The sequence below is a fragment of the Dipodomys spectabilis genome, unplaced genomic scaffold (assembly GCF_019054845.1).
Source record: "Dipodomys spectabilis isolate Male_0828 unplaced genomic scaffold, ASM1905484v1 ptg000266l, whole genome shotgun sequence".
Lineage (NCBI taxonomy): Eukaryota > Metazoa > Chordata > Mammalia > Rodentia > Heteromyidae > Dipodomys > Dipodomys spectabilis.
The window spans coordinates 6,357,126-6,485,242 of NW_024870943.1; the positions used below are offsets into that span (position 1 = coordinate 6,357,126).

Genomic DNA, 128,117 nt, shown 5'->3' on the forward strand with positions numbered 1-128,117 from the left:
ACTTTTGTTGTTTATAAGTGACCCAGTCTCTGGTATGTTGTTATAGCAACAGAAATAGATTGAAGCAGTGTCTGTGAATGATTTTGGAAAGCAGATTCACAGTGTTCCAACAAAAAAATTAAAGAGATGAAAACACCCCCTTATCCCAAATGGTAGAAATAAACATGTTTGGTAGTTAAACATTAAAAAAAAAAAAAAAAAAAAGCCAGATGCCAGTGGCTCACACCTGTCATCCTAGCTCCTCAGGAGGCTGAGATCTGAGGTTCGTGGTTCAAAGCCAGCCTGGACAGGAAAGTCCATGAGACTCTTACCTCGAATGAACCACCAGAAAACCAGAAGTAGCACTGTGGCTCAAATGGTAAAGTTCCATCCCTGAGTTCTTTTGTTTTAGGCTAGTCTCTGTCACTTGGAGCCATAGCACCAATTCTGGTTTTCTGGTGATTCATTGGAGATAAAAGTCTCAATGTAAGCCGGGCACTGGTGGCTCACGCCTGTAATCCTAGCTACTCAGGAGGCTGAGATCTGAGGATTGCGGTTCAAAGCCAGCCTGGGCAGGAGAGACCGTGAGAATAAACCACTAGAAAACCGGAAGTGGCGCTGTAGCTCAAGTGGTAGAGCGCTCGCCTTGAGCTGAAGAGCTGAGGGACAGCGCCCAGGCCCAGAGTTCAAGCCCCACGACCGACCAAAAAAAAAAAAAAAAGTCTCAATGCAGCTAGGCACCAGTTGGCACGCCTGTCATCCTAGCTACTCAGGATCTAAGGATCTCGGTTCAAAGTCAGCCCAGGCAGAGCCGGGAGGCGGTGGCTCACGCCTGTCATCCTAGCTCCTCAGGAGGCTGAGATCTGAGGATCACGGTTCAAAGTCAGCCCAGGCAGGAAAGTCTGTGAAACTTTTATCTCCAATAAACCACCAGAAAACCGGAAGTGGTGCTGTAGCTCAGGTAGTAGAGCGTTCGCCTTGAGCTGAGGGACAGCGCTCAAGCCCAGAGTTCAAGCCCTACAACCGACCAAAAAAAAAATAAGTCTCAATGTACTTTCCTACCCCAGCTGGCTTTGAACTGTAATCCTCAGATTTTAGCCTCTTGTAGGTCAGCTCTGTGCACAGGTGTCTGGGGCCCTTTATAATTATGACCTGACCTGGCAAGAACCTTGTGAGACTCAGAAGATCCAGTTGAGGATACACAGTAACAATTTCAGAAACAGAAACAAGCATGAGCCACTGGTGCCTGGCTCAAGGATGTTTTACTACAGCTTTGTGTGTGTGTTGGTACTGGGGTTTTTGAACTCAGGGCCTCACACTTGAGTCTCCTTGGTTACTCAGTCTGGCTTTTTGTTGATGAAGTACTAACAGGGTTTTGGGGATTTTTCTGCCCTGGCTAACTTCAAACAATGATCCTCCAGGTCTCAGCCTCCTGAGTAACTAGGATTACAGTCGATCAGGTACTGTGCCTGACTTAAATACATTTTTTTTTTTCCTGCAGGTCCTGGGGCCTGAACTCAGGGCCTGGATGTTGTACCTGTGCTTCCTTTGCTCAAAGGCTAGTGCTCTACCACTTGAGCTACAGCCTCACTTCCAGTTTTTGGGTGGTTAATTGGAGATAAGAAACTCAGGGACTTTTCTGTCGGGGTTATCTTTGAACTACAATCCTCAGATTTCAGCTTCGCTCCAGCTCCTGGCTGCAATGAATTTTTGACTTTAAGATTTTGGATTTACAGTGCGCTTACAGGAGATGACCCCATAGTAAATGGAGAAATATTAGCCCACACTGCAGATACTGTGTGTGATCCTGCCTCAAACACGGTTCATGAAAGTCTTCCCCGATACTCAGGAGGCCTTAGGTAGGAGGACTGAGATCTGAGGACAGTCTTGGGTAAAAAAGTTAGGTCTAACTGGGCTCTGGTAGCTGACAGCTGTAATCCTAACCACTCAGAAGGCTGAGATCTGAGGATGGAGATTCAAGACCAGCCTGGGTAGATAAGCCGGAGGAGACTCTGATCTCCAATGAACCATCAAAAAGCTGCAAGTGGAACTATTGTTCAAGTGGTAGAGCCCCACCCTTCTGTGAAAAAGGGACAGTGCCTTGTCCCTGAGCTCAAGGCACAGACACACAGACAGACAGACAGACAGACAGACAGACACACACACACACAATGTCTTCAATGGCCCTCAGGGGGTCTCTTTTCCCCTGATCTTTCTCCCCCCCCCCCCCCCATCAAGCGTCTCTGAACACCCCCAAGTGCTGTTTTCTGGGCTGAAACAGAAAAAACATCCCCTAAGTAAACACCCAGCGCCCCCAGGCCGGCGGGTGGGCGTGGCCTGGGCAGGGGCGGGGGCGGCCTCCAGGAGTAAACAGTAGGGCTGGTCAGTTTCTTGTCCATTTCACCTCCGGCTCTCCAGCGCTTTCCCCGGTGGCTGCAGGGAGGAAGAGGGCTTACCTGAAGAGGTGTGTCTTTCTCCCCGAAGACTGGAGCGGGAGGAAGGCCAGCCCCGGCCAAATAACAAGACTCCTAGAACAAAACAATTAATTAAGGGTGAGGTGGGGGTGTGTGGAGAGGCAAATAATGGAAAAAGAAAGAAGACAGACTGGCCACAGAACCTGGGCGTCTGCCAATCACAGGTGCAACTGTGAAGGGGGGAGGGGGGATTGCCATGAACCTTGAAGGCCTTGTCTGTCCTTGGGTCTCAGACACAGTGACCAGCACTGAGCCACTGGGGCCAGGCTCTGCTGTACACTGCGTGGGTCCCTTCCTCCTCCAACTGAAGGCCACCTTGGCTTCCTATTGAGCTCTTGGCCCAGAGAGATCCTCCCCTCCATCATGGTCTTCTACAACAGAAAGTAGCCTCTGCTTCTTGTAGACCTCCACTCTGTGGGCCTCTATTCCTGCAGTCTCTTATCTTCTTGAGGAGGTCCACTGATGGAAGGCTGTGGGAAACTGAGGCACCCTGGAAGTGGATAACCCCTACCTTTCCCACTGGCCTTTACCTTGCCAGTCCCTTCTAAGCTTGTCTGCTTTCTCTTGAGCCAGTGGAGTCCCAGGATCAAGAGGGTATCTGAGACACAATCTGGAAACTTCCCTGAAGCCTCCCAGGCCAACCATATGGATTTGTCAGCCCTTCTCCCTACCTCTCTGATCTTCCCTTTCATTTGTCTGCATGATGGGACTTTTCTAATGGCTTATTTCCCACCCCCCTACCCCCAGTGTTCCTTCTGGAACACAGGACCTTTGCACATGCTAGGTGACTACTCAGCCTACATGGTCTTAATGATCTTGGTTCATGAGAATGCCCCAGGGACTAGGCTCTACGGTTGGGGGCTTTGTCACCACAAGCACAGTCCCTGAGGCTGGGGTACATATTGATGTCATCTTCAAGTAACAGATGAGGAGACTGAGGCTGGGAGAGGCTAAGTCCCCAGGTCACAGCTACTTGCCCAAGCAGGTGGTTAGGCCAGGTTTGAACTCCAGTCTGGGTGGATTTGTAGCCCACTCACTGCCAAGGTCCTCTGCCCCTTGTAACAATTCCCTAGAGGCTGTGGGGGTTTCCATTCCAACTCTGCCATGGCTGTGTGACCCTGAGGACATTCCTAACCTCTCTGAGCTGCCTGTCTTTCTCAAGTGGATAGAAGTGACCATTGGGTACAGATGATGTTTATCAAGTGCTGGGAACCACAGTACTTGTACCAGTCGGGCTCTTTGGTCTGGGATTGAGGCTGTTTAACTCAGTGGTTGATTTAAAAAAAAAACTTGGGCTGAGAAGGTGGCTCAGTGGTAGAGCACTTGCCTTGCATGCATGAGGCCCTGGTTCGATTCCTCAGCACCACATAAGCAAAAAGAAAAAACCGGAAGTGGTGCTGTGGTTCAAGTGGTAGAGCACTAGCCTTGAGCCGAAGAGCTGAGGGACAGCGCCCAGGCCCAGAGTTAGGCCCCACGACCGGACCAAAAAAAAAAACTTAAGGAGCTGAGTGCTATTGGCTCACGCCTGTCATCCTCACTACTTAGGAGACTAAGATCTGAGGATCACAGTTCAAAGCCAGCCCTTGGCAGAAAAATCTACGAAATGCTGTATTGCCAGTGAACCACCAGAAAACTGGAAGGCGCTCAGGGACAGAGCCTAGGCCTTGAGTTCAAGCCCTACAATGGACCAAAAACAAAACAAACAAAAATACAAGGGCTCCATCACACACACACACACACACACACACACACACACACACACACACTTTTTTAAGAACCTCTTTTTTTTTTTTTTCCCCGTCATGGGTCTTGAACTCTGGGCCTGGGCGCTGTCCCTCAGCTTCTCAGCTCAAGGCGAGCGCTCTACCACTTGAGCCACTGCACCACTCCTGGTTTCCCGTGTGGTTTATTGGAGATAAAGAATCTCACAGACTTTCCTGTCCAGGCTGGCCTTGAACCGCAATCCTCAGATCTCAGCCTCCTGAGTAGCTAGGATTACAGGCATGAGCCATCGACCTTAGAAAAGTTTAAGGAGGACTTGCTTTGGTCCTACAGAACCCATTTCTGCCAGTTGCCAGCTGTGTGCCACTGGGCAGGTCTCTGTTTCTGGAGCTGCTGCTCATCTCTAAAATGGGAACAGATCTGTTTCCCCGTGTTACATTGTGGTGAGGAATCGATCAGATCCGGCAGGTAACTGGCTCAGGAGTGTAGACAGAGCAGTCCCTGCGGTCTTGGAGAAAGGGAGAGTAAGGAGAACATGAGGGGTAGAATTACTGGCCTGGGTCTAAGATGAGCAGAGGGGAAACTGAGGCGTAGAGAGTAGAGGGCTGGAAGGCCCTCCTCCCTCCTCATCTCTGTGGGAGATTAGAATCACGTGGGGTTTCTGGTCTGGGAGTGGGCACTTTAAATCCTAAGCTCCACCTTTTACTTAGAAGGGTCTTTGGAGTATAAAAGGGATGCAGCTCCCCTCTGCTCCACAGAAACACCTGCTGCTCCTGCACTCCAGCCCCTGTCTCTTCCTCCCACCAGGCCCATCGCCAGCCTCTTCATGGATCTTCCGGCCTTCGACATGTGGAAGGATTACCTCAACCTCAACCAGGTTGTCCTGGAACTGGTTCAACATCATCGGAGCTCCAAGCTGGAGGTCCCGGAGGAGGAGGCCGAGGAGTCAAGACCCCAAGTCCAGCTGCGACCCAAGCAAGATCAGGGGCCAGGGGCCTGTGCAGAGTTGCCCACTCTGTGTAACTTTTGCAAACACAACGGAGAATCGCGGCATGTCTACACGTCCCACCAGCTGAAGACCCGGGAGGGCACCGTGGTGTGCCCCATCCTGAGGCACTACGTGTGTCCCCTGTGTGGGGCCACCGGGGGCCAGGCGCACACGCTCAAGTACTGTCCCCTCAACGGCAATGAGCAGTCGCTCTATCGGCGAAGTGGACGCAACTCAGCTGGCCGCAAAGTCAAACGCTGAGGGTTGTGGGGGGGGGACGGGGAGTTTCCTACCACCACCCCTTCATTCCCCCCCACACCCCGATCTTCCTTGTTCTAAGTTCCAAACCCCTCTCTTCTGCCACCTGTCACCTTACCCTGGATCTCCAGCCCCCCGCCCCCATCTTGACTGGGTACTGGAATGCTGGAGGCTGCAGGCAGCCAGGCCAGTCTGTCCATTGCCCTGTGGATCATGTACACCCCCACCCCGGGGGTTCCCTCTGGCCTCACGCTTCATGGATCTTCAGCCTTTTGGGGGACGCCACTGCTGGTGACACTTCATAAGACTCCTGAGCGTCCATGCCTTGGGGAGTGGCGGCGATCATTGATTCCTCAGCCAGATGGGACCCCTTCCCCTTCCCCCCAGGAATTTGGACACGATGATGACCCTCATCCCTTGCCTCTTTGAACTTGCGAGATGACAGCCTGGCTTGAAGTCTTCCGCCATCTTCACGATCACCTGTGGACCTTCATTTCTCCCCTGCCCCTGGCGCGTGGCCATCTGTCAGGATCTGGGAAGGAGGACAGAAGGGACCTTGAACAAGGGTGGCATGGCTTCGCAGGGCACCTCTGGGTGAGCTGACCTCCCACCTCCCCCCATTCCCTCCTTGTTAGTTGTTCTGTACATTTTCATTGCCATTTCACTCCTCTCCAAAATCCAAGCCACCCAGGGGTCCTTCTCCCAGGGGGTGAGGGGCGCTGCGTCTCTGCATCGCGACCAGCTCTTCAATCGTGGTGGCTTGTACTTAAACCAGCCAAGTTTCAACTCGCAAGGTGCACTCGGTGCAGCTGCCTAGGTTTTATGTGAGGGGCAAAGAAGAGCCTCAAGTCTTGATTTTTGTTTTGTTTGGTGCTCAGGGCTGAGCCGGCCAAAAATAAAGAGCCTTTTGAGTTGTCCTTCGAGGCCTGTCTGTTTGTCTATCCTTATCCAGCCCTTGGAAGCTGGCTGAGGATACAGGGATTGCCATAAGAGCTCCTAAGTCCTAGGAAGTGGGAGGCCAGGCAGGATGAGGTCTGTGTTACCTGTGGACTGGATCTGATGTTCATTGGGCTTGTCCTGTCTGGGGTTCTATTCTGAGAGACAGCCTCCTCCATTATTTATTTATTTTGTTGGTCTTGAGGCTTGAATTCATGGCCTGGGCACTGTCCCTTAGCTTTGTGCTCCAGGCTTGCACTCTACCACTTTGAGCCATAGCTCTACTTCTGGCTTTTTTTTTCTGTTGGTCGTGGGGCTTGAACTCTGGGCCTGAGCACTGTCCCTCAGCTCTTCAGCTCAAGGTGAGCACTCTACCACTTGAGCTATAGCGCCACTTCCGGTTTTTTGGTGGTTTATTGGAGATAAGAGTCTCATGGACTTTCCTGCCCGGGCTGGTTTTAAACCATGATCCTCAGATCTCGGCCTCCTGAGTAGCTAGGATTATAGGACGCAGGAGCCACAAGTTCTAGGCTGCTCTTTTGTTTGAGACAAGATCTACCTATGGAGCTGGGAAGGTGGCCCAGAGGTAGAGTACTTACCTCGCATGCATGAGGCCCTAGGTTGGATTCCTCAGCACCACATATACAGAAAAAGCCGGAAGAGGGCACAATGGCTCAAGTGGTAGAGCGCTAGCCTTGAGCTGAAGAGCTGAGGGGCAGCGCCCAGACCCAGAGTTCAAGCTCGAGGGGAAAAAAAAGATCTACCTATGTAGTCGTGCTGGCTGGAACGCTGTTTGTAGCTCAGGCTAGCCTCAAGCAGTCAATCTCCTGCCTTAGCCTCCCAAGTGCTGAGACTATAGGTGTGAACTTCCACATCAGTTTAAGACCTCTTATCTAGGGATGGAGGTGTAATTCAGGAGGTATAATTCATGCTTGTCCAGCTAGCACGAGGCCCTGGGTTCAATCTCTAATACTGAAAGAGTTGAAATACCTCTTTGCTGGTGGCTCATGAGTATAATCCTAGCTACCAACATGACTGAGAGCTGAGAATCGCAGTTTGAAGCCAGCTGGAGTGGGAAAATCTATGATACTCTTATCTCTAATTAACCACCAAAAAGCCCGAAATGGGGGGGGGAAGCTCAAGGACAGCACTAAGGCCCTGAGTTCAAACCCCAGAACTACCTCTTCCCCCCCCTCAAAAAAAAAACAACCTCTTTTTGTTTTGTTTTGTTTTTGCTGGTTGTGGGGCCTGAACTCTGGGCCTGGGCGCTGTCCCTCAGCTCTTCAGCTCAAGGCTAGCGCTCTACCACTTCAGCCACAGCGCCACTTCCAGCTTTTTTTTTTCCTGCTTATGTGGTGCTGAGGAATCGAACCCAGGGCCTCAATGCCTGCAAAGCAAGCTCTCTACCACTGAGCCACCTTCCCAGCCTATACTTCTGGCTTTTTCTGCTTATGTGGTAGGTACTGAAGAATCGAACCCAGGGCTTCATACATGCTAGGCAAGCACTCTACCATTGAGTCACATTCCCAGCCTGCCTAAACTTTTTTTTTTTTTAATCGGTCATGGGGCCTGAATTCTGGGCCTGGGCACTGTACTTTAGCTCTTCAGCTCAAGGCTAGCACTTGAGCCTTAGCACCACTTTCTGCTTTTTTCTGCTTATGTGGTGCTGAGGATTGGAACCCAGGGCCTCATGCATGCAAGGCAAGCACTCTACCACTGAGCCCCCCCTCCCCAAACTTTTGTCTAAAATCCTAGTTAGGAGGTTGAGATCTGAAGATCACAGTTCAAAGCCAGCTTGAGCTGTAAGATTGTTACCTCCAACTAACCTATAAAAAGCTGGAAATGAAGGTGTGTAAAAAGCTGGAGATGAAGGTGTGGCTTAAGTGGTAGAGCACCAGCCTCCAGCAAAGAAGCCAATTAGAGCTCAAGGCCATGAGTTTTAGGATCCTATTGCATATTCTCTCTCTCTCTCTCTCTCTGTCTCTCTCTCTCTGTCCTGAAATCCCAACTCAAATATTTGTGCTTGCTTAATAAGAACGTAAGTCTGGGTAAATTTGAACTGACCCTTCTGTAGCCCAGAAGATCTGTCAGCTCTATCACTTTTTTTCTTTTCTTTCTTTCTTTTTTTTTTTTTTTTTTTGGTCGTGGGGCCTGAACTCTGGACCTGGGCGCTGTCCCTCAGCTCTTCAGCTCAAGGCAAGAACTCTACCACTTGAGCCACGAGTACACTTCTGGTTTTCTGAGCGGTTCAGGGCAGATCAGAGTCTCATGGACTTTCCTGCCCGGGCTGGCTTTGAACCACCATTCTCGGATCTCAGCCTCCTAAATAGCTAGGCTCACAGGCCTGAGCCACCAGCGGCCCTGCTCAGCTCTATCCTTTACATTAATCAGGACAATGGCACGCAGTCATCCCCCATCCTTCCCTTCCTCTCACATCTCATCTTCTGAGGCAGGACCCTGATGGTAGACACCACTTTCTAGCCTAAACTATTAGACAATTCTTCACTAAGCAATCATTTTCCACCCACACTCTCCCCAACCAATCAGTTCTGTCAAGTAATGCCCCCCCCCCACGAATTCCATTAAAGCCAGAATCAGAGGACATCCTTCTCCATTCAGGGCTCATGCAGAATGGTGGCGCTGCACAGTCTCACTCCCAATGCTCCAGGCCAAAGTGCCCTCACCGTCTCCTGAATTCCCGCCCCCTGAATTCAGTAGGGACTGCGCATGCACCGACCTCCTTCAATTCAGACACTATCTTCTACTAGTCACCTTATTTTAAAGATAAAGGAATTTAAAGATAAAGGAATTGGGGGCGCAGATAACTCAGTTCGATTGTCTGCAACAGGAGGTGGGGGGATAAAACAGAACCCTCTACCTATCTAACATGACATACACGCACACATAAGTTTTTTTGTTTTTGTCAGTCGTGGGGCTTGAACTCTGGGCCTGGGCACTGTCCCTCAGCTCTTCAGTTCAAGGCTAGCACTCTACTACTTGAGCCACAGCGCCACGTCCGGTTTTCTGGTGGTTTATCGAAGGTAAGAGTCTCATGGACTTTTCTGCTTTGGCTGGCTTTGAACTGCGATTCTCAGATCTAAGCCTCCTGAGTAAATAGGATGAGAGGCGTGAGCCACCGGCGCCCGCTGATAGGGAGTTTTTACCTTTCACATTGATTGCACCTGGCTGTTCGCGGAGGGAAGCGCCGGCGAACGAATACCCTTCTGGAAGGATGCTTGCCAACACATTTTGGAGCAGACTTCACTCCACCGTGCTGCCGGCCATCTCACCTAACTGGTGTTCGAGATTCATGCCTGCTACATGTGTTCACTTAAAACTGGGCTGGAGCCGAGCGTCGGTGGCTCACGCCTGTCATCCTAGCTACTCAGGAGGCTGAGATCTGAGGATGGCAGTTCAAAGCCCGATCGGGCAGAAAGTCCGTGAGACTCTTATCTCCAATAAACCACTAGAAAACCGGAAGTGGTGCTGTGGCTCAAGCGGTAGCGCGCTCGCCTTGAGCTGAAGAGCTGAGGGACAGCGCCCAGGCCGAGTTCAAGCCCCAAAACTGGGCTGGAGCCCGGATCACAGCCCCTACTCCATGATGTAAAGGGGTGGCGAGAGGCCTCCCAAGTGATGGGGAGGTTGGAAGTTGCTATGGTTACTGCATCTGCCTGGGGCGGAGTATCCCCAAGTCGCCCCGCCTCAGCCGGAGGAGATAGTTCCCAATCGCCCCAGTGCAGGGGCGAGTATGGGAGGCGGCGGCCAAGTTTTCCTTTGCCCCCCCCTCCCCAGGCGCCCACGCAGTTGTCATGGAGACACTGCTTTTCCCTCCCCCCCACCACCGAGTTTCTCTCCCTTTTCCCTCAGCCGGAAAGCTTTTGCGTGGAGGGCAGCGTGGGCACGCCGCTCGGTCCCAGCGCGCTCTCTAGCATCTCTCCGGCATCTGTGCCAGCGCCGGGATGCAGCCCTGGGTACCACTTTCCGCGGGAGAGCGCGGGTGCGCATGCGCAAAGCTCGGGCCGCGCGCGCAAGCACCGTTGCGGCGCCGGGTTGCTGGGCGGGTGTTGGGGGAGCAGAGGGGGAGTGGGAAGGGAGAGAAACGGGAGCCGCGCTACGTTTGCGGCTGCGCGGCCGCGGCCTGCAGGGGGAAACCCGAGGAGGGCAGTTCCGCGCCTGCGCCCTGGTTACAAACTGGGATGGAAACCCGGGCTGGAAGGGCGTCGAGAGCGGGGCTGGCGCCGCCTGCGCATGCGCCTTGGCTCTTGGGCGGCGGGGGGGGGCGGGGCCCCGGGAGGGGAGGGGAGGGCAGGGGAGCCGGCGGGAGGGGTGGGGGGGAGGGAAGAGGCCGCAGAAGCCCGAGCCCTGACCCACCGGCAGGCGGGGGCTGCGGCGGCGCCGGTGAGTGACCCGTCCCGGTTCCCACCCTCCGAGACCCTCCCTCCTCCCGGAGTCCCAGAGAGAGCCTCCGCTGTGCCCTGCTCCCGCGGCCTCTCCCCGCCCCCCCGTTATCTCCGGAGCGCCCCGGAATGCCTGGCCATCCCAGCGCCCCCACGTTCCCCGCAGACCCGACTCCCTAGCATTTCTCGGCCCCTGCCGTGTCTCTGTCACTGGGAGCCCCCGTGTCTCCCCCCTCTCTGGGCTCCTCACGTCGATCGTACGGCGCCCCACCGTCCCCGACCCCGGGCGCCCCTCGCCTCGGGCTGCCCCCCCTTCGTGCGGCATGCTCTCCCCTGGTCTCCACGTTTCCTCGGCTCCCGGGACACCCCCCCACCCTCCCTCCCTCTCCGGCCCCCTCCCCGTGTCCCCGTTCTCCTCTAACTCTGCAGACACCCCCTGTCTTTCCACTTTTCCTTCTTTCCCTCCACATTCTCCCTCACCCCCGTTTCCCTCCGTTTGGAGAGGCCCGTGCGGCTATTTGGCGCCACTGAATCCCTTCTCTGGGGACCCGGGGGGGCATCCCCCCCGAACCCCGCCTCCGCCAGGGCCCCGGGGGACCCAGAACCACGTCCCCCGACAGTGTCCGGGTGGGCCCCCTGAATCCCGGCCACGCCGTGCCGGAGGGGGGGACCCCGAACTCCGCCCCTGCTAGTGCCTGGGGAGGACCCCAGCCCCGTCCGCGCCCGTGCCCTGCTGGATCTCCTGGATCCCCATCCCATCCGCACACGATGGGGGGGGGGTGTCCCGGGACTACCCCATACCTTGCCCCTGCCAGTGGGGGACCCCTGCCCCGCCCCCACCAGCCCCCGGGGGGACCGGGAGCCCCGCCCGCCAGCGCCGTTCGCCCTGCCCTCTGCCCGCAGCGCCGGCGCCCCCCATGCGCCAGGCGGCCGGTGGGCGGCGTCGGGGGGCGCCATGGCCTCGGCGACGGCGGCCGCGGACGCGGAGGAGACCACCCGGCTGCGCAAGCCCCGCTTCTCCTTCGAGGAGAACCAGATCCTGATCCGCGAGGTGCGCGCCCACTACCCGCAGCTGTACGGCGCGCAGAGCCGTCGGGTGAGCGTGGCCGAGCGGCGGCGCGTGTGGGAAGGCATCGCCGCCAAGATCAACGGCATCACCAGCTGGAAGCGCACGGGCCAGGAGGTGCAGAAGCGCTGGAACGACTTCAAGCGCCGCACCAAGGAGAAGCTGGCCCGCGTACCGCACTCCACGCAGGGCGCCGGGGGCCCCGCCGCCGCCGCCGCCGCCGAGGACGCCTTCTCCGCCGAGGAGGAGACCATCTTCGCCATCCTGGGGCCCGGGGTGACCGGGGCCGGGGCTGACGACCTCCCTGCCCCCGCCGCTCCCACCCCACGCTGTGTGTTGGAGGACCGAAGGGAGGATCGCAGGGCAGGTGCGTTCCTTTCACACCTCACCTCAGCCCTGGTCTCCCAACGGTGTAGGGATCAAGTCTGTGCAAACCCAGGAGATGGGCCGGGTTACCCCATTGTATGCTTACGGTTTCATAATCCTAGCTACTGTGGAGGCTGAGATCTGAGGATCGCTGGGTGGAGGCCAGCCCAGCAGGAAAGTCCTGAGACTCTTATCTCGAATTAAGCACAGAAAAACCGAAAAGAAGGGGTTGGGGATTTAGCTCAGTGCAAGGCCCTGAGTTCCCTCCTCAGCTGTTGGTGTGTGTGTGTGAGAGAGAGAGAGTGTGCGAGAGCTCTGTAAGTGTGATAGAGCACTAGCCTTGAGCAGAAAGGAGGTCAGGGACATCACCCAGGCCCTGAGTTCAAGTCTCATAACCAACTACTGTCGAGGGCTCAGCCATTGAGTTCAAGTATAAGTTTGTGAACACACAGAGTCAGGGAAATGCAAAACTTATCTAAGGTCCCACAATTAGCGATTCTCAAATTTATGGAGGCCTACCTGCTAGATGGAGGCCATACCTGGGACCCTGAACACAGGCAGTGTAGGCCAAGCTGTGGGTAGGTTACATCTGTAATCTTAGCTATTCAGGAGGCTGAGCTCTGAGATCCTGGTTCAAAGCCAGACCAGGCAAGAAAGTAAGACTCAGCTACCCAAAAGCCAAAAGGGGGAGCTATGGCTCCTGTGGTACAGCATCAGCCTTAGGCAGAAAAAAGCCAGGAGAAAGGGGTTTTTCCCTTGTGCAGTGAATTCAAGCCCCCCCTCCCCCCCACATACACACAATTAGCAATTGTCAGGCCCAGAGAGGCCTAGCTAGGACCGGAGTAGCTGGGACTCTGGGCTCAGGCAGGGTTGTATTCAATGTTGTATAGGGTGTGATGGTGGGCAGCTGCCTGGATGCTAGTCACAATGTTGCCCCTCCGTGGCGTCATTTCACAGTGAGTTATGTCAAGTCACTTTCAGCATCTAGCATCTATTTGTAAAAAGGGAGATAAAAATAGCCCTCCCCTCTGGGGGTTGTTGTGAGTTCATGTGGGCAAATGGCTTGATATAGCATGTCCTGACAGGGTGGTGGTTTGTAGATGTGCTCACCAGCGCTGGGAGGTATATTCCATTTCAGTGTCTCAGGAATCAGATTCAGACAGAACTAAAAAGTTTGTCAAGGTCATATTTTAAGCTGAGGAAATGTGGAGAGCTGGCTTCACTAGAGATTCCTTTCTGCTTAGCCTTGATTCTGGATTACTCTGTGTGTGTGTGTGTGTGATGTGTGTGAGAGAGAGAGAGAGAGAGAGAGAGAGAGGGGGAGAGAGAGACTGGGGCTGGGTGCTGTCCCTGAGCTTTTGTGCTCAAGGCTAGTTAGTGCTCTACCACTTGAGCCGCAGCTCCACTTCTGGCTTTTTAGGTGGTTAATTGGCCATAAGAGTCTCTCAGACTTTTTTTTTTCTTTTGTTGGTCGTGGGGCCTCAACTCTGGGTCCTGGGTGCTGTCCCTCAGTTCTTCAGCTCAAGGCTAGCACTCTACCACTTGAACCACAGTGCCACTTCCAACTTTTTCTGCTTATGTGGTGCTGAGGAATCGAACCCAGGGCCTCATGCATGCAAGGCAAGCACTCTACCACTAAGCCACCTTCCCAGCCCTCTCTCAGACTTTTCTGCACAGCTGGCTTGAGACTCAGATCCTCAGCCTCCCGAGTAGCTAGGATTATAGGCTTGAGTCACTACACTTGGCAAAGTTAGTTTTATTTTTTGCTCAAGAACAGGACTTACACTTGCTGTCGGATACTTACTTGGTTTTGTTCATTGGCTGGCACTCTACCACCTGAACCACACCACCAACACAAGTATAGCTTTAAAAGGGGCTGTGTTCCAATAAAGAAGAGAAAAACACAAAAGGGATAAAAGGTATTGTGAGGGGCTGGGAAGTTGGCTCAGTGGTAGAGTGCTTGCCTTGTATGCCTGAGGCCCTGGGTTCGATTCCTCAGCACCACATAAACAAAAAGAAAAAAGCTGGAAGTGGCGCTGTGGCTCAAGTGGTAGAACACTAGTCTTGAGCTGAAGAGCTGAGGGACAGCGCTCAGGCCCAGAGTTCAGGCCCCACGACCGGACCCAAAAAAAAAAAGGTATTGTGAGGGCAAGTATAGTGGTATATACTTGGGATCCTAACCACCCAGAAGGCAAAGAGGAGAAGATCTATAATTTGAGGCTGACTTATGACTATAAGATCTTGCTTCCAAACAAAACTTTATAGACCATGATGATTATTTGCTTTGTGGAAGTTAAAATGTTTGTGACTTTTAACTAAGTATCACTATCCCACAGTACTGTGAAATTTATGTAATCACTTATTCTAAATAAAAAATGATTTAAAAGTTAAAAATTAAACAGGTGCTGGTGGCTCACACCTGTAATTCTAGCTACTCAGGAGGCTGAAATCTGAGGATCACACTTCAAGGCCAGCCCGGGCAGAAAAATTTCCAAGATACTCTTATGTCCAATTAACCAGTCCAAAACTGAAAGTGGAACTGTTGCTCAAAGTGGTAGTTTTAGCCCTACAGCAAAAGAGCTCAAGGACAGTGCTCAAGCCCTGAGTTCAAGCCCCACAAACCCAAATAAATAAGCCATTGTGGCTGGGTGCAGTTGGCTCAGGCCTGTAATCCTACCTACTGGGGAGACTGGGACCTGAGGATTGCAGTTCAAAGCCAGACAGGGCAGGAAAGTCTTATCTCCAATGGAGATAAGAAGTGGTGCTGTAGGCTCAAATTGGTAGAGTGCTAGCTTTGAGCACAAAAGCTTAGGCCCTGAGTTCAAGCCCCACATCTGACATTGTATATTCACACAACATAGTCCATCTTTCTCCCTCTCTCTCAATCCAGATACACCAGCTCACAGCAAGAGGGACTCCAACAGCCCAGAGCCCTGGGCCCGACCCTCCTGCCCTGCCCAGGAAGGGGGCTGTGCCAGGTCCAAGGAGCGTGAGTCCCCACCCCCTCCGGCCCTACAGACCGTCCAGCTGCCCCGCCTGGCCTTGTCTCCACCGCCCTCCGCCCCTCCGCCCCCATCTGTGGCCCAGGTGGCACCCTCCTCCCCCAGCCCCCCACCCCCTCCTGCTCGGCCCCCTACCACGCCCTCAGCCCCAGAGCCCTCCCTGGACTTCCTGCGCGCTCAGCAGGAGACTGCCAACGCCATCCGGGAGCTCGCTGGCACCCTTCGGCAGGGACTGGCCAAACTGAGCGAGGCCCTCAGCGCCCTGCTCCCCCTTCTTCCGGGAACCCCTGTTGACCCATTGCCGGCACCCCCACCCCCACCTCCCAAGCCTCTTCCACCCCCACCCGCCCCCAAAGTAGAGGACACCCCAGAGCCTGTGTCCCTGGTGGCCACCGTTGTGGAGGGGCCTGCGGTGGCGTCCAGGGGGGTGATCATCGCCCCTCGGGGTGAGGAAGGGGCCCCTCGGCCACCCCCAGCTCCACTCCCACCCCGTGACTCACCCCCACACAAGAGGAGAAAAGGTTTCCCCACGCGGAAGAGGCGGGGCCGATGGAAATCTCCGTGAAAACGCGTCTGCGCTTCTGCCTGCACCCCACCCCCTAGCTTGGCGCAGTCGAGAGGGGGGGCACCCCAGCTGCACCCCCCCGGCCCCCTGCTCCGAGGGAGTGAGCGCCCCACTCCCTGTGCTAGTTAGTGCCTGATTCTCTGGGGAGGCCCCTTGACGGGGGCCCCCCAGCCCCTTTCTCTCCGGTACAGTGCTGGCTGCTTCCCTTCTCCCTGACTTCAAAGCCATCAATTTTATGTTATTTATGATAGCGCCCATTGCGGGGTGAGGAGGGGACCCCATCGGGTCTGCACACCTCCCTTTCCCTAATAATTCCTGTTCTTGACTTGAAGAGAATTGACCCGTGGGGACCTCCCCACCTCCCCAGCCTAGACTTCGGGGGAGTGGGAGCTGCTAGATGAAATCAGGTTGTGAAAGACAGGCGATATTAGCCTTGTGGGGTAGGGCAGGGTTCCGACTGGGGAGGTACGGGTTCCATTCTCTGCCTTCAGTTGCTGCCTCTGACCTCCGAAGCTCAGCCCTCTCCTCAGTGGTGACAAGATAATCAATAAACTTATTTTTCATACAATGAACTTGAGACTCAGGCCTGGGAATCCAGCCCTGACAGCTGCCACGCCCCTTCCCAGGACAGGCCACGCCCCCTGGTGGTGAAGGCTGCTGATTGGTCGGTTTTCAAACCTCTTGTTTTCCGTATCCATCAATTTTAGCCTGGCCAGGTGGCACTTGCTTATGATCCCAGAACTTAGGATCTAGCTCAGGCAGGAGAGTGGAGAGTTCAAGGCAGGCCTGGGTTCTTGACTAGGCTTGACTTACATAGCGAAAACAAACAGCAGCTCTTCATCCTTTAGATACCACCCAAGTGTTAACTGCCTCCAGGAGAATGTTCTGGATCCCCCTGATAATTTCCATCTGCTGTCCTGTGGTTCTTTTGCATGGTGTCTCATCATGTGTCCCCCCAGAACTTGGGGAAGGCAAGAACTGACTCTAGCTCTACAACTCTAGCAAGACCAGGCAGTAAAGCAGATACCAACAGACCAGATGCTGTGTGCTAGCCACCTCTGGGCCTCCGATGTCCATTATTCTCATCTGCATAATGAAAATACCTTGGTGCTGATGGCTCACGCGTGTAATTGTAGCTACTCACAAGGCTGAGATCTGGAGGATTGGGGTTCAAAGCCAGCCTAGAGCCGGGCGCTGATGGCTTATGCCTGTAATCCTAGCTACTCAGGAGACTGAGATCTGAGGCCCCAGTTTCAAAGCCAGCCCTGGCAGGAAACTCCTTGAGACACTTTTCTCCAATAAACAGCTAGAAAACTGGAAGTGGTGCTGTGGCTCAAGCCGTAGAGCGCTAACCTTGAGCTGAAGAGCTGAGGGATAGCGCCCAGGCCCAAAGTTCAAGCCCCATGACCGACCCAAAAAAAAAAAAGAATCCCAGGCAGGAAAATCCAATTAAAGAGCAAAAAGCAGGAAGTGGAGCTGTGGTTCGAGTGGTAGAGTAGCGGCCTACAGGAAAAAAGTTAGGGGATAGCTTTCAAGCCCGGAGTTTAAACCCCAGTAAGGACACAAAATGTTTAATAATTTTTGGTCTTTATAATTGGGTTGCTTTATCTTTCAAACACTTGTTCCTCAACAAATGCCTCCTTAAGAAAGATTTTTACGGCTGGGCACCAGTGGGTCACGTTGTAATCCTAGCTACTCAGGAGGCTGAGATCTGAGGATCACAGTTCAAAGCCACCCTGGCCAGGAAAGTCCATAAGACAGTTAGCTCCAATTAACCACCAGAAAAAAAAAACAAAAACGGAAGTGGTGCTGTCGTTCAAGTGGTAGAGATCTAGCCTTGAGCTGAAGAGCACCCAGGCCCAGAGTTCAAGCCCCACAACCTACCACTACCAACCACAACAAAAGGTTTTAGGTACACACGTTTTATTTAATGTCAGCCTCCATCAACAGAACTTTGGTACAGCAAAGTCTCTGCTGGATTCCTAGCACTGCCTAGCAAGAAGGGCTGATTATTTTAAGTAATGCATTGTTTAAATTTTCAACTCGGCTGGGAAGGTGGCTCAGTGGTAGAGTACTTTGCCTAGCATGCCTGAAGCCCTGGTTCCATTTCTCAGTACCACGTATGCAGAAAAAGCTGGAAGTGGCACTGTGGCTCAAGTGGTAGAGTGCTAGCCTTAAGCAAAAACAGCTCAGGGACAGTGCCCAGGCCCAGAGTTCAAGCCTGAGAACCAGAAAAAATTCCATGAAGCTGGGCGCCAGTGGCTCATGGCTGTAATCCTAGCTATTCAGGAGGCTGAGATGGGTGGCAGTTCAAAGCCAGCCCAGGCAGGAAAGTCTGTGAGACTCATCTCCAATAAACTACTCAAAAAAGCTGGAAGTGACTGAGGATCAAGTGGTAGAGTGTTCCCCTTGAGCTAAGGATTAGCTCAGGGACAGTGTCCAGACCCAGAATTCAATCCCCAGGACTGGCAAATGAGAGGTAAAGGAGCGTGTTGAACCCAGGCTTATTAAGCAAACACTGGACCTCAGCTACACCCCAGCCTATGGTACTTCTATAGCAACAAGCCACGTGCTATTACATGCACATTTGAGTTTCAATCCAAAACAACTAACAAGCTGAAGTCCCAGCAACAAGAACAACATTGTAAATGCATGCTGGTACTTGGGATTGAACTAAATGCTTCACACAATACCTTAACTTTCTTTCCTTTTTTTTTTTTTTTTTTTTTTCCTTTTTGTCATGGGGCTTGAACGCTGGGCCTGGGCACTGTCTCTCAGCTCTTCAGCTCAAGGTTAGTGCTCTATCATTTGAGCTGCAGCACCACTTCTGGTTTTTTCTGTTTATGTGGTGCTGAAGAATCGAACCCAGGGCCTCATGCATGCAAGGCAAGCACTCTACCACTGAGCCACCTTCCCAGCCCTCAGCCTTTTCTCTCATAGCCAGCACTCTCCCACTTGAGCCACATCTCCAGTTCCAGACTTAAAAGTTTAGAGACTTGGCTGAGCACAGTGGCTTGCTCCTGTGATCCTAGCTACTCTGAAGGACTGAGTTCAAAGCTAGACTGGGCAAAACACTAGTAAGATGTCATTGTTAGGGCTGGGAAGGTGGCTCAGTGGTAGAGTGCTTGCCTTGCATGCCTGAGGCCCGGGGTTCGATTCCTCAGCACCACATAAGCAGAAAGAAAAAAGCTGGAAGTGGCGTTGTGGCTCAAATGGTAGAGCGCTAGCCTTGAGCTGAAGAGCTGAGGGACAGCATCCAGGCCCAGAGTTCAGGCCCCACAACCAGACCCCCCCCCCAAAAAAAGATGTCATTGTTAATTTAGGAGCTGTGTCTTGAGCCTGTCATTCCAGCTTACCCAGGGGAGGTATTAGGAGAGGATCGAGAAGATTCAAGCTAGCTGGGCAAAAATATAAGATTTCTGAATAATAAAAGCAAAAGCGGATAGAGGTGTAGTTTAAGTGTTAGAGGGCCATGTTAAATGTGTAGACCGTGAGTTCAAACCCTGAAAAAGTCTGGAGACCTGGCCGAGGCCATAGCTGGTGATAGGTCAGACAGTTTGACATCAAGCTTGAATCTTGCCAGAATTTTTTTTTTCCCAGTCCTGGAGCTTGAACTCAAGGTCTAAGCACTGTCCCTGAGCCTTTATGTGCTCAAGGATAGCACTCTACCACTTGAGCCACAGCACCATTGCCAATTTTTGAGTGGTTCATTGGAGATAAGAGTCTCATGAAGGACTTTTTTGTCTGGGCTGACTTTGAACTACGATCCTCAGATTTCAGCCTCCTGTGTAGCTGGGATTTCAGGTGTGAGCTACCAGCACCTGGCTTAGCTTTTTTTTTTTTTTTTTTTTTTTTTTGTGGGTTGTAGGGCTTGAATTCAGCCTGGGCACTGTCCCTGAGCTTCTTTGTCCTCAAGGCTAGCACTCTACCACTTGAGCCACAGGGCTGGTTCCAGTTTTCAAGTGGTTCATGGGAGATAAGAGTCTCACAAGGACTTTTCTGCCTGGGCTAGCTTTGATCCAAGATCCTCTGATCTCAGCTTCCTATGTAGCTAGGATTATAGGTGTGAGCCACTGGTGCCCAGCTTCAGAATTTTTAGTACTGATATTTGCTACAGTATAAGAAGGAACTTTTCAGAGAGAGAGCAATGGAGTGCTTCTCTCTCTCTCTCTCTCTCTCTTTTTCCTCCTGTATTAGGCTTTCAATTCTGGCTTGAACTCAGGGCCTGGGCTCTGTCCTTTTAACTTTTTCACCCTAGGTTAGTGTTCTACCCACGGAGCCATAGCTCTATGTCTGGCTTTTTGGTGGTTAATTGGAAATAAATCCACGGACTTTGCTGTCCGGGATCCTCAGATCTCAGCCTCCTGAGTAGCTAGGATAACAGGTATGCCTGTGTGTGGTTTTGTTTTTATTTTTAAAGTAGCTGGGACTGGTGATACACATTTGTAATCCCAGCATTCTGAAGGTTATTAAGAGGATCGAGAGTTTAACAGCCTAAACTCTATAATAAGATCCTGTCTCAAGACATACCAAAGGGGGGAAAAAAAAAGACAAGACAGGGTGTGTGGTTCAGTGGTAGAGAAGTCTTGTACATGCAGGTTGGGTCTGGATTCCATTCCCAACATCCTCTAAAATTGTTCGAGATTGAAAACATAATATTCCCCAGGATGGGGCAAAAATAGGCAACCCCCCCCCCCACACACACAACATACAGGCTTGAAACAAGTTTGGATAGCAGAAAATCGGGGCTAAGGTGGTTGGTGGGAAAAGGTGTGTGTGTGTGTGTGTGTGTGTGCGTGTGTGTGTGTGCGTGTGTGTAGCCTAAGAATAAAACCAGGATTGGATACAGAAAATCGGGGCTAAGGTGGTTGGTGGGAAAAGGTGTGTGTGTGTGTGTGTGTGTGTGTGTGTAGCCTAAGAATAAAACCAGGATTGGTGTGTGTGTGTGTGTGTGTGTGTGTGTGTAGCCTAAGAATAAAACCAGGATTGGATACAAAACACCCCGAATATGTTTTGAGAGCGCAACAGTAACACAGGCCCAGTTGCAGCAGGAAGGGGCTGATGGGGTCTGGAACCTGGAAACCCGCATCGCCCTACCCTAAACCTAACTCGAACCCTTCCTGACTCCTGACTCCCGGCAGAAGAAAACTGAGGGTCTCCCCCGCACCCCCCCCCCCCCGCACCCCCCTTAGCCTGGCTGGGCCCACCAGGTGGTAAGCATTCAAGGTTAGGCAGAGGCGATGTGGCTCTTGTGCTCCCCGCATCTCTTGGCCTTAACATCAAGATTGGGGCGCAATAGATGGGAAGGGTCCATCAAACACGGGGTTCCGATCACACAGACAGAACCCCAGAATGGGGGGGGGGGGGCGCGGAGGCGGCGGGAAGCGGGAAGGCCTTCCCTAACCTTCCACACAGCGGAAGTGCGTCAATTCGTCCGCCCCGCAGAGCATTCTGGGAGTTGTAGTGAAATGTGAGAGGGAGCGAAGAGCAGACTGTGTAACCCTTTGAGCACCGCAGCGCGCCGGCCTAGTTGAGGGAGTTGGGAGCGAGCTCAGTCACACCCCTCCTTTGGCAGATGAGGAAACTGAGGCAGGGGGCTTCGTGCGATAATCCTCAGTTTTCTTTCTCCGCAGATGGCCGACCCCAGAAACCGGTAGGTAGGATTCTGAGGAGAGACAAAGTTGCCAAGTTATCCCTGTCCCGTTACTGGGGGCATGCGGGTTACCAGGCCAGCCGCAGTTGCTCGCTTCCCCGTCCCCAGGTCTGAAGCCATCCAATCAGGACCTTTCCGCTCCGCCCCAAGAGATGCCGCCTTCCTAATTGGTTCCCCTCCGATGGGCGGGGAAACTGAGGCTCAGAGAGGGCCTGGCTGTGGCCTAAAAGCTGCACCACCAATCGGAGCGGAAACCGTGCCACCGACAGCCTGCCCAATTCCTGTGCGTTTATGAATCGGCGGTAGCTCCGATCTTTCGCACCCCGTGCCGGCCGCGAGCCCCCACCTCCCCTGCTGCCCGCCGTCCCCTTTAAGAACAGGCCCCGGCGGGACTACATTTCCCAGAAGGCTTTGCCCGCGCGTTATGTAACTTTCCCTGCGAAGCGGCCTCTGGGGCAGAAAGAGGTGGAGGCGACGGCAGCGGCGGCGACGGCGGCAGCAGCGGCGGCGGCGGCGGCGGCGGCGGGAGCCCGGGGCGGCGGCGGCCGTGCCTCATCCTACGGCCGGAGCTGTACGCCTCGGGGATCGGGCGGTGCTACCGACGTGTTGCCGGTGCATTTGCTTTTCCTCCCCCAGAGGCGGGAGTGAGTAAAAAGGAAAAAAAAAAAAAAAAGGCAGCTCAGGGGGCGGGGAAGGGGGGCCGGGCCTGGGCCCGCCGGCGAGGCCGATCCCGACGCCGGCCTGCGGCTCGCGCAGCCCCGGGGACGCGAGCGGGCGGCGGGGGCCCGGCGGGGCGCGCGCGGGGGCCATGGCGTCGGTGCAGGCGTCCCGCCGCCAGTGGTGCTACCTGTGCGACCTGCCCAAGATGCCGTGGGCCATGGTGTGGGACTTCAGCGAGGCCGTGTGCCGCGGGTGCGTGAATTTCGAGGGCGCCGATCGCATCGAGCTGCTCATCGACGCCGCTCGCCAGCTCAAGCGCAGCCACGTGCTCCCCGAGGGCCGATCGCCCGGGCCCCCGGCCCTCAAGCACCCGACGGGCAAGGACCTGGCGGCGAGCGGCGCGCCAGGGCCCCAGCTGCCTCCCCCGCAGGCCCAGGCCCAGCCCTCGGGGACCAGCGGGGGCGTCTCGGGCCCGGACCGCTATGACAGGGCCACCTCGTCGGGCCGCCTCCCGCTGCCCTCCCCGGCCCTGGAGTACACCCTGGGGTCCCGCCTGGCCAATGGGCTGGGCCGCGAGGAGGCCGTGGCCGAAGGGGCGCGCAGGGCCCTGCTGGGCTCCATGCCCAGCCTGATGCCCCCCGGCTTGCTGGCAGCTGCGGTGTCGGGCCTGGGAGGCCGGGCCCTGACGCTGGCACCCGGCTTGAGCCCTGCTCGGCCACTTTTCGGCTCCGATTTCGAGAAGGAGAAGCAGCAGAGGAATGCGGACTGTCTGGCGGAACTGAACGAGGCCATGCGGGGCCGGGCGGAGGAGTGGCACGGGCGCCCCAAGGCCGTGCGGGAGCAGCTGCTGGCGCTGTCCGCCTGCGCCCCCTTCAACGTCCGCTTCAAGAAGGATCACGGGCTGGTGGGGCGCGTGTTCGCCTTCGATGCCGCCGCCCGCCCTCCGGGCTACGAGTTCGAGCTGAAGCTCTTCACCGAGTATCCCTGTGGCTCGGGCAACGTGTACGCGGGGGTCCTGGCCGTGGCTCGCCAGATGTTTCACGACGCTTTGCGGGAACCGGGCAAGGCCCTGGCCTCCTCCGGCTTCAAGTACCTCGAATACGAACGCCGCCACGGCTCGGGCGAATGGCGCCAGTTGGGCGAGCTGCTCACCGACGGGGTCCGCAGCTTCCGCGAGCCCGCGCCCGCCGAGGCCCTGCCCCAGCAGTACCCAGAGCCCACCCAGGCCGCTCTGTGCGGACCCCCACCCCGAGCCCCATCCCGGAACCTGGCGCCCACCCCGCGCCGGCGCAAGGCCTCCCCTGAACCCGAGGGCGAGGGCGCCGGCAAGATGACCTCCGAGGAGCAGCAGCAACGGCACTGGGTGGCCCCCGGCGGCCCCTACTCGGCCGAGACCCCCGGGGTGCCCTCCCCCATCGCCGCCCTGAAGAATGTAGCCGAGGCCCTGGGCCACTCGCCCAAGGACCCCGGTGGGGGCGGAGGCCCCGGGCGCGCCGGAGGTGCCAGCCCCGCCGCCTCCTCCACGGCCCAGCCGCCCGCACCCCAGCATCGCCTGGTGGCGCGCATCGGGGAGGCGGAAGTCAGCCCCACCGCGGGGGCCGAGGCCGGCGGCGGGGGCGGGAGCGGCACGGGGGCTCCCCCCGGAGCCCCCCTGTGCTGCACCCTGTGCCGCGAGCGCCTGGAAGACACCCACTTCGTCCAGTGCCCCTCGGTGCCCGGACACAAGTTCTGCTTCCCGTGCTCGCGAGAGTTCATCAAGGCGCAGGGCCCCGCCGGAGAGGTGTACTGCCCCAGCGGCGACAAGTGCCCCCTGGTGGGCTCCTCGGTGCCCTGGGCCTTCATGCAGGGCGAGATCGCCACCATCCTGGCCGGAGACATCAAGGTCAAGAAAGAACGGGACCCCTAGGGCCCCGCACCCCGCCTCCCCCCCCCCCCGCCCCGTGGTGTCCCCCCCAACCCCGCCACAGCTGCGGATAAATTATTCCCCACACCCAGTGCCACCCCCCCGTGTACATACCCCCCCTTCTCCACCCACACTGGCCCCCCCCCGAAGTAGATGCATTGTGGGGTGGGATGCGGGGGGGAAGGAAGCTTGGGGTTCCCCGGGCCCCTCCAGTGCAGTGTCCCCTCTCCCCTCCTTGGCTTGGCTTTTCTTTGCTGCTGCTTGTAGTTGGGGGAAGAAGGCGCCCCGCTCCCCCTCGAGAAGGGGGCCTCCCGAAAACGCGCTCTTTATAAACGAAGCAAAAGCGTTCCACCGCCCTTTCCCCTCTCTCCTGCCTCTTCTTCCTTCAATAAACGGAAAGATGTTTCCTCCTCCCCGCCGCGGCTGGCTCCTCCGTTGTGTGCGGCGCTGCGCCCTCTGCGGGCCGGGGCCGCGGCCTGCAGGGCCCCGGCCGCGCGCGCTGCCCGCTCGGCGTCGGCAGGTGGCGCCCTTCGCCCAGGCCAGGGGGTCCAGCGGGTCGGAAGTTGTCCTTGTGGGCGGGTTTTCCAGGTGACAGGACTGAGGCCGGGAGAGGGGGTGGGGGGGGGGAACCCACGGAGAGGTTGCCCCCTACCTGAGGGAACCCCTGAATCATCTTCCCGTGATGTGTGGCACCCACGAGGGGGAAGGAGAAGAGGCAGCACAAGATTTCCTAAGGAAAATGGGGCAGTTAAGAGAGTTGAGGCTAGACTACTAGAGGGACTGCCGAGTGCATTTACCTCCCTAGATGAACTAACGGGGTGTCTGCTCTAGGTGGTGTCAGCACTCAGCCACTTACCAACACACACTCGGGGACCCTGGGCTGGCCTCCTAACCCTGGAGCTGGCGGCCACCCTGGAACCTGGTGTCTGAGGAGCCTGATGAAAGGCACCCAGCCCCCGCGGCTGCCTCTGATGTGCAAGGCCCGGTCCCACACCTGTCCCCGCGACTGATCATTAACCAGGACTTCCTGCTTGCTGACATCACAGGGGCGTGGCCAGGGCAGGCTTTGGCAGAGCAAGAGTTAAAGGGAGGAGGGAGCCCCAGAAGCCCAGCCCCCACCCCTGAGACCTCCTGACTTTGCCTAGAAGGGGGGGGGGGGGGGTGCTGAGCCAAAGGTCCTCTGTCTCCGCACAGCATTGAGAGAGCTTTGGGACCCAAGGGTGGCCCCAGACCAGTGTTCAGTCACCCGGAATCTGGAGAGCCTTGCTGGGTGCGGTGCCGCACGCCTATAATCCCAGCCACTCGGGAGGCTTGCGAGCTGAGGACGGAGGTTCCAAGCCAGGATGGTCAGAAAAGTCCCTGAGGCCCGAGATCTCCAATTAGCCAGCGAAAAGCTGGAAGTGGAGCTCAAGTGGTAGAGTACCAGCCTTGGGAAGGGACAGCACCTAGGCTCAGTTCAAGCCCCAGGACCAACATAACACACGTATCTGGACCCCCCTAACATCCTGCCCTCGGCATCGCCCACACACCACCCATCTGCAGCCCCACAGTTTTAAGGACCCAGGCTTCACCCCACGTCTCTGGAGGGAGGACCCTCAGCAAGGAAGGGTCCCATCCCCCCTCATCCATCACCTCTCAGACGCTTTGCCACCCCTGGCACTGCCAGCCTGGGCTGTGGGGCAGGGCTGGGAAAAACCACCCCTGATTAAATATTGCAGGTGATAAGCATGGGCAAGAGGTGCTGGACGCAGCTCCAACCTGGGCCAGTCCTACTCCTTTCCTCACCCAGCTCTGCAGCGCCAAGTGCTGGTTTGTCTTCCCCCTCCCCCAAATCCTCACAGCTGGCGGCCACCTCCACACACCTGGTCAGGCCACCGTGGGGGGTACAAGAGCTGCGGAGGACACCTGGTCCTTTAAGAGCAGCTGGTTGGGGGGGTGGGTGGCTGGAGGACAGGGGAGTCACCCCCCAGCCTGGCCAGTGTGTATTCTAGATAGAGCCCGGGTTAATCATTAACACAGCAGAGGCCTGACCTGTGTGGGTGTGGGGGGCTGGGCTAGTCCCCCTTCCCCCAGTGTGGGGTGGGGACAGGTGGAGAGGTTCAGATTGACTTGGGGGTCAGTAAGTAGGTAACAAGGTTCCCCAAGAGAGGAAGGAGCCTGAAGGCTGTCCCTGCTGTGACAGATGCTTAGAAGAGGGAACTGGGGGGAGAAATGTGTGCAGAGATTGGGATTTCCAAGGAGCGGAGGGATGGGATGGGGAGATGGCTGGGGGGGGGGGGGGGAGCACTTGGCTAGTTTATGAGTCTCTGGGTTCTATGCCCAGCGCCAAAAATGGACTCAAATCAAAGGTAGCAGCTAGGAGACTGATGTCTAGGTCAAGGCACAGGCCAGGACTGCAAAACTTAAGGCATCCTTCCATGGAAAGCTTTCTGAGAGGAACAGAAAGGGAAGGCCAGGAGCAGAGGCTGGCTCATTCTTCTTCTTTAATTTTAGAAGTCTCAGCTCAGCCACCACCTCCAGGAAGCCCTGCCTGATTCCCCCCCCCCCTCCACTGGCTTGTGTAAGAAGCCTCTGCTGGACCCCCATTTTCCTGGGTTTCTCTCCCCCCTTCTTTTTTGCTCCCTGGTCCCCAGTCCTACCCATTCTCCATCCTTCCTGGCTGAGAGTCTCCTGAAGACAGGGACGGGAATCTTGGTCACCATTGGGTCCCAGGCTTTCCCCCAGCTCAAGACTGCTGGGCTAAGGGATGTGTAGATTCATGAGCGCATTTTCTCCCTCAGCAAATATTTACTTGGCATCTGTCAGTGTGCCAAGTCCTGGGACAGGTGCTATGGGTAGAGCGGAGAATCAGATTCTAATTTGGCTGTTGTGTCCCACATCCTCACAGCTGATGGGTAAAGGGAGGCCACAGACAGACCCTGGAAAGCATCCCACGAAGACAAAAGGGAAGAGAAAAGGACGGAGATGGCTATTTTGTGGTTTTGTTGTTCATGCTCGTACTGGAGCTTGAACTCCGGGCCGAGGCTCTGTCCCCTAGGCGTATTTCACTTGAGGCTGGCACTCTACTACTTGAGCCACAGCTCTACTTCAGATTTTTTGCTGGTTGGTTGGAGATAAGAGTCTCATGGACTTTCCTGCCAGGGCTGGCTTCAAACCATGATGCTCAGATCTCTCCCTCCCGAGTAGCTAGGATGACAGGAATGAGCCCACCAGCACCAGGCTGCAGGTGGCTAATTTGAGAGTATGGCATGGGAAGGCTCCCTGGGGAGTCACACTGACGTGTGGATATGAGGGACATGGCACTGGTAGGTAGCACTCTCTCCGTGGCCCTGAGGTAGAAACCTGTTCATTGCACACCTGGCCAAGGGGGACAATAAACTACCACACAAGGAAAAGTCGCAGGAGATGATGTCAGAAGCATCATGGAGGAACATCAGGGTGCTGTGGGGCTCAGCACTGGGAGAACTTTGGGCTTGTAATCTTGGAAGGCTGAGCTCTGAGGATCTTGGATCGAAGCCAGCCCCGAGCAGGAAAGCCCCTCCGATGTGAATCTCCAATGAACCACCAAAAAGCTGGAAGTGGAGCTGTGGCTCAATTGGTAGAGGATCAGGCGTGAGAGTAAAAGCTCAGGGACAGTGCCCAGGTCCTGAGTTCAAGCCCCAGTATCAGGGCACACATGAACACACACACAAAACTATGAATAATAGTGGGGGGGGGGCAGTCCTATGACTTGAACTCAGGACCTGTCCCTGAACTCTTTCACTCAGGGCTAGTGCTCTATCTCTTTGAGCCACTTTTGATTTTCTGGTGGTTCCTTGGAGATTAGAGTCTTACAGACTTTCCTACCCAGGCTGGCTTTGAACTACAATTCTCAGATCTCAGCCTCCTGAGTAGGTAGGATTACAGATGGGAGCCGCTGGCTCCTGACAATGGATAATTTTTCAATGGGAACAGGTCGGAGTTGTCAAACAGCGGCTGAAGAGAAAATGCAGAGTGGCGGAGAAAAGAAATGGTGAAGAACCCCGCGGGGACCCACATTCTCCCTCCCGTATCTTGTGATCCGGGTCCTCTTACGCCCGGTGTCCCATAACTATGTGAAGGAAACTCACAATGACAGAGAAGAAGTGACACGTGGAGATGCCCAGGCCCCTAGGGAGAGGCCAGGTAAGGATGGGGGACAGGCCCCAGCCCCGAGAGCTCCCAGGTTTTCTCCACCTGGAAAAAGCTTCCTTAGGCACTAGACCGCCCCCCCCCCCCCAGCCCTCCTGCCCCCCCCCCCATGGTATTCCCACTCACACCTTGGGCAGAGGAAGCTGGCAGGCCTCACAGGAACCTTTGTGTGCGGGGGGAGTGGAGGCGGCCTGGACGAAGGGAGAGGAGTGGCGGGCAGGCGGGCAGCAGGCAGAGGCTACACAAAGGCCCCAGTGTCTGCCCCTCTACTCCTGGACAGATATAAATAATATGTGCATATACCTTTATATATGTACACGAGTGGATTGGGGCAAAAGGCTGGAGGCCTTACATTCCCCTGAGATCCTGGCATGGTAGAATCTGCCTGGGGGGGGTGTGGGGGTGGTCTGGGGTCCCAGGTCTCCAACACCCCCAGAGTTGAAGAGAAAGAGAAGTTCACAAAGTAAGGGGCAGGGGGTGGGGGGGGGGGAATTGTAGGCAGGTGCTGGTAGCTCACGCCTGTCATCCCAGCTACTGAAGAAGCTGAGATCTAAGGATCACGGTTCAAAGCCAGCTGGGGCAGGAAAGTCTGAGACTCTTTATCTCCAGTAAACCACCAGAAAACTGGAAGTGGAGCTGTGGCTCAAGTGGTAGAAGGCTTGCCTTGAGCCAAATTGCTCAGGGAGGGGCTGGGAAGGTGGCTCGGTGGTAGAGTGCTTGCCTCGCATGCATGAAGCCCTGGGTTCGATTCCTCAGCACCACATACACAGAAAAAGCCTGAAGTGGCCCTGTGGCTCAAGTGGTAGAGTGCTAGCCTTGAGCAAAAGCAGCTCAGGGACAGTGCCCAGGCCCTGAGTTCAAGCCCCAGGACTGGCAAAACAAAAACGAATCGAGCCTGGCTTGGGAGAGCCCAGGGCTTTGCTGATTGTGGCGAAAGGGACAATGACAAAATGAAAACAAGGCTTAGTGCCTAGGAGGACAGAACCACAGACAAACCAGGGTGAGGGGAAGGGGGCACCCAGGGGTCAGGAGCCACCAGAGTGAGATGGATACAAACAGACATTAGCCACGGGGCTGAGGCCAAGGCTGGGCGCTTGGGGACAGGGCGGTCAGCGCACACAGGAGCCCTTGGGGACACTAGGCACGGGCTGTGGTCCAGCCCGGCCCGGGGCGGCCGAGGGGCAGAGAACAGAGGGGAGGGAGGTGCCCTCGGGTTCCGGATCTCGGTGTTTACCTGGGGCAGGCATGGCAAACAGGCGCCAGGCCTGGCCTATGGCAGCCGGGGTTGGGAAGGGCTGGGTCTCCATGCTGGCACCAGCGGGCCCGGCCCGCCCACCTGTGGCCGGGATGGTGAGTAACCCACAGCGTGACACCTGGGTGGATGGTGACACACACACACACAGGGACAGACACGGTGACACACGCTGACAGATATAGGCAGACCCACAATGTCTGGGCTGAGGGACAGACACAGAAGGCAATGATGGACAGACACATCCCCAGCGACCCCCACGTGAACCCCATGGCAGGCCCTGATGGCCAAAAGTACCTCTTTTTTTTTTTTTTTCTTTGTCAGTCATGGGGCTTGAACTCTGGGCCTGGGCGCTGTCCCTCAGCTCTTCAGCTCAAGGCCAGCGCTCTACCACTTGAGCCACAGCACCACTTCCGGCTTTTTTCTTTTTTGCTTATGTGGTGCTGAGGACTCGAACCCAGGGCCTCAGGCATGCAAGGCAAGCACTCTACCACTTGAGCCACAGCGTCACTTCTGGTTTTCTGGTGGTTCATTGGAGATAAGAGGCTCACAGACTTTCCTGCTGGGGCTGGCTTTGAACCTCGATCCTCAGATCTCAGCCTCTGGAGGAGCTAGGATGACGGGCGTGAGCCACCGGTGCCCACCAAGTACAAGTGCCCTCAATCTTGTGAATGTGTCATGCAGCAGCCCTACCTGTGGCACTTAGACACGTGTGATCCAGACAGAACAGCCTGTGGCAGGAAGTGTGGGGTTTCAAGAACATGAGCCAAATGTCTGGGTGACACTTAGCACCCGTTCCTCATCTGTAGGACCTGGGCCAAGTCATGTCACCTCTCATGTGTGGGCTTCAGTTATTTTATTTTTTTTTGTCAGTTGTGGGGTTTGAACTCAGGGCTCAAGGCGAGCACTCTACCACTTCAAGCCATAGCACCACTTCTGGTTTCCTGGTGGCTCATTGGATAGCTTTTTTTTTTTGTCGGTCATGGGGCTTGAACTCTGGGCCTTGGCGCTGTCCCTCAGCTCTTCAAGGCTAGTGCTCTACCACTTGAGCCACAGTGCCACTTCTTCCTGGTGGTTCATTGGAGATAAGAATCTCCTGGACTTTCCTGTCTGAGCTGGCTTCGAACCCCGATCCTCAGATCTCAGCCTCCTGAGTAGCTAGGATGACAGGCGTGAGCCACTGGCACCGTTCATGCCTCACAGTAAACTTTTTAAACATTTTAATAGAAATATATATATGTTTTAGCCTTGTACTTGCCAGTCAATCTCCTTACCACTTGAGCCATTCCCCTAGCCCTTGTTTCCATGTCTGTATGTATGCTTGGTTTTTATTTTATTTATTTATTTACTTTTGGGGGGAGGGTCCAGTTGTGGGGTCTGAACTCTGGGCCTGGGCGCTGTCCCTCAGCTCTTCAGCTCAAGGCGAGTCTCTACCACTTGAGCCACAGCGGCACTTCTGGTTTTCTGTTGGTTCATTGGAAATAAGAATCTCATGGACTTTATTGCCTGGGCTGGCTTTGAACTGAGATCCTCAGATCTCAGCCTCTGAGTAGCTAAGATGACAGGTGTGAGCCACCGGCACCTAACTATGCTTGGATTTTTTCCCCACCAATCCTGGGGCTTGAATTCAGGGGCTGGGCACTGTCCCTGAGCTTCTTTTGCTCAAGGCTAGCACTCTTACAACTTGAACCACAGTGCCACTTCTGGCTTTTTTGTGTGTGTGTGTGTGTGTGTGTGTGTGTGTGTGTGTATGTGGTACTGAGGAATCGAACCCAGGGCTTCATGCATGCTAGGCAAGCATTCTATCACTAAGCCACACTCCCAGCCCTATGCTTGGATTCTTAAGACAGGGTCTGGCTAAGTAGGTCAGGCGGGCCATCAGCTTTTGATCGCTGGGATTACAGGTGTGCACTACCACAGTTGGTAGTTTAATCTTTTATGCTGCCATTGTCACTGTTTGCCATGCCGTCAGCCCTGTGGTTATAGCTGGGACCCACCCCTGCCTCAGTTTCCCCACCTTCCATCCCCTTCTCTGGATGACGTCACCTCAGGCCCACAGCCTGAGCCTCCCTGTGTCCCCACAGCTACCCCTCCAACCCAGATCCCTGGCGTCCTCATGTCTGTCCATGCGTCCCACGTCTGACCGTGGTACTTTTCCACACTGGACACCAGCCGGCTGTCCCTGGGGTGGGGTCATACCTGCCCACGCCAGGCGACTTGGTGGCCACCAGACACCCTCACGGATGGCCACACCCTCCCCTAAGGACCTTCCAACCACACCCCGCCCCTCCGGCCACCTGAGGTCCCCACTGGGGCGGCCTGAGGCCCCGAGCCTGGGGACAGGAAGCCCCAGGCCTGGCCGCCCTGAAAGCCTCTTTCAGCCTGCCACCACCGGCTCCTCCTGCGGAATAATATTTGGGCTGTTGGCCGGGGGGCGGGGGCCAGATCCGGAGGCCGCCTGGGAGAAGCCAGAAACCGCAGGGCTTCCTGCCTCTGGCCTCCAACTCGGGGAGAGACCCCCAGGCCCAGGGAGGGGGCGGGTGCCGGGGAGACTGAGCGCCTTTCTCTCCAACCAGTTGTTTTTTCCAGGAACTAGGAGGAATTCCCCGGCCTGCCTGGGACAGCCAGCATGGCTGGGGGGGGGGGGGGGGGGGTGGCGGCAGGGGTGACACGCAGCACCAGCCTGGCCTTCTTGGCGGGCACTAGGACAGAAATAAAAGGCCTGGTCAGGGAGGTAGCAGGTACAGGGGGGGAAACACAGGGGAGCTAAGAGAGGGAAGGAAGCCAGAGGAGAGAGAACAGAGATAAAAGCGACAGAGGACCAGCGACAGAGTGACACAGAATTGACAAGGAGAGGGCTGGGCATGGTAGTACCTGCCTGTAATCCCAGCACTAGGAGGGCAGAAGTCTGTGGCCTTGAAATTGACCAGAAGGCTAGCTGACTGAATGAGTGGTTTTTCCTCCTTGAGGCTGGTTCGCTACCACCTGAGCCATGTCTCCATGTCTGGCTTCTTCTCTGGGCCTGGGCACTATTCCTGAGCTCTTCAGCTCAAGGCTAGCGCTCTCCCACTTGAGCCACAGCACCACTTCTGGCTTTCTGGTGATTTATTGGAAATCAGAGTCTCACAGAGTTTCCTGCCTAGGCTGGCTTTGAACCTCGCTCCTCATACCTCAGCCTCCTGAGTAGCTAGGATGACAGGCGTGAGCCACTGGTGCCCGGCTCCAGGTCTGGCTTTTTTTGCTGGGTTCACTGGTGCAGAGTCTCTTAGATTTGTCTGCCGGGGCTGGCTTTGAACAGTGACCCTCAGATCACAGCCTCCTGAGTAGGTAGGATGACAGGCAGGAACCAGAACTCAGATTTCCATGTTTTCTTCTTTTTTTTTTATTTTTGGGTCCGGTCGTGGGGCCTGAACTCTGGGCCTGGGCGCTGTCCCTCAGCTCTTCAGCTCAAGGCTAGCGCTCTATCACTTGAGCCACAGCGCCACTTCGGCTTTTTTCTTTTTGCTTATGTGGTGCTGAGGAATCGAACCCAGGGCCTCATGCATGCAAGGCAAGCACTCTACCCCTGAGCCACCTTCCCAGCCCCCATGTTTTCTTTTATAAGAGGCCCAGGCTGAGCTCCAGAGGTACACATGACACAGTGACAGGCTGGCCCGTACCCCACTGTCACCACACACACACACACACACACACACACACACACACACACACACACACACACACACACACACACACACACACACACCCTGTTCAGTCCTCCAGTCTGCCTCCTTGGCTGAGCCCTAAGCATTGAGCCTCATAGCTAGGTGTGTGCCTGGGGGTGGGGGTGGGGGAGGGAGGTGGCCTTGGTCACTGTCTGGCCACCCCCCCCCCTTGCTGCCCTGGCCCTACCACTGCGGGGGCTGCTATCTAACTATGAACAAACTGTCCTGGGGTCAGGGACAGCAAAGAGCCAAAGGTCAGCTCCCTGCCTCCCCCGGCCCTTCCCCCCCCCAGAGGCAGCTCAGCCCCGGGAACAGGAAGGAGCAGGGACAGGAGAACCCAAATCCCAGATTTCAAGGAAAAGAGACATAGGGTGATGGGTGGCAATGGTACCTTTAATTGTCTAACACATCCAGTCTCCCCCTCCCCAGAATGTACTAGACTTTCATTGGAACACCCAACCCCCCCCGACCAGCCTTCCTGGCTTGCCCTACATCAGGGACAGAGTGACACAGAAAGAAGTGACATCATGAAGAGACAAGGAGAGGGGTGGGCCTGGTGGTACCTGCCTGTAATCCCAGCACTAGGAAGGCAGAAGTCTGTGGCCTGGAAATTGACCAAAAGGCTAGTTGACTGACTGAGTGTACCACGATGGGGGCTGGACAGCAGAGAAAAACAAGAGGTCTCCATTCCCCCACCAAAGAGACAGACCACATGGGCAACCCAGAGCTGTGGTAAATGGCAGAATAATGTTCCCACGACTCTCGGAGGGCCCAGCAGGGCAAAGAGATGCAGGATATGGGCTGAATGAACATTGACTGGGCCAAGAAGTCTCCCCCAAGAAAGAACTGACCGCAGTACCCACTGGGTCTTGATGTCATAGAAATGGTGTCACCGTTAGTCAAAGGGTCAATCTGCTGGTGGCTCACACCCGGAATCCCAGCTACTCAGGAGGCTGAGATCTGAGGCTCGAGATTCAAAGCCAACCTGGGCAGAAAAGTCTGTGACACTCTTATCTCCAATGAACCAGCAAAAAGCTGGAAATGGAGCTATGGCTCAAGTGGTAGAGCGCTATCCTTGAGAAAAAAAAAAAAAAGTTCAAGGACAGCACCCAGGTCCTGAGTTCAAGCTCCAGGACCAGCACAAAACAACACAAAACCCAACAACTGGAGAAAAAAAAAAAAAAAGCAAAAAACAAAAAAAGGGTTCATTACAGGCCCCAAAGGGACCACCAAGATGGCGGCCCAGGCAGTAGCTATAGTTACTAATGGATCAACCACAAATACCGATCAACACAGCCATCTTCACAGTACCCCAAGTGCCCACTGAGAAGTCCCTAGTGTCTGACAGGTTGCCACACAGATGTTACCCAACAGACGAGGTACCAGGACCCCAAGACTATGAGCCACAGCCCAACCCCACAGCCCTCCCTCCGCTCCCCAGCACGCTAGGAGGCATTCAGCAGGGATCGGGGGTACAGGCCCTGATAATATACTCCAGCCTCCCCACTCTCTGCCCCGTAGCCCCCAAACCCCATGTCCAGTTTGGGGGGTGCAGAGGTCTGTTCGGACATCAGGTTGTTGATGGAGAAGGGGTGGTTGAAGTTGTATGCTGTGTCTAGCTTCAGCTCCCCTGGAATCTCCAAGCCAGTGAAATAGGGGGTGGAGGAGGGGGGTGAGCCACAGTCCAGGGGGGCCCCCACTTCCTCCCGACCCTGAGCTTCGGGCTCGGGCGGTGGGGGCTGCGGTGGCGAGGTAACGGTGATGGCGGAGGTGGTGGTGGTGATGGAGGTGGTAGTAGACAAGGCGGCTGGTCCAGTACCGTTCCTGGTCATAGATGACCCGCCGCTGCTCCCCTTCTTTGCCTTCTCCTCCAGCTTGAAGCGTTTCTGGCGCCGCAGGTAGCAACCGTTCTCAAACATGTTTCCGGAGCTGGGGTGCAGGGCCCAGTAGGAGCCCTTGCCCGGCTTGTCCGGGGATCGGGCCACCTTGACGAAGCAGTCGTTGAAGGACAGCGAGTGGCGGATGGAGTTCTGCCAGCGCTGCTGGTTCTCCCTGTAGTACGGGAACAGGTCCATGATCCACTGGTAGATTTGGCTCAGGGTCAGCATCTTGCCTGGCGCTTGCTGGATTGCCATCGTGATGAGGGAGATGTAGGAATAGGGCGGCTTGGCGTGAGCCAGCGGCCGCCTGTAGCTCTTGGCCATCTCCTTCCCTGGCCCCAGCCCGGGCCCTGGGGCCCCATACCCCGAATTCCCTGTGCCACCGCCACTAGCACCCAGGCCTGGGAAGGTGGGCCCAAGGGGCGCGGCAGGGGCTGGGGGTCCCAGGGGTCCTGAGGACAGTGGGGATGGGGGGAGCCCCCCTGAAGGGTAGGGGGAGCTGAGAGGGCTCAAGGTCATGTAGGAATTGAGGGGGGCCATGGTGGCCACTGGGGTTACTGGAGAATAGACCTGCAAGACAGAGAGAGATGGGCAAGGGTTAGAGCGTCTCTAGTGTGTTTTGGGAAGATCATGCCCAATGTCTTTCTATCCATCTGTCCATTTCCTATCCAATGCCCCTCCTCAGCCACTATCTCTAGCTGGTTGTGTGTGCGCGCATGCGTGCTGGTCCTGAGGCTTGAATCAAGACCTGGGTGCTGTCCCTGACCTTTTTCACTCAAGGCTGGTGCTCTACCACTTGAGCCACAGTTCCACTTCTGGTTGTTTTCTGATAAATCAGAGTCTCATGGACATTCCTGCCTACGCTGGCTTAGAACTATAGTCCTGATTGCCTTCTAAGTAGCTAGGATTATAGGCGTAAACCCCAATGCTTAGCTTATTTATTTATTTGCATTCGTTATTTTTCTGGTAGGTCCCCAGTTGTGCTCTGGGCTGGCATTGGACTGTGATCCTCCAACTTGCATCTCTGGTGTAGCTGAGATTATAGGTATGTGTCCCTACGCTTAGTTCTTCCACACTAAAAATTTGAAATAGAAATAGCTACTTGAATAAAAACATGCTAGTTAGGCTAACAAACAATTGTTATATTAAATTGAATTGCCAGGTGCTGATGGCTCACACCTATGTTCCTAGCATCTCAGGAGGCTGAGATCTGAGGATTGTGGTTCAAAGCCAGCCCAGGCAGAAAAATACCCCGAGAGACTCCTATCTCCAATGAACCACTCAAAAACCGGAAGTGGCGCTGTGGCTCAAGTGGTAAAGTGCTGGCCTTGAGCACAAAGAAGCTCAAGGACAGTGCCCAGGCCCTGAGTTCAAGTCCCACAACCAAAAAACAATTGAATCAATAAGAACTTGGTTTTAAAAACAGATGCATTAGAGCTGGGAAGGTGGCTCAGTGGTAGAATGCTTGCCTCGCATGCATGAGGCCCTGGGTTCAAATCCTCAGCACTACATAAACAGAAAAAGCTGGAAGTGGTATTGTGGCTCAAGTGGTAGAGTGCTAACCTTGAGCAAATAAAACAGCTCAGGGACAGTGCCCAGACCCTGAGTTCAAGCCTGAGGACCAGCAAAAACAACTTAAAAAAAAGATGCATTTTTAAATTCACTTATGAATGTAATAAATATGAACATATAACCTGAACTCCTAGAAAATGGGGTCTTCAATAATTTCTAATAGTATAAACAGATCCTAAGACAGAAAAAAAAAAGCAAGAAAGAAAATAAAACAGATTTTGAGACAGGGTCCCAATATGTAGCTCAGGTTGGCCTTGAACTCATAATTCTGCTACATCAACCTCCTGAGTGCTGGGACTACAGGTATAACAAACTGTACATCACTTCATGGGCTCAAAAATCAATCTTTTGGGGCTGGGAAGGTGGCTTAGAGATAGAGTGTTTGCCTAGCATTCATGAAGCCTGGGTTCAATTCCTCAGCACCACATAAACAGAAAAAGCTGGAAATGTGGCTTAAGTGTAGAAGCTCAGGGACAGTACCCAGGCCCTGAGTTCAAGTCCCAGAACTGGCAAAAATATAAAAAGAATCAATCTTTTTACTTAAACAAAATTGGTCAGCTGGGAAACTTGCTTAATGAATGAATTAGTAGTTCTCAGCTTTAGTGAGTAATTAGTAACATCTCTAATAACCTAATATGGATTTTTTTCCTAGGCTATAATATTGTTTTTTGTTTGTTTGTTTGAGACAGAGCCTCTCCATGTTATCTAGGCTGGCTTGAACACTGCTCCATTGATTTTTCTGCCTCACCCTCCTGAGTAGTAGGGACCCAAGGCACAAGCTATTGTGCCCAACTTAAAGTTGCTATTTTGGGTTAGAGGTATGATTCAAGCAGTATGGTACCTGCCTAGCCAGCAAAAGAATCTAAGTTCTAGCCGGGCGCCGGTGGCTCACACCTGTAATCCTAGCTACTCAGGAGTCTGAGATCTGAGGATTGAGGTTCAAAGCCAGCTTGGGCAGGAAAGTCCGTGAGACTCTTATATCCAATAAACTACTTGAAAACCCAAAGTGGCGCTGTGGCTCAAGCGGTAGAGCACTCGCTTTGAGCTGAAGAACGCAGGGACAGAGTTCAAGCCCCACCACAGACTAAAAAAAAAAAAAGAACCTAAGTTCAAACTAGCACCAAAAAGAAAAAAAAAATACTGTTTTATAAGTTTAAAAAATGTGATCACAAATCACATTTCAGGCTACTATGAACGAAATGTAAGCTACTATGTATCAAGTGTAAGCTGTCACTGTAAGCTATAATATCATTTATACATCAGTATAAATTAAAAAAGAAATAACTGAATGCAAACCACTAGATCATTGTAAATACCAGACCATTTTCACAAATGTTCCCACAGAAGCGCTGGGAATGGTGCCTCATGCCTGTAATTCCAGCTACTTAGGAGGTGGAGATCAGGAAAATCTCCTACTTCAGGCAAAAGTAACAAATAAGATGAAATAAAGCCCCGAGTTCAAATTCCATTGCTGCCAAAAGGAAAAAAAAAGAGTTCACAAGGGGAACAGGGGCATCTTAGCTCGGTAACATACGGAGACTGCAATGGCTTTTAAAATCATCCTCTTTGCAATTTTTTTTGGTCGATCATGGGACTTGAACTGGGTGCCTGGGCGCTGTCCCTCAGCTCTTCAGCTCAAGGCTAGCGCTCTACCACTTGAGCTACAGCACCACTTCTGATTTTCTGGTGGTTTATTGGAGATAAGAGCCTCTGGGGCCGGGCGCTGGTGGCTCACGCCTGTAATCCTAGCTACTCAGGAGGCTGAGATCTGAGGATCTCGGTTCAAAGCCAGCCTGGGCAGGAAAATCCATGAATCTCTTATCTCCAATAAACCACCAGGAAACCAAAGTGGTGCTGTAACTCAAGTGGTAGAGCGCTCGCCTTGAGCTGAAGAGCTGAGGGACAGCGCCCAGGCCCAGAGTTCAAGCCCCACTACCGACAAAAAAAAAAAAAAAGAGCCTCCGGGATGTTCCTACCAGGGCTGCCTTTGAACTGTGGTCCTCAGACCTCACCTCCTGAGTAGCTAGGATGACAAGCATGAGCCACCAGCAGTTAGCTAGCTCTCTATGCGTCCATTAACATGGATTTACAGACTTCCAACTCTATGCCAGGTGCAGCTCCAAACACTTCACAGCTAGAAACAATACAGTATGGGGGAGGGGCTATTTTTACCTCTTTCATGTGTGTGTGTGTGTGTGTGTGTGTGTGTGTGTGTGTTGGTCCCAGGGCTAAAGGTCTCACACTCTCTTTTGGCTTTTGGCTTTTTCAACTCAAGGCTGGTGCTCTCCCACTTGAGACATGCCTCCAGTCCAGTTTTGTACTGGTTAATTGGACACAGAGTTTTACAAGCTTTTCTGCCCTGGTTGGCTTCAAATAGAGATCCTCAGGTCTCAGGCCATTGGGTAGTTGGGATTATAGGTGTGACCATAGGTGCCCGCTCCCACAGTGTCACTTGAAAGCTGGGAAAGCTGAAACCCAGAAACATCGCGTGTGTATATAGCAGGTTACACAGCAAGAAAGGGGGTGAACTGGGATTCTGAATCCAGGCAGTGTGGCTCCAGACTTGGCTAGAAAAGCAGTGATCTGAACCTACAGAAATGCTAGGCAGCTAGGCACTGGTGGCTCACACCTGTCATCCTAGCTACTCAGGAGGCTGAGATCTGAGGATCACGGTTCAAAGCCAGCCCGGGCAGCAAAGTCCATGAGACTCATATCCAATTAACTACCAGAAAACTGGAAGTGGCGCTGTGGCTTAAATGGTAGAGCGCTCGCCCTTGAGCTGAAGAGCTGAGGGACAGTGCTCAGGCCCAGAGTTGAAACCCCATGACCGATTTAAAAAAAAGAAGAAGAAGAAGAAATGCTAATCCTCGCATAGCCTAAGAGACTGACTGCAAAAAGCAAGGAAAATGTTGGTGGCCGGTGGCTCACGCCTGTCATCCTAGCTACTCAGGAGGCTGAGATCAGAGGATCATGATTCAAAGCCAGCCAAGGCAGGAAAGTCGATGAGACTCATCTCTCCAATGAACTAGCCAAAAGCGGGAAGTGGAGCTGTGGCTCAAGGAGTAGAGTGCCAGCCTTGAGCAAAAAGAAAAAAAGGGTGAGTTCATGCCCTAGGATGGGCACACCAAGGGGGGGGAGGGAAGAATCAAGGACAGGTGGCACCAAACTCCAGGTGTGAGTTGTAGGACAGAGTGAGAACCAGCCCCGCTCTGCTGCTCCACCCTGGGCGTCTGTCTTTCCTCTTTGAACTTCCGTCAGCCATCTGTCCATCTCCCTCTTATCCCAGGACCCTTGTGCTCATTTCCCCACCCCAGATCTGTTTCCTTCTCCCTTACAGTCCTCTCCCAACTTTCCCTGCTCTCCCCTCCCCGTCCTGTAGAGCATCTTTTTGTCGGTTTTGGGGCCTGAACTCTGGGCCTGGGTGTTGTCCCTGAGTTCTGCAGCTCAAGGCTAGTGCTCCAATACTTGCCAATACTTGAGCCACAGCGCCACTTTCAGCTTTTTCTGCTTATGGGGTGCTGAGGAATCGAACCCAGGGCCTCAGGCATGCAAGGCAAGCACTCTACCACTGAGCCACCTTCCCAGCCCCTCTCTGTATCTACTGATCTCCCTTCTAACTTCTCACCTCCCCAGAGCCTCACCATGAACTTGGAACCACGATGCTCCCTTTACACACTCTCCTCTGCTTGGCTGCTTCAGCCCCTCCCAGAAAGAGAATAAGGGAAGAAAAGACAGGGAGAATGTGATAGATTCTGGGGAGAGAGAGAGAGCCACATTCTGGACTCTACCCCACCCCTTGTCCGACTCAGGTAGATTCTCAGGGACCCCAAAGCCTTTTTTTTTTTTCTGGTTCCCCACCCACCCGGAAGTCCTCCTTGAAGTCTGACCTCAAGCATTCCAGCTGCTCTAATCCACCCTAGGCTTTCCCACGCCCCGTGGCTGGGATGAACCCCTGGTGTCCGGGTTCTGAACCGGATCTCCCACCAAGGGGTGGAGCTGAGCCTGTGTGTGTGGCGTGGGGGAAGCCCTGGGGGGGACCAGCACCCTTACCCAGCAGCCAGGATTTTCTCTCCTCTTTCATTTCCTTATTGTCTCTGCAGAAGGGTGTGTCAGAGCGTGCTGGGAGGCACTGGGAAATCAGAGCCCATTTTCCCATCTCAGACTCAAGGAGGGGTGGGGGGGGGACCCCTAGCACTCTGCAGGCCTCCTCTAGCTTTCTTATCGCAAAAACAGGGGAGCAAGGGGACCAGCTGACCTGTAAGAACCTGGGGTTTTGGAGGGACACTGCCCAAGGTCCCCGTACCAGACTTCAGGGTGTCAGCCTCACCCCAGCATGGGTGTACGATAGGGGAGACGTGAATTCTCTCTGAATCTCTGAGATGCAGGCATGGGGAAGGCGCAGGCTCCCCTGGGAGACCTTCAGAAACCCCAAAACCATCTCCAGCCCTTCCCCCGCCTCGGTCCACTCTTCCAAAGTAGGTCCCTTAAATTCTGATTGGAGATGACCTGCAACTTCTGACACAACAGAGTATAATAAAATGTTTCCAAAACCAGGCACCAGTGGCTCACACTTGTAATCTCAGCTGCTCAGGAGGCTGAGATCTGAAGATCCTGGTTCAAAGCCTAGCTAGGGCAAGAAAGTCTGTCAGACTCTTATCTCCAATTAATCAGCAAAAAGCCAAATGTGGAGCTATGGTTCACGTGGTAGAGTGCCAGCCTTGAGTGGAAAAAAACCTAAATGACAGCACCCAGGCCCTGGGCTCAATTCCTTAGTACTACACTCTCTCTCTCTCTCTCACACACACACACACACACACACACAACTGTCCCCTAAACTCAGATCCATTCAGACTGTATCCCTCACACCGATTCTTCCTACCCACATACCCACAATTTACTTCTTAAGATGTATTTCAGAAACACTAGTTTATAGCTGGGCACTGGTGGCTCATGCCTGTAATCCCAGCTACTGAGGAGGCTAAGATCTGAGAACTGCAGTTCAAAGCCAGCCCAGGCAGAAAAATCCATGAGACTCTTTATCTCCAATGAAGCATCAAAAAACTCAGAAGTAGAGCTGTGGTGTAAGTAGTTGAGCACTAGCCTTGAGTAAAAGAAACACAGGGACAGTGCCCAGGCCCTAATTTCAAGCAAGCTCCAGATAAACACTGATTTGTTAGTTGGTCCCCTTAACTCCTAAGCCCAGACTTTGAGCTCACCAAGGGTCCAGTTAAGATCTCTGGGGAGGGGGGGTCTCCATCTCCCCCCAAGATCTCTCACAACCCATTCCTCTTCCAGAAACCCACCTCCAACACTCTCTCTAAGCTCTCCACTCCTAACTCCTTCCCCAGCAGCCAGGCCCCACCCCACATGCACCTCACACCTCCCCAGACTCCGGAATGGCCCCTCCCGGGCACTTTGCCAATATCCCTAGTCCTAGTGCATGCCTGTAATCCCAGCACTGAAGCGGCAGTGGTAGAGGATCACAAGTTGGAGGCCAGGCTAGGGTAGACTGAGACCTTCTCAAAAATAAAAGAAAAACAAAAGAAAGCAAACAGCAAGCCCCAAACCAACAAAAACCCAAGACCTCAGTTCTCAAACATCGGATCAAATCTCTCTGCAGCCATTCCTGGCCATCCCCCCCCCCCCCCGCCCCCCTTTGGAGCCCACAATCTCTCTTCCAGATTAGGAACACAAGTGTCCCTATCAACACGTCCAACAATTTCCCCAGCACCACAGTCCTGATCCTACAGCAGGCAAGCAAAGAACAATCGATCGTGCACCAAGGGAAGAAGTTAGCTCTGAGGAGGCACTTTTCTGTCTGCTAGGGTGAGGGAATTAGGGGAGGATGTGTCCCCAAACCTCCCTGCTCTCGAACACAGGGCACTCCAACAAAGGCTGGCTCTTGTTGGATGGGGTAGGGGGCAGTGAGTGGGAAGAGGAGGCGTACCCCCTGAAATTAATCCTCTAGCCTTAGACTTGAGGGGAGTCCCTGCTAAGAGTCCCAGCAGGGGTGTGTGAGGGGGTGAAGTCTGACTTCTCTCCCAGATGCTGACCAAACTCCAGTGTTCCTTGCTTTAGGTCCCCAGTGCCATCTGGGTTGCTGGTCTAGGCAAACCTGTTGATTTTAGCCTCCCCTAAGCAAACTTCATGCTAAGAACCTCCATCTCTTACCCTTGACCACTACTAACCCCTTACTTCTGACCCGATCTTAGATCTCCAGCTGATTCCCTTAACCCCAACTCCTATTATGACTTCCACACCGGGCGAAGGGACCCCTAACCTTACACATTGTCATGCGGCCCTGACCTCCCACCGAGACTTCCCTGCTTGGAGATGATCCCCTCCCCCTTCTAGGAGTCCCTCTCCACTACGAACCCCCTTGCCTGAAATCCTCCAAGCTCGGTCCCTTACCCCACCCCACACCCCAGCTCGGATTCCTCTTCTGATGCGGGTTGTTCATTAAAAAAAACAAAAACAAAAAACACTATTTGATTGTTTTTGAATCTCTGGGATTCCAGGGACCCAGCACCGCCCGGCGCTCACCTTTACGGTATGACCGACCGACCCTTGCCTACATTTTCCTCCCCCCTGGAGGCCATCGCCGGGGACCAGCTTTGCCCGGCCCGCGCTCCCCAGCCCGGCCGCCCCACCCCATGCCCGAACCCCCCCCCCGGTCCCCCCCTCGGCGTCCCGGTCCCCCACCCCGCGGCCCCCCGCTGCCCGCCCCGCCATCCCCGAGGACACACACCTCGCCCGCCTCGGGGTAGTAGCTCCACTCAGCCAGATCGTGAGCCTCCATCTTCACCACCGAGCCCAGCATCCCCCGGGCCTGCGCCCCCCACCACCCCGGCCCCGGTGACACCCCCCCCCTCCCGCCCGGCTCTCGAGGCCGGGGTACGCTGGGACTTCCGACCGTCGGGCCCCGTCGGGAGGGGAGTCCGTCCTGCGTGTGTGTCCGTCCGCGCGCGCGCGTCCCTCCGGACTCCCGCCGTCCCTCCCCGGCTCCGCGGGAGGCGGCCGCGCTTTATAGCCGGGGCACCCCCGCCCTCGCCGCCCCGGGGCTCCCCGCCCGCCTCCCCGGGGGCGGCGCGCTCGGAGCGGGGCGCCCCCTGCGGGATCGCGGGGACACGCGCCGCGGCCGCCGGGAGCGCCGGGTTGACCGAGGAGGGGGTTACGGGGTGCATGGGGTGTGGGGGGTCGTACGGATGCTGGGAACCTCGGGGGCAGAACTGGGGGAGGGTCTGTTCCGTGGGAGGGTGCATCACCTGCCGCTCAGAGCCCATCCTGAACCCCGCAGAGAAGGGGGTTCAGAGTGACTCCGGGGGTGCCTGTGTGGGAGACGCCTGAACCCACCGTTTCCCCCTGGCCCCCAGCATCGGACGGACCTGCAGACTGAGACTTCCGACGGCTGAGAATAATCTCAGCCTGTGTAACAGAGTCAGGATTAAAAGATGGAGGGGCTCGAGGGCTGCAGCGAAGATCCCCGTAGGGCAACAAATCACCATCACGACTCGGGAGCTTCGTGCCTTGCACTCTCCACTCAAATAAAGCCAGCCAGCTGTCTAGGGACTCCAGAAGGCTGCCCTCCCCGCCGCTCGGCCGGGGAACTACATTTCCCAGAAGGCTCTGCTGTCACTTCCGCTCGGCGCCTCCGCCCGGAGACCACATTTCCCAGAAGGCACAGCGCGCGAGGTCCGGAAATGGAGGCCCCTTCAGCCGAGGCCTCCCCCTCCACACGCAGTAGGGGCGGGCCGCCGTCGGGACTCCATTTCCCGACGGTCCTGAGACTGTGGCGCGTGCGCAGCGTCACGGCGGCAGGCGGAAGATGGCGGCGGCGGCGGCGGCGGCGCCTGCGAAGCGGCGCTGCTGAGGGGGCGCGAGGGGGACGGAGGCCGGAGCCGCGGTGAGCGTGAGGCGGCGTGAAGACGCGGGGCGCGGGCCCCGGGGGAGGCCTGCTGCGGGGAGTGAGGGCGGGGGGTGGGTTTGGGGGGACCTCCCCCCCACCCCGTTCGTTCCCCTGTTGGGACCCATCCTTGGGCTCCACAGTGCCCTGGCGCGAAGTTCCATCGCGGCCTCGCTGCTGCGTCCGCGCCGCAGGCCTCGCCTGCCCCCCGTTCTGCGTCTTTGCTCTGCTTACATTGAACGCAGCAGCACCAGCCTCGCGGCCCCCCCCCCCATCCCCCAAACTCGCCACGCGCCTTCTCGCCCCCGGGTGTTTGCATTGGCTGGCATCTCAGCCCGCCACGTCCTGGTTACCCCCCATTCTGCCCTGTTAGCTCCCTATTTGGGGCTCAGCACCAACGTCACTTCCTCTGCTCAGCCCTCCTTTCCCGCCCTACGTCGCCAGACACCCCCCCCCCACCCCCGGCTCCGCGTTCTCATAGGTCCCTGCGCCTTTCCTTCTTAGCACACGTGGTCTTAATTTGTTATGAGACCTTTATTTTGGGTGCTGTGAGGCTTGTGTCCGTTTTCAGGAACTCAAGGCGGGCAGGGACCGGGTGTGTCAGTGGGTGTTGTGTCCCTAGCTCACCACCCCATTACACACACCCTGGAGGACCTCCCTTCTCCCCCAGTCGTTATCAGTTGAATGAATGAAAAATCCTCCTAGAGCCATTCTGTGGGAGACTGACAGTGAGCGTTTGTCCCTGACGTCCTTCCTAATACCGATTTGACATATTCCAAGTGTTCTTCATTAGGAGGAATAGCTGAAAAAAAATTACAATATATTCAGGGAATCAAATGCTTTGCACCTTTTTTTTTTAATGGAAGAACAGATCATGAGGAAAGTATCTATTGGTGTGTTGAACTTTGATGTACTGTAAATGACAAGTGTGAACGAGTGTTGATTGTATAGGAAGCAGTTGATCCTCTGTTCATTTGTCGGTTTAATCAATCTCAGATTGAAAATTTTCAGGAAAAGCTACACGTGGAAGTGCAACTCAAATGGTAGAGGAAAACACCAAAGGATAACACAAATCTGAGTTCAAGCCCCAGCTGGGGACACACACTTCAAGCTCCAGGCTCCTGCCTCTAACCCTAGCTACTCAGGAGGCTGGGATCTGAGGATCTGGGTTTAAAGCCTGATCTGGCAGGAAACTACTTATGACTCTTTATCTCTAATTAGCCACCAGGAAAACCAGAAGTGGAGCTGTACCTCAAAGTGATAGAGTACTAGCCTTAAGTTTAAAAAAAGAAAGCACACACAGGCTTAGAGTTCAATCCCCAGGACCAACACACACACACACACACACACACACACTTTTGCTGTGTGTTCTTCCTCATCTAGAGAGACAGGAGGCATGGAGCCTGCTAGGTTTGGTCATTGCTCAGTGGTGTTTGTGGTCAGCCTCCTATGTGTAAAGTACTAGTGATAAGGTAGAGTTCTGTCTCTGACCTGGGACTTCACTGTCACCACCACATACTCTGGGCACCTAAACCTAAGCCAGACATGGGTGCATTGTCAAAAGGACAGGAAGGAAGGCTGACCCCTTCATGGGTGAAAGTCCACAAGTGAAGATTGACTTGGCTCCTTTTCCAGGGAGTGTCTGACAGCAGCCATGGCGAGCACCAGCGGGGACAGTGTCACTCGCCGGAGCGTGGCATCCCAGTTTTTCACCCAGGAGGAAGGGCCAGGCATTGATGGCATGACCACCTCAGAGAGGGTAAGTGTGGTAGACAGCTGGAATTCAAGAGGTGCAGCTCCTGCCTGCCTGTGGACGACACCCCAAGCTGTCAGCCATCTAGAATAACTTCAGGCGTCCACTGGGGCTGCTGAGGCTTGCTCCATCACCTGGCCCTCCCTCCCATCCTTCCAGGTGGTGGATCTCCTGAACCAGGCAGCGCTGATCACCAATGACTCAAAGATCACAGTGCTCAAACAGGTGAGGGCAAGGACACCCACCTGGGCAGAAAAGGGAGGGATGGGGAATGCTGCTAGCAACACTGTTGCCGACACTTGGCATCTGTGCCTGAGGCAGAATTCAGTGCCTTGTGGGCATACTCTTAGTGTCCTTCCCTCCTTCCCAGAGGGCTGTGGGGAAACTGTCTAGGGAAATCTTTTTTGTTTTTCTTTCTTTCTTTTTTTTTTTTTGTCGGTTGTGGGGCTTGAACTCTAGGCTTAGGTGCTGTGCTTGTGCTCTTCAGCTCAAGGCAAGCACTCTACCACTTGAGCCACAGCACCACTTCCGGTTTTCTAGTGGTTTTTATTGGAAATAAGAGTCTCACGGACTCTCTTGCCCTGGCTGGCTTTGAACTGCCATCCTCAGATCTCAGCCTCCTGAGTAGCTAGGATTACAGGCGTGAGCCATCGGCGCCCGGCTTCTTTTGATGTTTTTAATTGTGAAAATACTGTACTGAGGGGTTACAATCACACGAGCAAGGTAATGAGAACATTCTTATCAAGGATTGTTGCCTCCTCCTTTGTTTATCTCCTACCATCCCTTCCCCCTCCACCCCAGTCTAGGGAAATCACAGATCCTGACAGGTCTTGGGGTATGGGAAATGGTGTCACTGTTACAGGTACCTTTTTTTTTTTTTTTTTTTTGGATCCGGTCGTGGGCCTGAACTCTGGGCCTGGGCACTGTCCCTCAGCTCTTCACCTCAAGGCTAGCGCTCTACCACTTGAGCCACAGCACCACTTCTGGCTTCTTTTTTTTTGCTTATGTGGTGCTGAGGAATCGAACCTAGGGCCTCATGCATGCAAGGCAAACGCTCTACCACTGAGCCATGTTCCCAGCACCAGTACCTTTTTTTTGTTGATTGTGGGGCTTGAACTCTGGGCCTGGGTGCTGTCCCTCAGCTCTTCAGCTCAAGGCGCTCTACCATTTGAGCCACAGCTCCACTTCTGGTTTTTTTGGTGGTTAATTGGAACTAAGAGTCTCACGGAGTTTCCTGCTGGGGTTGGCTTTGAACCCCGATCCTTAGATCTCAGCCTCCTAAGTAGCTAGGATTACAGGCGTGAACCACCAGTGCCTGCCTAGCTGCTTTCTTTTGGTGGACATGAACTGGGCCTAGGCACTCTCTCTGAGCTTTTTTGCTCAAGGCTAGCGCTCTACCACTTGAGCTACAGCTTCAGTTCCAGACTTTTTGTTAGCTGATTGTAGATGTGTCTCATGAACTTTTCTGCCTGGGCTTGATTTGAACCTCCATCTTCATATCTCAGCCTCCTGAGCAGCTGGGATTACAGGCGGGAGCCACCAGTGCCCTTCTGTAAGCTGTCTTGTGAAAGATGCAGTGTGAAGTGGGGAGATGTGATGGGCAGGGCTGCCACATCCAAGAAGGAGCTCTGAGGCTACCCCTCCTCAGCCTGCGTCCCACCAGGACTTTCACCTTGGTGCTTCCTTCTGTAGCCTCTTCCGCTGTGCCCGCCCTCCCTTCCCCCCAGGCCTTTAGCTTGATGTTTACAGGTTAGAGTAGCCAGCTGAACCTCAGGGAGGGCAAATCAGTTGCTCAGAAAAAGCTGTAGTCCTGGGTGGAGCGAAGTAGTGTCTGGAGATTCTGTGGAGCCCCAAGCTATTTCCCCTGCTTGTTCTCTGCTTTGATCAGGTCCTGATTTTGTGCATGTCCTCCTCTTCCCATCCCCGCTCCTTCCAGGTCCAGGAGCTGATCATTAACAAAGACCCCACGCTGCTGGACAACTTCCTGGATGTGAGTGATGGCGGGGTGAGAGAGGGGTGTTGGGTAAAGGTAGGTCCTGGTGTGTAACCCCTCTCGGACCCCTCTGCAGGAGATCATCGCGTTCCAAGCAGACAAGTCGATCGAAGTGCGAAAATTTGTCATTGGCTTCATCGAGGAGGCATGGTAAGGGGCGTGAGGGGCAGTGCCGGGAGCACTGGCACCCCGGACATAGCATCCTCTGAGACTCTCCCATGCACCTGACTCCCCAGTGAGGACCTAACATGATGGAGACCCTGGACAGCTGAGGTTTCCTCAGGTCCCCTACACTTCCAATGCGCTCCTCAGTAGGCACGGCCCACCCTACTTCTAGAATGCATACAGAAGGAGCTGTTTCCAGTCACTTCCTCTGCCACTGTGCTGGTGTAGGCATCCTTCTGTCCTGCTGTCAGGGCTGTATTGGCCTTATCTACCTCCTGTTGTCTGGATCAGCTCTTTTTTTCTTTTTTTTGGTCGGTTGTGGGGCTTGATATTGTGGATATTGTCCCTCAGCTCTTCAGCTCAAGGCGAGCACTCCACCACTTGAGCCACAGAACCATTTCCAGATTTCTGGTGGTTTATTGGAGATAAGAGCCAGCCTGGGCTGGCTTTGAACCTTGATCCTCAGATCTCAGCCTCCTGAGTAGCTAGGATTATAGGCATGAGCCACTGGCATCGGCATTTTTTTTTTTTTTTTAGTTCCTCTGGGTCATGGGCCCTAATTGCTCTACCCCTTTCTGCCTGGACCCCAGCGTCCCAGCAGTGACCCCACACCACCTTGCCTTTGCCCTTTCCCCACCCTAGCAAGCGAGACATCGAGTTGCTGCTAAAACTGATCGCCAACCTCAACATGCTCCTGCGAGATGAGAACGTGAACGTGGTGAAGAAGGCCATCCTCACTATGACGCAGCTCTACAAGGTGGCCCTGAAGGTGAGGGCCTCCCGGCTGCCCAGCCTCCCTGCAGACATACCTGGCATCTAAGCCAGGGTCACAGCCTGTTCTTGTGGGCAGGATGGGCACAGACAAGGCATAAAGTGTTGCCTGCTGTTTAGCACATTCAGCAAACACTCCTCTCCTCTCCCCCCCACCCCCACCCCCTGCCTTCCCTTGTGCCCAGCTGTGGTAGGTGGTGCTAAGTCATGAGTCGGGTGAATGTGGGCCATGGCCTGAGATGTGAGGAGGCCTCGCTGTCTTGGGGTGCTGGTCAGTGTTGGGGAAATAAGGAAGCCATATCACCACCTGAGCGATTGGTTTCATGCCTTTACCCTGAGATCTGACATTTGGGTGCTGTGTTGTCACTGTCTGGAGCCCATTGTCCACCACCCAGCACTGAGCTGGGGGCAGCTGGAACTCAGCATCTGTTAACCACATAGCTGTCCTGGTGTCTCCAGATGGCAGCAGAGGCCCCATGAGTGATGCATTGTCTTCCTCTCACCCCTCTGGCAGTGGATGGTGAAGTCCCGGGTGATCAACGATCTCCAGGAGGCCTGCTGGGACATGGTGTCGGCCATGGCTGGGGACATCATTCTGCTCTTAGACTCTGACAACGATGGCATCCGCACCCATGCCATCAAGTTTGTGGAGGGCCTTATCGTCACCCTGTCGCCTCGTGTGGCTGACTCAGAGGTACCCCGACGCCAGGAGCAAGACATCAGCCTGGAACGCATCCCTCGAGACCACCCCTACATCCAGTACAGTGAGTGCTGGCCATGGTCCTGTGATAAGGGCCATGCACCCCTCCCTTCCTCCTCTCCCCACCCTGCCCCCTACCTTCCCTGGTTAGTAAGTTTTTTTTTTTTTGGGTCCAGTCGTGGGGCCTGAACTCTGGGTCTGGGCGCTGTCCCTCAGCTCTTCAGCTCAAGGCTAGCGCTCTACCACTTGAGCCACAGCGCCACTTCCGGCTTTTTTCTTTTTGCTTATGTGGTGCTGAGGAATCGAACCCAGGGCCTCATGCATGCAAGGCAAGCGCTCTACCACTGAGCCACCTTCCCAGCCCACTGGTTAGTAAGTTTTAATGACAGTTGCTAAGATCTGATGCTAGGGCCAAGTCCCAGCTTCACCACTTTATGACCTTCACAGTTTCCTCTGAACTTGGCTTTCCTTTGGTACAAAGGTTGACAAGAGCAGTCTCCTTGGCCTGGGCTGGCAGAAGGGCCCGGTGGAGGGCGCTGATGGCTTTCTTCATTGCAAGTCGTCAAATTATTATGTACATATTTTGTGTTGAGAAGTCTATAAAGTGGCACAAGAAATCGAACTCCCCTGTCCCCTGGTCTTTTTCCAGAGGGAAAACAGTGCTTCTAGACTGTCAGCAAATGTTCTCTGGGTTTTTCCAGCCAGTCATAAATGCCTGATTACTAGGACCTCACCTTTTTTTCAGTCCCTAAGGTTGTTTCGCCAAAGGTCTGAGGGAAAGGGCCCCTGAGGGCTCAAGGTTCTCTTTCCCTCCTGCGTTAGATGTGCTATGGGAGGAGGGCAAAGCAGCCCTGGAGCAGCTCCTCAAGTTCATGGTGCACCCAGCCATCTCCTCCATCAACCTGACTACGGCTCTGGGCTCCCTCGCCAATATCGCCCGCCAGAGACCCATGTTCATGTCTGAAGTGATCCAGGCCTATGAGACTCTGCACGGTGGGTTGAGCCTTTGCCACTTTGCCCCTGTCATGAGGAAGTGTATGCCCGGTGGTGCGCCCTAGGTGCTGACCAGTCAGTTGAGCTGCCATGGGCATAGGAAAGGGTTCTCCATCACATGGGAGGTTTTGGTGTGGCCCAAACCTGCTTGGAAGCTGGCTTGACTATTGAAGCATATGTAGTTCCTGTGAAACCCTTTCACATGTTCTAGTCTCTTCCCTGCCTTCATTCCAGAGCAGGCTGTTAATAATACTTTGTCCTCTTTTGCATATGATGTCCACTAGGAAGTATGTCTGGGATCAGGTGCTCTCCAACTCTTGACTTAACGTCCACCATGCTGGATTCATTCTCTGGCTCTTTCCTTGGGGCATCAAAGATGGCTCCCACAAAGCTGCAACCCTCTATTCCATCGACTTAGCAACCCTAGGAGAAAGAGTGTCCCTTTCCCTATGATTCCAGCCAAAGTCTGAGAGCTGATGCTCATTGTCTCTGATTGGCCGAGCAGTGAGCATGAGCCTGGCTCTAGGCCAATCAACAGTGACCAGTGGAACGCCGTGTTCTCACTGGCCCCTGGTCTCACGCATCCTTGGACAGAGGATGGGGACAGGGTGGTTTCCTCAAAGGGGAATGGGAGTAGTGTTGACCGAGGAACAGGCAGTGAACCCTGGGCAGGCAAAATTACAGGGATCCTCTTTGGCTCTGGAGCAAGGGCGACTGGTTCACCAAGGTGACTGCCAGGCCCAGGGAAATCTTTGGGGTAACAGACCAGCATGAGTTGTGGCGGTGACCGAGTGGGAAGTTGGTGGAGAAGGTGGTGGGTATAGGCTGCTCTCTCCAGGGGAAACATTTGGAATTCAGACTGGAGATGGAGGGGCCTGTGAATTTGCATTTAGTAAAATGGGGGTTGAGTTTGTTTTCATTTCAGGGACTAATGCTATGGAGGCCTCTCAAGAGTTTGAAGCCTTAGCCTTAGAAAAGTCACACTCTCCTGAGGGCCCAGCAGCTTCCCTAGGATATAGCTGTAAGATTACTGCCCAAGTTGGGCACAAGGGACCCTCAGAGATCTGTCCACAACACAGAGCTCCTGCCTCTTTCCTCACAGCCAACCTGCCCCCAACACTGGCCAAATCTCAGGTGAGCAGCGTGCGCAAGAACCTGAAGCTGCACTTACTGAGTGTGCTCAAGCACCCGGCCTCCTTGGAATTCCAGGCCCAGATCACCACTCTGCTGGTGGACCTGGGCACACCCCAGGCGGAGATCGCCCGCAACATGCCGAGTGGCAAGGACGCCCGCAAGCGGCCCCGGGATGATGCCGATTCCACACTCAAGAAGATGAAGCTGGGTGAGCTGAGGCTGGTGTGTTTACTTGAGTGCACTGTGGAGCTGGGTGCTGGTGGCTCACCCCTGTAATCCTAGCTACTCAGGAGGCTGAGATCTTAAGGTCATAGTTCAAAGCCAGCCTGAGCAGGAAAGTCCATGAGACTATTTATCTCCAATTAATCACCAGAAAACCGGCGCTGTGGGTCAAAGTGATAGAGCGCTCACCTTGAGCTGAAGAGCTCAGAGACAGCACCCAGACCCAGAGTTGAAGCCCCACAACTGACAACAACAACGAAAAAAGAGTACACTGGGGCTGGGAAGGTGGCTCAGTGGTAGAGCGCTTGCCTTGCATGCTTAAGGCCATGGGTTCGATTCCTCAGCACCACATAAGCAAAAAGAAAAAAGCCGGAAGTGGCGCTGTAGCTCAAGTGGTAGAGCGCTAGCCTTGAGCTGAAGAGCTGAGGGATAGCGCCCAGGCCCAGAGTTCAGGCCCCACGACCGACCCCAAAACTGGACCCCCCCCCCAAAAAAAAAAAATAAAAGTACAATGCAGGACTAGACAGTTACATAGATAATTGCCTGATTCTGTTGTAACTATATTGGATACAAAAAAGTTTTCCTTTTTTTGTATTTATTATTTGTCATTTTGCCTTCTTTTATCACTAAGGAACCCTGGGTTCTTATTTTCAATATACTAATCTGTTACCATTGCTATTATGTTGTTCACATTGCTCAATATTTAGCCAGTTGGCTTCTATCTCCTTGTAATATGTCTGATGTCTGGTTTTTTTTTTTTTTTTTTTGCTAGTTCTGGGGCTTGAACTCAGAGCCTGGGCACTGTCGCTTAGCTTCTTTTGCTCAAGGCTAGTTCTCTACCATATGAGCCACATTGCCACTTCTGGCTTTTTCTGTTTGTGTGGTAATGAGGAATCAAACCCAGGATTTCATGCATGCAAGACAAGCACTGTACCACTGAGTCACATTCCCAGTCCTCCCTGTGGACCCCCCCCACCCCCCGCTTTTTTTTTGGGGGGGGGTCCAGTTGTGGGGCCTGAACTCTGGGCCTGGGTGCTGTCCCTCAACTCTTCAGCTCAAGGCTAGCATTCTACCACTTGAGCCACAAGCCACTTCTGGCTTCTTTTTTTTTTCCTGCTTATGTGGTGCTGAGGAATCGAACCCAGGGCCTCATTTGTGCAAGGCAAGTGCTCTACCACCACTACCCCCCCTCCCCCACTTTTAACATGTCTTACTTTCTAGCATAAAATGTTCTAGATGCAGTTTGTATTTTCCTTCTTATATCTCTAGAGAATTCATTCCTTAGAATTGAACTCAAGACCTTGTATGTGTTGGCAAACACTTTCCCCTGAGCTACATTCCCTACCTAGCCCTTTTTTTTTTTGTTTTTTTTTGTTTTTTTGGGTCCGGTCCTGAACTCTGGGCCTGGGCACTGTCCCTCAGCTCTTCAGCTCAAGGCCTAGCGCTTTAGCACTTGAGACACAGCGCCACTTCCGGCTTTTTTTTTTCTGCTTATGTGGTGCTGAGGAATCAAATCCAGGGTCTCATGCATGCAAGGCAGGCGCTCTACCACTGAGCCACCTTCCCAGCCCCTGCATCTGTTTCTTAAATGCTGGAATTACAGAGGTGCACCACGAGGAGTGGCTGATGGCTGGCTCAGCCACACCTCCTGAAGGGGAGGATAGGAAGTGGAGATGTGGCTCAAGTGGTAGAGTGTCAGCCATGAGAGTACTAGCTGAGTGAGAGCTGGAGGCCCTGAGTTCAAGCCCCACTACCAGCACAAGAAAAAGGTAGGAGTAGAATAGTCAGAAATAAAAATCCCAGTACAAGGTGGGGAAGGTGGCTTAGTGGTAGAGTGCTTGCCTAGCATGTGTGAAGCCCTGGGTTGGATTCCTTAGTACCACATACACAGAAAACGCTTGAAGTGGCACTGTGGCTCAAGTGGTAGAATGCTAGTCTTGAGCCAAAGAAGCTCAGGGACAGTGCTCAAGCCACAAGTTCAAGCCCCAGGACTGGAGAAAAAATAAATAAAATCCCAGTACAGGAATAGCGTTAAGAATGATACTGTTGTCAGGAGCTAGTGGCTCACGCCTTCAATCCTAGCTACTCAGGAGGCTGAGATCTGAGGATTGCAGTTCAAAGCCATTCTGGGTAGGAAGGTCTGTGAGACTCTTATCTCCAACAAGCCACTAGAAAACCAGAAATGGTGCTGTGGCTCAAGCGGTAGAGTGCTTGCCTTGAGCTGAAGAGTACAGGGACAGTGGTCAGGCCCAGGGTTCAAGCTCCATGACCAACCAAAAAAAGAATGATAGTATTAGCAATTCCTTCTGGGGCTTCATGGGATCAGCTCATGAGGTGTGGCCTCTTTGCCCCCAGAGCCAGGAGAAGGCTGTAGCCAAAATCTGGAACCATTGGCAAGTCCCTGTTGGCTAAGACAGGCTGAAAGCAGGGACTGCCTAAGCAATCCTGCCTGGGAATGGGGCCTGTTGCCCTCTCTAACTACCGTCTTCTTCACCCCAACCCAGAGCCCAACCTAGGGGAAGATGATGAGGACAAGGACTTGGATCCTGGCCCGTCAGGGACCTCAAAGGCCTCAGCCCAGATCTCAGGCCAGTCAGACACAGACATTACAGCAGAATTTCTGCAGCCTCTGCTGACGCCTGATAATGTGGCTAATCTGGTGAGGATGGTGGGCTGTCTCTCCTGGGAAGAGGAAGGGTCTCATCCTTTGCCCTCCCTCCTCCCAATGACCTCATTCTGGGGTACTCTCCTCCCCATTGCTGGACCTCTTCTTATTCTTAAGTCCTGGAGGTCACTTGTCAGCACCAGCCAATGGATTCTTTGTGTGGTCCAGTCCCCATCTGAACCCACCCATTCACACCTTCTCTTTGCTTTAAATGGGACTCTGCAGACAGGTTTGAAATTGGGGCTCTGATTCCCAGGAGGCTGAGTACCACAAAAACCCTAGTCACTGTCACTCCCCCCGAGCTGGCCTGGGCCTGGACCAGTGCCTGGAGAGCTACAGTGAAGGTGCTGCTCTCCTCCCTGCCTGTCAGGTCCTCATCAGCATGGTGTACCTGCCCGAGACCATGCCTGCCTCCTTCCAAGCCATCTACACCCCTGTGGAGTCCGCCGGCACCGAGGCCCAGATCAAGCACTTGGCTCGCCTCATGGCCACACAGATGACAGCTGCAGGGCTGGGTCCAGGTGGGTGTCACGCGGGGCTCCTTACTGGAAGAGAGTGCCTGCACAAGTTCGTGGACGTGAAGTCACATGCTTTCTGGACCTGTCAGGCAGCACAGGTCCTGCAGAGTGCTCAATGTTTTTAGGCCCCAGGCTTTCCCACTGACCTGGTCCAAGCTGAACCAGAAATATCACCCACCTAAATAGCTGTTCCTCTCAGGTCACTTAACCTTCCGGCCCTCAGCATTCTCCCTGCTCTCAGCAGTGTTTTTGATGGGTATGAGCAGCAACGTGCACGGCTCTAATGCATACTTTAGTGAGCACATACAAAGTGAACACGGGGTGGAACTGCCACCCAGAGCAACACAGAAGCTGTTCCCACCACTCTGGAACGTTCCCCCGATTCGTTCCTGTGACCACTCAGGGAACCTCATATCCAGACACAACTCCCATACAGATTTCTGCCAACATAAATGAGTGTAGCTTCTTCTTTTGTTCGTGTAAGATCTCACCACAGAGCCCAGATTGGTCCTGAGCTGTCAATCCTGCCTTGGCCTTCTGAGTGCAGGTGTGGCTGCCCCTGCACCCAGCATGCCTTTCCTCGAACTTGCTGTGCACGGATCTGTGTCTGGCTGCTTTTACACACCATGTTTTTTTTGTGTGTGATATACACTAGCAGCTTTTCATTGTCACCAGTGTCCCCTTCCGCCAGTACACCACTCTCTGCCATCATGAGCAGAGCCACTGTGAACAGAGGCGTTCGTATCCTTGTTAGGGCCAGGTGAAGGCTCAGGCCTTGTCATGTGTCTGTCCTGGCTGCCAGTACATGCAAGTGGCATAAGGTGCCTAGTTTAACCCTTCCGGCTAGGTGGGGGCAGGATTGGGCTCATTCTGCCCATCTGAGGCCCAGCACGAAGCTGGCCTGCACCAGGGCCAGGAGTGGGGGGTGAGGCCTGACTCCCTGGGTGCCCATGGCTGCCTCTCAGGTGTGGAGCAGACCAAGCAGTGCAAGGAGGAGCCCAAGGAGGAAAAGGTGGTGAAGCCAGAGAGTGTCCTGATCAAGAGGCGCCTGTCGGCTCAGGGCCAGGCCATCTCGGTGGTGGGCTCTCTGAGCTCCATGTCCACACTGGAGGAGGAGGCACCCCAGGCCAAGAGGCGGCCGGAGCCCATCATCCCTGTCACACAGCCCCGGTGAGTCTCCCTCTAGGTGGGCCTCATCCTGCAATGCAGGCTTTCTAACGTCAGTGCCCCAGCCACTGTCTTAGTGACAGAAACACAATGGCCTCTTCATCGTCGTCCATCCCCTGACTGTGCTGGGTTGAGGCATGGAATTTGGAGGCCGTGGAAGGGGCACAGTATCTCTGCCCCCCCCCCCCCAGGCTGGGCTGCAGAAGGGACACAAAGTCACTGCCCCATCCATCTCCCACACAGGCTGGCAGGTGCTGGTGGGCGCAAGAAGATATTCCGTCTGAGCGATGTGCTGAAGCCCCTGACAGATGTCCAGGTGGAGGCCATGAAGCTGGGTGCTGTGAAGCGGATTCTGCGGGCCGAGAAGGCAGTGGCCTGTAGTGGAGCGGCCCAGGTGCTCTTGCCCAGCCTGTCCCCCTCAGCCCCTCTCCCAGGGGCCAAGAACCCCCAAGTCACCTTCCTGACTGCAGCCCCAGCCTGCCACTCACCACTACCCCTCCAGTGGAGGCAGAGGTAGCAGCTGTGTCTGAGGGCAAGTTGGAAAGGCCCAGCCACAAACATGGTCATCACCCCAGGCCTGGGCCTGGAAGGTTTGAGCTGGGGGCGGGGGGGGGGGGGGTCTCCATCCTAGATTTTTGGCTCTTTTTTGTTGTGGAGGTAAGTCGTGGGGCTTGAACACTGGGTTTGACTGCTGTCCCTGTGTTCTTTAGCTCAAGGTGAGCACTCTACCATTTGAACCACAGCGCTACTTCTGGTTTTCTAGTGGATAATTGAAGAGTCCCACAGACTTTGCTGCCCCGGCTGGCTTTGAACTGTGATCCTCAGATCTCACCCTCCTGAGTAGCTAGTAAGCCACTGACACCCAGCCTTTTTTCTTTTTTTTTGTATTTGTGCCAGTCACGGGACTTGAACTTAGGGCCTGGGTACTGTCTGAGCTTTTTTTTTTTTTTGCTCAAGGCTAGTGCTCTACAACTTGAGTCACAGCACCACTTGCAGCTTTTTTGGGGGTGCGGTACTTAATTGCAGATGAGAATCTCAAAGACTGTTGGGCGCCTGTGGCTCACTCCTGTAATCCTAGCTACTCAGGAGGCTGAGATCTGAGGATCCAGTTCAAACAGTCCGGCAGGAAAGTCTGAGACTTTTTTTTTTTTTGGATCCAGTCGTGGGGCTTAAACTCTGGGCCTGGACGCTGTCCCTCAGCTCTTCAGCTCAAGGCTAGCGCTCTACCACTTGAGCCACAGCGCCACTTCCGGTTTCTTTTTGCTTATGTGGTGCTGAGGAATCGAACCCAGGGCCTCATGCATGCAAGGCAAGCACTCTACCACTGAGCCACCTTCCCAGCCCCGTGTGAGACTCTTAATCTCCAATAAACCACTAGATTACTGGAAGTGGCGCTGTGGCCCAAGTGGTAGAGTGCTCGCCTTGAGCTGAAGAGCGCAGGGACAGTGCCCAGGCCCAAAGTTCAAGACAAGACCCACGACCAACCAAAAAAAAAGAATCTCAATGATTTTCCCACCCAGGCTGGCTTCCAACAGCTATCCTCAGATCTCAGTCTCCTGAAGAGCTAGGATTACAGGCGTGTGCTACTGACATATGATATCTTCGTGGTTCTTAACTTTTTAGTGCTGAACTTGACACAAATCAGATTGCTTTTTACATTCTGGACATACTGGGGTTTTGAACTCAAAGCTTTGTGCTCGTTAAACTGGAGCTCTACCACTTGAGCCATGATCCCAGCCCACAAAGCTGCTTTTCAGTCCTGATTGTGCCACTTGTTGCTGTCAACTCAGTCAGGCAACATTCCCTCCATTCATTGAGATTAGTTTCTAATTAGTGGTAAATAAGTTAGCTGTTAAAAAGTACCTCCAGGGCTCGGAAGGTGGCTCAGTGGTAGAGTGCTTGTCTTGTATGCCTGAGGCTCTGGGTTTAATTCCTCAGCACCACATAAGCAGAAAAGGCCAGAAGTGGCACTGTGGCTCAAGTGGTAGAGCGTTAGACTTGAGCTGAAGAGCTGAGGGACAGCGACCAGGCCCAAAAAAGTACCTCCAGTCCAGGCCCTGGCAGCTCATATCTGTCATCCTACCTCTTCAGGAATCTGATCTAAGGATAGAGGTTCCCAGCCTGGGCCAATAAATACAAGAGACTTTTTAGTTAACCAGCAAAAAGGCAGAAATGGATGTGTGGCTCAGTAGAGCACTAGCCTTTGAACAAAGAAACTAAGCAGGAATTCAAAGCCCTGAGTTCAAGCCCCAGTTATCAACACCAAAAACAATGAAAAAAATCTTACCAGCCCTCTAGTCAGCAGTGTCCTCCCTGAGAGGTGTCTGCGATGAGGGGTACAGCCAGGGCCCTTCCCAGAAATACTGTTGTTCCCTGGTGACTGTTGGCTTTGTTTCTTACCGTTATCATCCACCACACCAGCTTCTGGACAGGGGACGCTTAGCTGCCTTTCTCACTCTACCATGTCCATGCTGGGGTTTCCTGATGATTGCAGGGTACCCTGACTGCATCCTTCCTCCACCCTGCTGATTGACCCACCTGTTCTCTGTCAGGTACGTGTCAAGATCCTGGCCAGCCTGGTGACGCAGTTTGACTCAGGCCTCAAGGCCGAGGTCCTGTCCTTCATCCTTGAGGATGTGCGGGCCCGCCTGGACCTGGCCTTTGCCTGGCTCTACCAGGAGTACAATGCCTACTTAGCCGCTGGTGCCTCAGGCACACTGGACAAGTACGAGGCCTGCCTACTGCGCCTGCTCTCTGGCCTGCAGGAGAGACCAGACCAGAAGGACGGGTGAGGGGCAGCCTGGGCCCACCGGGCCCATGGGTCCCACTTCCCATGCCCGCTTCCCTATTCCCTGGTTACCAGTCCCTGCCCCATTCTTGGCTGTTGTAGATCCTCTGCTCACTCTGTAGGCCAGCCCTGGTGACACTTGATCGTGTAAATCTTACACGCTCTCTCCCCACCAGGAATCTTCCATGCTTCTCCACTGCCCTTGGGGTGAGCCCTCTAGTGACCCAGCCTCTGTGTTCCTCCAAAACCTTAGCCACATTGGTCTTGTAACTGTCCCCTGAGCATGCCAAGACCTAGGCCTTGCCGTCTGTTGTTGGTCTACCTGCGCTTTACATGGCTGCCACCTCTCTACCAGTGCTCTTTCATGGCTCCTTATCTGACATCCCGCCTCTTCCCTCCGCCTGTCTCCCCCACGCACTGCTGTAGCTAATGGGAGAGGTGAGAATGTCCCCTAGGAGACAAGTGTCAAGAGAGGAAGTTCCTGAGTCAGCCATAGCCCCGAGCCTGCAGGCCTCACCTGCAGCCCTGCCCTTGTGTTCCTCTCCTAGGATCTTCACCAAGGTGGTGCTGGAGGCCCCGCTCATCACTGAGAGCGCCCTGGAGGTCATTCGCAAGTACTGTGAGGATGAGGTGAGGCTCTCCCAGGCCTGGTGGCGGAGGTGGCACATGGGTTCCAACGTTTTGGACTGGGTCTGCAGTGCGCTGAGCTCTGGCTTCTTCCTCCTCCAGAGCCGCACCTACCTGGGCATGTCCACGCTGCGGGACCTGATCTGCAAGCGCCCGTCCCGCCAGTTCCAGTACCTGCATGTCCTCCTGGACCTCAGCTCCCATGAGAAGGACAAGGTGAGCAGTGTCACGCCCCCGTCCACCAAGCATTTGCAATGGCACAAAGCTCCCGAGAAACCAGGGCACCTGGCAAGCTTGGCGCTTGCCACCCTGTGCACCTGCGCGGAAGCGTGCACATGCGCAGAAGCCCTTTTCACTCTTACGCCACATTGGTGCACTTTAGCTCCATTCAAGGTCGAAAGGCCTGAGCAGGGCAGGAACAGCTGTGGAAGCCCTGGGTGAGACCTTCACGTCAGGGTTAGGTTGTGGGTGTGTCCTGCAGGAGGGAACATGTGAGCTGAGCCCTCATGTTGTGTGATGTGGTTGACGGGCTGTTGACCCACTGCGCCCTCTCCAGACTCAGCACCCACCCTTCCCATGAGCCTGTGGTTCTGGTTGGCTCCTGGCAGCTGGAGTCTGACTGACACTGGTGTAGCTAGTGACAGGCAGTCTAGGCAGTGCCAATGTCCAAAGCCAGGGCGGCCTGGTAGGAGCATCCCTGGAGGAGCGAGTTGGCCTCCATGGGTGGAAGCTGCAGGTCCCGAGTGGGTCCCGGTCCCCGCAGGCATGAGTGCTGTGGTGTGGCGCCCACCCCAGCCCCGCCTCCCTCTTCCTGCATCTTGCTGCTCTCCTCCAGGTGCGCTCCCAGGCCCTGCTGTTCATCAAGCGCATGTACGAGAAGGAGCAGCTGCGCGAGTACGTGGAGAAATTCGCCCTCAACTACCTGCAGCTTTTGGTTCATCCCAACCCCCCATCCGTGCTGTTTGGAGCTGACAAGGACACAGGTCGGTGCCTGCTAGGAAGGCACTAGACCTTAGAACATGGGCAGGGCGGGGGGGGGGGGGGGGAGACAGAGGACAAGGATGGCAGTGGGGTGGGTCCAGGTCCCACATCCCACAGGATTACACAGGGGCGACCCTGTGTAATGGGACCCTTAAATGGAAGGGGACTCAGTCAGGGCTTGGGCCGGAAGATGGGGTGGTGATCCCTTAAGGGATAGACATGGAGCTGGGCAGCCCCCTGGCCGCTGTGGGGCTCAGTGCACTGAGGAAGTTGGAAGTGCTCCTGACTTCTCTGGTCACTCCCTGAGTGGGGACAGGCCTGCAGATGAGGTGTGGGGGGCAAGGGGACCAGTCTGAACAGCAGCCCTGTCCTGTCAGAGGTGGCTGCGCCCTGGACGGAGGAAACGGTGAAGCAGTGTCTGTACCTCTACCTGGCCCTCCTACCTCAGAACCACAAGCTGATCCACGAGCTGGCGGCCGTGTACACAGAGGCCATCGCTGACATCAAGCGCACGGTGCTGAGGGTCATCGAGCAGCCGGTGAGGGCCCAGGCTCGCTACACAGCCCGCCCCGTCCAGGCTGCCTGGCCTGCTGGGTACAGGGCGGGCACTGCAGTCTTTGCCCAAACCTGTGGTGGCTCAGCAGCTAAGAGCTGGAGTTGGGCAGGCCTGGGTTCATGTTCGATCTCTTCCATGCCCACAGTGATCCTGCCCCATAGGTAAAAGTTGGGGTGGGGTGATCGAGTTCACGCCAAGCACTAGTCAGGAGTCGGACATCGCCCAGGACATCGCCATTTGGGCTACCATCACTGATGAGCTGGTTCCCACGTGGCTAATGCAGTCTGGCTGTTGAGGCAGAAAGCAAGACCTTCCTGTCCTCCCTCCCCCATCCGGTCGCACACACAGATGCAGTCCAGGACCCCACCGTCGTCCCCTGCCGTTCAGAATGGCTGGCCGTTCGCAGTTTGACTTGAAACAGTTGAAGTAGTCCCATCTCTGCCCCCACTAGTTATTATTGATATTATAGAGATTTCCTAATAGAAACGGGTAGGTGTGAGAGTGTGGATCAATGGTAGAGCAATTGCCTATAAGTTGGAACCTCAGCACGGCAAAAAAGTCTTTGCTGGGCGTAGTGGTACATACCTGTAATCCCAGCACTCCAGGGAGAATCAGGACTTCCTGGGCTATATGTACTAAAACCCTGTCTCTAAAGAATGAAAAGAGCAAGTGGAGAAGAGTGGCCTGTGGACACTCTCCAGCTCTTCCAGCCTCCAGGCCCAAGAAGGGGCCAGTGGGCCCGCCCTATGCTAGCACAGTCCTCTGGACAAGGGGTACCTGGGTTTCTTGCACATTGTGGGTGACCAATCCAAGGGGTGCTGGGCCTCTGCTCCCTGCATTCTGCTCCTAAAGCTTTGGCTTGGCTGGACCAGGTGAGTGTGAGCAGTCAGTTAGATTGGAGGTGCAGACGGTGGGGTATGGGAGCAGGGCTGGCTGGGGAAGACAGGAAGAGTTCCACAGCCAGGAGGCCGCCATGTCCCCTCCCCCAGCTCACCCTGGCCTGCTCCTCCCCGTGTGTCTAGATCCGAGGGATGGGCATGAATTCGCCGGAGCTGCTGCTGCTGGTGGAGAACTGCCCCAAGGGAGCAGAGACGCTGGTCACACGCTGCCTGCACAGCCTCACTGATAAAGGTGCCCCGTGCCCTCCTCCCCAGCCCACCCTCCTCCCGCGGCTGCCATGGCCCAATTTTGGGCTTCAGTGTCTCTGTCTAAAGGGAGATGGTACCTCCCTCGACCCAGGTACATCCCTTCAGTGATCCCTTCACCCCAACCCTGGCCTCTCGCTTGTCCTCCCACAGTGCCACCCTCCCCAGAGCTGGTGAAGCGGGTTCGAGACCTCTACCACAAGCGGCTGCCTGATGTCCGCTTCCTCATCCCTGTGCTCAATGGACTGGAGAAGGTGGGGAGCTGGCTGCCCCGCTGTGCCCCTCTGGGGTACAGGGCTCTGGAGGGGGTGGGGAGGGCCAGGGAGAGGGATGGGGGAGGGGGGGAACAGGGGGCCTTACCTTGTCTGCATGAGGAACCTCAGAAGTAGAGAGGCCTCAAGTGGTAGCGCCTTCCTGGCTTTAACCCTACTGCCTCCTCGCCCCCACCCCCCAAAAAAACCCTCAAGCCACAATACAGTGGCACATAGTGCACTCTAGTACTAAACTTGGGGACCTAACTTACCCTGCTCCCACTTCAGGCCACCCAGCTTTGCTCCCCGACCTGCGAGCACCCCGTCCCCCACCCCATGCTCCCCCTCCGGCTGTCAGCAGGGCATAGCTCGGGGTGCACTCAACCTGTCCCCTTTCCCCTTTTTCCTGTAGAAAGAGGTGATCCAGGCCCTGCCTAAGCTCATCAAGCTCAACCCCATCGTGGTGAAGGAGGTCTTCAACCGCCTGCTGGGCACCCAGCACGGTAGGTGGCTGTCCCGTCCCATCCTGTCCCGCGAGCCAGGCCCTCAGTTGGCTGCACGGGAGGGTGGGAGCTGAGGACATGTGTCCACCACCTGCTGGCCCTGCTCTCCCCCCTCCCTGCCCCTTCTGCCACCTTGTGCGCAGTCCATCAGCTGCCCTGCCTCTTTAATCCTGTTCTGCAGAGGTCCTAGGGGCAGAGCTAACCAGCTCTAACCAGATAGGAATGGGGTGTTTTCCCTGCTCTGTCCCGAGACACTGGGAGGCTCAGAGCCAGGTCTTCACTTCGACCTCTGTACTGTCACCCCACCCCCCCGCCCCAATCCCCACTTCAGGCGAAGGAAACTCAGCCCTGTCCCCGCTGAACCCTGGAGAGCTCCTGATTGCGCTGCACAACATTGACTCTGTGAAGTGTGACATGAAATCCATCATCAAAGGTGAGCCCCCCCATACCCACACCCAGCAGCCCCTCGGGCAGGGAGGGGGGCAGCGCCTTGGTCACCTGCATGGTCCCCCACATGGCCCCGCTACATTCTGCCACCCCAAGCCTGCTCCCTCCCTCGAGGCTCACAGCCCTGCCCTTGTCCGCCCCCAGGTAAGGCCTGATGCACCTCTTCTTAGCCTGGCACGGGGTGGTCCTGGGGTATGAGGGTGCCCTCTTGCCTTCGCCCCATGGAACACAGGGAGCAGGCGAGGCACTCAGGGCCTCTGCTGGCATGAGGGGAGCTGTGAGTGGTGCCCAGAGGCACGGTGACCCCGCGTGGCACCTGGTGAGTATGTGGTAGACAGGAGATAGTCCAGAGGGGCTGAGTGAGTCACTCAGGGCCACACAGCAGGGTGAGATAGGGTGCGCCTGAGCAAGGTGCCCTCTGTCCAGATGCTGCCCCACATCCCCTGTCCCGGCCCTGCCCCCCCAGCTCCTCCCCTCCCCCCCAGCTCCTCCCCTCCCCCCCAGCTCCTCCCCTCCCCCCCAGCTCCTCCCCTCCCCCGCCACGCTCCCATTTGGAGAGGACTAGAGAAGGTGTATGGGATCCCCAGACCTCTAGGGGAAGACAGAGCAGAGGAGGGTTTTGAAGGTCATGGTTCAGAAGCATGGTCTTAGATTCCACCCCCCCACACACACACCCCACTTTTTTGGTGGTAATATGGAGTTTGAACCCCAAACCTCCCACCTGCTAGGCAGGCACACTACTACATGCACCATACCACCCCTTTTGTTTGTATTTTCTCTTTGAAGGAGAGTGCTTGGGCCTTTTTTTTTTCTTTTTTAATTGTCAACAATTTGAGGGGAATTCATACACTATGATCCCCCAAGGGAATTCCTGGACCTAGACTAGAATCCTAGCTGGCCTGGCCCAGTCTTATAGCATAATGTAGAAAAAGCAAATGGGTGGGGAGTGCTGAGCAAACCTGACCCTGCTTCCCTTGTGCAAGGCCTGCACACAGCTGGGCTCCTACACCTGCAGCTAGCCGTCTCAGGCTGCACCCTCCAACCCCGCCCCCCCCCCCCCCCCCCATCCCTCTGCTTGGTTCCAAGTGCTCTGGCCCACTCATAACTTTGTACCAGATGACAAGTCCTAGCCTGCCCTGGGCACCCTGCACATGGTCCTCTCCCCTCCAATGCCCTGCACCCCTTCCATCCCCCCAGCTATCTTCCAGCAGTTAAGAAAGCTCAAAGCTGGGTGTGGTAGTATACACCTGTAATCCCAGACCAACCTGGGCTCCTTAAAAAATAAATAAAAACCAGGCACTGGTGGCTCACGCCTGTAATCCTAACTACTCAGGAGGCTGAGATTTGAGGATTATGGTTCAAAGCCAGCCCAGGCAGCAAAGTCCGTGTGACTCTTATTTCCCATTAACCACCAGAAAACCGGAAGTGGTGCTGTGTCTCAAGTGGCAGAGCACCGGCCTAGAGCTGAATAACTGAGGGACAGCGCCCAGGCCCAGAATTCAAACCCCACAAACAACAGCAAAAACAAACAAAAAACCTAAACTAAAGTGTGGCTGGGAATGTGGCTCAGTGGTAGAGTGCTTGCCTAGCATGCATGATACCTTGGGTTCAATTTCTCAGTACCACATACACAGAAAAAGCTAGGAGTGGCACTGTGGCTCAGTGGTAGAGCACCAGCCTTGAGCAAAAGAGGCTCAGGGACAGCACCCAAGCCCTGAGTTCAAGCCCCACAACTGGCACCAAAAAAAAAAGTTACTGAACATCTCCAGTCAGCCCTGTCCTGTCCTGGGTAAAGCTGGGATTCAGTGGGGACAGGAACAGCCCTTGTCCCCTGGGCAGTTAGGATGGCAGGGCTGTGAGGACCAAGGGACCGCCTGGCCCAGCCTGGCTGCAGGATCCAAGATGAACACTGTGCCAAGAGTAGGGTTTATGAGGGAGATGGCCCGTTCTGCTCCAGCCACCCCAGTGCTGAAGGAAGGGGCCCTTGAGCTTTTTGAAACACCTTTGGGTGCCGCATGGAGAGAAGATGAGGCTGCCGGTGGAGGCGCTGGAAGGGGAAGGGATGGGGGAGCACGTAGGATCTGCAGTGCTAGGCAGCTAGGTCTCGGGGCTCTGGGTGCTGCTTTGGGTCCTGGCGAGTCCTTACTCCCCCTTCAACAGCCTTCCCATCTGCCTCCTTGCAGCGCCTCCCCTTGCGGTCCCCTTTGTCCTTTCTAAGACCACCTTGTCCTCCCCTAGCTTCTTGTGGATTGGGGGGGGGGGTGTCTCTCCTGGCTCAATAAAGACTTCCTGGTTGATGGACTCACATGGCCAGTGGTATTTGGGGGTGACGGGCTTCAGGGGGCAGCCCCTGTGGTCTCCCTGTTAGCACAGTAGTTGGGGATGTTGCCCCCAGCTCCTGGGAGCACAGAGCCCAGGACCTGCCTTCATGGGTGCTTGTGGAGCCACCAGCTCTTTGCTTGGTCCGGGGCCTGTCTCCACTGTCCCCTTCATCCCTGTTACCATTGTGTCCCCTAAATCTGGCCCCTGGGCCTGCTGCCCGCGATCATGCACACCCCCAGAAGCCCTCCTCTGGAGGCCTCCACTTTCCCTTCCTGGCACACTGTAGTGCCCTGCTTCTCCCCAAGCTAAGATGGTGGCACCGTGGCACGAGGCACCCAGGAACTGGCCGTGGTGCCTCCTCCACCAGGGCCGGGGCAGTGCCCACCCAAGGGCCCTCTGCTAGAGTGGGGGCGAGGCTCCCACATCCCGGGGGGGCCATGGGCGGAAAGGACAGCCCCCCCCTCTCCGCCTCGCAGCCACCAACCTGTGCTTTGCGGAGCGGAACGTGTACACGTCGGAGGTGCTGGCTGTGGTGATGCAGCAGCTGATGGAGCAGAGCCCGCTGCCCATGCTGCTCATGAGGACCGTCATCCAGTCCCTCACCATGTACCCCCGCCTGGGGGGCTTCGTCATGAACATCCTGTCCCGCCTCATCATGAAGCAGGTAACCCGGCCTGGCCGCCCTGGTCTCCACCGGAGGCTGCTCTGGCCGACCTGCAGCCCGCGGGGCTGGGGGGAGGGCAGGACGGGGCGGAGGCTGCCCGGGTGCAGTCCCCGCGCTGCGGGACGCCGCCCACCGCGGGAAGACCGTGCGGTGGTCCTGGAGCCTAGAAGTGGGGGGGGCTGTGGAAGTAGGGGCCCCGGCGCCTGAGGCCCCTGGGCTGGGTTCGCATGCCCTCCAGAGGTTCCCCCCCCCCCCCCCCCCCCGCGGCCTGATGGAGACTGCCGGGGCCGGCGTCGCCCTCTAGAGGCGGCCGTGAGGGCGGCAGGGGGCGGGGCGGGGCTCCGCGGCGGGGGCGGGGCCGGGCTCCGCGGCGGCCCAGCAGCGCCCTCTGCCGCCCAGGTGTGGAAGTACCCGAAGGTGTGGGAGGGCTTCATCAAGTGCTGCCAGCGCACGAAGCCGCAGAGCTTCCAGGTCATCCTGCAGCTGCCGCCGCAGCAGCTGGGCGCCGTCTTCGACAAGTGCCCCGAGCTCCGCGAGCCGCTGCTGGCGCACGTGCGTTCCTTCACCCCGCACCAGGTACGGGGCGCCGGGCACGGGGACCGGGGACGGCGGGAGGGGGGAGAGGTCCACGGATCCGGAAGGGCTCCGCGGACCGGGCGCCCCTGAGGGCACCTGCGAGGTCCGAGGTCAGTTCACAGCTCCTTCTGCCCTCCGCCAGCAAGCACACATCCCCAACTCCATCATGACCATCTTGGAGGCCAGCGGCAAGCAGGAGCCCGACGCCAAGGAGCCTCAGGCCGGGCCCCTGGAGGAGGTGAGGTCCCAGGACCGTGGGGCGGGGTCCCGGAGGGGGTGAGGGCCCTGGGGTCCCTCCCGCTGTGCACCCCTCCCCCCGCCCTGATCCGCCCTTCCTTCTCAGGACGACCTGGAACCTCTGGCTCTGGCCCCCGCCCCGGCCCCCCGGCCCCCCCAGGACCTCATGGGCCTGCGGCTGGCTCAGGAGAAGGCCCTGAAGCGGCAGCTGGAAGAGGAGCAGAAACTGAAGCCCGCCGCGCCCGCCGCGGCCCCCGCCAGGCCCGGGCCCCCGCCCGCCTCCGAGGAGGCCGTGGACTTCCGGGAGGAGGGGCCCGAGGGCGAGACCCCGGCCATCTTCATCAGCATGGACGACGACTCGGGGCTGACTGAGGCTGCGCTCCTGGACTCCAGCCTCGACGGCTCCCTGCCCAAGGTGGGAAGGGGAAGGCGGGGCTCCGGAGGGGCGGGGCCGGGAGCAGGCCCGTGGGGAGGGGTGGGGCCGGGAGCAGGGCCGAGGAGAGGGGCGGGGCCTGGAGCAGGCCCATGGGGAGGGGGAGGGGCGGGGCCGGGAGCAGGGCCGAGGAGAGGGGCGGGGCCTGGAGCAGGCCCATGGGGAGGGGGAGGGGCGGGGCCGGGAGCAGGGCCGAGGAGAGGGGCGGGGCCTGGAGCAGGCCCATGGGGAGGGGGAGGGGCGGGGCCGGGAGCAGGACCCTGGGGAGGGGTGGGACCGGGGAGGGGTGGGGCCAGGAGCTCAGGGCCCTGGGGATGGGAGGAGAGGGGCGGGGCCTGGAGCAGGCCCGTGGGGAGGGGTGGGGCCGGGGAGGGGTGGGGCCAGGAGCTCAGGGCCCTGGGGATGGGAGGAGAGGGGCGGGGCCTGGAGCAGGCCCGTGGGGAGGGGTGGGGCCGGGGAGGGGCGGGGCCTGGAGCAGGGACCTGGGGAGGGGCGGGGCGTGGGCAGGACCGTGGGGAGGGTGGGGCCAGGGAGGGGCGGGGCCTGGAGCAGGACCTGGGGAGGGGAGGGGCGGGGCCGGGAGCAGGGCCCTGGGGAGGGGTGGGGCGGGGGCAGGACGGTGGGGAGGGTGGGGCCTGGGAAGGGAGGGGCGGGGCAGGACCGTGGGGCGGGGCCGGGCGGTAACCCCGCCCTTCCTTCCCGCCGCAGGAGGCAGCCCCCGGAGCGCCCGCCTCCAAGGAGGAGCCACGGAGCCCGCCAAGCCTCGGCCCCGCGGGGGACGAAGCCGCCAAGACCCCCAGCCCGGCCGCAGAGGAGGCGGGGGAGCCGGAGACCCAGGGGAACAGCTGACGGGGCGGGGGGGGGGGGTGCGGGGGGCCGGGCGGGGGCTTTGCCTTAAAACAAATAAAGGAGATGGCGCTCAGGGCGCGCTGCCCCGTCCTCTGTGCCGCGCCCCGCGCCGCTCGGCCCGGGGACCCCCGCGCGCCCAAGCCCCGCGCCCCGGTAACCGCCGGTCACCGCCGATCCTCGCCTCCGCTCGGCGAGCTTCCTCCCGGTCTGGAAGCATGGGGGACCCCACGTCCCGGAGGGGCTCCCAGCGCCCTGGGCAGCCGCAAGGCAGCTGGGAGCAGGCCGAGGAATACGGCGAGGAATACGGCGAGGATGAGCAGGACCTGATGGGCGGCCCGGCGTACCAGGCCGGCATGCCCATGTACCCGGCCTACCCGGGGGAGGACGCAGGTATGGGCGGCCTGGACTACCCAGGCATGGACATGGGCTACGCCCCCGAGTACCAGCCCCTCGCCTACCAGGGAGCCGAGTTCGCCAGCGGCCTTCCCATGAGCCCGGGCCTCTACCAGCCCATGGAGTCTCCTTACCAGGAGCCGGGGGTCGGCCTCCTCACCCAGTACAACCTGTACCCCGACGACGACCAGGAACTCGAAGAAAGCCCGCAGCACGGGCCCTACCTGAGGGACGACCCGACGCTGGGGCCCTCGGAGCCGGCCTTCATGTCCTTCACCAGGGACGTGCCGGAGCCTGAGCCTCGTGAGCTGGCCGTGCAGAACGCCAAGGCCTACCTGCTGCAGACCAGCGCCAGCTGCGACCTCAGCCTGTGAGAGGGGAGGGGTCTGCGGGGAGGGGGGCACCTCCCCCCACCTCACATCTTAGCTAGAGTCAGGGACGAGAGCCTCCAGCCACACAGCCCCTGACACCACAGACCAGTCCGAACCAGAGAGGGTGGGGTCTCTAATCCAAGATCACACAGCCACAGAGCAGCAGCAGGTGGTTTGGCTCCTGAAGACCTGTGCAGTTTTCTGTTTAATGTATCATCTCATTATGTAGCCCAAGGCTGGCCTCAAACTCACAATCCTCTAGACTCAGCCTCCCAAGTGTTGTGATTACAGGTGTGCACCACCATGCCTGGCTAGACCCTGTACTTATTCACTAAACTTCCCTGCTTGAAGAAGGTACTTGCCAGAGAGCTGCTATCAGGTACTCAGCTCAACATTCTTGGGGAGTGAATGGAGGATCGCTGTTCAAAGCCAGGTCTGGCAGGAAAATTTTAAGACTCATCTGTCTCCAATGAACCAGCAAAGAGGTGGAAATGGAGCTGTGGCTCAAGCAAAAAAAAAAAAAAAACCTCGAAGACAGACAACCCAGGCCCTGAGTTCAAGTCCCAGGACTGGCACACATACACACTAATAACAGCAATAATAAATAATAAGGCAACAGTAAGGACTAAGGGAAAAAAGGCAGGAGAAGGGGGTGCAGTATGGGGAGAACCTGTCCAGATAACTGGGTGGTATCCCCTACCCATTCCCCAAAATTAATTTCTGCTCCTAACTCAGACCCCAGAACCCTGTCAGAATTAACTTGTTGGTGTTCTAGCAACACAACAAAACCTCACTACTGGGAGCTTCGCGGCCTCTTCTTGCGATGCCCTGGCCAGTGTTCCCTCTTCTTCCCCTTCCCAGCTTCAGTGAGGGTCCTCCATGCTCAACACTGCTTACAAGTCCCATGCCGGTGGCTTGCACCTGTAACCTCAGCTTCTCAGGAGGCTGAGATCTGATAATTGTGGTTCAAAACCAGCCTGGGCAAGAAACTGTGAGACTCTTATTTCCAATAAACCACTCAGAAAACCCGAAGTGGTGCTGTGGCTCAAGTGCTAGCCTTGAGCTGAAGAGCTGAGGGACAGCTCCCAGCCCCAGAGTTCAAGTCCCATAGCTGACTAACAACAACAACAACAAAAAACCTGCTCACAACCAGGCACCGGTGGCTCACGCTTGTAATCCCAGCTGCTGTGGAGGCTGAGGTCTTGAGGTCACAGTTCAAAAGCTAGCTTGGGCCAAATACGTACGGGGGACTCCATCTCCAAAATAGCAAGCAAAAAGCTGAGCTGAAGGTGTGGTTCAAGTGGTAAGAGTACCAGCAAGTTGAATAAAGACAAGGTCCTGAGTTCAATCCCCAGTACTTGTACACAATGAAAGGATCGTTCACAAAGCACTTTGTACATGGCAGGTTTCTCGCATATGTATCCGGTGAAATTGCCCCAGCTTGGTCCCCAAGGTCCCATCTTTGTATGAGTGCTGAACTCAACCCTCTGAAACCTCAACTTTCCTCCTCTGGAAAGAAGGGATGGTTATGATTGCACGCGGCCCCAACCCGAGTGTCCAGCATAAGTGGATGGAAGCCACACTGAGCCCCCCACTGCACATTCCTCCAACAAGCAGGCACACCTCCCTGAAGACCTCTGCATACTTCCCAACCTTCCCTGTAAGCCAAAGAAGTTTTGCTCCTGCTTTTCCAATTTTGCTTTTCCTTTTTCTTTTTCTTGCTGTATTGCATTGGCTGTGACCTCCAGAATAGCTACATAGAAGGGTGGTGGTTTCATTTTGGTTTTTGGTTAGTGCTGGGGTTTAGACTTGAGGTATAGGCATCGTCTCAGGTTTTTTGCTCAAGGCTGGCACTCTACCACTTGAGCCATAGCTCCACTTCTGTTTTTTTTGGTGGTTGAATGGAGATGAGAGTCTCAGATTTTCTGCCTGGGCTGGCTTTGAATCATGATCCTCAGATCTCATCTTCCAGAGTAGCTGGGATTATAGGCATGAGCCATCAGCAGCTGGCTCAAATAGAAGGTTTAGGGCTTGGAATGTGGCTCAGTGGTAGAGTGCTTTTCTAGTATGCATGAAGCCCTGGGTTTGATTCCTCAGTACCACATATACAGAAAAAAAAAAAACACAAACTGGAAGTGGTGCTGTGGCTCAAGAGGTAGAGTGCTAGCCTTGAGCAAAAGAAGCTCAGAGGTAGTGCTCAGGTTCTGAGTTAAATGACAGGCAAATATATATATGTATATATATATATATATATATATATATACACACACACACACATATATATAGTTATAAAGGTTATGTACAGAGAGGTTATAGTTACATAAGTCAGGTAATGAATACATTTCTCTGTCTCTCCCTCCCTCTCTCTCTCTCTCTCTGTCTCTCTCTCTCTCTGTCTCTATGTCTCTCACCAGTCCTGGGGCTTGCGCTCAGGGCCTGGGCACTGTCCCTGAGCTTTTTTTGGGGGGGGGGGGAGGTTCAGTCGTGGGGCCTGAACTCTGGGCCTGGGCGCTGTCCCTCAGCTCTTCAGCTCAAGGCTAGCACTCTACCACTTGAGCCACAGCGCCACTTCCGGCTTTTTTTTCTTTTTGCTTATGTGGTGCTGAGGAATCGAACCCAGGGCCTCAGGCATGCAAGGCAAGCGCTCTACCACTAAGCCACATTCCCAATGTTATCCCTTCCCTTGAGCTCCCCTGGTTTTCCCTTCCCTCCCCACCCTAAGTTTATACCTACAGTTCATTATCAACATGGTGTCCAATGAATACCACTGCTGCATTTGTTCACCTTTTGTCCCTCCATTGCTGTGCCCCCCTCACCCTCCCAAAGACACACAAATGAACAAACAACACAAAAAGAACAAAAACAGCAACAAAGAAAACATCTAAGCATTGCTCCTTTGTGTTCCCCTCCTAAGAGTATCCTCATTTGTTCTCACTATGTGTCTAAACAGAAAGTATTAAAAGACATTCTGCTTGGTGCCCATGGCTCATGCCTGTAATCCTGACTACTCAGGAAGCTGAGATCTGAGGATCCTGGTTGGAGGCCATGAGACTCTTATCTCCAATGAACCAGCAAAAAGCTAGAAGTGAAGCAGTGAGTCAAGTGGTGGTACAGCACCAGCCTTGAGCAAAAAAAAAAAAAAAAGGCTAAGGGATAGCGCCCAGGCCCTCAGTTCAAGCCTCAGTACTGGCACAAAAAGCAAATAAGGATGATCTGATTTGTGGCCAGCCTAGACTACACACTGACACCTGCGTGCCACCCCCTGCCTGACATGTTCACGTGCTGTCCACTGTCATCATCATCAGGGTGCCAACTACAGGGGCAGGGCGGTTGTCTGTCCCTCCCAGGGTCCCCAGGGCCAAGCGCGGGCGGCAGCCTCACCTTCCCCTCCTCCGGGGAGGCAGGTACGAACACCTGGTGAACCTGCTGACCAAGATCCTCAACGAGCGGCCGGAGGACCCGCTGTCCATCCTGGAGTCTCTGAACCGCACCGCGCAGTGGGAATGGTTCCACCCCAAACTGGACACGCTGCGGGACGACCCTGAACTGCAGCCCACTTACGAGATGGCGGAGAAGCAGAAGGCGCTGTTCCTGCGGACCAGCACTGGCGGGGAGGGCGAGCAGGAGATGGAAGAAGAGGTGGTGAGTGGGCCAGGGGGCGGGGCGGGGGCGGGGCCTGAGGCGGGGCTGGCGGGAGGGATTGGAGGGGTCTTGGGATGGGCGGGGCCTGAGGGCAGGCGGGGCTGGGGTGGTGTGGGCAGGGCCTGGGACGGGAGGGCGGGGCTGGGCGGGGTCTTGGCGTGGGCCGTACTTTGTGGGCGGGGCCTGGTGATGTGCTGTACGGGTTGGACGGGACCTGTGGTGGGCGGTGCCCTTGGAGCGGGCGGGGTCGGTGTGGGCGGGGCCTTGGGGATGGACGGGCTCTCAGCCCCCTGAGTAGTTAGGCTGACACGTGTGAGCCACCTGCGCCAGCTAACTTCTGTGGTTGTTCTTTGCCTCCCCAGTAGCTGGGATTCCAGGTAAGAGTCACCTGGCCCGGCTGAAGTTCCTTAACTCGGGGCTTCACGGAGCTCGCGTTTCCTCTTTCGTAGGGTGAGACCCCGGTGCCCAACATCATGGAGACGGCCTTCTACTTCGAGCAAGCGGGCGTGGGGCTGAGCGCCGACGAGAGCTTCCGCATCTACCTGGCGCTGAAGCAGCTGGTGGAGCAGCAGCCCATCCACACCTGCCGCTTCTGGGGCAAGATCCTGGGGCTGAGCTGCAGCTACCTGGTGGCCGAGGTGGAGTTCCGGGAGGGCGAGGAGGAGGGCGAGGAGGAGGAGATAGAGGAGATGCTGGAGGGCGAGGCGCTGGAGGGGCACGAGGAGGAGGGCGAGGAGGACGAGGAGAAGGAGGTGGACACGGTCCCCAAGCCCCAGTGGAAGCCGCCGCCCACCGTCCCCAAGGAGGAGAGCCGCACGGGGGCCAACAAGTACCTGTACTTCGTGTGCAGCGAGCCGGGCCGCGCGTGGACGCGGCTCCCGCACGTGACGCCTGCGCAGATCGTGCAGGCCCGCAGGATCAAGAAGTTCTTCACCGGCCACCTGGACGCGCCCGTCACCAGCTTCCCGCCCTTCCCGGGCAACGAGGCCAACTACCTGCGCGCGCAGATCGCCCGCATCTCCGCTGCCACGCACATCAGCCCGCTCGGCTTCTACCAGTTTGGGGAGGAGGAGGGTGACGAGGAGGAGGAGGGTGGCGCCGGACGCGACTCCTTCGAGGAGAACCCCGACTTCGAAGGCATCCCCGTGCTCGAGCTCGTGGACTCCATGGCCAACTGGGTCCACCACACCCAGCACATCCTGCCACAGGTGCTGGGGCGGGCCCCGGGCCCCGCGGGGGGAGGGAGGGAGGGAGCCCCACCCACCCCACGCCATCCCGGCTCCCCACAGCAGGGCTGGGCACCCCAGTGAGTTATACACACCCACCCTCTCTGCCATGCGCCCATCAGTTCCATCTATCCATCCAGCCATCATCCACCCATTCATCTGATCCTCAGTCTACCCATCAGCCCATCTACCCATCCATCCACCCTCTATCCCTTCATCCTTTCTTCCTTCCTTTCCATCCATCTTTCTGTCATTCCCATCTATCCTAAACATCATCCATCTTTCTCACCATCCATTTATCCATTCACCCATCTACCCATCTGTCCCTCCATTCATCCATCTTCTGTCCACCCATCCTTCCATTCATCCACTCATCCACATCATCAGCCTCCCATCCATTCTTCTGCCCATTCATCTTATCCATCCATCCATTTACTCATCCATTCATCTTTCCACCCTTCCATCCATCCATCCATCCATCCATCCATCCATCCATCTATCCTTCCATCCATCCATCCATCCATCTACTCATCCATTCATCTTTCCACCCTTCTATCCATCCATCCATCCATCCATCTATCCATCTATCCTTCCATCTATCTGTTTATCCTTCCATTCATCCACTCTTCCACATCATCCATCTTTCCATCCATCCACCCATCCATTCTTCTGCCCATCCATCTTACTCATTCACTGGCACTATTCATCCATTCATTTTTCCGTCTATCCTTCCATCCATCCATCCTTCCATGCTGACATATGCCAGAAGCCAGGATTGTGTTTCAAGACAGAAAAAAACCAAAACACACTATTTGCCTCTTGAGGGTCTCACTAAACCCAGCAGCCCAATGGAAGAGGCTCCTGCTCCCCCCACTTCACAGAAGAGCAAAGGCAGGCAGTGCTGTCCCCCATGTGTCTGTCCCCCAGGCCTGCTGAGCCCGTTCCGCCCCCAGGGCCGCTGCACGTGGGTGAATCCTTTGCAGAAGACAGACGAGGAGGAGGAGCTGGGGGAGGAGGAGGAGAAAGCGGATGAGGCCATGGAGGAGGTAGAGCAGGAGGTTGGGCCTCCACTGCTGACCCCACTCTCGGAAGATGCTGGTAAGCCTCCTCCGGGCGTAGCTGGGGAAAGAGGTGGACACAGAGGGGTCATCTGTGAGGTCCACCCAACCCGCCTCATTGGCTCTACCTCTTTCAATGCAGACACCGGGATGCCCACTTCCTCAGGGGCTCCTGGAGTTCAGAGCCCAACTCCCTCCTTCCCCCCCAGGCCAGGTGAGCTTGAACTGGGGTTGGATGAACGGACAGGAAGTGAGATGGAGGAAAGAGGAGAGAGAGGCTGGGAATCTGAGGAACCTGAGAATGAACCCCAAGTTTTTTGCTGGTCGTGGGGCTTGAACTGTGGGCCTGGGCGCCGTCCCTCAGCTCTTCAGCTCAAGGCTAGCGCTCTACCACTCAAGCCACAGCGTCACTTCCAGTGTTCTGGTGGTTTATTGGAGATAAGAGTCTCACGGACTTCCCTGCCCGGGCTGGCTTTGAACCATGATCCTCAGATCTTGGCCTCCTGAGTAGCTAGGATGACAGGCATGAGCCAACCACACCCGTTAGTGAATCCCAATTCTATGAGCAAAGAGCCTGGGCCCTGCCTTCAGCAGCCTGTGCCCCACCGAGGGTCCCACTGGGAGGAAAATCCTGACCAGCAAAGCCTGGCTCTGCTGGGGCCCTTGTCACCCGGCTTCATGCCCCCCCCCCTCGCAGGCGAATGTCCCCATTTCCTGGGTGCAGTCACTGAGGCTCAGGTGATAAACTTGAGGCCCCAGCAGGGGAAGGGTCCAGAGCCAGGGAATCAAGCCGGACAGGTATCACAGTTCTGCACATGCTCTCTGATCCTCCTCCCTTCTCTCCTCCCCTGGGGACTGGGCAGGGTGCGGGGACCCCCTGGCCACACTGTCCCTCTCTGTTGGCCTCCTGCAGAGGTCATGCACATGTCACCGTGGACTACCCGCATCTCCTGCAGCCTCTGCCCTCAGTACTCCGTGGCCGTGGTCCGCTCCAATCTCTGGCCGGGGGCCTATGCCTATGCTAGTGGCAAGTAAGTCTTGTCCTTGTCTCTCCCCACCCTCACCCCCCCCCCCAAAAAAAAAGCCCCTGAGGATTTCCTAGGCAGCCCTCCAAAGGGGCAGGGATTACAAGGAGCCCCTAAGGAGTCCTAGGGAAATGACCCTCTTACCCAGGGGTTCCACTGGGGCTAAAATAAGAATTCTCAAGTCTGAGTAGGGTACAGGGCCCAGTGACGCACTCCTGTAATCCCAGCACCCTAGAGGTACAAGCAGGAGGATCCAGGCTTTGACACCAGCCTGGGCTATATTGCAAGGCTGTTATAAAACAACAGCAAATCCCAGACCAAAGCTGTGAGTTCCTTGGAGGGAACAGAGGGCCAGAGAGGGGAAGGGCCTGTCTCAGGGTCACACAGCACAGGTGTCAGGCCATCCTGTCTGCAGCTCCTCTGTGGGGAGTCTCCCTTGGTCTCTGGACAGTTCTTCCTATTAGGATGGTCTTTCCCCCATGGAGCAAAAGTCTAGACCACGAGGATCCCACCAGTTGCTCCCAAAAGACTGATGAGCCGAAACCACCTCTGCATTTGCCTCTCCCAGCAATGCAAACATTGTCATCTGGATGGTCACCATGGGGAGCCCTTGGGCTCAGCCTAGACCCAGAGGCCTCCGGTGGCTGCATTACCAGCTCTATCCACCAGATGGCAGGATGACCACACAGCGCGTGAACCTTTTCTCTTTGTAAACCAATTATGGGAATCAGGACCTGTATTCCAGGTTCTGGAGTTTCATTTTAACCACAGTTTTGGCAATTATCATCCATCATCCATCATCATCATCATCATCATCATCATCATCATCATCATCATCATCATCATCATCATCATCAATATCATTGTTGTTTGTGCTAGTAATAAGGCTTGAACTCTGAACCTGTATGCTGATCCTTGGATTTTGCATGTTTGTGTGTATATACCAGTCCTGGGTTTTGAACGCAAGGCCTGGGAGCTATCCCTGAGCTTTATTGCTCAAGGCTGCTAGTGCTCTACCACTTGAGCTACAGCTCTACATCCACATTTTTTTCCAGTCCTGAAGCTTGAACTCAGGACCTGAGCACTGTCCTTGAGCCTCTCTCTGCTCAAGGCTAGTGCTCTATCACTTGAGCCACAGCACCACTTCTGGCCTTTTCTGTTTATGTGTTGCTGAGGAATCGAATCCAGAGCTTCATGCATGCTAGACAAGCACAATTATCACTAAGCCACATTCCCAGCCCCCACTTCCAGCTTTTTAAATTGGAGATAAAGAGTCTCACAGACTTTTCTTCCTAGGCTGGCTTTGAACTGTGATCCTCAGATCTCAGCCTCCTGAGTAACAAGGATGACAGGTATAAGCCATCACTGCTCAACTTTGTCCCTTAGGTTGTTTTTTTTTTTTTTTTGCTCAAGGTGGATGCTGTACCACTTGAGCCACAGCCTGACTTCCAGCTTGTTGCTAGTTAACTAGAGATCAGGGTCTCAAAAACTTTCCTGCCTGGGCTGCCTTCAAACTATGATCTCAGCCTCCTGAGTAGCTACGATGACAGGCATGAGCCACTGGAGCCTGGCAATGCACATCCCAATTTGAATGATAAATATTTATGAGAAATCCTTGACTTTTGCCAAGCTTGGTGGCACACATTTGAGATCCCAGAGCTGAGGTGGCAGAGGTAGGAAGATGAAGAATTGGAGGCCAGCCTGGGCTATACTGGATCACCCTGCCTCAAGAGCAATTAAGAGAAAGGCAAAAAGTAGATTTATGTAGTTGAGTTGTTCCAGGCATGCTTGGGAGCTTTCCAATAACCAAATGAAGTATCAGTTTTATTTTTAGAATGGAAATTAACTAAAATGAAATGAAATGCACTCCACCTAACAACGGCAGAATACACATTCTGCTCAAACACTCATGGAGCACACTTGAGGAAGGGCCACAGACTGAGTCATAAAACGAGTCCCAGAAAAGTCAGTGCTTGAGAGTGTGCACACTGCATCTTCCGAGCAGCCTAGATGAAGCTGGAAATTAACAGTGCCAGGAACAGTGGCACAAGCCTGTCATCCTAAGAATGAGAGACTGACATTCAAAGCATACCTGGGGTAAAAAACAAGGTCTACACACTTCATTTTAACCAATGGTTAAGTCCTCCCAGTAATTCTGGGCAACAGAAATAGGTAGATCAGAGTCCAAGCTAGCTGGGCAAAAATGCAAAAAAGGACTAGCAGAGCACAAGTGGCAAAGCACCTGCTTCTCAAGCCTGAGGCCTTGAGTTCAATCCCTAGTATGAAAAGGAAGAAGGAATGAGAGAGAGAGAGAGAGAGAGAGAGAGAGAGAGAGAGAGATTGGTTGGAGCCATGCCTCAATTGGTAGAGTACCAGCCAATGAGCAAAATCATCAGATACTGTATTTAAGTGCTGGTCTGGAATGAGAGAGGGAAGAAGAGAGAGACAGACAGAGATAGAGAGACAGAGGAGAGAGAGAGAGAGAGAGACAGACAGACAGACAGACAGACAGACAGACAGACAGGTACTGGTGGTTTATGCCTGTAATCTTGGCTACTCAAGAGGCTGAGTTCTAAGGATCATGGTTCAAATCCAGCCCGGGACAGGAAAGTCCATGAGACTCTTGTATCCAATAAATCACCAGAAAACCAGAAGCGGTGCTATGGATAAAAGTGGTAGAGTACTAGTCTTGAGCTGAAGAGCTGAGGGACCACGTCCAGGCCCAGAGTTCAAGCCCTATGATCAGAAAAAAAAAAAATCCAGAAGTGGCACTGTGGCTCAAGTGGTAGAGTGCTAGTCTTAAGCAAAAGAAGCTCAAGGACAGTGCCCAGGCCTAGAGTTCAAGCCCCGGAACCAGCACAAAACAAAAAAGATAGGCATTCATGTGTAAGTGATATATACTTGGAATCCTAGCTACATGGGAGGCAGAGACAGGAGGGTCACAGATTGAGGCTAGCTGAGGCTACATAGTAAGACTCTATCTAAAAGAAAATGGGGGGGGAGTGGAGGGAGAGAGAAAGATCAATGAGGGAAGGAAATTGGAGAGATTCACAAATGTTGTGACAAACCACATGCTCCATAAAGAATCACTGGGTTAAAGAAGTTCCTCGTAAAATGAGGACATGAAGTAGGATTCTGAATTCACCACGCCAGCCACATGGGTTGCTGGGCACTGTTGCTGTGGGTTCGCCTGTGTGGCACAGGTTCTGGCTGTCTCGGTAGAATGGACAGGTGAACAAAGATGCTGAGTGGGTACAGTTCCCCAAACTGCTGGTGGCTTGGCAGCCACCCAGATTTCATCTCACCCTTAAAAGAAATATCTCGGTGTCTCGCTGCCCCTATAGGAAGTTTGAGAACCTGTACATCGGCTGGGGTCACAAATACAGCCCTGAGAACTTCAACCCTGCCCTGCCGGCCCCCATTCAGCAGGAATACCCCAGCGGCCCCGAGATCATGGAGATGAGCGACCCCACGGTGGAGGAGGAGCAGGCGCTGAAGGCCGCTCAGGAGCAGGCCCTGGCGGCGGCTGAGGAGGAGGAGGAGGACGAAGAGGAGGAGGAGGAGGAGGATCTGGAGGATTGAGACTCTCCGGCCCCATTCTGCAGGCAGGCAGACAGCAATAGTCCCTTTACCCATACCCCAGTGCCCATGGTACTTTCCTTGTTTGTTTGTGTTTTGCGCCTAGAGCGCAGGGATAGAAAAAGACAGGTCTATTGTTCTTAATAAAATGTCCCCTTGTGTCATGGAGGCTGGGGTCATTGCTTGGTTCACATTTGTTGACCCAGATGCAGGGCTGGTGGGCTCTGCCTGGGCCACAGGGAGGATTTTTTCTTTCTTGTCGGTCGTGGGGCCTCAACTCTGGGCTGGGCGCTGTCCCTCAGCTCTTCAGCTTAGGGCTAGCACTCTACCACTTGAGCCACAGCGCCACTTCTGGCCTTTTCTACTTATGTGGTGCTGAGGAATCCAAGCCAGGACCTCATGCATGGGAGGCAAGCACTCTACCACTAAGCCACCTTCCCAGCCTCCATATCTTTCATTTCTCCATTTAGCCATCAAACAAGGCCAGCCTCCAATTCACCATCTTCCTGCCTCTCAGTCTCCCCAGTGCTGGGATGACAGGTGTATACCACCATGCTCGGCCACTAAACAATTGTGAAAGCACTTCCTGTCTGCCTAGGCCTGGTCTGGGGGACACAGAAGGGATGAGGTATCTTCTCTACTTCTGCCTTCTCAGGACAGATTTAAACCCAGACAGGGGAATCCAAATTGCAAGATGTGGGGGCTGGGAAGGTGGCTCAGGGGTAGAGCGCTTGCCTTGCATGCATGAGGCCCTGAGTTCAATTCCTCAGCACCACATAAGCAGAAAAAGCCAGAAGTGACGCTGTGGCTCAAATGGTAGAACGCTGGCCTTGAGCTGAAGAACTGAGGGACAGTGCCCAGGCCTAGAGTTCAGGCCTCACAACTGACAAAAAAAAAAAAAGAGTGCCAAATTGCAAGATGTGGACAAAACTTTTTTTTTAATGTTTTCCGTTTGTTTGTTTTTTTTTTTGAAACAGGGTCTTGCTGTGTAGTCCAGGCTGGCCTCAAAGATGAGTTCCTCCTGCCTCACCCTTCAGACTGCCAGGACTCCAGGTATACTCTATCATACTTGGGCTCAAAATTAATTATTAAAAGACCAAGAACAGAATAAGACCGCATGTGCAAAAGCCCAAGGTCCAAAGGATATGATGAGATGTAAGGGAATAACTTCTCAAACCTCAAAGAGGCAGGAAGTGATGGGGTAGTAGTGAGAGAGGAAATTCGAGTGAAAGCTAGGCAGGCAGTGGCACATACCCATATGCCTAGCTACTCAGGAGGCTGAGATCTGAGGATCGTGGTTCAAAGCCACCCAAGGTCGAAAAGCCCATGAGACTGACGATATCTCCAATTCACCAACAAAACTCTGAAGGCATAGCTCAAGTGATAGAGTACGAGGCCCTGAGACCAAATCCCAATACCATGAGATAGAGAGAAAAAAGTTAACTTCAGTATAACATTTTAGAGCCAGGTGTGGTGGCAGGAATCACATCTGTAATTCCAGCTACTTAGGAGGTGGATGTAGGAGAATCATGCATTCGAGGTCAGCTTGGGCACATGTTGGCAAGACCTTCTCTCAAAAGACAAAAGGCCTAGGGGAGAGGAGTGGAGGCGTAGCACTGGTCCAGCATGGTGAATGCCTGTGTTCAAAGCCTAGTAGCACCACCATCAAAAAAAAAAAAAAAAAGTTGGAGCTCTGTGGTCATTTGGGAACTCAGTGGGGAGCAGTGGAGGTCAGGGGGGGCATTGTAGATAGTGTAAGAACACAGTCATCACCTAGGATCAGTTGTGACATCATGGGAAAGCGGTGGGACCAGCCCTTCTCCAGAGGGTCCCTCCGTTGCTAGGCAAACGGTTCCCAGGGCAACGTTGTTAGGGACCCGAGCTTTCCTCTTGGCCGCGCCCCCTCCTCGCAGGCCACGCCCTGTAGCCAACCACAAGTCTGTCACAGGCACGGAGGTCACACCCACCCGTTAGCCACGCCCACACCCCGAACCGTTACCCGAGCGACCAACGGGGTTGGTCCCGCCTCTTCATTCAGGTGCCAATCGAAGAAGCGTCTCCAAGGTGACGACCCTACGTCTTCCGGCTCGGGGCCTGCGGCTTCCGGCTGGGGGCCCGGCTGCGGGCGGAGGTCCGACAGCGGCGGGGCCCGGGGGGCGCCCAAGATGGCGGCGGGCGGCGCGGAGGGCGGCTCGGGCCCCGGCGCCACCATGGGGGACTGCGCGGAGATCAAGTCGCAGTTCCGCACCCGGGAGGGCTTCTACAAGCTGCTCCCCGGCGACGGCGCCGCCCGCAGGCCGGGGCCCGCTTCCGCCCAGACCCCGGCGCCGCCGCAGCCCCCGCAGCCCCCGCCCGGCCCGGCCTCCGCCTCGGGCCCCGGCGCCGCCGCCGGCCCCGCGTCTTCCCCGCCGCCCGCAGGCCCGGGGCCTGGGCCCGCGCTGCCCGCCGTGCGCCTCAGCCTGGTGCGCCTCGGGGAGCCCGACGGGCCCGGGGAGCCGCCCGCCACGCCCGCGGGGCTGGGCGCCGGCGGGGACCGCGTCTGCTTCAACTTGGGCCGCGAGCTCTATTTCTACCCGGGCTGCTGCCGCCGCGGGAGCCAGCGGGTGAGTGAGGCCCCGCATCGTGGGGGCCTGGGTAGCTGAGTTACCTGGGGTGGGGGGGAGGTGGTTCCCCCCCAAATCTTGGGGTCTAGAGGAAACACCCTTGCTGTGATGAGCATCCTAGGGCGTAGTCTTGCAGGATTCCAGAAGGTGATGAGTGGGGGGGGGGGGGTCCCTCTGCCTTGAGGCTGGGGTGGGAGTGTCCGAGACCATCTGGGAGGCCAACGAGGTATCCTGGGGTGACACAGGCACTGAGGAGATGGAAGAGAACCTAGAATGGAGGTGTTTGTGTGTGTAGCCAGGGATGATGAAGCTCCTGAAGCCCAGGAGTTCAAGGAGATGCTGGAAATGATGGGGTCTTAGAGGAAACAGTGAATACAAGTCCTAGAGAAAACTGAGGTGTGGAGGTAATGAGGGTCTCTAGGCTGACAGGGTGATGGAGGAGATGGAGGCGCCCTACGCTGGGAAGTCTTCCCTCAAGGGGCATTTGTCTCTGAAGGGACATAGGTCCAGAGGGGTGGGATGCAGTGATGGAGACGCTGAGATGGAGACCGTGAGGGTTGGTGGGTCTCTTAATTGTGACTGAGGTCCTCAGGTTTGAAGGGATGCTGGGCCTTAAGAGTCCATCAGACTTAGGTGATCCCGAGGTTAAGTCCCAGGAAAGTTGCTGAGGTTATGGACTCTGGGAGGCCTGGAAAAGAATGGAAGCTTGGGAACCCCATCGTGGTGCTGTGGGCAAGGGTATCCCGAAATCCCGGGGGAGAGGCCAGCTTTGGAGAGGCACACTGCAAATGGGGGGGTGGGTAAGAGCTGTGCTTGTGGTCTAGGTTTTTCCCCAGCTTGTCTGTGATTTGAGTCCCCTTCCTGTCTGTGGTTGCCCCTCCCTCCCTCTCCATCTACCCACTTCCCTCTGGGATTGAACTCTACTTCCTGTTAGTGGTTTTCCCCAACCTCAACTCCCTTTTCCTTCCTCTCAGTGATCTAAACCCATACACCTCTTCTCCCCCCTTCCCCCCACAAGTCCATTGACCTCAACAAGCCCATCGACAAGCGGATCTACAAGGGCACCCAGCCTACCTGCCATGACTTCAACCAGTTCACTGCTGCCACGGAGACCATCTCCCTGCTGGTGGGCTTCTCGGCTGGCCAGGTGCAGTACCTGGACCTCATCAAGAAGGACACCAGCAAGCTCTTCAATGAGGAGGTGATTGCAGGCTTCTTCCCACACAGCTCTCTGGGAAGAGGGGTGCTCGCCATGCTCCCCACACCCAGACTCTCTGCTGGTCTAACCTTGTGCTCATTGAACACTGTCCTACTTAAGGTTTTGTCAGATGATGGGTTAGACATTGTTGTGGCGAGGCTGGCTCAGGCTTATCATCCTCAGGAGGCTGAGATCTGAGGATCACAGTTCAAAGCCAGCCCAGGTAGAAAAGCTTGTGAAAGTCTTATCTCCAGTTATCCACTAAAGTGCCCAAAGTGGAGATGTGGTTGAAAGGGTAGAGCGTTAGGGAATGAGAGGCCCTGCTTTCAAACTGTCAGAAGAGAGAAATCGTGGTGTCCATTTTTCAGGTTGGAAGACCTGAGTCTGGGAGCTGTTCAGGGCTCTTAATGCTCTTGCCATTCATGTTTAATGGCTTTTGGATTCCAGTTCCTGCTGCATCATGTGCTTTGGGAAGGTGATTGTTTCCTGGGCCTCCATTTCCCCCTTCCACAAAAATGGGACCGTTGTGAGATCATCCAGGGAGAGCGCTTGGTGTGGACCAGCTTGGTTCCCAGGGAGCTGCCAGCGCATGACCTGCTCCTGGGCAGGGACTGCTCTTGGGCCTGTCTTCTTGTCTCTGACCCAGAGGAAGTGTTCCTTAAGCGTTCTCAGTGAGCCAGTGGCTGAAGGGAGCGAGGGGACAGTGAATGGATTAAAAATGCATTAGCTTCTTCATTCACAAAGTAGTGATTGATCCAGGCGTGGTTCCAGGCACTTCTTGGCCAGCTGAGGGACAGAAGGGCCTGTCCTTGCCTCACGGTCAGGCAGGCTGTGGAGACAGACAGGGAGGCCCAGTGTCTCGACCAGCAAGTGCCCAGGGCTTGAGGAAACCACAGCATGGGAGGGCAGGAGGAATGAACGGCCACCCGGTGATGTGACATAGGGTCAGGAGGTGACATTGGAATGAGGACCCGAGGAGGCGGAAGGCCCCTGGGGAGGGATGTTGGACTAGAGGGACCAGCTAGGCAGGTTGCACTGAAGCAGGACACTCCACAGGCTGGGAGCAGCAATGGAGGAAAGGAAGAGAGGACAGTGGACGTAGGTGAGTCCTGGCAAGGAGGTGCCTGTGGCGTCCACCTGGAGGGACACGGGATCCCGAGGAACAGACTCTGAGCCAGGTGGAAATGGTGCAGGACTGCCAGTTTCCTCAGCGCCCAGCGTGTGGGGTGTCACTGGGACCCCTGGAAATGGTTGGTCCACCGCTGGCTGCCTAGAAGTTGAGCAAAGCTGGGTTGCAGTTGCAGAGTGGGGCAGGGCCGTGCTGGGGGCTGACTTGTGTTGAACAGCATCTCTGATGGTCTGGGTGACAGTCCTGGGCCAGGTCACAGGCGTTGAGGACTGGCAGGTGGGCCGGGGCTCCGCCCCCTCCCTCCACCTTATTTGTCCATGGAAGGCTGGGCCAGGGCCCACAGGAATTGTTGGGTTGGACGTGAACTGTGAGAAAGGAGGAGCCTGGAAGGTTTGGACCTGGCCGCTGGCAGATTGGGCGCTGTTCACCTGTGCTGCTGGGAGCTTCTGCAAGGCTGTGCACCGCTCTGCGCCTGCGCGGGCACATGGGCCTGCCTCCGCAGCCCCATGTGGATGTGGTGTGAATACGCGTCTCACGTTCAGCCTGACCTAGCGAAGATGGAGACAGGGTTAGATAGGCGCAGGGCAGTCCTCCCGCAGGCTAGACTGTTCCTCTACCGAAGATGGCCACTGAGGCCCCCTGGAGCTCCCTGCGGCCACCTCCCAGGCTGCCCCTCTTCCTCTGCTTGGCGGGCTGGGGCTGGCTTAGGGTCTTGGGGGATGGGGGGGGGGGACAGGGAGCATCGCCTTTGCCCACGCCCTGTGTCTCCCCCTCAGCGCCTGATTGACAAGACGAAAGTGACCTATCTGAAGTGGCTGCCGGAGTCAGAGAACCTGTTCCTGGCTTCTCACGCCAGCGGCCACCTGTACCTGTACAACGTGAGCCACCCCTGCGCCTCGGCGCCGCCCCAGTACAGCCTGCTGAAGCAGGGCGAGGGCTTCGCCGTCTACGCGGCCAAGAGCAAGGCCCCCCGCAACCCGCTGGCCAAGTGGGCGGTGGGTGAGGGGCCCCTCAACGAGTTCGCCTTCTCCCCCGACGGCCGCCACCTGGCCTGTGTCAGCCAGGACGGCTGCCTGCGCGTCTTCCACTTCGACTCCATGCTCCTGCGGGGACTCATGAAGAGCTACTTTGGGGGCCTGCTGTGCGTCTGCTGGAGCCCCGACGGCCGCTACGTGGTGACGGGAGGCGAGGACGACCTGGTCACCGTGTGGTCCTTCACCGAGGGCCGCGTGGTGGCTCGGGGCCACGGCCACAAGTCGTGGGTCAACGCCGTGGCCTTTGACCCCTACACCACGCGGGCCGAGGAGCCAGCATCGGCCAGCAGGGACGGCGACAACGGAGACACGGGGGACCGGAGTGGCGAGGATGATGATGAGGATCCCGAGGCCGGGCCTGGCGGTGGTGGTGGCAGCGGGGCGCCATTGTCCCCGCTGCCCAGGGCTGGCTCGGTCACCTACCGCTTCGGCTCGGCCGGCCAGGACACGCAGTTCTGCCTGTGGGACCTCACGGAAGACGTGCTGTCCCCGCACCCACCCCTGGCCCGGGCCCGCACCCTCCCGGGCACACCGGGTGCCACGCCGCCAGGCCCAGGCCCTCTGCCCCGCTCCCTGTCCCGCTCCAACAGCCTGCCGCACCCTGCGGGCGGCGGCGGAGGCAAGGCCGGAGCCCCAGGGGCGGCGGCGGCCACGGCGGAGGCCGGGGCACCGTTCAGCATCGGCCGCTTCGCCACCCTCACGCTGCAGGAGCGGCGGGAGCGCGGCGGCGCCGACAAGGAGCACAAGCGCTACCACAGCCTGGGCAACATCAGCCGCGGTGGCTCGGGTGGCGGCGGCGGCGACAAGCCCAGTGGCCCGGCCCCCCGCAGCCGCCTGGATCCTGCCAAGGTGCTGGGCACTGCGCTCTGCCCTCGCATCCACGAGGTGCCGCTGCTCGAGCCACTGGTGTGCAAGAAGATCGCCCAGGAGCGGCTCACGGTCCTGCTGTTCCTGGAGGACTGCATCATCACCGCCTGCCAGGAGGGCCTCATCTGCACCTGGGCCCGGCCCGGCAGGGCGGTGAGTCCCCGCCCCTTGCGCACGCGCCCTGGCCGCCCTGGCCCGTGGGGCTGGCCGGCCCCACTCAGCAGAGAGAGGGCAGGACAGCACCCCACTGCCCCCCCCCCCCCCCCCCCCCCCCCCCCGGCTCTGTTCTCAACACTTGTCACTCTCTTTATGGGGGGAGGAAATTGGGGTTCTTAGGCTACCAGGGATGAAGTGGAGCCTGGTGCCATGGCTCTTGGACTGTGAGATCTGAATCCCCTGTGGAAAGTGAGGGTGGGAGGCTGCTGGGTCCAAGGCTATCCCTCAAGTCCTGTGCCTCAGCAGTCACCCCCTGACTGCTCACAGGGCGCTTTTCAGGCGAGCCGCAGGGGCCCATGGAAGCCTTGGTTTGGGGAGCCCTGGGATCCTAGAACTCAGAACAGTCACAGAGCCTTGGAGGCAGGTGTGGTGGGGTTTGGGGAGTATGACTGAGACCTCCCTCTGTCTCCCTAGTTCACAGACCAGGAGGCCGAGGCCCAGGCAGGGGAAGGAAGTTGGCCCAGGTCACCCAGCGAGTCAGTGGTAGAGGTAGGACCGTCCCCAAGTTCTCTCCCATCCAGCATCTCAGGACTGCCCCCGCCAAGGCAGGAGGGGGCCCCAGTGCCCCATCTTCTCTCCACCCTCCCCGTCCCCATCCTCTGCCTGCGACCCCCCGAGGACAGTGAGGGAGCTGCCGTGTGCTAGGGCACTAGCTGAGGGGCAGGGCCGGGCCCAGCGCAGCCTCCACGACTCTGGCCCCCCCCCCCCCCCCCCCCCCCCCCCCGCGGAAGCCAGTGGGGCCTAACCCTGCCCATGTCTGCCTCTCATCCTCCCCAGGGGATCTCCTCCCAGCCAGGCAACTCCCCAAGTGGCACTGTGGTGTGAAGCTGTGGATGCCGGGGGTCCCCACCCCATACCCCCATCCTCCTAGCCGTGACCCTCCCCGCTGGCCTCACGGATCAACGTATTAACAAGACTAACCATGAGCGAAGGACTGCTCCAAGCCCCGGCCCTGCACACCCCTGGGGTCCCCCAGGCGGGCCCAGTGTGGGGAGAGTGGCCTGTGTGGCCTCTTCCTCGTCCCCACCCACTGCCAAGTGCAATGACCCCCCTGGTCTGAAATGTCAGTGTTGTCCACAGCCCTGTCCCCAGCATGCGACAGGACCCTCGCGGGAGAGTCCTCGCCCGCCGGAGCCCCAGCCCCGCAGCGGAGGGCTGCCCCCTCCCCTTGCTGTTGTCTGTGCTTCTGAAGAGTGTTAAATCTGGGGGGTTCCCCCTCCCCCGGGCCCTCCCTGTCCCCCAGGACTCTTATTTATACTAAAGTTCCCTGTTTGCACAGCGGCTCTGCTCCCTTTGGGGGGAGGAAGTGTTGGTGCTTTGGGCTGCTGGCCTAGGACCAAAGGAAGCCTTGGCCCAGCCGCCTCCCCCAGCATGGGGGCCTCCCCCAGCACGGGGCCAGGCTGAAAGGGGAAGGCGAGGCACAGGGCGCTGGGCACCAGTGGCAGTGAGCTGGGTCCTTTGAGAGATTCCCGCCCCCCAGTGAGGATCCGCCCCCAGGGGCAGCCAGGACCCCCCTCTCAGGGCCCTCAGCAGGCCTTGTTTAGAAAGTTGTGTGAAGTTCCCCAGCTGTCCCGAGTCTGTGATCCCAGGGGCTCCTCCAGGCGGCTCCCAGGGGAGCTCTGGAGTCCCTCCGAGCCACCTCTGTGACAGGTCTTTCTCCTGGTGCCCCAGCCTGGGCCTGTGGTGTCTTCCCCCGGCCTTCCCTTCCCCTCCCCTCCACCACCCCTGCAGTGTTCCTTTCTAATCCCAGTCTGGGCAGGAATGTGCTGCCCGGCCTGTGGCCAAGGAGCTATTTTAGGGTCTCTTTTTTGTTGGGGAGGGCCTGGATCAAGCACCGGCCTGCGGCCCAAACTTTGGCCAACAGGCCACCCCTGGCCCTGGTTCCTGAACATGACCCCCTCCCAATCCCCAGTCCAGACTGGATCCCAGCCCCCACCCCTCCCTTCCCACCTCCTGCCAAAGAAAAAGTGAGTGTAAAGGCAGGAGTCCTGGGTAAACGGAACTGCCCCAAAGTGGATGGGTGCTGAGTCACAGAAGCGGCCCTGGCCTCCATCCCCTGCCCAGGCGCAGCCCCTTCCCCCAGTGCCCGGCCTAGTGGTGGTTGGGCAGCCCCTAGACCACCGTGTGGGCAGCGGAAAGGCTCCGATCTCACACCTATGGCTCCCAGCACTGCGTCTTCCTTTTTGGGGGGGCGGGGGGAACTGCTGTTGTGAGAGTTGAGATTCTCTGGGCTCTCTGGTACTAAAGAGTTCTGGGGAGCCCTGGAAGGAGGGAGTAGTTGGGGGGGGTACTGGCTTGTGAAGAGTTAAAGCTGAGAGGCAGGAGGGGGGCCGGACCAAGGGGTGGGGAGAAGAGGAGGAGGCCTCAGCCACTGAGAGAAGTGGCCAGAGAGGCCCCAGGAACAGCTAGGGACAGGCAGACATGTGGCCTGGGTTCCGGGACGTGGATGCGGGCTGCCAGGCCCTGTGACCGGAGGACCCCGAGCCCCGGCCGGGGAAGGGGCCATGGTGCAGCCTGGCCGACATGTCAGCCGAAGTGCGGCTGAAGCGGCTCCAACAGCTGGTGCTGGACCCCGGCTTCCTGGGGCTGGAGCCCCTGCTCGACCTTCTCCTGGGCGTCCACCAGGAGCTGGGCGCCTCAGAGCTGGCCCAGGACAAGTACGTGGTGGACTTCCTGCGGTGGGGTAAGTGTCCTTCCGCATGGGCTGCCTGGGCAGGGGGCAGGGGCAGGACCCGGAAACTGGGGGGTGGGCAGGATGGATGCCCACAGGTTTCCCTATGTGGGGGGGACCTGGGTGCTGGGGCAAAGTGGGAGCCCGTCATCAGTAATGGGACAAGAAGGTCAACAGGAGAGGCCAAGGGGACTCATGACTCAGCCATGGCTGCCTAGGCTGGGCACAGCCTGCCCTTAATCTCCAGACTCTCCCCTCCCCTGGGGGCTAAGCCCCCTACCCTAGCTTCCCAGGGTGTGTGGAAGCGGGAGGGGCAGCACGGGCAGCTGCCAGGGGCGTGGCTGGCAGGCAGGTGTTGGGCGCCAGCCTCTCCAGAACCCTGACAGGTGTCCAGGGAGGGCCGGTGAGTCACTGAGGCCCTGGGAGGGGGAAGCAGCCCGGCACACAGGCGCCACCCAGCACCCTCTGCCCTCCACCGCTTGGGGTCTGGGTGTGTCCACTCTGCAGGGTCCTTGCCACTTCCCCTCCCCCAACATCAGCCGCTCCCTCCCAGTTCTCCAGCCCCAGCTGTCCTACAAAGCCCCTTGGCCCAGAGGTCTTTCCAGGCCTTTGGCACTGGCTGCCTCAAAGCCAGCCTCATGCCCTGCCTGCCCGCGCCAGCCCCTGCCCACTCTAGTTTGTGACTGGCACCCTGGCGCTCTCTGCTTGTCCGTCATCGTCTGCCTCTTGGTTCTTGGCCTGTATGTCCCTGTCTGTCTTCATTGGGCACTGTGTCTGGTCCCCAACTTTCCCCGTTCCCTCCTGTCTCTTTTCTGATCCAGACCCCATCCTCTCCCATTTTAAAGATGGGAAAGTAGAGGCCACAGGCCAGGCTCACTGGGCCTCAGTGACTCTCCCAGGCCCCCCCCCTTTTTGCAGATGGGCCTGGGCTGGCAGGGTAAACTGAGACCTGGGGTGGGAGCGTGGGTCTGCCTGTCCTGCCAGGAGCAGTCCTTTTGTGGCCTGGGCTGCATCCTGGGGCCCTCCCCTGCTAGGCCTTGGGGCGGGGGAGGGGGCCTGGGCTCCTGCTGCCTTAAAAGGGCTGGGTGTCTTGGCTCTCTCCTCCCTCCCCCATCCTTGGCCCTGAGTAGTTCTTCGTTGGCCTCTCAGTCTCCCTGAACCCCTCTCCCCTCCAGAACCCACTAGAACCCTCTTTTCCTGTTCATACCCATCCCTCCTCCATGCTGTCTCCCAGGTCTAGGCTTCTTCCACTCGGGGAGGCAAAGCCTCTCTCCCCTGCTCCCCCAGTGTCCAGCGTCACCCCAGCCAGCTCTAGGACCTCAGCCTTGAACTGTGATTGCCAGCTGCAAAACACCCTCCTGCCTCCCTCAGGAGACTGAGGGCACACCCTCCACAAACGCTCCGGGTGTGCATCCTTGGCTGTCCCCTGGGCTGGTTCTCTTCCCCTTCTCCCAGCCTGTGACACCGTAGGACCACAGAACAAAACACTGAGCTCTGCGGCTCTCGCTGAGGGCTGGAGCTCAGGGCCGTCTCCCTCTGTTCTTCAGCATCGCCCGCTCTGCAGGAATTTGTTATCCTTTCCATCCTGCGTCCTCCTAGCCCAGAGTGGCCCTCAAAAGGGTAGCTCCGCCAGAGGGCGGGGTGCGATTCCCAAAACTTCACGTGCTGTGTATGTGGGAGAGCCCTTGGGGGTAGAGTCCTGGAGCCCAGAAAGTGTGTGGAGAAGGGGGGAGACAGGGGTGGGCTGTCCGCTGCCGGGTTCTCACTGGCCCTCCTCCCCGGCCACCCTCAGCGGAGCCCATTGCGGCGAGGCTTAAGGAGGTCCGGCTGCAGAGGGATGACTTTGAGATTCTGAAGGTGATCGGGCGCGGGGCGTTCAGCGAGGTGAGTCCCGGGGCGGCTGCAGCCCGGACTTGACTTGGGGTGGGCGGGGCGTGGGAGCCGGGCGGAGCCCTAGAAATTGATGAATGAGCGGGAACCTGGGATTGGGTGGGAACGGGGGCGGGGCTGAGGCCGGGGGCGGGGCCAGGTCCCAATGGGCGGCTGTCGTGGTTTCCCTACGCCTCCGCTGTTGCCACCCTGCTTTGGCCTTTCAGGTAGCGGTGGTGAAGATGAGGCAGACGGGTCAGGTGTATGCCATGAAGATCATGAATAAATGGGACATGCTGAAGAGGGGCGAGGTGAGGGCCGGGCCGGGCCGGCCTGGGGGGCGGGGGCGTGCGCCCCCTCCCGGCTCAGCCCCTCGGCTCTCTGGGTTGCCGGCGCAGGTGTCATGCTTCCGGGAAGAGCGGGATGTGTTGGTGAACGGGGACCGGCGCTGGATCACACAGCTGCACTTCGCCTTCCAGGACGAGAACTACCTGGTGAGGGTCACCGCGACCTGGAAGGGCCGGTCTCCCAGGCCCCAGCTGACCTCCACCGCTCTTTTCCTGCTCTTGCCTGGCCGAGGTAGCTCTCGGGGAGGCCTCTGCCGCAGGAGAACCTGGGATCTCTCCCCTGGGGTCTTTTATTTCCCGAAGGTCGGGGATGGGGTGAGAGGGGAGTGACATCTTGGGAGAAGCGATCGTGGCGCCTGGGCAGGGCTGCTGACCCCAGGACCCCCCTCCCAGTACCTGGTCATGGAGTACTACGTGGGTGGGGACCTGCTAACGCTGCTGAGCAAGTTTGGGGAGCGGATCCCAGCCGAGATGGCGCGCTTCTACCTTGCGGAGATCGTCATGGCCATAGACTCGGTGCACCGGCTGGGCTATGTGCACAGGTGGGCGGCAAGGACAGGCACAGGCGGGCTGCGTGCGCTGCTGGGCGTGGCTGGAAGGGGCGTGGCTGGAAGGGGCGTGGCCAGAGGGGCGGGACCTACCTGGGAGGTTGGTTAGAGGGATCCTGTTGGCTGGGGCTCACTAGGCATGCCTGGGCGAGATCTAGAGTGTAGCGGGACCCCTGGTGGGGGCGGGCTGAGCGGCTCTGCCCTTCGGGACCGGCCTCCTCTCCGCCCTCCTCTCTCCCCACAGGGACATAAAACCCGACAACATCTTACTGGACCGCTGTGGCCACATTCGACTGGCTGACTTCGGCTCCTGTCTCAAGCTGCGGGCGGATGGAACGGTGAGCAGTGAGGGGGTGGGCGCCCAGGAGGCAGCCCTGCCCCCCCTTGAGGACTCGGTGGAACCCGGGGAGGGGCTGAGCGTCTGGGTCCTGCACATGTAGGTGAGGTCGCTGGTCGCCGTGGGCACTCCAGACTACCTGTCCCCCGAGATCCTGCAAGCCGTGGGAGGCGCGCCGGGGACTGGCAGCTATGGGCCTGAATGTGACTGGTGGGCACTGGGTGTGTTTGCCTATGAAATGTTCTATGGGCAGACGCCCTTCTATGCCGATTCCACGGCAGAGACCTATGGCAAGATCGTCCACTACAAGGTGAGCGCCTGTGTTCAAGAGTCCTCGGTGCCCCTGCGCGGGATGGCCAGGCCCTCACCACCTCCTCCCTCCGTGCAGGAGCACCTGTCTCTGCCGCTGGCTGACACAGGCGTCCCCGAGGAGGCCCGAGACCTCATCCAGGGGCTGCTGTGCCCCGCTGAGGTCCGGCTAGGCCGGGGTGGAGCGGATGACTTCCGCAAGCATCCTTTCTTCCTTGGCCTGGATTGGGAGGGGCTTGGCGACAGCGTGCCGCCCTTCACACCGGACTTTGAGGGTGCCACAGACACATGCAACTTCGACGTGGTGGAGGATGGGCTCACTGCCATGGTGAGCGGGGGAGGGGTACGTACCTACAGCCCCACCCACTCTGGGGGAGCCACTTTTCTCTTCTTAAAGCCCGGGCAATGACTTCCAGGCATCTTGGATCATTCTTATTCTAGTGAGCCTGTTGAGGCCCCACTGGAGACCTGGACTTAGCATCCCGGGCCCCGTTAAGGAGGCCTCACTGTCACAAAGGCTGGTAGGGCAGAGTATAGCACTGAAGGCTTTCCTGGGGAGGGGGCTGTCTAAGTTGAGAGAGCCACTTCTCTCTCCCTTATGCTGTCCTGGGGCTCACCTGTCCCTGCCCTGCCACACCTACAGAAGAGAGAAATTACAGCCTAGCAGAGGCCATTTTAGATAAACCTTGTGTTGGGCTAGGCTTGGGAGGGACACGAGACATGATGGGAAAGGGCGAGGGCCCAGCCCAGACCAACACTGGTCACACCTGTGCCTCTCTTATGAAGGAGACGCTGTCAGACATGCAGGAAGGCATGCCCCTGGGTGTCCACCTGCCTTTTGTGGGCTACTCCTACTCGTGCATGGCCCTCAGGTAAGTGCACCCATAGGGCTGGAGGGAACAGAGGCTCTGGGAGGGCCACCAGGGTGCAGTTAGTTTGCAAGATCAGTCTTAGGACCCAGAAGGCTTAGGATCCCATCAGTAGACTCGGTGTAAAACACGAGAGCCTTGTCTGAGCCTTCCAGTCACTGTCTATTTATAGTGTCATGGCATTCTGAATCTTAGAAGATTTGCATTTTGTAATGAATTTGTGTGTGTGTATGTTGGTCCTTGAGCTTGAACTTGGGGACTTGGGTGCTGTCCTTGAGCTTTTTCTTTTTGTTCAAGCTTGTTCTTTTTTCTTTTTTCTTCTGTCACTTTGAGCCACAACTCCACTTTCAGCTTTTTGAAGGGTCAGTGGAGATGAGAGTCTCACAGACTTTCCTGTCCAGGCTGGATTTGAATGGAGATCCTGACATCTTAGCCTCCTGATTAGCTAGGATTATGGTGTGAGCCACCTGTGCCCAGGCTGTAAGGAATTTTAACAGAACATAAACCTCATCCAGTTACTTGTGTAACAATAAAGCCTCTTAAGATCATCTGCCTTCCAAATATGACCATGCTTCTCCAAGTAAATTAGAAAACAGGCATCAGGGTTGGAGATGTGGTTCAAGGGTAGAGCATCTGCCTAGATGCCCAGGGCACTTAGTTCAAGCCCCACTACCATCAAGAAAAAGAACGGGTTGAAGCAAAATAAGGACTCCTGGGCTCCTCCAGCAGCGGCCCTGGCTCCTGGCTCACACAGGGCAAGTGCAGCTCCTGTCTTCCTGAGCTAGTGCTGGTGCCAGCAGCCAGGTACCTCCTCCCTTCAGGCCAGGTCATCTCAGAACCGGTCCTGAGACAAAGTCTCCCAGGAGGGACTGATGGGTTGGCAGACCCCCAGTGAAATCAGATGGGGAAGTGTGAGGGTGACTTGGTATCTAGAGGCTGCTCTCAAGAGTGGATCACATCTGGGGGGGGGGGTGGTCCTTAGAGCTGGGTGAGATCACCCTTGCTGGGTCTCCTGCCTATTCTGAGGCCCTAAAGAAAGAGGTTGTTGAGGAAATGGACATACCTGAGAACCAGGTGTCTGGAGGATCCGAAAAGGCAACCTCCCCCGCCACCCCTGGGCCTGGGGTAATGGGAGGGACAAGGCTTCCTTTCTCTATATAGAGCTGGACTTGGCAATTGTTTTCCTTAACTTGGTGAAGCATGGGGGCTTGCTTGGGGCACTGCTCCTGTGTCCAGGCTAGGGAGACCCCATTGGCAGCCACTCCTTCCCCTCTCCCAAGAGATAATGAGATCCCAGACTCCATACCCATGGAACTGGAGGAGGCCCAGCAGTTGCCTGAGCCACAGGTGCCAATGCCTAGCGAGGAGCCCACCCTGCCCCCTGCAGTGTCCCCACCCCAGGAAACGGTGAGTAGCAGATGGGAGCCGAGTGGTCAGGTTTCCCAGGGGATGCAAGTGGGCAGCACCAAGGCCCCCACCCTGGGCCCTGGCACAGGGCAGAGGGTCCCTGTGAGAAATCAGAAGAGGCCACTGTAGCACTGGTTTCTTAAAATCCACAGGATGTATCCTCCAAGGCCGGCCAGGGGAGGAGGGGAGGCTGCAGACAGCAAGAAACAAACCATGCACCTTCTGCAGGAGCAGGCCTGGTCCTGAGCACTTAGCCAGAGCTGGAGGAGTCTCGAGGGGGAAGGACAGTGGTTGGGCTGAGTTTTAGGAATAGAGCACGGGTTCCCATGAGCCCCACGGCCGGAACCCAAGGGGGGGTGTACAACTCCAGTGCTACAGCCTGAGCTCTGTCTCCCCCCACCCCCAGGCTGAAGCGGCCCTGTCCGTGGCTGCCCCTGCGGCTGTGGCCGAGTCCGAGAGCGAGGTGACACTGCGAGAGCTCCAGGAGGCCCTGGAGAAGGAGGTGCTCACGCGGCAGAGCCTGAGCCGCGAGCTGGAGGCCATCCGAACGGCCAACCAGAACTTCGCCAGGTTGGGTCAGGGCACAGGCCCGGCGCCTGCTGGCAGCCCCCAGCGGGTCACCCGCGGGCCTCACCCTCCCGATCTTTTCCCCAGTCAATTGCAGGAGGCCGAGGCTCGGAACCGGGAGCTGGAGGCGCGCGTCCGGCAACTGCAGGAGCGGATGGAGCTGCTACAGGCCCAGGGAGCCACAGGCGAGTCCCGCCTTCCCCGAGGGCTTGGGGCGGAGGAGGGGGCGCAGGCTGAGTGTGGGCCCCCGGGGGAGGGGGCCCAGGCTGGGGCACACCGCGCCACCGCCCTGCCCGCCCTCCACGCGCCATACGCCTCTCTCTTCTCCTTCCAGCTGTCACGGGGGTCCCCAGTCCCCGGGCCACGGATCCACCTTCCCATGTAAGACCCCTGCCTTCCCTTGCCTGCTCCTCCCTTCCCTCTCCCCATCCTACTTCTTTAAGATTCCAGAAGGCAGACGTCTTTCACGGTGCACCACCACGTTTGCCAGTTCTGCCCTGGTGCAGACCTCGCACTAAATCCCTCTCAGCGATCCCCCGAAATTCCCTCCCCGCCCCCCCTTCTCTGCCTCTTGTCCACCGCTGCGGGCGGCCGGGCTGGGCTCCGATCGGGTCACCTGTCCCTTCTCTCTCCAGCTAGATGGCCCCCCGGCCGTGGCTCTGGGCCAGTGCCCGCTGGTGGGGCCGGCCCCCCTGCACCGCCGCCACCTGCTGTTCCCTGCCCGGGTACGTCCCACGCCCCCCTCCCCTGCGCGCAGCCCACCCCGCGCCACCGCCGCTTAGCTGTGCTTCAATTCTGGCTCCGCCCACCACAGGGAGGGAGGAGGCTGGGGCAGCCAATCAGAACGGGGCTCTACGTCGCAGCCAATGACGAGCTCCGGCAGGATCGCGAGCAGACCGAACGGAGCGGCTCGCGGTGGGAGGCGGGGCAGGTCCAGAGCAGAGCCATCTAAGGGGCCCGGGCCAGGCGAGTGCTGATCCCGCCCTTCTCCCCTCCCCCCTTCCCGCAGGTCCCTAGGCCTGGCCTACCGGAGGCGCGTGGCCTGCTCCTGCTCGCCGCTGCTGTGGCTTGTGCCGCCGCCCTGGGCCGCACTGGGTTGGTGGCCCGCACCAGCCTTCTCGCCCCCATCTGGCTTCCCCCGGGAGCCTCCTTCGCCCCCTGAACCCTAGAGCCCCAGACAAGCCCCCCCTCCACACACCCCATTTGGGCCAATGCCCAGCCCTGAAGCGTCCACACAGCAGCCCGTCCGGGTCTTGGCCCAGCTCCCATCCTGTGATCCGTGCCCGCCCCCTGGCGGCCGGGGAGGGAGGAGCGGTGGCTGTGGGAGGAGAACCGGGCTCCTGGGGCGGGGTTATGGCCAGGAATGCCTCAGCCGCTGCGGGGGGGGGGGGGGGGGGGCGTCGCCCACTTCTTCGCTGATGCCTGACGTGGATGCGGCCCTACGAAGGCAGCAGGCCAGGGTTGGGCCATCCGATTTTCACCCTCCCCGCACCCACCCGCCAGCGGCTGGCAAAACTGGCGTTACGAATCCTTGTTCCCTGGGGCAAACGTTCGGCACGACCTCTGCCAGCTCTGCCGGGAGCCTTTGCTTTGACCAGCCCAGCTTTTTCGAGGATTCCGGCGTTCCTCCCCCTCCCCTTCCTTCTCACGTGCGCTGCTCTGGGAGCCGCAGTTGGCTCCGCCCGCCTCGGTGGTTGGGGTATCTATTGACCTTGTCCTCCGACTGGCTGACAGGCTCCAGGACCCCAGCACCAAATCCACGTTTTGGACGCACTGAGACTCGACATTCCTCGGTATTTATTATCTGTCCCCCACCTAGAACCCCACCCCCTGCCCGGCGAATAAAAGACCCCTCTTCTCTGCCCGAAGCTCGGGATTCTTTTGAGTTCGCTCTGAAAACGTGGGGGGGGGGGGAGGAAGCTGCCCAGTGGGCCAATCAGGAGGCGAGTGAGTGCGGCCAATGGCTTGGCGAGAAGCTAGCTGGGCGGAAAGCGGTCGAATCAGACTGGGGGGGAGGGACGGTGAGGGGCGGGGCTTTGGAATCCAGCCAATAGGGGAGGGGGAGCGAGTCAGCAGGAGGCACCGCCCCCACCCAGCTGTAGCCCAGCTGTGCGGGCCCAGCCTGGAAAAAGGGGGCTGGGCCAGCAGCCCGCGCGGCCGTCCCCCTGCCTTCCACTGCGCCTGTGCGGGCCACGCGCATCCGCTCCCGGGACCGAGACCCAAGAAAAGTTGCTGCAAACTTTCTGGCTCATTTCCCCGCTCCTCCTCCCTGCTAGGCCCGCCCCCCTGCGGAGCCGGGAATTCCGAGGGGCGGAGCGCGCGCCGAGATGCGGAGTGGGGGGGCCTGCCGTGGACCCCGGAGGCGGAGGCCTGCAAGAGCTGTTTCGGGGCAGAGGCGGCTTCGCGCCCTTGGCCCTCCTGGGCGGCCCGTTACCTTCTCCGTTGTCCCGATGGGGAAACTGAGGCTCTGAGCCCGAAGCACACGCGGGAAGGGGGGGGTGGCTGGAGGGGGAAGCAGAAAGCGCGGCCAGAGCGGAGGGAAAACAAAGGGAGAATCCCGGACCGACGGGGCGGGGGACGGACACTCAACAGGGACCGAGACCCTAGTGGAGAGTTGGGTCTGGCACGGGGTGGGGGGCAGCGAAACGATCTGGGAGGGCGTGGGGGGGGCGGAGGAGGGGGACAGGCGGGGGAGGGGTCTGGGGAAAGCCCGAGGGAGGCGGGGAAGGAGGGAGGAACTTCCCAAAGTTGCAAAACATGGCTACCTTGCCTGCCGAGCCGAGTGCGGGGCCGGCGGCTGCAGCCGAGGAGGAGGAGGACGAGGACGAGGACGAGGCGCGCCAGCTCCTGCAGACTTTGCAAGCGGCCGAGGGTGAGGCGGCGGCGGCGGCAGCAGCCGGGGCCGGGGCGGGCGAAGCGACGGCGGGAACGGAGAACTCGGGGTCCCCAGGTATCCCCGGATCGTCCCCGCAGGAGGCCGCCGCCGAGCCGTCCACGGGCCTCCGCTTCTCGCCCGAGCAGGTGGCGTGCGTGTGCGAGGCGCTGCTCCAGGCGGGCCACGCCGGCCGCCTGAGCCGCTTCCTGGGCGCTCTGCCCCCGGCCGAGCGCCTACGTGGCAGCGATCCGGTGGTGCGCGCGCGGGCCCTGGTGGCTTTCCAGCGGGGCGAGTACGCCGAGCTCTACCGGCTGCTCGAGAGCCGCCCGTTCCCCGCCGCGCACCACGCCTTCCTGCAGGACCTCTACCTGCGCGCGCGCTACCACGAGGCCGAGCGCGCCCGCGGCCGGGCGCTGGGCGCCGTGGACAAGTACCGGCTGCGGAAGAAGTTCCCGCTGCCCAAGACCATCTGGGACGGCGAGGAGACGGTGTACTGCTTCAAGGAGCGCTCGCGCGCCGCGCTCAAGGCCTGCTACCGCGGCAACCGCTACCCCACGCCCGACGAGAAGCGCCGCCTGGCCGCGCTCACCGGCCTCTCGCTCACGCAGGTCAGCAACTGGTTCAAGAACCGGCGGCAACGCGATCGCACCGGGGCGGCCGGCGGCGCGCCCTGCAAAAGGTGAGCGGGGAGAACCCCCCCCCAGGGGGGCCCCTTCCCACCCCACCGCGCCCTCCCCCCCCAGAACCCCATCCATGGGGGGGCTGAGGGGCGTCGGTCCTTCCCTCCGTGGGTAGAGGCTGGGTGGTTGTTTTTTTTAGGGGTGAAGGGGAGCCCCCATTTTCCCTGTCCAGTACTCTCTCCCACGCCCCCCCCCCCCCTCCTGCGCCCCTGCGGGTGCGGGTACCAACAGCGTGGTCGGTCGCCTGCCTTTGTTGTGAAACGTGAACCTTCCCCGGCTCCGGTTTCCCTGTAACCCAAGCCCTTCCCCTCCCACCCCGAGGCCCGGCCTCTCGCTCCCCTGCCCTGACGTCGCCCCCTTGGGGAGGAAAAGGACGCGGGGACCGAGCTGGCCAGCAACCTCTTGGCTCTCCGGGGGTCCCCAGGGGACCCGGGGGACTTGGGGCAGAGCCTGGGGGGCGCGGCCAGAGGCCAAAGCAACCTCAGGAGAGAAAGCAAGGCAGAGCCTCTCCTTCGCTGCCCTTTGCCCCAGCTCCAGCCTCCCCGCCCCGGTGTCCACCATCCGCCGGGCTTGCAAAGGCCCTGGGGTCCCCGGCCTGACATGGAAGCTTGGGGTAGTGGACAGTCTCTGTTCCCTCCTCCCGCACCCCCCTCCCGTCCTCCAGGACCACCAGTCACGAGCCTTTCTCCCCACAGCGAGTCTGATGGGAACCCCACCACCGAGGACGAATCCAGCCGCAGTCCTGAGAACCTGGACAGGGGCGTGGCCCCCGCAGCCGCCGAGGCCCCCACCCAGAACTCCATCTTCCTGACTGGGGCCAGCCCCCCCACTGCCGGCGCCCCCTCCTCCATCTTGGTGAACGGGGGCTTCCTGGCGGCCGCGGCGGGCAGCTCCCCGGCCGTGCTCCTCAATGGCAGCCCGGTCATCATCAACAGCCTGGCCCTGGGTGAAGCCTCAGGCCTGGGCCCCCTGCTGCTCACTGGGGGAGGGGCTCCCCCTCCCCCCCAGCCCAGTGCCCAGGGTGCCAGCCAGCCCAAGGCCGCCCTGGTCTTGGACCCTCAGACTGGAGAGGTTCGGCTGGAGGAACCCCAACCTGAAGCCCCCGAGACCAAAGGGGCTCAGGTGGCTGCTTCCGGACCAGCTGGAGAGGAGGCCCCGGGATCCCTGCCCCAAGTGGTGCCCGGACCCCTCCCGGCTGCCACTTTCCCTCTGCCCCCAGGGCCAGTGCCCACCGTGGCTGCCCCCCAGGTAGTGCCACTCTCCCCATCCCCCGGCTACCCTGCGAGCCTGGGCCCCACCTCTCAGCTGCTGAACCTGCCCCAGGTGGTGCCCACCTCCCAGGTGGTGACCCTGCCCCAGGCCGTGGGTCCGCTGCAGCTGCTGGCAGCCGGGCCGGGCAGCCCCGTGAAGGTGGCAGCCACAGCCGGCCCTGCCAACGTGCACCTCCTCAACTCCGGGGTGGGCGTCCCCGCCCTGCAGCTTCCCACTGCCACCGCCCCAGGTGACTCCTGCTGCCCTTGGTGGGGGGGGGAACTGGGGGAGGGAGTGGCTCACCCCCTCCTTCTCCCTGGGACCCCAAGGCTCTAGCCAGACTCCCCTGCACCTCCAGGGGATTTTTTTTTTTTGGGGGGTGGGGGATCTGTAGTGGGCCTTGAACTCAGCGCCTGGGCACTGTTCCTGAGCCACAGCTCCACTTCCATTGGAGATAAGAGTCGCCTGGGGGCTGGGAAGGTGGCTCAGTGGTAGAGCGCTTGCCTTGCATGCATGAGGCCCTGGGTTCAATTCCTTAGCACCACATAAGCAGAAAAAGCCGGAAGTGGCACTGTGGCTCAAGTGGTAGAGCGCTAGCCTTGAGCTGAAGAGCTGAGGGACAGTGCCCAGGCCCAGAGTTCAAGCCCCATGACTGACAAAAAAAAAAAGTCTCCTGGCTTTGCATGCCCAGGTTGGCTTTCAGCTGCAGTCCTCAGATCTCAGCTTCCTGAGTGGCTGGGACTACAGGCATGAGCCACCGGCACTGGGCTTCCAGGGGCTTTATTGTTCCGGCTCTAACCAGCTCCTCTCCTCTTCCCCCCCTCCCCCCCAGGCAACTTCCTGCTGGCCAACCCTGTGTCTGGCAGCCCCATCGTCACCGGGGTGGCCGTGCAGCAGGGCAAGATCATCCTCACTGCCACCTTCCCCACCAGCATGCTGGTCTCCCAGGTCCTGCCCCTGAAGCCAGAGTCTGCCATCTCCGTCCCCGAGGGAGCCCTCCCGGTGGCCCCCAGCCCGGCCCTCCCGGAGCCCCATGCACTGGGCACGCTATCCCTGCAAGCCCCGCCGCCGCCCGGCACGGCCACCCCCGCCACCGCCACCACCACTGCCGGCCTGCCCTTCTCCCCAGACTCGGCCAGCCTCCTGCCTGGCTTCCCTGCACCCCCGCCGGAAGGGCTGATGGTGTCGCCCGCTGCCGTGCCCACCGTGCCTACCGTGCCTGTGTGGCCAGCAGGGCTGGAGCTGAGCACGGGTGCCGAGGGGCTGCTGGACGCGGACAAGGGGCTGGGCACAGGTGCCCACCCTGTGCTCCGGATGGCTGAGCCCGGCGCGCTGCTCCTGGGGGCCGCGGCAGGGGCTGAGGTGGAGGAGGGGATGGAGGCCGAGGCCAAGGTGCTGACCCAGCTGCAGTCCGTGCCTGTGGAGGAGCCGCTGGAGCTGTGACCTGCTGGCCACCGTGGCTGCTCCTGACAATGGTGCTCAAGACACGGGGACCCCCCCCAGAGACGCCCCGTCTCCAAGCATGGAGGTGCAGGGTGGGGGGAACCCATTAATGCTGGCCCCAGCTATATGGGAGAGCCTCCTGAGTTGAGGCTCTGCCCTCCTCCCCTCTACCTGGAACCAGCTGGGAATGAAAGACCCTGCCCGAGGCTGCCTCTCCAGGCCTCGGAGCCCGGGCCTCCCGGACTCCATTAATAATTCCACCGATTGCCGGCATTCTCAGAACTGCGTGGAACCTGCACACGGAAGACAGCTCCCGGCGGGAGAAGAGCTGGTCTGTGAGGTGGAAGGGGGGTTCACCCCACCCCTGCACCTGAACTCAAATCCACATCCTCACCTCCAGCCCCAGACCAAAGATTTACTCTCATCCCGGGGCACCCCTGACCGTGTCTAGTTTGTATCCTAAAATCTTTATTTTTCTAGGTCCGTGTTATGCTTCCATCTCAATTAAAATAGTTAACAGACAATAGGACCGGCCAGGGTGTGGGTTATCTGCCTGCCCAGCGGCCCAACACAGAACTAGAGGACCCAAAAGAGAACAAGAAGACTGAGCCTGCCTTCCTGAGGCAGGGGAAGAGGCTAGAATTCAGGCCTCAACTTTAAACAACAGGCCCTGGGACCTGAGGCCTTACAAGTTTTGGGGGGAACCACCTATAAAGAACATCAGAGGAGGGGGCACATAAACAGGGATGCAATCATTTGATTCTGGGGGTGGGGGTGGAACTCCTTAGTTCAGAACTCTATTCCATCTGTGCGAATGGCAGCCTGTCAAGCCTTGGGGCTCAGAATTAATGCCTAACACTGGGTGGAGAGGCGACCCACAGCAGCTGGGACCAGCCTAGCCCTGGCTCCTGCGGTAGGGGAAACAGGCCCCGTGGGGGGGGGGGGGAGGCCACTCACTGGTGGCCAGGCTTGGGTGGTGAGGTGGGCTCCGGGGGCACACATGCGCGCTGGGCCAGCAGCTGGTAGAAGGGCTTGGGCATCTCCCAGTCCTCGTCGTCCTCACTGCTGGAGTTCTCCTGCTTCACCACGCGGTTGTGCTGCCGGCTGAACCTGCGTGCCTTGGTGCTGGGAAAGATGGGGTATCCTCACTCTCCCACCATTCCGGCCTCCCCACAGTCTCTGTCCCCAGAAGTGACCAGGCCAGCGTTTGCCAGAGCCAAATCTGGGAATTAGCCACAGGCCCTTTTCATATGCTTGAAGGCTTGGGGTGGGGGGTGGGGGGGGCAGCTTGGAAATTGGAGAGAAGACCAGAATTTCAGGGAAGAGGAGAACACGCAACAGCAAAATAAGCCTGGGGTCTGAGAGACTCCATGCGGTGCAGAGACAGAAGAAAGGAAGCCAGCAAGGGGAGCCTTCCCATAAATTCTTCACCCAAGTCATTTCTGACCTGTCTTCCCATGATTCTGAGCATTGCTGGGGTTACCTAGGGTCAGGGCAGCCTGCCCCCACCACACCAGGATTTCTCACCAGTATGGCCTACGCTCTTTCAGGGACATCATGCGCCACAGCTGGGCCAGCTCCTTGGTGGCGGCGGTGGACGCGGTTCCAGGGCAGGCTCTGAGACAAGGGGGGAAGGAGGTGACACAAAGCCCAGCTCCGGCAGAGGCCGAGACCCAGCCACACAAGGGACTCTGGCCTTCTGGCGCTTTCGTGTGGTCTGAGATCTCAGATCCCAGCTAAGGTGCCGTCCAGCGAAGCCCTTTACACCCCGAAGCGAAGGTCCAATGAGACCGCCTCTGCCCTCCCCAAAGGAGCACCCCATGTCCCAGGAGAGGGGAGAGGACCTGAAGCTACCACTCCTCAGATGTTTCTGTGGATGTTCCTAGAAGAAAACCACGTGTTCTCTGCTCCCCAGGCTCTGGCACCCAGTTCTGTGTGTGTGTGTGTGTGTGTGTGTGTGTGTGTGTGTGTGTGTGTGTGTGTGTGTGTGTGTGTGTGTGTGTGTGTGTGTGTGTGTGTACTCACCAGTCATGGAGCTTGAACTCAGGGCCTGGGCGCTGTCCCCGAGCTTTTTTGCTCAAAGCTAGCGCTCTACCACTTGAACCACACATGTCTGGCTTTTTTGATGGTGGAGATGAGAGTCTCATGGACTTCCTTACTCAGGCTGGCTTTGAGCTGGGATATTCCCATCTTACCCTCCCTGAGCAGCTAGAATGACAGCTGCGAGCCCCTCGGTGCTCAAGCTAGCTGGCACCCAACTTTCCAAAGTCAACCGCAAGAATGTGTCCTTGGAAGGTCAGAGCGGAGGCTGCCAGGGTGACAGATAGGATGGGGGGGTCTTGGCCCCCTGGCCAGGCCCAGCTCTGTCCAGCATGCTGGAGAAGGAAGCAGTCGATTGAGAGGGACAAAGATCACCAGCAACATTGTTCTAGCTTGGGACTGACAGTGACAGCAGGCAGCCACCCCAGCCTCTTCCTTTGTGGCCATGTTAGCCAGAGTGTTCTTTTAGCTCAAGAATTCACACACACACACACAGAAAGGCCCTGGGTGTGTGTGGGGGGGGCACAACTCTACAGGGCAGTGGGCTCTAGGAAGAGTCAAATAAGTCTCCCAGCAATGGGGCCATGTATTTGGGGGGGGGGGTGTCCCAAGGCCCCCACCCACCCACCGGATATACTGCTTCCGGTTCATCCTGCAGAACATGATGAAGCCGTTGACACACTTTTTCTTCGCCTGGGCTGGGCAGGGCGCTTTCTTGTTCTCTTTGGGTCTCCCGGGGACCCTGTGGGCCCGGTTCTTCTTGGCTGTCCTCCTGCCCCAGGGAGGGTTCAAGGCCTGCCTGGAAGGGGTCCAGGCGCAGTCATCCTCGTTACTGGAGGACTGCATGCCCTCGGGGTCGGCCTGCAAGTCCTGGGCAGGAGAGAGAGATAAGCAGGGGCTCGAGACACTTGCTCACCTTCCAAGGCTGGCCGCCCCTCTCACCTCTTCCTGCTCCCACATGGATTCCGTATCCGTGGCCGTGTCCTCAGAAGTAGATCCGGACGACGTCTCGCTGCTGTCACTCAGTGAGAGGTAGCATTGGTCTGGGGGGGTGCAGGGCCAGCTCTGGCTGGAGGAACCAGGAAGCTCCTGGGGGGCCCAGGATGGGCCATCCTGTGCCATGATGAGGGAGAAGGGAGTCAGGACTAGAGGGCCCCCCCTCTTCTCACTGACATTCCAGACATAACTCAGGTTAGACACACATCCTCTGCTGGGCACTGAGAGTTCATACCTCCTAATGAGATTTAGAGGATGGTGGTTCGAAGCCAGCCCAGGCAGAAAATACCATGATAACCAGCCAAAACTCAGGCTGGAGGTAGCGCTTAAGTGGTAAAACACCTGCCATGGGCAAACAAGCCAAGTGAGAGGCCCTAAGTTCAAGCCCCACTGGGTGCCAGTGGCTCACACCTGTAATCCTAGCTACTCAAGAGACTGAGATCTGAGGATTATGGTTTGAAGCCAGCCAGGGTAGGAACATCTGTGAGAGTCTGATCTCCAGTGAACCACCCCAAAAACCTGAAAGTGGAACTGTGGCTCAAAAGATAGAGCACTAGCTTTCTTTGAGAAAGAGAAAAAATAGGGGCTGGGAAGGTGGCTCAGTGGTAGAGCACTTGCCTTGCATGCCTGAGGCCCTGGGTTCGATTCCTCAGCACCACATAAGCAAAAAGAAAAAAGCCGGGAAGTGGCGTTGTGGCTCAAGTGGTAGAGTGCTAGCCTTGAGCTGAAGAGCTGAGGGATAGCGCCCAGGCCCAGAGTTCAGGCCCCACGATTGGACCAAAAAAAAAAAAAAAAAAAAAGGTCAGGGGGTCTGGGAAGGTGGCTCAGTGGTAAAGTGCTTGCCTTGCATTCATGAGGCCCTGGGTTCAATTCCTCAGCACCACATAAGCAAAAGAAAAAAGCCAGAAGTGATGCTGTGACTCAAGTGGTAGAGCACTAGCCTTGAGCTGAAGAGCTGAGGGACAGCGCCCAGGCCCAGAGTTCAGGCCCTACGACTAGACCCTCCCAAAAAAAAAAAAAAAAAGGTCAGGGACAGGTCCCTTAGTTCAAGCCCTAGGACTGGCACACACACACACACACACACAAAGACATGAGCTGGGCACCAATGGCTCACTCCTGTAATCTTAGCCACTCAGGAAGCTGAGATCTGAGGATCATGGTTCAAAGCCAGCTTGGGCAGCAAAGTCCATGAGACTCTTTCTCCAGTTAATCACTTAAAAACTGGAATTGATGCTGTGGTTCAACTGGTAGAGCCTAGGCTCTAAGTTCAAGCCCCATGACCGAAGGGAAAAAAAAAAAAAAGAAACCTTTTTATTTCACAGGGTCTACGCCAGCCCCTTGGCGAACCATAGAGAATGCGGAGGGAGGAGACGGAGGAACAAGGGCAAATGGGCAGATGAACTGGCAGGTGGAAAGAGATATGCTGGAGCTTACCTTCCCTAGGGGAGCCTTGGGTGAGCAAGGAGAAGGCAGGGACTCCAGCTGCAAGAAAGCATCTTCCAGGAGACCTGGAGAGAGCAAAGTGCTGCTAAAGCAAATGCTTTTCTCCCAACTGAGCCAGGCCTGCTGCCTAGTGAGCTGGAGTCCGTGTGTCTGGCTTTCTCCTTTGTGGTCCCCTACCTTGGGTTCAAGTGCTGCTCAAAGGCTTCCTAGGAGCCCCTTTTGTCCTGAGGAGGAGGACATGGCCTCCTGCTTTGGGCTCATGGAGCTTCGGCCTCTCCAGTTGGCTTGTGACTGTCCCTGTGCTGGACGGTGGCTGCTAGGGGGAGGGGGCTGGGGTGAGGTCATTCATCTCTGGGGATCCAGCAGGCCCTACATGGGCTGTGCATTTGGGGGTGGGGGTGGAAGCCTCGGGTTTTCTGTGTGGAAGAGGAATCCATTCTGGAAGCTTACCCTCGGTCAGGTAGAAGGTGTCATCCTGTAGGATGGGCTCTGGCAGGACTTTGCTCGGGGAGCTGAAGAACAAAGGGCTGAGTGCTAAACTGTCGCTTGTATAGCTTGTCGCACCCCAGGTATTGCTCTGGGGAAGCTCCAAGACCAGTGGGGTCTCTGGAAAAAGAAACAAGAAATGGGGGGCTCATAAGTGTGGTCAGGGGTTGTCCCCCTCCTTCTGCAACACGGCATCTGCCTTTGAGGGGTTCTGCCAAGCGCAGGAGGTAGAGGGGTGACTGTTTCTCATTTGGAGTTTGTGGGTAGAAGAAATTAATAACTGGGTGCTGGGTGGCTCTTATCTGTTATCCTACTCAGGAAACTGAGACCTGGAGGATTATGTCCATGAGACTCTACCTCTAATTAAGCAAAATGCTTGACTAGAGGTGTGGCTCAAGAGGTAGCATGTCAGCCATGAGCAAAAAAGCTGAGTGAGAGTGAGAGGCCATGAGTTCAAGCCTGGCACGTGCACAAAATGATGATGATGATGATGATGCATCATGCCTAGCATTACATCAGAGATGGCAACCCCCCCAAATCACTATCAGGTCTGTGGGCTGGTGACTCACATCTGAAATTGTAGCTACTCAGGAGGCCGAGATCTGAAGATGGTGGTTCAAATCCAGCCCAGGCAGGAAATTCTATGAGACTTATTGCCAACTAACCACAGAAAACCAGAAGTGGAGCTGTGGCTCAAAGTGATAGAGTACTCGCCTTGAGCAAAAGAGCTCAGAGACGGCGCCCAGGCCCTGTATTCAAGCCCCATGACTCCCACCCCCACCCCCCACCACACACACAAAATTACTATCATCTTGTGCCATATCTAACAAAATAATTGTAGTGATCTGTACATTTTGTGTTAAGAGAGATTCTGAGATACTATCTGGGATCAAGGGATTAAAAATTAGTAATGTCTGCCACAGCAACAAATGGCTGGAACAGCAGGCACGGCACGGCGCATTTGCCATGCCCATGCTTAGCAGCTCCTCAATCTCTTTCCAGCTTTCCTGCTGCCATGGGAATCCTGCCTGGAGGAGGGTACAAGGAAGTCCACCGCCTACACTGAGGACAGACAGTGTTTCAGTCACCCGAGGGGTCGTCCTTTGTCTCCCAGGCAGGAAGCCAAATGTTAGCACCTAGGATTTCCTTGTCCAGCTCCTCACTGGAGATCAGCATCTGCCTGCAAGAGGTGAAATCAAGAGTCAGACACAGAGCCTGGGCTGGGCATGACCCTGTGACCCCCTTTGTGTGTCTCATGTGGCACTTTGGGTGCTGGCCCCAAGGAGATTCACAGTCCTTTGGCTCTGGCTCCCAAGATGCTTTGCGTCTTGTGGGAAGAAGCAGATGCTGGCAACAGAGGGGGGCTGCACTGGAGGGGGTTCAGGAAGGATGAGACTGGGGGGAGGGGGGAAAGGGAGATGAAGGAAAGAGGGAAGGAAGGAAGGAAGGAAGGAAGGAAAGAAGGAAGGGAGTCATGTCTGCCACAGTCACTGTGTATGTGTTAGAAGAGTCACTCAGAGCTTGGCACTGGCGGCTCACACCTGTAATATTAGCTATTCAGGAGGCGGATATCTGAGGATCACAGTTCAAGGCCAGCCTGGGCAAGAAAGACCATGAAACTAATTTCCAATGAACCAACAGAAAACTAGAAGTGGCACTGTTGCTCAAGGTGGGAGAGCTCCAGTCTTGAGCAAAAGAGCTCAGGGACAGCACCCAGGCCCTGAGTTCAAGCCCCATGACCGACCAGAAAAAAAGAATAGTCACTCAGTCATAAGGGGTCAGGCTACAGATGGGAGTCAGAAGGTGGTTAGCCAAGCTTTCCCATGAGCTTTCAACATCCAGCACAGAGCCAGGCCACGTGTGCTATTTGAAAGACACCTGCTGAGGACAGACACCTGCCTGACTTCATCTGCCCTCGGGGGCCTTACCTGGGAGAGATGTGCACCTTGTTGAAGAGAAAGGCTGTTTCCACTGCTCGCTGGGCCTCTTCATCAGCCTTGGGCTCATGATCCTTGGCATTGTCAATAGCACAGAAGTCTGGAGGTGTAGGCGGGGGGTGGGGGGGGTTGGGGGGGGAGGAGCAAATTGCAATGACCGATCTTGTAGATCAGGCCAGAGTCCAAGGCTCCCAGACAGCAGGGACAGAGAAGGGTCAGGGTCTGCCATCTGCCCTCCTAATCCCCCATTGCAGCCCCAAACCACAGGCTACAAGGTCCTTGCAGTGAGGCCAGGGGTGCCCAAATCACCCCTCGGTTTCTTGACTTTGCCATCCCTATCAGAAGCATCCTGAAGGGGTACACAGCACCCTAGGATACCCCAAGAAGTCTGGGTTATTCTGCATTGATCCCATATGGTGACAAGGTGATTCCTTCACTGGATAGTGAACTTGGACTCTAATGTAGCACAGGCATACTCAAGAAAAAAGCTGCCGCGCATGCGTGTGGGCAGTGTGAGGCCAGGCCTGAATTCAAGTCCTCCCCACTCCCAGCTGGCATGGTGACAGATGTGAAAGACAGTCTGGCTGCTCAGAGAGGTCTGGAGGGGAGATCCTGTCCTGTCTTCAGTTCTACAGCCTAAAGCTTCTAGGAAAAGGCCATCCCGATCTTCTTCTCCCTTACAGGTGCAAGACCCAGAGTGCTGGGAAGGGATGGGCAGTGTGTACCCCATGACCTATTGTATAGTTTGGGGCACTGCAGTGCCTGATAAAAAACACTAAAAGACTGAGTTTAGGAGCCAGGTACCAGTGGCTCATGCCTGTCTTTTTAGCTACTCAAGAGACTGAGCTCTAAGGATCATGGTTTAAAACCAGGCCAGGCTGAAAAGTCTGTGAAACTCTTATCTCCAATTAATCACTAAAAGCCGGATAAAGAGCTGTGGCTCAAGTGGTAGAGTAACAGCCTGGAGCACAAAAGCTCAGGGACGCATGCCTCGGCCCTGAGTTCAACTCTTCAGACACACACACACACACACACTCGAGTGCTTGTGTGTGCGCGCAGACTGAGTTGATGGTAAGGAAAGAGACTCACTTGTGAAGTCATAGGAGTCGATGTTCTCAGCCAGGTCCTGCACTACCAGCTGGAATATCCCTTCTTCACCACCATCCTGGAGCGAGGATAGTGCAGCCGGGAGGGGATTGCAGAGGTCAAGGCATTTTGGAGGGGTGGTGGTTACTCCCAAGTTTTCTTCTCTCAGGTCTGGAAATGTGGTCTCCCCTTCCTCAGGCTTATGTAGATCCAGAGAGCGGCGGAGCATCTGGGGTCCATCCTGCTCTTCTGTGAGTAGAGATGGGGTGTCAGAAGCTTGGGGGATGGAGATAGGAGGGGGGTAGCCTGACTGTCCCCAGAATGAGGATATTCTCATGCCTCCGGGATATGCGCACATCTTCCAGCATTGTCTACATACCACCAAGCAATGAAAATTATGATGCCTGGTTAGCCTGGATAGGTTGATGGTCCATTCCAGATCAACATCACAACTCTTTGGTGTGAGGTACACCGGCAGAAAGATTTTTTTTTTTTTTTAAGAAAACACCCAGGTGAGCTGGGCGCTGGTGGCTCATGCTTGTCATCCTAGCTGCTCAGGAGACTGAGATCTGAGGATCTTGGTCCTAAGCCAACCCAGGCATGAAAAGTCAGTGAGACTGGAAGTAGAGCTCTGGCTCAAGTGGTAGAGCACCAATCTTGAGTACAGAAAGCTCTGGGAGCCAGGTGTCAGTGGCTTACTCCTGTAATCCTAGCTACTCAAGAGGCTGAGATCTGAGGATCACAGTTCAAAGGCAGCCTGGACAAGAAAGTCCCCATGAGACTCTTATCTCCAATTAACCACTCCAAAACCAGAAGTGTTGCTGTAGCTCAAAGGGGTAGTGGGCTAACCTTGAGCAAAATACCTTAGGGACAGCACCCAGGCCCTGAGTTCAAACCCTAGGACCGGCACCAAAAAGAAAAAATGAAAAAGAAACCCTAGCTCAGGAGCAATGACAGAGCCCTGTCCAAGACAATACATAGGGGCAACGTCTTTCCTTGAGTCTAAACAGTGATTCTCATGAGAGCACTGCTTGAGCCGGATCTATGCAGGCTCCTGTGTAGAAGACACCTTTGGCTGGGTCTTGTCCTGAGGAGGAGGTGGGGGCTTCGGCTACTCCCGGCCTTTGGCATCTGGAAATTCTAGCTCTCCCCATCCCCTAGCAGAGTCCCTGCTCCCATTTGACCTCTGCTTCCCAATCAGCACCCAGTGACCACGGTACCTGATCCTCGGGTCGATTTGCACTTTTTCTTGCGAGGTTTGTGGCAGGCCTCCCAAAAATGAGAATTCTGAGAGCTTGGGGAGCTGGGCGGGGTGGAGAATCTCTGCTTGGTTTGGTCTGAAGATGAGTTCTGACCCAGCGCTGGTGGGAGGATGAAGGACACGGTGTCTGACTTTCTCTCCTGGTCCAGAACATTCTCCTGCCTTCCAGGTGTGGTGGGCTCCCAGGTGAGCTCTACAAATAGGGAAACTGAGGTGTCAGAGGAGGTGGTAGCAGAACACAGAAAAAATGTGAGGTCCTGGGATAGGAATGTGGCTTAGTGGTAGAATGCTTGCCTAGCATGCATGAAGCCCTGGGTTCCATTCCTCAGTACCATAAACAGAAAAAGCCAGAAGTGGCGCTGTGGCTCAAGTGGTAGAGCACTAGCCTTGAACAAAAGAAGATCAGAGATAGCGCCGAGGCCCTGAGTTCAAGCCCCAGGATTGGAAAAAAAAAATATCTGGAAAAAAAAAATATCTGGGGTTTCCTGAGGCTGCTCTGGGCCTTGGCCAAGAAAATAAAAGGACTATCACCTTCCGGGAGCTTTATACACTCCCTGCCCCGAACCCCCAATACCTGTCCCTCTTCCCACCTTCCTCACCTCAGAGACCACCACCTACATTGGGATGACCCCAGGCCTCTCAAGACTTCCATATTTAGCATCTCTCTCAAGTTAGCCACTAGGCCTACCATCCCAGTAGCCCTGCCAGATAGGACCTCATTGTCTTTTTTTATTTTTTTGTGCAGGTCCCAGGTTTGAACTTAGGGCCTGAGAACTTTTCCTGAGATTGTTTTGCTCAACATTGGCACTCTACCACTTGAACCGCAGCTCTACTTCTGGCTTTTTGGTGGTGGTTAATTGGAGATAAGAGTCTCACAGACTTTATTGTATGGGCTAGCTTCGAACCTTGATGATCCTTAGATCTCAGTGTCCTGAGTAGCTAGGATGACAGGTGTGAGCTGCCAGCGCCAAGCCTTTTTTTCCCACATTGTTCCTAGAAGTATTTTCTCTGGTCTCTGATTCCAATTTCACCCACACAACTTGTCTTGTACACTGGACAGCAGGGACCTTATTCTAAGGCAAAGCCCCTTCCATCTGATCCTGACATTCTCTGTAATTCTTTTTTTTTCCCTTTTAGGATTTCATCCCAGACCCTGCCCAATCTCCCCCTCCACCGCCCCCTCCCCCTCCCCTGCCCCATACAGATAGGGCATCAATCCTGCTCTGAAGCCTAGAGAAGCTAAGGTCACAAGGACGAGGCCCAGGAGCCATGCACATGTCATCTGGGTGTACCTCTGCCTCTCCATCACAACCCCCACTGCTTGCTTGTCCCCAGACATTCCTCACATGTCTCCTCACACCCACCTGCCTGCTCCTGTCTGTGCTGCTTCATTCTGGAGGCCCCTACAGCATTACCAGTGCCGTCCCTTCCTCAGGCTATGGTGTGTGTCGAGGGGCCTTGGAGACGAGGGGGATGCTCACATGTAGTATGGTGGGAAATCCTTACCTGCAGCCCCTACTTCCCTGCTGCTGATGTGGCATCCGATCAGGGTCTGGACCACATTGATACTGCTCTGAAGGTACCGGATGTAGTTCAGAACATGCAAAAGGATCTCCTTCTAAAAACACACAGGACACAGCAAAGCTGTGCTCAGAACAGCAAGGACAGGATGGCCCCAGGCCCTTTGTTCATGCTCTATCCCTGATGGTGAGGCTTTCTTCTTCTCTTCACAGCCTCCCTCATCTGCCTCCTTCTCTTCCTCCTCTAGCCTCCTGAATGCTTGCCTGCCTGCCCCCTCTCACCCAGTCTGGGTCAGCTGCCTGCCTTCTTTCTTTCTTTCTCTTTCTTTCTTTCCTTCTTTCTTTCTTTCTGTTGGTCCTAGGGCTTGAACTCTGGGCTTGGGTGCTGTCCCTTAGCTCTTCAGCTCAAGGCGAGCGCTGTACCTCTTGAGCCACAGTGCCACTTCCGGTTTTCTAGTGGTTTATTGGAGATAAGAGTCTCACAGACTTTCCTGCCCAGGCTGGCTTTGAACCCAGATCCTCAGTTCTCAGCCTCCTGAGTAGCTAGGATTACAGGCATGAGCCCCTGTGCCCAGCTTCAGCATTCTTTTTGTTGGTGGTACTAGGGTTTGAACTCAGGACTTCGTGCTTGCTAGGCAGGTGCTCTATCACTTGAGCCATGTCCTGGTTCCCTTCCTCTGCACTTTATTCCCCTCTCCCTGCCCCCTTTTATTTTATTTTATTTATTTATTTTTTGGTCAGTTGTGGGGTTTGAACTCTGGGTCTGGGTGTTATCCCTCAGCTCTTCAGCTCAATGCTAGCACTCTACCACTTGAGCCACTGCACCACTTCTGCCCCCTTTTAAACATTTCTTTTGGGGGGCTGAGAATGTGGCTCAGTGGTAGAGTGTTTGCCTAGCATGTATGAAGCCCTGGGTTTGATTCCTCAGTGCCACATACACAGAAAAAGCTGGAAGTGGCATTGTGGCTCAAGTGGTAGAGTGTTAGCCTTGAACAAATGAAGCTCAGGTACAGTGCCCAGGCCCTGAGTTCAAGTCCCAGGATTGGCAAACAAACACGTTTTTCTTCCTTTTCACACTTGTACAACCATAGAACTATTTCCACGGAGGCACTGCCACACTGTTTTATCATTATCTGCTGCCCTGTTGTTCTCTCCCATTGACCTTGAACTGTTTGACAGTCAGAATGGCCCTCACTAGTTGATTTCTGTGTCCCAAGCACACAGAATGGAGAGGAAGTTCAGCCAGGTGCTGTCACAGGAAAAGAGGCCCCCAACCCTCCTACCCCCACCCACCTCACAGCACCCAGCAGGTAGCCTCCTCTGGGTACTCAGCATCAGCCACCCAGCCACTGGCTCTCTCTGAGCTGAGGCTACTCACTAAGGCTCTAAGCATGTCAGGGTATACTAGACCTGCTTTCTTTGCCTTCATGGGATCTACGGGCTAGCTCACCCCTCATGCCTGTCATGCCAAGGTATTCAGGGGCCAGAAATCCAGAGGATCACAGTTTGAGGCCAAATTGGGCAAAAAGTGAGAGAGACATCTTCCTATCCCATCTTAACCAATAAACTGGGTATGATGGTACACGCTCGACATCGCTGCTATTGAATAGGCAGTAGGTAAAAGAATCATGGTCTAAGACCAGCCCCAGGTTAAAAAAAAAAAGTGGAACTATCTGAAAAACAAAAACAAAAACCAAAAAAACAAATAAAGCTTGGTCCCAGTGACTCTTGCTTGTAATCTTGGCTACTCAGGGGACTGAGATCTGAATACTGTTGTTCGAAGCCAGCAGAGACAGGAAAGTCTGTGAGACTCTTATCTCCAATTAATCACAGAAAAAGCCGGAAGTGGCGCTGTGCTCTGGCTCAAGTTGTAAAGTGCTCGCCTTGAGCAAAAGGAGCTCAGGGACAGTGGCCAGGCTCAGAGTTCAAGCCCCAGGAAGGGCAAAAAACAACGACAACAACAACAACAAAAAAAAAACAACTAAAGCAAAATAAATAAATAACTGAAGTAAGAGACAAAAAGGCTGGAGGTGTAATTCAAGTGATAGAACACCCAACTATCAAGTATAAGACCCTGTGTTCAAACCCTAATACTTCCAAAACAAACAAAAACATGGTATCCTGAAGTGGGAGAGAATTCCGAGGGATGTGGTCACCTGGTCAGTTACAAATGCTACCTGTCCCCTGGCTAGACTGTCATTGTTTACGTCTTTATCATGTCTGGTCCACAGAACCTCTTACAACACCTATGCACCGCAAATATGCAAGATGTTGAGGATAGAGGAAGAACTTGCTCTGATAGTCCACATCCGTACAGGTTCTAAAGATATCCACATCAAAATCCATAGTTCTAGAAATAACAATTTGGGGCGACAAAGGGACCTCTGCAGATGTGAATGAGGGAAGGATCTGAGGATAGGGTGATTACTTATTGTCTTATAAAGATCATGAGCTCTGTGTGTGTGTGTGTGTGCAAGCACACATGTGTGCAAAAGCGCCAGTCCAAGGTCTTGAACTCAGGGTCTAGGCACTGTTCCTGAGCTTTGCACAAGGCTAGCTCTCTACTACTTAAGCCACAGCTCCACTTCTACCTTTTTTATTTTTATTTTTGCCAGTCATGGGGCTTGAACTCTGGGCCTGGGCACTGTCCCTAAGCTCTACAGCTCAAGGCCAGCACTCTACCACTTGAGCCACAGTGCCACTTCCTGTTTTCTGGTGGTTCATTGGAGATATGAGTCTCAAGGACTTTCCTGCCAGGGCTGGCTTTGAACCGCAGTTCTCAGATCTCAGCATCCACAGTAGCTAGGATTACAGGCATGAGCCACCGGTGCCCAGCTTCTTTAAATATTTATTACAAAGCCCATGGAGAGAGCTTACCATTGCTAACTCACAGAGATGAAATCCACAGGTCCCCAAATGAGGGAGCGGTGGAGGAAAATGGCATTTATTCAGGGCATGCTAAGTGCTGGGCCCCATGTGACCATCATGCTATTTGGGGGGCCGGGGTGGGTAGTAGGAGTTATTTTTCCCTTCTTTGACAGCTGAGAACCTTAAGGCCTGTGGAGTCTGAGGAAGCTGCCCAGGGAGTGCAGCAGTGAAGCTAGAGGAGCATTTAAACCCATGGCTGCATGACTATAGCCCTGTCTTCTGTGTAAATGAAACCCACCAGGAGCACTTGCCTAGTATGGATGAGGATCTTGGTTCCATTTCTAGCACCACAAAACAAAAAAGAATCCTTGCCAGGCACCAGTGGCTCATGCCTGTACTCCCACCCAGAAGGCTGATAATCTGAAGATTGTGGTTCAAAGCCAGCCCAGATAGGAAAGTCTGTGAGTCTCTTATCTCCAATAAACCACCAGAAAACTGGAAATGGAGCAGTGGCTCAAATGGTAGAGCACTAAGCCTTAAGCAAAAAAGCTCAGGGACAGTGCCCAGGCTGTGAGTTCAAGCCCCATAACCTACAAAAAGAAAAAAAAGGAAGGAATCCTCAGGCTTCAAATTATGGGGTCACAGAAATGATCCTTTAGAGCAGGATCATTCCCACCTCAATGTTGGTCACTGACAGGATCTGATAGGTCTCCCAGAATGAGACCCTACTTACTGCTGTGTGAACCTTGCTACCCTAGTCTGCCTCATCTCCTTTGCTCCCCAAACCTTAGTGTGCTTCTTGGTTCCACTCTTCTGAGAAATGGGGAGCAGCAGCGCCAGCTCTCGAAGTTTGCTGGTGTGGTTTTTCTTCTCATTCCTGTTGAGTGACAAGAGCCGTCTTGGGGTTAGAACAACTACAAATTAATTTAGCATGTGACTTTCTGAACATCCCATCTCAATGACCCCAGGTTGTGGCTTGGACAAAGCCCACTCTGGGAGCACCCAAGACTCTGTTTTGGGCATCAGTAGAAGTTAAGCCTCAGCTAGGTGCTGGTGGCTCATACCTGTAATCCCAGCTACTCAGGAGGCTGAGGGTTCTGGATTCAAAGCTATCCCAGGCAGGAAAGTCTGTGAGACTCTTATCTCCAATAAACTACCAGAAAATCAGAAGTGATGCTGTAGCTCAAAGTGAAAGAGCACTAGCCTTGAGCAAAAGAAGTTTAGGGACAGTGCCCAGGTCCTAAGTTCAAACCTCACAACCGACAAAAAAAGAAAGAGAAAGGAAAAAGAAGAAAGAAAAGAAATCAAGCCTCATCATTCTCAAGGGCTCAATCCTTACTCAGTCCCCTGGTCCTTATTGACATCCTCACAGGCCTCTGAGCCTCCTGTCTGGCCTCCTCTATCCTTGTTCTTTACTAGAGGCTTCTGAAACAAAAATCTGGCCATATCACTCTTTTGCTTTGAACACCTATTGTCATCCAATGTGGTGATTCACACTTGTAATCTCAGCTACTCCCAGCTACTCAGGACACAGAGATTGGGAGGATCATAGCTTGAGGTCATCTCAGGCAAAGTTAATGAGACTCTCATCTCAATAAGTCTGGCATGACTGGGGCACTGGTGGCTCACTCCCACCTATCAGGTTAAGCTATATGAAAGACTGAGATCCAGAGGATCACAGTCTGAGGCCAGTCCAGGCAGACAAGTCCACAGAACTGCATCTCAGGTTGGGCATGGAGGAATGTGCTTGTCATTCTAGCTACCATGGGAAATCTGAAATAGGCTGGGCTGCACCCCAAATACAGGGTAGAAAGAGACACTGTATAAAAAAATAACCAGGCTGGGAATTTGGTTTAGTGGTAGAGTGCTTGCCTAGCATGCATGAAGCCCTAGGTTTGATTCCTCAGTACCATATAAACAGAAAAGGCTGGAAATGGTGCTTTGGCTTAAGTGGTAGAGTGCTGGCATTGAACAAAAGCAGCACAGGGACAGTGTCCAGGCCCTAAGTTCAAGCCCCAGGACGAAAGAAAGAAAAGAAAGAAAGAAAGAAAGAAAGAAAGAAAGAAAGAAAGAAAGGAAGGAAGGAAGGAAGGAAGGAAGGAAGGAAGGAAGAAAGAAAGAAAGAAAGAAAGAAAGAAAGAAAGGAAGGAAGGAAGGAAGGAAGGAAGGAAGGAAGGAAGGAAAACCAAGTTCGACACTGGTGGCTTACACCTGTGATCCTAGCTACTCAGAAAGTTGAGACCTGAGGATTCAGGTTCAAAGCCAGCCAAGGCAGGAAAGTTTATGAGAGACTCTTATCTCCAATTAATTAGCAAATAATCAGATATGGAGCTGTGGCTCAAGTGGTAGAGTGTTAACCTTGAGCAAAAGAAGCTCAGGGAGAGCACCCAGGCCCTAAGTTCAAGCCCCAGGACTGGCCAAAAAAAAAAAAAGTCTTAGAAAGACCTAGCAACAAGTGAATCTTGTTGTTATTGTTTGTTATTATTTGTTGTGATACTAAGGCTTGAACCCAGGGCCTCCACTTCATACATGTGAGGCAATACTCTACTACTTGAGCTACACTTCAGCCTATTATGTTATTATTCAATCTGAGTGGCTAGAGATAGAAGGGACATGGGGAGCCATTACCTGGTACTGTGACCCAAGGAATCATTGCTAGGCTGTTCAGAGGAACTCAAGTATCTACCAGAAACAAACATCTGCAAAGAGGAAAAATAAATTATTAGTGATCTCTAGGACTCCCAGAGCAAAGGTCTACATGATGGGTACCTTTCATTTCTTCTTGGGTGCTTCTTTTCAACTTAAGAGTCCTAACTCTCCATAACGATGGACTCATAGGCCTCAATTAAAAACTTAAAGCTGGGAGCTGGTGGCTCACACCTGTCATCTTAGGTACTGAGAAGGCTGAGATCTGAGGATAGAGGTTCAAACCCAGTCCAGGCAGGAAAGTCCACCAATTAACCAAGTCCGTTTAATCACTAGAAAACCAGAAGTGGAGCTGTGGCTCAAAGTCATAGAGCTCAGTAGCCTTGAATGGAAATCATTCAGAAACAGTGTCCAGGTCTTGAGTTCAAGCCCCATGGATAACGACAACAAAAAATCCTAAATTCTCTGGGCACTGATATCCTGGGGCTTTGGTGCTGTCCCTGAGCTTTTTCACTCAAGGCTGACACTCTAGCACTTGAGCCATAGCTCCACTTCTGGTTTTTATGGTGGTTAGTTGAAGATAATAGTCTCACAGACTTTCCTGAGAGCACTGACTTCAGTGCTCAGCCTCCTCAGACCTCAGCCTCCTAAGTAGCTGACATGAATACGCCCAAGGTGCTTGGCCTGTGAGACTCTTATCTCCAATTAACCACCAAATAGCCAAAAGTGGAGCTGTGGCTTAAGCAGTAGAGTACTAGCCTTGAGAGAAAAGAAGCTCAGGAGCCGGCCACCGGTGGCTCACGCCTGTCATCCTAGCTACTCAGGAGGCTGAGATCTGAGGATCACGGTTCAAACCCAGCCCGGGCAGGAAAGTCCGTGAAACTCTTATCTCCAATAAACCACCAGAAAACCAGAAGTGGGGCTGTGGCTCAAGTGGTAGAGCACTCACCTTGAGCTGAAGAGCTGAGGGACAGCGCCCAGGCCCAGAGTTCAAGCTCCAGGACTGGCATACACACACACACACCAAAACTCAAATTGAGGTTTTAGGTTCCTAATCTTAGGCCCTATAGATTTGAAGCCTAACTCTAAGTCTCCAGTCCTGCCATTTCAGACCACTCACTTCCTTCCAGAAAACTCCAGAACCCCAGACTTCAAGACATTCCCCCGCCCCAATATTGGGGTATCCAGATTCCAACAGGGAAGCTTCTAGTCTCACACACATCTCACTTCCTCAGGTTCTCTAATCTACCTACCTCCACACACAAACTCCGAGAGACCCCAGATTCCCAAGGGCTCCTCTAAACAGCGCCTTCCACAGGCCCGACTTTAGAGGGGACGCCCCAAAACTCGACCCAGCCTCACACTCCAACGCCCGCTCCGTCTCCAGGCCTTGTGCCCCCCTCTCAGGACCCTACAACCAGGAGACAAGCCACAACCTTTATAAAGGGCCTCTCTGGGAGGGGGGACCCCAGAATCTCCTGACTTGCTAAAGCTCCAGGGAGTCCACTTCCCCCCTCTCCCATTCCAGACACCCCAACATTCGCTCCTCGCCAGGTCCTCTCAGCCTCCGGCACCCACCTCAAATGGTGACAAAAATGGCGCCAGGCCTAAGTTATGGTTTCACGACAGCCCCACACACTGGTGAGCCAGAAACCCCACAGCGTGCCGGGCCGGTCCTGGGTGGGAAAAATATGCACAGAAGCCCCCGGACTCCCGCCGGCTGCGGCCTAAGTTCTGAGCCCCCAGCACAGCACGAGGAAAAGGCGCGAATTCCCACGCTGAGGAGAGAGAGGCACGCGCCCGGCCGCCCCCTCTCCAGTTCCCGCCAAAGCAAGGCGAGGCGCGAGAAGCCTCTAGAGGTCAGGAGAAGTGGCCCTGCGCAGGCGCGCTGCGCACACCCCCCAGTGGCCGGGTCCCACAGCCCGGACCTCGTGTCTCCAAGACACTTGCTGGCAAGCTCCACGAGGCTGGCCAATCAGCGTTCGTCCACCTACCCGCCTTTTCGGGAGGCCACGCCCCCTCCCGTTTTGCTGCCTGGGAGACCAGATGACTGTTCAGTTCTCCAGCTTCAGAAACCTTGGGGTCATTAAGAGGTGAAGTTGCCCTTTTGCCCCTGCCTGCCAACGACTCCTGACCCCAAGGTACCCCATTTCCACAGCTTTCTCCCTCGAATTGGTGCCTACTGTGTGCCAAGCAGAATGTTCCACGCTGGGAACTTTGCCAAGATGGAATTGAGACTTAATCCTAGTTTTTCCTCGTGAAGTTTGCACGTGCTTTTGAGATGCAAAGTAAACGGTACATTTTAGAAAACCCATTCTTGGGGCTTGGAAGATGGCTCAGCGGTAGAGTGCTAGCTTAGCATGCATGAAGCTCTGGGTTCGATTCTTCAGTACCACATACACAGAAAAAACTGGAAGTGGTGCTGTGGCTCAAGTCGTAGAGTGCTAGCCTTGAGCAAAAGCAGCTCAGGGACAGAGCCCATGCCCAGGCCGTGAGTTCAAGCCCCAAGCCTGGCGGTGGGGGAAAAGGAAAGAAAAGAAAACTTTTTTTTTTTTTTTTTTGTCGGTGTGGGCTTGAACTCTGAGCTTAGGCACTGTGATCCTCAGATCTTAGCCTCCTCAGTAGCTAGGATTATAGATGTGACCCACTGGCCCCTGGCCGAAAACTCATTCTTATAATGCAGGAGGAGAATGGACTGGAAAAAAGAAATACAACTTTAAAGCCAGGCACTGGTGGCTCAGGTCTGTAATCCTAGCTATTCAGGAGGTCCAGATCTGAGGATCCTAGTTTGAAGCCTGCCCAGGTAGGAAAGTTTATGAGAGTCTTTTTTTTTCTTTTGGCCACTTCTGGGGCTTGAACTCAGGGTCTGGGCATTGTCTCTGATCCTCTTTGTGCTCAAGGCTAGCACTCTATTACTTGAGCCACTACTCCACTTCTGGCTTTTTCTAAGTAGTTTGTTGGAGGTAACAGTCTCATGGGTTGGGCACCGGTGGCTCACACCTGTAATCCTAACTACTCAGGAGGCTGAGATCTGAGGATAAAAGTTTGAAACCAGCCAAGACAGGAAAATCCATGAGAGTCTTATCTCCAATTATCCACTCAAAAACTGAAGGCGGCACTAAGGCTCAAAGTGGTAGAGCACTAGTCTTGATCAAAAGAGCTCAGGGACAGTAACTTGGTCCTGAGTTCAAGCCCCACAACCAACACAAAAAAATTAAATTAAAAAATTTAAAAAGTAGCCGGGTGCCGGTGGCTCAAGCCTGTAATCCTAGCTACTCAGGAGGCTGAGATCTGAGAATCTCGGTTCAAAGCCAGCCCGGGCTGGACAGACCGTGAGACTCCTATCTCCAATAAACTACTAGAAAACCGGAAGTGGCGCTGTAGCTCAAGTGGTAGAGCACTCGCCTTGAGCTGAAGAGCTGAGGGACAGAGCCCAGGCCCAGAGTTCAAGCCCCATGACCAAAAAAAAAAAAATTTTTTTTTAAAAAGTCTCGTGGACTTTTCTGCCTGAGCTGGCTTCAAACTGTGATCCTCAGATCTCAGCCTCCTGAGTAACTAGCATTACAAATGTAAGCCACCAGTGCTTGGCTCAGTCATATCTTTAATTAATTACCCAAAAGCTAGAAGTGGAGCTATGGCTCAAGTGGTATAGTGCTAGCCAAGAGCACAAAGAGGATCAGAGACAGTGCCCAGGCCCTGAGTTTGAGCCTCAGGACTGACACACGGACACACACACAAATACAGTTTTAAGTGAAGGTGATCTAGAGGAGTAATAAAGAGTAGAGTCCCTGATAGTCCAATGTATTTCGGTCCAAATAGTTTTCTTGTATTCGTATGGAGAAAGGCTCAGTATTTTGCATTAACTTTGGTAAACTTGGGATCATAGGTCTTGCTAAGGTTATCTGCAAGGTGTCTAACATGAAGTTATTCAATTGCTGTAGGTGATTGAACAAAGTATACAAAGATTCCTGCCCTATTCCTGCTTCTATTCTAACTGTGCTGTAGACTGGCTCCTCCTAGTGTGCGAGTCTTTCTCTTTGCAAGTCTTCATTTTTTTCATTTGTACATCAGCAGGCGTTGCTAGGTAAAAGAATGGGGTGATTGGGAAAGCGTAAGTGCACTGTTAATTATTGTGTGAATCAACACGAATAAATAATGTTAAACCAAAAAACGTGTTCTTTCTCTACTCTCCACCCCTTCCATCCTTTTTGCAATTCCCTTTCTTCTAAGGGTCCCAAGTCAAAAATGAGAGCGATTGGACTCCATCTCCCAGCAGGCCGCGCGGTAATGCGCGTGCGCAGCTAAATCCCCTCCGCCGGTGGAAATTCTTTTCTTCAACTAGCTCGTTTGGCTTCCTAGCTGCAGCACTGCATTCTGGGAGGCGTAGTCCGTGGTCGCGCGAACTTCAATTCCCAGAGGGCTTTGGGGCGAGAACCCGGAAGGGGAGGCTGTAGAGGAGCGAGTGGGGGAGCCCCGCGTAGTCGAGGTAGCCTCGCCGCGCGGGGATGGTGAGAGCCCCGGGCGGGTTCCGGGGGGCACCTGAGAGTGTGTACATCGGTTCAGGACCGGTAGGTGTGGAGAGAGAGAGCTGTGTTTGGGCGTGGGGAGATGGTTTGGGGGAAGGGAATGGGGGAGTCTGAGGGAGTAGAAGAATGGGGGGTCGGGGAGGGGTCTTGGGGTTAGGGAGGGGGTCATGCTTTGGGGGTTGCTTGTAAGGTTGCTCAGAGCTGGGGCAGGAGGCTCCTGAACTAGGCGTCCAGGCAGAGAACCTTCAGAGAGTGGAATTTCGAAAGGGGTCCAGCTTGGGGGCCTTGAACAGGCACAGGGTGAGATCTAGGTGAGTGGATGCCATGCATGGGTCTGGTTTTCTGGGTTAGAGTTGGGGGAGGAAGGAAGTTGAGGGGATGGGAGGCAGAAATCAGTGAGTATAGGTTAGGCTCTGAGGTTGTGGGGAGGTGACTTGGGAACCCAGAGTTTGGATTGGATGGAGAGGACATCTCCCTCCCGCCCAATTAGATGGACAGCGGCAAAACTCTTGAGACCATATGACCTGAGGGACCCTTGAGACATTTTTACACCCAGTGGCACCTGGAGGCGTGTGGTGGTTTATCTCTGTGGGCGGTCCATCGCTCATCCTTTATTCTGCCCGCCTTTGTGATCTAGGCTTGAGTCCTAGACACTCCGATCCATGTCCTGAGGGTAACCAGAAAAAGCCAATGGAAGGATTCTTAAAATCCTTCCCATGAATGGAGTGATAACTTCTAGGCTCGAGGTTGTTGGTGGAGAGTTGCCCAACTCTGGGGTGGGTTATAACTGCTAATAGATTTCCTGCTTTCAGTCCATCCAGAGAGGTATTTTCTCTCAACCAGCCACTGATCTGGGCATATGCCAGGTTAAGAGCATGCAAGGGATCCCTACAATCTCTTATACTAGCACTTCATCATTTTTTGCAAATTATTTGGCTCTGTTTTTTTTCATAAAGTTGTTTGTTCCTATTAACTCCTTGGATTCTGATCCCTGTGAGCTGAAGTAACTCCATTCTATTTTACAAAAAGGATGAAGAAGCACAGAGAAGTTCAGCAACTTTCCCAAGGTCAACTAGCATTACATGTAGCTTTTGGGTACCAGGCAGAATCTGCATTTACCACTATAATCTAGTCCCTTCTACTGAAGTCCCATGTGGGTAGGTCAGAGACCAAAGCAGACTTCTGGTATATATTTAAATTCTGCCATGTACTTGCTGTGTGACCTTGGGTAAGTTTTTTTGTTTTGTCTGAGACTATTTTTTTTCCATAGAGCCTAGGCTGAGCTGGAATTCTTTGGAATGGGGGTGAGGGCGGGGGGGGGGGGGGGGGGGGTGTTGCCAGCCCTGGGGCTTGGACTCAGGGCCTGGGTACTGTCTCTCAGCTTCTTTTGTGCAAGGCTAGCATTCTACCACTTGAGTCACAGCACCACTTTAGCTTTTTCTGTTTATGTAATACTGAGAAATCAAACCCAGAGCTTCATGCATGCTAGGCAAGCACTCTACTTCTAACCCACATTCCCAGCCTGACCTGGAACTCTTGATATTCCTGCTTCAGCCTCCTGAGTGCTGGGATAACAGGTGGTATATCACCATGGTGGTTGTTTGGTTTTTCTGGTTTATTTTTGTCAGTCATGGGGCTTGAACTCTGGGCCTGGGCGCTGCTGCCCTTCAGCTCTTCAGCCACAGTGCCACTTCCGGTTTTCTGGTGGTTTATTGGAGATAGGAGGTCTCACGGAGTTTCCTACCTGGGCTGGCTTTGAACCCTGATCCTCAGATCTGTCTCCTGAGTAGCTAGGATTACAGGTGTGAGAAATCCAGTTCCCGGATTGGTTTTTCTGTTTTATGGGTTTTTGGACTCTCCTGGCTTGTTGAATGGGATCTGTGACCATAGGAAAGTTGAAGGTCCAGAGAGACAATATCTGGAAAGTGCTTAGATGAAGTGCTCAGTGTGCCTGTGTTGATTTTTGAACTTGAATGGGAAGCAGAGCTCATAGAGAAGCCTGCAGAAAGGGACCAGTAAAGGAAGTATACTCTTATATCTCCTTTCTTTCTTCTCCCAAGTGCCCACACGTCCTGGTCACTTTAGTTCCTACCCCGTCTTCTGGAGCTTCTCTTCTACTCCTGGAGACAGTGCTTAGAAACTCAATCTGTCCCCAGCCAAATATAAATAATTTAATTGCCTAGTCTGGCCCAATTCCAGGTGTTAGGGTGAAGGAGGAATATATCTAACAACTGAGTTACAAATGTTATTTTTCTACTGACTTTCCCCCATCTAACCTTTTTTTGTCACTGGGGTTAGCAACTTTGTATTTATTTGGAAGTTGGTTCCTTTCCTAAAAGCCTCCTAGGGTTCATAAATTCAGTGACTGATAATGAAGTGTCAGGCCAAAGTCAGGCCCTTGCTGTGTGTCCTTGGTCTAGCTGCATTCCCATTCTGTGTGTAAAATGTGACCACCATTGACTCATGAGGTTCTTCTGCAGAAGTAGGGAGCCAAGGGCCATTTGGATTTTTTATTTTTTTTTTTTAGTGAATACTGGAGTTTGGTGTTACTGTGAGCTCTGTCCCTTTTTTCACTCTTTGCTGGAACTCTATCACATGAGCCACACACCTACTTCTGACTGTTTGGTGGTTAATTGGATTTACCTATTCAAGCTGGGTTAGAGTTTTGATCCTCAGATCTCAGTCTCCTGAGTAGCTAGGATTACAGGGTTTTTTCACCACTTCCAGTTTTCTGGTGGTTAATTGGAGATAAGAGTCTCTCGGTGATCCTCAGTTCTCAGCTTCCTCAGTAGCTGGATTACAGGCATGAGCCACCGGTGCCTGGCTGCATAGCTAATCTTAAACTCACTATGTTGCTCAGGTAGACATTGAACTTGGAATCGTTCTGCTTCAACCTCTTGAGCAGCTTTTTTTTTTTTTTTGGCCACTCAGGCCACTCACCTAGTCTTTTTTCTTTTAAGTGTTTCTCAGATAGAGTCAGATACTAACTTTGCCAGGACTGGCCTCTGACTAGGATTCTACCTCTACCTTTTGAGTAGCTGGAATTCTATGTGCCTGGGAATGGAACTTGAGGTCTCAGGTGTGCTGGGCGAGCGCTCTACCACTGAGCCACATCTCCTGTCCCAATATCTCCACTTTACAGCATCCCTAAGAAAGCTGGGCTTGGCACACCTTGCCTCAGTCCTGTCTGCTTTCAGCATCTGAAGGTTCCTGCCCTCAGGAGTTTTAGTCAGCTGGGATAACCTCACTGTGGGAGTGGCCAGCTGACCCTAAGGCCAAAGAGTCAGGGGCCTGGATTGTAAACAAAAGGCAGTAGATGGACAGGACTGCTGGCACTGGACCAGATGTGTCTTGTCCAACAGTGGTGTCCTGCCACCAGTTCCTGAGTTACTGGCATTACATGCCATGAGCATCTTCCTTGGGCTGTATGTGACCTTGGATGGCATCTACTTATTTATTTATTGGGTGGTACTAGGATTGAACCCAGGGCCTAAAGAATGCTAGGCACATACTATCATTTTGTTTTGTTTGGGTTTTTTGCCTAGGTTCAAGGCTTACATTCTTATCACTTGAGCCACAATTCTACTTCCATCTTTTCTTTTTTTTTTTTTCTTCTTTGCCAGTCCTGGGGCTTGAACTGAGGGCCTAGATGCTGTTCCTGAGCTTCTTTTGCTCAAGGCTAGCGCTCTACCACTTGCACAGTGCCACTTCCTGGCTTTTTCTGTGTATGTAATACTGAGGACTTGAACCCAGGGCTTCATGTGTGCTAGGCAAGCACTCTACCACGAAGCCACATTCCCAGCCATCTTCCAGTTTTTTATTTATTTTTATTTATTTATTTATTTTTGGGGTCCAGTCGTGGGGCCTGAACTTTGGGCCTGGGCGCTGTCCCTCAGCTCTTCAGCTCAAGGCTAGCACTCTACCACTTGAGCCACAGCGCCACTACCGGCTTTTCTTTTTTCTTATGTGGTGCTGAGGAATCGAACCCAGGGCCTCATGCATGCAAGGCAAGCGCTCTACTACTGAGCCACCTTCCCAGCCCCGCAGCTTTTTTTTTTTTTTTTTTTACTGGTTAACTGGACATAAGTGTCTTGACTTTGCTGCCCAGGCTTGTTTTCGGGTACATTCCTCAGCTCTCAACCTCCTGAGATGCTACAATTACAGGCATGAGCACCAGCGCCCAGCTGAGCCAATGCTTTTGCTTTAGTTACTTTTCAGGTAGGGTCTTAAGAGTTTTTGCCCCAAGTTGACCTCCAACAATTATCTTCCTATGGCCTCCCTCTCATAGCATGACAGGCGTATGCCACCACCCTTGGCTTATTGGTTGAGATGGAGTCTCATGAACTTTTTGCCCAACTGGCTTGGAACTTCAGCCCTCCCCCTGTTAGGATTACAGATGTGCAACAATGGAAGAATTTTTTTCAACCAGGAATTGATTCGGTCCAGGTTGTGTTAGGAAGGATCCAGCGTTTCACATCTGGAAGGGGCTGTGTTTTTAGATCAAAGATGCATTTGCAGAGGTGATTTCTAAGCCAAATCTGAAGGATGTCAGAGGTCAGAGGTCAGCCCTGGGGATAATTGGGAAGCATTTTAGGCAGCTTGTGGGAATAAGGAGTGCAGAGGCCTGAGGATCAAACAAGACAGTCCATGCAGAGGGCTCAGAATGCTTAATGAGTGCATGCTTAATGAATGCATGTTTAATGAGTGCATATTTAATGAGCACAGCTGTCCTCATCTTTGTCAGGGTGCCGTTTGTATTGTAGTTTAGACCTGGTGCCCTGGAGATAGCCAGACTCACTTGAAGTCTTGCTACAGAGTTGTAAACAATGGCTCTTCCTTTGGGTTTGTTTTGCTTCTTCATGTTATTTTGAGACAGCCTGGCCC

At 55.7% G+C, this 128,117-nt stretch overlaps 10 protein-coding genes and 1 long non-coding RNA gene across 19 annotated transcripts in view; 8 read left to right on the plus strand and 3 right to left on the minus strand.

The window, feature by feature from the left end:
* LOC122125730 overlaps nt 1–2,505 on the minus strand; it is a 19,771-nt gene extending 17,266 nt beyond the window's left edge. Inside the window, exon 1 of the long non-coding RNA XR_006150776.1 lies at nt 2,436–2,505. This is a non-coding gene — a long non-coding RNA (uncharacterized LOC122125730). The remainder of the gene's footprint in view (nt 1–2,435) is intronic.
* A 2,496-nt stretch (nt 2,506–5,001) lies between these two features.
* On the plus strand, nt 5,002–5,424 carry Nanos2 (nanos C2HC-type zinc finger 2). The gene has a single exon (XM_042700295.1). It carries the CDS (start codon nt 5,002–5,004, stop codon nt 5,422–5,424), a length of 423 nt encoding a protein of 140 aa, XP_042556229.1.
* Nucleotides 5,425–11,698: 6,274 nt separating this feature from the next.
* LOC122125726 (Myb related transcription factor, partner of profilin) lies at nt 11,699–16,321 on the plus strand. The gene is made up of 2 exons (XM_042700291.1): nt 11,699–12,187; nt 15,077–16,321. Exons 1-2 carry the CDS (start codon nt 11,710–11,712, stop codon nt 15,751–15,753), a joined length of 1,155 nt encoding a protein of 384 aa, XP_042556225.1. The 5' UTR covers nt 11,699–11,709; the 3' UTR covers nt 15,754–16,321.
* Nucleotides 16,322–22,183: 5,862 nt separating this feature from the next.
* On the plus strand, nt 22,184–24,385 carry Irf2bp1 (interferon regulatory factor 2 binding protein 1). Its single transcript, XM_042700281.1, has one exon. It carries the CDS (start codon nt 22,215–22,217, stop codon nt 23,970–23,972), a length of 1,758 nt encoding a protein of 585 aa, XP_042556215.1. The 5' UTR covers nt 22,184–22,214; the 3' UTR covers nt 23,973–24,385.
* A 10,155-nt stretch (nt 24,386–34,540) lies between these two features.
* Nucleotides 34,541–43,367, minus strand: Foxa3 (forkhead box A3). Its single transcript, XM_042700558.1, has 2 exons — nt 43,296–43,367; nt 34,541–35,545 (listed from the first exon to the last, which is right to left on the minus strand). The coding sequence occupies exons 1-2, from the start codon at nt 43,365–43,367 to the stop codon at nt 34,541–34,543; spliced, it is 1,077 nt and encodes a 358-aa protein (XP_042556492.1).
* A 947-nt stretch (nt 43,368–44,314) lies between these two features.
* Sympk (symplekin) lies at nt 44,315–68,983 on the plus strand. 2 transcript variants are annotated; one of them, XM_042700396.1, is made up of 27 exons: nt 44,315–44,450; nt 46,086–46,209; nt 46,363–46,428; nt 48,140–48,193; nt 48,273–48,346; nt 49,004–49,130; nt 49,647–49,896; nt 50,655–50,825; nt 51,928–52,167; nt 54,686–54,840; nt 55,217–55,367; nt 56,330–56,534; nt 56,775–56,925; nt 59,084–59,319; nt 59,868–59,949; nt 60,049–60,162; nt 60,782–60,929; nt 61,305–61,465; nt 62,506–62,614; nt 62,782–62,882; nt 63,292–63,382; nt 63,714–63,815; nt 66,628–66,815; nt 67,215–67,391; nt 67,534–67,629; nt 67,735–68,043; nt 68,770–68,983. In XM_042700396.1, the coding sequence occupies exons 2-27, from the start codon at nt 46,105–46,107 to the stop codon at nt 68,908–68,910; spliced, it is 3,804 nt and encodes a 1,267-aa protein (XP_042556330.1). In that variant the 5' UTR covers nt 44,315–44,450; nt 46,086–46,104; the 3' UTR covers nt 68,911–68,983. The 2 variants fall into 2 exon arrangements, with proteins under 2 accessions (XP_042556330.1, XP_042556331.1); XM_042700397.1 differs by lacking the exons at nt 66,628–66,815; nt 67,215–67,391; nt 67,534–67,629; nt 67,735–68,043; nt 68,770–68,983 and adding an exon at nt 63,974–64,233 and having other exon boundaries at nt 44,373–44,450.
* Nucleotides 68,984–69,125: 142 nt separating this feature from the next.
* On the plus strand, nt 69,126–80,207 carry Rsph6a (radial spoke head 6 homolog A). Its single transcript, XM_042700225.1, has 6 exons — nt 69,126–69,673; nt 73,079–73,316; nt 73,766–74,524; nt 75,496–75,640; nt 76,514–76,631; nt 79,970–80,207. The coding sequence occupies exons 1-6, from the start codon at nt 69,126–69,128 to the stop codon at nt 80,205–80,207; spliced, it is 2,046 nt and encodes a 681-aa protein (XP_042556159.1).
* Nucleotides 80,208–82,304: 2,097 nt separating this feature from the next.
* Nucleotides 82,305–88,527, plus strand: Dmwd (DM1 locus, WD repeat containing). 3 transcript variants are annotated; one of them, XM_042700553.1, is made up of 5 exons: nt 82,345–82,807; nt 83,826–84,008; nt 85,911–87,188; nt 87,666–87,740; nt 88,029–88,527. In XM_042700553.1, exons 1-5 carry the CDS (start codon nt 82,370–82,372, stop codon nt 88,074–88,076), a joined length of 2,022 nt encoding a protein of 673 aa, XP_042556487.1. In that variant the 5' UTR covers nt 82,345–82,369; the 3' UTR covers nt 88,077–88,527. The 3 variants fall into 3 exon arrangements, with proteins under 3 accessions (XP_042556486.1, XP_042556487.1, XP_042556488.1); XM_042700552.1 differs by lacking the exon at nt 88,029–88,527 and having other exon boundaries at nt 82,305–82,807; nt 87,666–87,931; XM_042700554.1 differs by lacking the exon at nt 87,666–87,740.
* Nucleotides 88,528–89,620: 1,093 nt separating this feature from the next.
* On the plus strand, nt 89,621–97,530 carry Dmpk (DM1 protein kinase). 6 transcript variants are annotated; one of them, XM_042700517.1, is made up of 15 exons: nt 89,621–89,934; nt 91,656–91,806; nt 92,019–92,102; nt 92,190–92,285; nt 92,532–92,680; nt 92,931–93,024; nt 93,127–93,333; nt 93,412–93,675; nt 94,119–94,204; nt 95,482–95,608; nt 96,015–96,178; nt 96,263–96,360; nt 96,510–96,556; nt 96,811–96,900; nt 97,185–97,530. In XM_042700517.1, the coding sequence occupies exons 1-15, from the start codon at nt 89,756–89,758 to the stop codon at nt 97,335–97,337; spliced, it is 1,989 nt and encodes a 662-aa protein (XP_042556451.1). In that variant the 5' UTR covers nt 89,621–89,755; the 3' UTR covers nt 97,338–97,530. The 6 variants fall into 6 exon arrangements, with proteins under 6 accessions (XP_042556451.1, XP_042556447.1, XP_042556446.1 ...); XM_042700513.1 differs by having other exon boundaries at nt 91,715–91,806; XM_042700512.1 differs by having other exon boundaries at nt 91,715–91,806; nt 96,815–96,900.
* Nucleotides 97,531–98,880: 1,350 nt separating this feature from the next.
* Six5 (SIX homeobox 5) lies at nt 98,881–102,941 on the plus strand. The gene is made up of 3 exons (XM_042700511.1): nt 98,881–99,729; nt 100,426–101,231; nt 101,814–102,941. The coding sequence occupies exons 1-3, from the start codon at nt 98,933–98,935 to the stop codon at nt 102,422–102,424; spliced, it is 2,214 nt and encodes a 737-aa protein (XP_042556445.1). The 5' UTR covers nt 98,881–98,932; the 3' UTR covers nt 102,425–102,941.
* Nucleotides 102,942–103,377: 436 nt separating this feature from the next.
* Meiosin (meiosis initiator) lies at nt 103,378–118,760 on the minus strand. The gene is made up of 13 exons (XM_042700226.1): nt 118,690–118,760; nt 116,848–116,959; nt 113,180–113,291; nt 111,633–111,866; nt 110,416–110,661; nt 109,318–109,426; nt 108,478–108,569; nt 107,354–107,509; nt 106,895–106,968; nt 105,407–105,577; nt 105,093–105,334; nt 103,952–104,041; nt 103,378–103,549 (listed from the first exon to the last, which is right to left on the minus strand). The coding sequence occupies exons 1-13, from the start codon at nt 118,758–118,760 to the stop codon at nt 103,378–103,380; spliced, it is 1,881 nt and encodes a 626-aa protein (XP_042556160.1).
* Between the last annotated feature and the right edge of the window lie 9,357 nt (nt 118,761–128,117).

Excerpts from the sequence above, each read along its gene's own strand:
- Dmwd (XM_042700552.1), top strand. The coding sequence starts at position 82,370 with ATGGCGGCGGGCGGCGCGGAGGGCGGCTCGGGCCCCGGCGCCACCATG. Across the intron at positions 82,808-83,825 it reads GCCGCCGCGGGAGCCAGCGG|TCCATTGACCTCAACAAGCC; the intron begins GTGAGTGAGGCC and ends TCCCCCCACAAG. Across the intron at positions 87,189-87,665 it reads GGGCCCGGCCCGGCAGGGCG|TTCACAGACCAGGAGGCCGA; the intron begins GTGAGTCCCCGC and ends CTGTCTCCCTAG.
- Irf2bp1 (XM_042700281.1), top strand. The coding sequence starts at position 22,215 with ATGGCGTCGGTGCAGGCGTCCCGCCGCCAGTGGTGCTACCTGTGCGAC.
- Rsph6a (XM_042700225.1), top strand. The coding sequence starts at position 69,126 with ATGGGGGACCCCACGTCCCGGAGGGGCTCCCAGCGCCCTGGGCAGCCG. Across the intron at positions 69,674-73,078 it reads GCCAGCTGCGACCTCAGCCT|GTACGAACACCTGGTGAACC; the intron begins GTGAGAGGGGAG and ends CCGGGGAGGCAG. Across the intron at positions 75,641-76,513 it reads CCCACTCTCGGAAGATGCTG|AGGTCATGCACATGTCACCG; the intron begins GTAAGCCTCCTC and ends GGCCTCCTGCAG.
- Sympk (XM_042700396.1), top strand. The coding sequence starts at position 46,105 with ATGGCGAGCACCAGCGGGGACAGTGTCACTCGCCGGAGCGTGGCATCC. Across the intron at positions 55,368-56,329 it reads AGCTGCAGGGCTGGGTCCAG|GTGTGGAGCAGACCAAGCAG; the intron begins GTGGGTGTCACG and ends GCTGCCTCTCAG. Across the intron at positions 56,926-59,083 it reads CCTGTAGTGGAGCGGCCCAG|GTACGTGTCAAGATCCTGGC; the intron begins GTGCTCTTGCCC and ends GTTCTCTGTCAG.
- Nanos2 (XM_042700295.1), top strand. The coding sequence starts at position 5,002 with ATGGATCTTCCGGCCTTCGACATGTGGAAGGATTACCTCAACCTCAAC.
- Dmpk (XM_042700517.1), top strand. The coding sequence starts at position 89,756 with ATGGTGCAGCCTGGCCGACATGTCAGCCGAAGTGCGGCTGAAGCGGCT. Across the intron at positions 93,676-94,118 it reads CCATGGTGAGCGGGGGAGGG|GAGACGCTGTCAGACATGCA; the intron begins GTACGTACCTAC and ends TCTCTTATGAAG. Across the intron at positions 96,361-96,509 it reads ACAGGCCCAGGGAGCCACAG|CTGTCACGGGGGTCCCCAGT; the intron begins GCGAGTCCCGCC and ends TTCTCCTTCCAG.
- Foxa3 (XM_042700558.1), bottom strand. The coding sequence starts at position 43,367 with ATGCTGGGCTCGGTGGTGAAGATGGAGGCTCACGATCTGGCTGAGTGG. Across the intron at positions 35,546-43,295 it reads ACTACCCCGAGGCGGGCGAG|GTCTATTCTCCAGTAACCCC; the intron begins GTGTGTGTCCTC and ends TCTGTCTTGCAG.
- Meiosin (XM_042700226.1), bottom strand. The coding sequence starts at position 118,760 with ATGTTTGTTTCTGGTAGATACTTGAGTTCCTCTGAACAGCCTAGCAAT. Across the intron at positions 113,292-116,847 it reads GAACCAAGAAGCACACTAAG|AAGGAGATCCTTTTGCATGT; the intron begins GTTTGGGGAGCA and ends GTGTGTTTTTAG. Across the intron at positions 111,867-113,179 it reads CAGGGAAGTAGGGGCTGCAG|AGCTCACCTGGGAGCCCACC; the intron begins GTAAGGATTTCC and ends CCCTATTTGTAG.
- Six5 (XM_042700511.1), top strand. The coding sequence starts at position 98,933 with ATGGCTACCTTGCCTGCCGAGCCGAGTGCGGGGCCGGCGGCTGCAGCC. Across the intron at positions 99,730-100,425 it reads GGCGGCGCGCCCTGCAAAAG|CGAGTCTGATGGGAACCCCA; the intron begins GTGAGCGGGGAG and ends TTCTCCCCACAG. Across the intron at positions 101,232-101,813 it reads TCCCACTGCCACCGCCCCAG|GCAACTTCCTGCTGGCCAAC; the intron begins GTGACTCCTGCT and ends CCTCCCCCCCAG.
- LOC122125726 (XM_042700291.1), top strand. The coding sequence starts at position 11,710 with ATGGCCTCGGCGACGGCGGCCGCGGACGCGGAGGAGACCACCCGGCTG. Across the intron at positions 12,188-15,076 it reads AAGGGAGGATCGCAGGGCAG|ATACACCAGCTCACAGCAAG; the intron begins GTGCGTTCCTTT and ends CTCTCAATCCAG.